Below are 132112 nucleotides of genomic sequence, written 5' to 3'. Positions count from 1 at the left end.
CATGGAAGAATTTCAATGTTCTTTACTCGAATTATTAATAATTATCTTAAATGCTCTGTAATCAGAATAACCTTTTACAGAAATAAAATTAAAATGCAGACTATATCCTTGAAAAACCATCCCCAGAAGAGACACCGGCAAGACTGTATAGTACAGCATTTTTCTCTACTGGGAAAAAAGCTGAAAATACCCTAAGTGCCCATGAATAGAAGAATGATTGAATAAGCTGTGTTACAGTTATCCGAGGGGTTGCTATGCACCTGTTAAGAGTGAAATATATCTATAATTACCAATATAGAAGTCTAAAGACAAAAGTGAATAAAGCAAATTGCAGGAAAATACAGATGGAATGCTGACATTTACAGAAAAAAAATACTATGTAGGTATATATTAAAGAGCTGGAAGAAACAAACCGATCAATTAATTTCTGGTGATGGAGAACTTAATCTACAATGTTTGAAATGTTCGAATTATTTACAGTGAGAATAGCATATTATTTTGTACTTAAAAATCAATAAAAATGAAATAACCGAATGTTAAGATACAAAGGAACATAAAGAAACTCAGGCCCAGAGAAAGAGGACTTGCTCAATTTCACACATCCACAGTGTTGTACAACATCTAGAAAACAGTTGGGTCCAAAAGTTCCATTGATCATCTATCCAGAAAACAAGCCAGACTGCTAAGTTAGAATCCTGGCTGTACCACCTGTGTGACTTTGGGCAGATAGTCTAATTTTCTCAGCCCATTTACTTCTCTGTTAAAATTGGGGTCGTGTCAGCTCAGTGCTTACATTAAAGGGTTGTGGCAAGGAATAAACGAGATAACCCACCAAAGCTCTTAGCAGCATACCTATTATTTATTAAGGCCCCAAGCAGTGTTAGCAATTACCTGCTCATCACTGGGCATTGAAATAAGATAATACCCCACTTTACGAATCCCATAATGTAGTGGGATAAACAGCAACATTAACAGGTAATTAAAGTAACATGAAATTGTAGAGATAAAAGGAAGTCCAGATAAGATAAAATCACTCCAAGAAACCTTACCCTAACCCAGTCCAGGCAGTCACAGTGGAGCGGACCCAGAAGTGTTTTCTATGCCTTTCATAAATGTAGAAGGTGGGTAGTAGGACTTAGACAGTTCTGAAAAATAAGTGACATTGAGACAGGGACCGTGGATGTAGTCAGAGTAGGGTGAGGGCCTCTGGAGGGGGCAGGGCGGGATATTTGCAGTCAGAGTAATATAACTACATGCAAGGAAACCCCCCTGCTAAAACTCTATGTTAAACATTGAGCTCTAGAATCATTCTTCAGTGAAATCAGTTAATGTTCCCCAAAGAAGAGTAGCACATGTTTTATTATGCTAACCATTTATAATCATGTGTAAGGTTCATTTTAGCATACTAAAAGGCCCAGGCCTATGTGCTGTCTTTCCTCCTTCAGATCTGATGAAGTGATTTTGCAAGCTGGGCAACTAATTTAGCAAGTAAGCTCAGGCATAAACAACACAGTAAAAGACAGGAAGGATTCCACCTTAAAGATAAGATTGCATTTTAATACCCAAGAAGTTAAGACGTTAGAAATTCTTCACTTACTCTTTAGCAAACAATGCCTCAGCCCACCTTGGGGGCTGAGCAGGTGGCCTTGTTTCATATGGCCCCAGACCAAGATGCTGGTATCTCAGGGAGAAATCATCAGAGGAAGTTGCTTGTTTTAAGTTAATTCTAAATATTCAGAGACCACTTAAGTCCACACCCCTAAGTTTTTTTCATGTTCTCGAAAAATCCTCAGCTGCCTATAAAACCCCCTAGACAATGCACCACTATGGACTCTCTTGTCCCCTCCTGGTGTGAGCTGGGAGCTCTGTCCTTTCACTGTATCTCTAAATAAAAGCCTGTACCTTGCTCTCCTAACTTGGGTGTTTGTGAAGCTCATTCTTCGGCTTCGTGAACAAGAAACCCGGCATCAACATGATGAAGGATCGGCCTCAAAAGGTATTCCCCATGGTCCAGCAGTAACATGGCCTAAAATGTTATTTTCTATATTTATCTTTTTTAATTTTTGCTTTTAAATTTAAGAAAATGTAAAACACCCATGGAATTATGCTTCCAAGATAGTCAAGTAATATCCTAGACTTCTGCTCCCTCAGATAACAACTGTTAACTCTGGGCAGAATAAAAATCAAATCCCAGCAGACATTGAAGACTGAACCAAAGCAGGCAGTTTAGGAGGGAGCAAACACTTGGAAGGGACCTGCACAAAGGAAGGAACCTGTTTTTATGGCTTATAGACTGAGGATGGGCTACCCTCTGAGGACCCCAGACAGGGAAGCTGAAACTCTGATAGGAAACCCACAGCCTTTCTGTACTGAAGCAGCAGAAAAAGCAGCCTTTCTGTACTGAAGCCACTGAAAAGAGGAGAGAGTCAGAGAAAAGGAGCCTCAGAGTCTGTGTCCAAAATATGCCCAAGTGTCTAGTTGACCACTGAACCACTGTTGTGTGGGGAAAATCCCAAGCAGCCCAATGAGGGCAAAAAGAAGTGAACAGATACCACGCTGCTGCCAAGAAAGTCAAATTCTAAATTAGTTGCGCTAAAACAAAAACGTCAACTCTTTTTGGAGGCACATCACAAAATTCATACTGTGAACAATCTCATTCATAATGTTCAGGATACAATCCAACATTATTTGACATATAAAGAAAAAACCGGAAAAGATTATCCATTTTCAAGAGATAAGACAGTCAGGGGTGAACAACCCTAAAATGTATCAGATGTTGAAATCAGAATGTGAGGACTTCAAAGTGGCTATAACTGTGCCCAGTGAAGTAAAGGAAAATACACTTGAAATTAATGAATAAAAAAGCCAGATAGAAGTACTTTGAACAGAAATACACAGTATCTCCCAGAAAAGGTCACCAACAGGGCTTAAGAGCAGAATAGAAATGACACAGGAAATAGTTAACTTGAAGTAGATCAATTGAACTTATCCAATCAGAACAGAGAATAAAATACTGAAAACAAAAATTAACAGAGACTTGGAGATCTACAGGACAATATAAGAGACCTAACATATATATAATTCAAGTCCTGGAAGGAGAGGTGAGAGAATAAGACAGGGAAAAATATATTTGAAGAAAAAAAAATGGCAGAGATTTTCTCAAATTTGCCAATAAATATAAATGGACAGAATTTGAAACTGCCATTGAATCCCAATTAGAATAAATGTGGCAAAAACATGCCTAGGTTTATCATAGCTTAATTACTGAAGACAATAATAAAGAGCAAATCTTGATAGAAGCTAGAGAATGACATTAAATACAGGGGCTCTTCCTTTACAAAACCACCCCACTTTGTCTTTCTCTTTTTTAAATTATATACTCCTGTCTTTGTGTCTTCTCTGTGTCCCAGACAAGTTGTTCTTCCTGTGCTTGGCATGCAGGGAGCAGGCCGGCATGCAGCCGGGGCAGGAAGGGATGGCTCAGCCCTGGGCTGGCAATGCATTCTTCCCCAGTGGATGAGTTGCCACACCACCCAAGAGGCTCCCCTGCCCCATACCAAGAAAGGAACATGTGTGTATGTGTATGTACAGAAAGCTTGAACCTTTCTCTTTGTTTCCTTGAACCCTGCCTCCTCCCCCTGTTACCGCCATGTCACATTGCTGCCCACCCCCTGGGCTCCTATGGCAGCCCCTTCTCTGTTCCCACTTCCCATTCTCTGCTGAGCAGAAGCAGCAGAACATAGTGAATAAAAACAGGTTCAGGGTCAGACTGCCTGGGTTCAATCCCACCTCCAGTATTTAGGGGTGTGTGACTTCTAGCAAAGTAACTAACTGTGCCCCAGTTTCCTCATTTGTAACATGAGGGTGACAACAGTGTCCACCTCATGGACTGTCATAAGGATTCAATAAATGAGTTACCACAAGCAAAGCATTTAGGACCAGGCCCAGCATGTGGCAAACCTGAGTCACACATTTGGCCCAATCATCATTTGTACTGCACGATTTAGAAGTACACAGACACCGACTGGAGGGCATCATACAGCAATGAACACCATCACCACCACTAGAGCACTGATTGAGTACCTACTGTGTGCCACGCATCCTGCTGGGCATGTGAGATCCAGCATCCTGCAGGGAGGTGGTATCAGCTGACCTTTAAGGATAAGGGCACTGGAACTAGGTAAGTTGGGGGACCCTCTCAGAATCACAGGACATCCAGTCCCCAGACTCTAGCTCTCGTTGACTAGAACCAATGCAGCTGCTGCATTTAAGGAAAAAGCTTATTCAGCACCTTACTGAGGGCCACGGCCTGAGAACAGCCCACTGACTTGTTCTGACAAACTGTTCCAAAACCCTTTTTTTGGGAACATCATAAATAGCTTTTCTTTACCTCAAGGGGTTGGTGCAAGGAAGAGCAAGGAGGTCCGTGCGATGACGCAGGGAAGACAGAAGGAGACATGAAACCTAAGTCAAGAAAGCAAAGCAGGTTTTATTGCCCTTTGTACAGAGTAACAGACCATTACCGCTCCCTGTAACAGACTGACACACAGCCCCTGTAACAGAGTGACGCAGAGCACCCTGTAAAAGAGTGACACACTGCCTGTTGTAACAGAGTAACACACTGCCCCCTGTAACAGAGTGACACACTGTCCCCTGTAACAGAGTGACCACACTGCCCCCTGTAAAAGTGACGCACTGCGCCCTGTAACAGAGTGATGCACTACCCCGAGTAACAGAGTGACACACAGCCCCCTGTAACAGAGTGACACACTGCCCCTGTAACAGAGTGACACACAGCCCCCTGTAACAGACTGACATACTGCGCCCTGTAACAGAGTGACATACTGTGCCCTGTAACAGAGTGACACACTGCCCCCTGTAAGAGTGACACACTGCCCCCTGTAACAGAGTGCCATACTGCTCCTTGTAACAGAGTGGCACACTGCGCCCTGTAACAAAGTGACACACTGGCCCCCATAACAGAGAGACCCACTGCCCCCTGTAACAGAGTGACCACACTGCACCCTGTAAAAGTGACACACTGCACCCTGTAACAGAGTGACATAATGCGCCTTGTAACAGAGTGACGCGCTGCCCCGAATAACTGAGTGACACACTGCACCCTGTAACAGACTGACACATGGCTCCCTGTAACAGAGTGACACACTGTGCCCTGTAACAGAGTGACCACACTGTCCCCTGTAACAGAGTGACACACTGCCCCCTGTAAGAGTGACACACTGCGCCCTGTAACAGTGACACACTGCCCCCTGTAACAGAGTGACCACACTGCCCCCTGTAAGAGCAAAACACTGCCCCCTGTAACAGAGTGACCACACTGCTCCCTGTAAGAGCAAAACACTGCCCCCTGTAACAGAGTGACGTACTGTGCCCTGTGACAGAGTGACATATTGCGCCCTGTAACAGAGTGACACACTGCCCCCTGTAAGAGTGACACACTGTGCCCTGTAAGAGTGACACACTGCACCCTGTTATGGACAGACATACTGCACCCTGTAACAGAGTGACCACACTGCTCCCTGTAACAGCGATGCCAGGGTTCTTGTTTGCGGAGCCGAAGAATGAGCTTCACAAACAGTCAAGGTAGGAGAGGAAGGTACAGGCTTTTATTTAGAGATAAAGTGAAAGGACAGAGCTCCCGGCTCATGCCAGGAGGGAGCAAGAGAGTACGTAGTGGTGCGTTGTCTAGGGGGGTTTACAGGCAGTTGAGGATTTTTTGAGAACATGAAAAAACTTAGGGGTGGGGACTTGTTAAGTGGTCCCTGAATATTAAAAATTAACTTAACTGTAAGGAATTTCCTGCCTTGATTTCTCTCTGGGACACTGGTGCCTTGGTCTGGGAGCATATCAAAAGGCTGCCTGCCCAGCCCCCAAGGTGGGCTGAGGTATTGTCTACTTGCTAAAGAATCTTGCCTCTTGAACTTCCTGTGTGTTAAAATGCAATCTTATCTTTAAGATGGAATTCTTCCTGCCTTTTACCATGCCGTCTACAGCTGGGTCTGCATGCTAAGTTAGTTGCTCAGTTTGCAGAATTACCTCTTCAGATCTGAAGGAGGGAAGACAGCACATAGGCCTAGGCCTTTTAGCATGCTAAAGTGAATCTTACATATGGTTACAAATAATTAGCATAATAAAACATGTGCTACCCTTCTTTATCCGGGGAACATTAACTGATCTCACTGAAGAATGATTCTAGAGCTCAATGTTTAACATAGAGTTTTAGCAGGGGGGGTTTCCTTCCATGTAGTTACATTGCTCTGACTGCAAACATCCCACCCTGCCCCCTCTGGAGGCTCTCACCCTACTCTGACTACATCCATGGTCCCTGTCTCAACAGAGTGACACACTGCGCCCTGTAACACAGTGACACACTGCCCCCTGTAAGAGTGACACACTGCGCCCTGTAACAGAGTGACCACACTGCCCCCTGTAAGAGCAACGCACTGCCCCCTGTAACAGTGTGATGCACTGTGCCCTGTAACAGAGTGACATACTGCCCCCTGTGACAGAGTGACAGAGGGGCTCCCTGAGGTTACTGTGAGGCTCCTTTCATGGGGTTTTTGCCAGGGCAGGGAAGTCCTTGATAGACAGTCTTTGACCTTGGTGACCTGATCTAGTTGGTGAAATGAAGTATGGGCTGTGCTGTGATGTTTTCCTTTATCTGGGGAGTTGTTTTTTTATCTAGGGAGTGTCTGGACTTTCCAAGTCACTCCTGGCCCTTGAAACTTCAGCTAATTACCTAATTAACTCTGTGAGTCTTTTCTGGCTCTCTGGTTCTATGTGGTTAACTCTTTGAGTCCTTTGCTCTCTTTCCACCCTGTTCATGTCTGTCTTTCTGCCTAATAGTTCTGTCAGTATATCAGGCAGTGTCCTAAAAGAACTGACAAGGACTATTCTGACCCATCTCTCTGTGAGAGGATGCAAAGGTTAGGACTGCAAGTTATTCCCCTGAAGGGTTCTACCAGGGACCTAAGCACTAGACCAGTTTGTCTTGTTTTGAGCATTCCAGGCTGTTTTTTTCTGGTCAGGGGTGAGGGGCGAGGGGCTGTGTCTTTTGATGCAGTCAAGAAAGGCTGCAGGGCATCTTCCTGGCCCAGTAGGAGCTGACCTGGCTGACTTGGGCCTCCGTAGCTTGCACAGCTCTCTTGTTTGTGGGACCGTCTTGGAGAACCACAAAATTTTACACCATTTTATCTCACCATTGTGCCTGCTCCACCCCTGCAGTGGGCCAGAGATGGCATCTCCCTCTGATTTTCAAAGTTCTGTTAATGTCATCATTGCCCCACAGCAAAACAAACAGAGATTGCCTTATGCAATCTTATCCCATCAGTCTGTGGCAAGCCAGAGGAGGCGGGGTGGCTGCCCCCCATCCTGGGAGTGGGGAGGGCTAACAATAGAAGATGAATGTGTCTGTCAAGGCCAAATTCTTCCAACTTCACACTTTCCTGGGTTCTAGCCCTAAGCTGTCCACCTGGGCAGCAAATCAGCTATCCAGAAACAGCCAGTCCCACCCTGCAGTCATTCTTAGTGTGTCCTTGATGCTTGGCTAGTTGGGCATGGAGAAGTCTAGCTCAGCAAGGAGCAGGAACTGCCCACCGTGTGACTGCTTTGAGTGCTTGGCTCTTAAGTCTTTCTGAGGGCCCAGTGACCAAGGACACACCATTGCATGGGAACACAGTTCTTTACTTACTTTTTCCAGGGAGCCATAAAGGTACAGCCCCTTGTGGGGTGCCACCCTGTTGGCCTCAGGAAGTGTGAGGCCCAAGGGTGATGAGAGCTGAATGGACTGCAAACTCGTGCCCTGAAGTGGCTTCCCAAGATCCAGCTCATCACAGCCAGGTGGCAGTTAGGAGTGCCTAAGCTTCTGCAAGGCACAGGAGGTCAAGGATGTCCCATCAGCCACCCCTTACCACTCAAGCCAGGTGGCTCAGCTGGACCCTGGGATGGGGGTCGGAGCACATGGAGCTCATTTCCTTCCTCCATGTGTGCTTCTCAGGGCGTGGCTTTCTCCCATCTGGATGATAGAGAGCTCTGCTTTCCATTTGCCCCCCATTGCTGCTGTGTATGAGGAAACCCCCTCCCCTGCACCCAGGTGGCACTCCAGCGTGTTTCCTGGCAGAGCAGCCATGGAACAGGGGGCTCCCCAAGGATCTGTCTGCAGGTGCCTGTCTGCCCTCCATGTCCCGTTCCTGCCCAGCTCTCATGGCTTCCAGACCACAGGTTCAGACTGGCCATAGCAGAGGAAAACTGGATCAAACCTCTGGGTTTAAAATTTAGCACTGACATTAACTTGAAAATAAAGTCAAGTATTCCCCAGAATTTGTCACCACTAACAGGATGCATTTTCTTTTCATTCACCCTGTTTTTGAGTGTCATGGTTAGAGGTAAAGCAGAAAGCTGATTTTGCAGAACCCAAGCCATCCTGCCCCAGGGACTGAGGGGGAACTGATAAGAGAAACAAAAAGCAATTGAATTGGCCCAACAATGTCTGCTTGGATCCTTGCCAGTTGCTACTTTGTGTGTCTGTGCTCATGAACACCACGGCCTCTCCCACCAGTTCCCTGTGAAAGCCCTGGGTGCTGGTGCTTCAGGGACACAGCAGTTCTTTAACCACAAGCCTGCCACTCCCTCACTTGCTGGCAAATCAATGAACTATTCCTTTCCTTTCCTCAAAACCTTGTCATTGTATTTTGTGATTTGACTTTGGTAACAAGGACCAGTCTTCAGTGACAGTAGGAGGGCCAGTGCCTGCACTAGCACTTGGGCCAAACCACCACCAAATCTTTCCGGTGGTCACTCCAAATCCCAACAGGTCTCCCTCCCTGCTGCTCTCCTGCAGCAGCCAGAAGTGTTAGGCAGGAAAATATATATGAGTGGGGTGGAAAGAGAATAAGGCCAGGAAAGACCACTAGAAGGGACTCAAAGAGTTAACCAGTTAAAACTAGAAAGCCAGAAAAGGCTCAGAGTTAATGAGTTAGTCAATGAAAGCTCAGAGGAGCAACTGGACCTAGAGTGTTGAATACTCCCCAGATAAAGAAAAGTATCTCAGCATAGCCTATGTTTTCATTGTATCAATTAGCACCCGCTAAAAGGCCCAACTTATTCAAAAATAATTCTATCTTATGTAAGTGTAGATTAGTGATAGAAAAAAAAAAAAAAAAAGGGCAGTTTCTGTGTGGTAACCTCCAACGAGTTCTACACAAGGGTATAAAGGGCATATAAAAGTGTAGGCAAATTGTCTGTTTGTGTTTATACAGAGGATCAAAGCCTAATTGGGCTACCCCGAAAATGAACTAAGATACGATATGAAAAATAACTTCCAACATCTGCACTCTCTGGAAGACTCATGCCAGAAGATGATCATCAAAAAACCCCAACAAAGATCCACGCACTGCTACAGCTGTAGATGCACTCATCCCACCAGTTCCTGGACTTGCCATGGGAATGAGGAAGGAGATATCTAAGCTGGCCTGTGCATACAGTAAAACAACAAAATTGGACTGGATCTATACTGTTGGAACTCAACCAAGAATTTGGAGAAGTGCAAATTGTAGCGCTCCAAAGTCTTACAACTACAAACTATTTACTGTTAAAAGAACATATGGCATGTGAACAGTCCCCAGGAATGGGTTGTTTTAATTTGTCTGATTTCTCTCAGACTGTTCAAGTTCAGTTGGACAATATCCACCATATCATAGATAAGTTTTCACAAATTCCTAAGGTGCCTAACTGGTTTTCTTGGTTTCACTGCAGATGGCTGGTAATTACAGGTATGCTTTGGTTATGTAACTATACTCCTATTATGTTAATGTGTGTGTGCAATCTAAGTAGTAGCTTAAAACCTATACATGCTGAAGTTACTCTACAAGAAGATATGTCAAAGAAATAATCAATCTTCCCATGTTTTCTTCCGCCTGCTACTTCTATAGCTTTTCTTCTTCCTTCCTAATTACAACCCTTAAATAGAATTCGTGCCTCATATCAAATTTACCGAGTATCATAATTCTTCCAAGTGGTAAAGATACCTCAAGACAAATGCTGGGCATAGAAGCCACAGGGCATAAATATGCAAAGAAGTAAAAAGCTAACTTTTTCAAACAATAAGGCTTCTCTCTCACTTACCAACTTTACATTTCCCTGTATGGCCCCGGAAGATGACTGGTTAGCCAGAGACGGGTAACATTCCTCAAGGGAGGAACAACCTAAGACAGGCACAGTCGCAGGGGGGCCATCAGGTGAGAAATTGGGGATCAACAGAGGTGAGGCTTAGAACCTCACCCCCCCGTTCTGAGAGAAATGTTCTGCATACGTGGATGTTTTATTGCCCTGGTCTAGCTTGGATTAACACATAGTCTACAGGCACACACCTGATCATCTCCATTTGCTCTCTTACAACACTAAACTATGTTTTCTACCTTTATCTTGTATCTACCTACCACTTCAGCATTTTATTAAAAACAATAATAATAAAGAGAGAAATATGGTATCCACATATAAATCAAGTATAAAAATCAAATGAGTATTCATATTTGAACTGACTGTTTAGAGTTCATAATGCATGAGCAAAACCGAAAGTTTCTGTGATGACTGCCCTTGTACTGTTCACTATGTAACTTATTCATTATGTAAGAATTTGTTCTACATGTAAAAACTTGTTTGTTATGCCTCAGAAGATTGGAGACTGACAAAAATTAGGCTTGGGGTGGATTAATGATTGTGCATTGAGCATTGACTCCCCTATACAGAATTTTATTGTCGTTAACAACCATTTGATCAATAAATATGAGAGATGCCCTCACAAAAAAAAAAAAAAAAAAAAAAAAGGACAGACTTCCAATGGTAAAATAAATTAGTAACCGGGATGTAATGTATAGCATAAGGAATATAGTCAAGATATTGTAACAGCCTGGTAGGGTGATAGCTGGAACCTAGAATTATGTATATAAATGTTCTACCACTGTGTTGTACACTTGAAACTCATGTAATGTAATACTGTGTGTCAACTACCCTTCAATAAAAAATAATTATTAAAAAAAAAAATAATTCTATCTTAAAGCTAAGATTGTATTTTAACCAAACAGGCAATAACTCAGCCCACTTTGGAGGCAGGGCAGACAGTCTTGATTGAACTGCTTCCAGAGAAAAACTGCTATCCTGGGAAGGAATCAGAGCTGTAAATTTCTTGTGGTAAGTTAAAAGAAGGAACTTCATGTCTTTTCAAAGATGAACATTCTGAGACCACTTAACAAGTCCACACCCCTAGCCCTTTGTCACATTCCTGAAAATCCTCAACTGCCTATGAAACCCCAGACCCTAAACCCTTAGGGGCGTACCTCTCCCTGAGGTCGCCTGTGCTTTCTAAGTGCATAGCCTTTTTCCAATCTTTCAGCGCCTCTTCTCTGAGGTAGCCCACACTCCCCTTTCTCTGAGTGTGCACCTTTTTGCGTTAAACAAACTTCTCACTGTTCAACTTATAAAATTTTGTCCCTCTGCTTTTCCAGTGGTGTCTTTATTACTTTTCTTTGTCATTCTAATTCTCCAAATTTAAGTTCAAACCTTCACTCCCTCTGACCTATTTCAGATAAGTAAAGCAGGGCTGCTTAGAGCTCAGATCTGGGCTTGCAAATTACTATTGCCTGGGTACCCTGGAGGGAACTGCAGCATACAGTCATGCTCTTTAGCAGCCTGCGTGAAAGTCTCTTTTCTTTGCCTCTAGGAAGTTCACAGAACATAATCTCACTCCATCCAGTGCTCTGTGGCTCCCCATAATCCTGGGGTGGTCAATCGTGCAGATCCAAGCGGACACTGAACACCAGGTGACACTGGCTTAAGAAGTTAGCAGAGGATGTGCCCCGTGCTGAGTAGCAGTTCAATGAACTTCCTTTATCATTCTGATCTGTCATTCTCTGACACTCTCGCTTTAATGAATTCCTTTCTTACCTTGTACTCTGACTTCCCTGCATCTCTGGACTGACTTCCCCCTATCCTCTCCTCAAATGAGGTTGCCTGCACTTTCTCTCTCTTTAAGTGCATAACTTTAAATAAAACTTTTACTCTGCTTCACTACTGTATATCTGCCCTTCAATTTGTTGCAGCGGGGAGAAGAGCCGAGGAAAATATACAAAGGCCCCCTAACAGAGGGACCCTGTAAAATGCATACCAGACCCTACCCTCTGTTCAGAGCCCTGCAGTGTCTGCCTCCTCACTCAGAGTCAAAACAAAGTCCCTTAATCTGAGCACTTTGAGATGGGTGAGGAGACTAGACTACTCAGGTGGACCCACAGTGATCATGAGGGTCCTCCTAACGGGAGGCGGGAGGGTCAGTTAGTGGCAGTGGGGGATGGGGCAACAGAAGAGGTTGTAGTGATGAGAAGACAAGGTCACAAGCCAAGGGATATGCAGGTGGCCACTAGAAACTGACAGGTAATGATGCAGATCCTCCCCTCCCCTGGAGCCTCCACAAGAAGATGGCCTCCTGACACCCCAATGTTAGCCCAGTGGGACCGATTTCAGAGTTCTCACCTGCATAAACATTCTCCAGAGAATAACTTTGCATTCTAAGCCACTACCGTTGTGTTAGTATGTTATACCACCACAGGAAAATCATTCATTCCCCTTCCAGACCAGTCACTGGTTGGGTACTAAGTAGCAGTGAATGGCTACTGGAGGCAGGTCTTAATTCCTTCCTATTTCCCCATCCATTTCTCCCCTGAGCCCAGGTAGCCCAGTGGGTAATACCTGTAGCACCCCAGGACCAAGTCTTTTCAGGACTAAGAATTTTTCCTTGCTCTTATGTGTTCTCATCCAAGGGCCGGCCTCCCACCTTAGACACCCAACCCTGCCTGGAGCCTGGCCACCTGCTGGCAGCCCTTTTCACATCAATAGTTTCCTAGAACTGGCACAACAAACTGCCACAAACCAGGTGGCCTAGAAACAGACTTCAACATGTCTTTTTAGGGAACACAATTCTGCCCACTCTCTGACTCCCAGAAATGCATGTCCTTCTCATATGCAAAGTATATTCATCCCAACATCCCCAAAAGTCTCAGCATCAACTCTAATTACAGAATATCATCTAATATCACCAATTCAAAAAGTCCCAAATCTCATCATCTATATCAGGATGAGTCTCTCTGGATGGTTGCTGTGACCCTTGGCCTCTCTTGGTCTTTAGACACATCACTCCAGTCTCTGCCCTCACCTTCACATGGCATTCTCCCCTCTGTGCATCTGTGTCTTTGTTTTCTTTTAAGGACACTAGTCATTGGATTAGGGCCTACTCTAATCCAGTATAACTCTGAATACATCTACAAAGACCCTATTTCCAAATAAGGTCACATTCATGGGTCTGGGGGTCAGGACTTGTACATATCTTTTGAGGGGATGCAGTTAACAGAAGATGCTGTAAGTAGGCCAGGAAATAGTGACTTTCTGAGTGGCCAGTGAAAGCCAAGCTGTGAAAAGAAGGTGCTTTCTTGTGACTCAAGACTGCTAAAATGCCCTTAAATGAGGTTGCTGTGCTCAGTTTTTCTCTTAGACATGAACAGCCAGTGACTACGTCCCAGACGTGGTCGTCAAGCTGGCCTCCCGGGTTCTTCCCCACTCTGTTATGATTAGTGTTATGAATAAAAATGGAAATGTCCACTAAGTTTAATAAAGTTTAATAAACTTTATTTTATTTTTTTAATAAATAAATTTATTAAATAATAATAAATTTATTAAATAAATAATAAATAAAACTGCTAAGTTTAATAAAGCCTAAATGAAATGAGGGAGGAAGCTGTGGAGGTACGTGGGAGCAGAATGTTCCTGGTGGAGGAATAGCAAGGACAAAGGCCCTCAGGCTGAAGTGGGTTTGGCAAGTTTGAGAAATAACATGGCAAAGAGTAAGCAGGCAGGGCTGCAAGAGTGAACCCAGGAGTGGCTAATAAGACAATCTCAATTTTGCCTCTCAAAGACACCAAACAGATAAATTAGTCCTCCTCCCTTAAAGTATATCTTCCCCACAAATCTTCTTTTTTAGAAGTGGAGTTGAAATTCCACCTCTTCTCAGAAAACATTGAATGTCAAGGAATATGTGTGTGCATTTTCCAGAGAAAGGACTGGCCCTTGATCAGTTCCTGGAAAATAATCTCTGAGCCCTTGTAATACCTACTTGATAAGAGTATCATTATTTACCTGAGACCCTGGTCATGCCTAAGGTGCCTGCTGGCAGCGTGATTTACGGGGAACACCTGTTTTTATTCCCTGGGAGGCCTGGGCCACATTGCTTCAGTTTGACCCCTTGATGTGCTGGAGGCTGGAGAGTGAGAAGTTAAATTAGTAATAAGTATCCTCCAAGCCCATGTGACTGACACCCAGTAAAAGTCCTGGACACAAAGGTGCAATGTGCTCTCCGGCTGACAGTACCTCATGCGTACTGTCCCGTCTTATCATGGGGGGAATTAAGCCATGTCCATATGACTCCACTTGGGGAGGATGCCTCACCCCTGGTTTCCCCTGGATCTGCCCTCTTGTACCTTTTTCCTTTGCTGCTTTTAATGGGATCCCTTCATGGCAACAAGGTGTGACTACAAGAGCTTTTCTGAGTCCTTTGAGTCCTGGTGAATCATTGAACCTGAAAGTGGTCTGGGGTCCCCTGACACCAAGTTGACTTTATCTGTTTTTCCACCACCCAGCTACACTACCAAGGGGTCAAAGACCCAGCAGGAAGGGCCTGACAGGCTCAACATGAGTCGACTGACCTCTTGTGGCCAGGGGAGTGCAGGGCTCCTTGACATGCCTCCCTGGCAAGGCTGCCCTGAGGAGGAAGGAAGATTCCCCAAATTGCTGGTATCAGTAAAAGGGAGGCAGGATGCTGTTCAGGACAAACAGCTGCAGATAGAGTTGCAATATTTCCAGAATCTCTCGCCTGGCCTAAGTGCATGTCCACATCAGTAGGTGTTTCCAAGGGGTGGAGAGAAGTGGTCCATCTCCATACCAATAGGTAACTACAAGGTGGAGCGAGGGTATATCTGGACCAGAGAGGTTGGGTGGGGCCCTTTTTGCAGCTGGGTCACAAGAGACACAGGCGAGCAGAAGTGGATGACTGCTTGTGGGCAATAAATGGGTTTCTTCCACTTTATTTCTCCCTTTGATTTCGGTTTCAAAGATATTTTGCCCCAGGCTGGGAAAATATTCTCCCCCCAGAGTTACACCTGGAAGTAGTCAGCAGGACCTCTGAACCCAAAATCTGTCTTCATGGGTGTGACCCTTGGGCAGGCTGCCCTTAGAGATGGTTGGAGATGCCCAGAACCCCCTGTGGATGGTGGGGAGGCTGCACTGGCTGCAGCGGTGGAGAGTGCATCTTCACTTGGGAGTCCCCTACCTGTGGGGCTCCCAACTGGGGAGCCCACAGTGGGGAAATGGTCTAGGGTAAAGCACCTCCTAGAGGGGTGGGGCCCTCCCCAGAACTGGGGAAGGGTGGAGACACCAGAAACTGTGGAATTAGCCCTCTGTGAGATAGAAGATGCTTAGAGGCCCTGAGTGGCTGTGGAGCAGCTGGGATAGTCGGGTGTCTGTTTCTCGAGATAGTGAAAAGTGTTATCTAAGAGAGAGAAAGAGGGTTATTGAGGAGAGAGAGAGACTTTGGCAGGAAAGAGACACACTTCAGCATTGCTTGGAGGATGCCCTTAAGAAAGAGACACAGTTGTTGAGAAGACAGGTGGTGCTCCTGGAAGGTATGTTAGCAGCAGTGAGGGAGGAGGCAGCCGAGAATCCACAATGCAGGAGGTTGTGGGGGAGGGAAAGGAAAGAGCGGTGCCTTCAGCCCTGGAGATGGTGGAGGAGATGCTGGGAAAGGATGAGGGGCTGGGGCTGAGGGTTGATCTGTTGCAGAGGCCACAGCCCAAGACACCAGCCTCTCCTGCATTAAAGGCCCACCTGGTTGTAATTAAGAAAATAAAAACACAGCAACTATGGGCCCCTCAGAGGGAGGAGCAGCCCCCTCCCCAGGTTGTGGAACACTCCATGCTCCGCCCCTATACCCAGGATTAGCTGATGGACATGAGCATCTGGTATAGGCAGAAGCCATGGGAACCTCTTCCTACATGGCTTTTGCCTCTCTGGGATATGAGGGTGGAAAACAGTTGTTGGGTTCTGAAGTGGGTAGACTGGCTTCCCTGATGACTCACCCTTCCCTCCAGCAGCGGTTGCAAAGCACCCATCACACCTCAGGGAATCAGGTGCTTCTGGATTTGCTGGCAGCAGCCATCAGGGCAGTTTGGCCTAATCAGTGTCTCTCTCTCTCCTCAATAACCCTCTTTCTCTTTCTCCTAGATAACACTTTTCACTATCTCGAGAAACAGACACCCGACAATCCCAGCTGCTCCACGGCCACTCAGGGCCTCTAAGCATCTTCTATCTCACAGAGGGCTAATTCCACAGTTTCTGGTGTCTCCACCCTTCCCCAGTTCTGGGGAGGGCCCCACCCCTCTAGGAGGTGCTTTACCCTAGACCATTTCCCCACTATGGGCTCCCCAGGTTGGGAGCCCCACAGGCTAACCATACTTACCCACTAGCTGGAAAACATATGCAGAGCTCCAGCAGATGTTACAGGAGCTGGGCATGAAAATATTGTCTATAATATGGACCCCCAGGGCCCCGATGAGGAGTTGTTCACTGTAGAAATATGAAACCTGGTGCTGCATACAGCTCCCCCATCTTTCTTTGGGTCCCTAGTGACTACTCTTGACCCCCCACTTAGAGCAACCCATAAGTGAGGCTACTCATATTTTAGCAGATCTGGGGGAGGTTGAAACAATAAGAGCATGGAGGGAAGTATGGGCCACGACTGAAAGAAGAGATGCAAAGGGCCCTGGGAAGGTCTTGAGGACCCAGATGTGGGTTGATTTGATAAAAGCTGAGGCAGTGAAAGAAAAACTTGATGGGCAGCCCAATAGGATCCTGTTAGAACTGTGGCACCAATTAAATCCAGAGCAGCAGGTCCAGCCACTGAGGTCCAGGACATGGAAACTGAGGGCAAAGCCCCATGCCCAGCCTGTGTCCCTGCAAGACTTCCTGGGCGACAGTACTCAGGCTCTGCCGGAGCCCTGAGGATAATGAACGGATGTTACAGTTCAACTGAGGGTCAAGGTCCCCACCTTGGGGGACGTGGTGGGGACCAGAAACCACATGTAGAATTAGCAATTCATTGGTCCCCTGTGAATGTACAACATGTCCTGGCGCTGGTGGACACAGGAGATGAATTTTCTCTGATTCATGGCAACCCTGAGCGTTTTCCTGGGCCCCCTGCTGGGATAGATGGCTATGGGGGGAAGGCAATTAGAGTGAAGAAAGCCCAAATCCCACTGGGGATAGGGCATTTGCCCCCAAAGGAGTATACCGTGTACATTTCTCCCATTCCTGAATATATTTTGGGAGTAGATATCCTGCAGGGCCTGTGGTTACAGACCACTGCAGGTGAGTTCACACTGAGGGTATGTGTGGTAAAGGCAGTTCTGAGGGGACATGCTAAGCACCCACCTGTAGCCCTCCCTGAACCTTGGCAGGTGACAAATGCTAAGCAGAATAAATTGCCTGGAGGGCACAGGGAAAGTGGAGAAACTCTACAGGAGTTGGAGTAGGTTGGCATCATAAAGCCCACTCATAGCCTTTTAATTACCTAGTGTGGCCGTGAAAAAGCCAGATGGCTCCTGGCATATGACTGGGGAATGAATAAAGTCACACCCCCTTTGCATGCTGCTGTCCCCTCTATAGCAGACATTCTGGACACCCTCTGCTATGAACTGGGAACATATCATTATGTAGTAGACCTTGCTAATGATTTCTTCTCTATTGACATAGCACAGGAAAGTCAGGAACAGTTTGCCTTCACATGGGAAGGCCGGCAGTGGGCATTCACTGTCCTTCCACAGGGATATCTCCACAGTCCCACCATTTGTCACAGACTTGTAGCCCAGGACTTGGCCATGTGGAAGAAACCGCAAACAGTGCACCTGTATCACTACATTGATGACATTATGCTCACATCTGATTCTCTTGCAGATTTAGAAGGGGCAGTTCCTAGACCTCTGCAACATCTATAGGAGAAAGGATGGGCTGTGAACAGCACCAAGGTTCAGGGACCTGGTTTGTCTGTAAAGTTCTTGGGGGTCATCTGGTCAGGTAAAACCAAAGTTATCCCAGAAATAGTCATAGACAAGGTCCAGGCTTTCCCCACCCCTACCACAGGGGCAGCATTATAAGAGTTTTTGGGTCTTTTGGGCTACTGGAGAGTGTTTATCCTGCACTTGGCACAAATTCTGAAGCCCTTATACCGGTTGGTATGAAAGGGCATCAGGTGGGACTTGGATGAGACATGTGTCACCTTATGGGATGAGTGTAATGGATTCATCAAGGCCCTGTGAGCTAGATGTTCATGTAACTGAAGATGGTTATGGATGGGGTGTTTGGCAGCAGCTTGAATGGACGCGCCAACCTATTGGATTCTGGTCACAACTCTGGAAAGGAGCAGAGGTCCGGTACACCTTGATGGAGAAGCAACTGGCTGCTGTGTACCATGCCTTGCTGGCCATGGAGTCCATCACCAGAACAGTTCCAACCAAGGTAATAACCACCTATCCCATTGTGGGGTGGGTATGAGACTGGACCCAAAGGCCATGGAGTGGTGTGGCACAGATGCCTACACTGGTCTAATGGGGTGCATATTTACAGCAGCGCAGCACCCTCTCTACTAGCCCCTTAAGTGAAGAACTCCAATGCTTATTGGGGCCAGTGACATATGCTAGTGGAAAGCAGGAGGAATTTACTTCTGAGCCATTAGTAGGTGAGAGTCCTTATCAGGAGGGAAAAGCCCATACATCTGATGACGCTCAGTATATAAACAGCTCCAGTCATGGGCAGCCCCCAAAGTGGAGGGCTGTGGCTTTCCATCCTAAGACTGAGACAATAAGGATGGAGGATGGAGAGGGGAAGAGCAGCCAATGGGCTGAGTTGCGGGCAGTGTGGCTTCTGATCACCCAGGAGCCCTCCCCCATAGCTGTCTGCACTGACAGCTGGGCCGTCTATTGGGGCTTGACCCTGTGGCTGCTGACATGGTATCATGCCAACTGGATGGTTGGTCACCAGCCCCTTTGGGGGCCAGAGTTGTGGCAAGACCTATGGGCCTCTGGTCAGACTGAGGCAGTTACTGTATATCATGTGACTGGCCATTTGCCTTTGGCATCCCCAGGGAGTGATGAAGCAGACTCATTGGCCCAGGTGTGCTGGCTACAAGGAAAGCCTGCCTCTGATGTGGCCCAGTGGTTATGTCTGCGTTTGTTGCACATGGGGCAAAAGACAATGTGGGCTGTAGCCCATAGGTGGGGCTTGCCATTGACCTTTGAAGAAGTCAGCAGAGCCCAGAAGGAATGCCTTGTGTGCTCTGAGAGGGACTTACACCAAGTCCCACTGCAACATGGGACAATAATGAAGGGGCTGATACCCCTTGTCAGGTGGCAGATAGGCTATACTGGGCCTGTGCCTATATAGGAAGGATATCAGTATGCCATGACCTGTGTGGACATGGCTACTGGCCTGTCAGTTGCTTTTCCTGCATGTCGTGCAGATCAGCAAACCACCAAGAGGGGTCTGGAGCATCTCTTTGCAGCCTATGGCCAGCTGCAGGTAATTGAGAGCAATCAAGGCACCCACTTTATTGGACATGTGTTACAAGAATGCATGCAGGAATTAGGAATAAAGCAGAAATTTCATGTAGCATATAACCCTACCAGGGCAGGCATGATAGAGAGGAACAATGGTTTGTTGAAATGCAGCCTGAAGTTGAACACCAATAGTCTACAGGGCTGGTCAGTTTGCTTATGTTCAGTGCTATGGCATTTGAATGAGTAGCCCCGAAAAGGAGCCTTGAGCCCTGTGGATATGCTCACACACATTGCTGCCTCTCCTATACCACCGTATTGCAAATGAAAGAGGAGTTATTGAAGCCAGGATATGGCCAGCAGAGCAACATCCTGCTGCCAGTCCCTACTGCATTAAACCCTGGAGACACAGTTGAGTGGGCATGGCCCTGAACATTTCAACACATGGACCAGCGATGGCTGGCCCTTCTGGCAGCTTGGGGGAAAGACCTGGAAGCTGGCCTTGTTAACAGCAGAGTGACCCTCAAAGATCATGGTAGTGTATCCAAAATATCTGGGAGGTAAGAGCATCTTATGGGGAAGTTTTGTTTTATCTTTATGGCCAGTGCATGTACCTCCCATAACCCTATATATTGACCCATCTGTAACTCCCACAGGGAGAGGGGTGAAAGGCTGGTGCACTAGTCCAGGACAAGATCCCATTCCTGCCACAGTCCTATCCATGTACCAGACCCTTGCATGCATCCTTCCTGATGGACAAGATTTTCCTATGCTGGTGTCATTACAACATGTATCTTACTGCCCGTAAGGTTATTTTCTTCTGCAGTCCCTGTGGGCTCGACCTGCCCCCTAGCTACAGCTGATATGTGATGACTGCTCTGAACTCTCTACCCGTTCAGCTACTGAATGCCTGTGGAATGGGCGAGCTATGAACTAAATCTGCATAGGACCTTGAACTTAGCTGAATTCTCCAGCTTTAGGATTATCATGATTTTATTGCTGTTGTTACTGTATGTTATTAGTCTGGTTACAATGTTCCAGTTTTCTCGCACAGGGGCCATTGTAGAAGATGGGGAGTGAGTAGATTGTGAGACAAGATTTCTGGAGGGGTGGGCTTTGTGTAAAATTGCAATATTTCCAGAATCTCTTGCTTGGTCTTAGTGCATCTCCATATTGGTAGGTGTTTTCAAGGGGTGGAGAGAAGTGGTCTATTTCCATATTAATAAGTAATTACAAGGGGGAACAAGGGCATATCTGGGTGGGGTCAAGAGAGGCACGGGTGAGCAGGAGAGGACGACTGCTAGTTAGCATTAAAAGGTTTTCTCCTACTTCATTTCTCCCCTTGACTGATTTCGGTTTCAAAGGTATTTTGCCCTAGGCTGGGAAAATATTTTTCCCCCAGAATTCAACAGCTCATTTGGCACCAGGTGGGAGAGGGGATCACCTGCTACTAGGCAGAACCTGGAATCCTGAGGAGATGGTTTCCAACAAGGTTTGTGGTGTCCAGGTGTGTGTCCAGCCAGCTGTTTGTATCAGGAAGTCACACCACTAGACGAAGGAGAGTCTTGGCTGCAGGATGGAGACAAAGAATGTCAGAGATTCAGAGAATTTTGTTGTGTTTTGAATTGTGTCCTCCTCCAAAGATATTTTAAAGTCCTAACTCAGTATGTGTGCATGATCTTATTTAGAAGTGTTAGGGGGTGGTTGTTTATTTTCCTCAGTTCTTATCCCCACCTCAACAAAGAACTGAAGAGTAGAGATGCAGTAGTGAAGCAGAGTAAAAGTTTTATTCAAAGTTATGCATTTAATGAGAGAGAAAGTGCAGGCGTCCTCAGAGAGGAGAGGTGCCTTGAAAGGTTGAGAAAAAGTGCAGGTGTTGTAAGAGAGGAGGCACACCCTGAAAGATTAGGGTTCCCCCTTTTAAGGATTTTTCAGGAATGTGACAAAGGGCTGGGGAATGTAGACTTATCAAGTAGTCTCAAGATGTTTATCTTTAGTGAGAGACATTACGTCTCTTCTCTTCTATTATCAGTCCTCCAGGTAATTCTGTAAAATTCTGTAAAACTTAACACAAGAAATTTACTGATCCAGTTCCTCCCCAGTATAACAGCTTCTCTCTCGAACATATCAATTAAGACCACCTGCCCTGACCCCAAGGTGGGCTTAGTTTTTGTCTGTTTCCTAAAGAGTGTGTTAAGAGTCTTATGTCCTAACTTTCTGGGTTTTAAAAAATGCAATCTTAGCTTTAAGATGGAATCTTTCCTGTTTTTACTATGCTGTTTATATCTGGGCTTGTTGGGAGAATTAATCGTGATTCTTGTCTCCTTCCCAGGTTGAAAATTACTTGATTAGCAGCTAGAAGAGGAAAAAACAGCACAAAGGTTAAGTTAAAGAGTAAGCTGGGCCTTTTAGCAGGCTAAAGTAAATCTTAAAATGGCATGATCTAATTGACACAATGAAGACATGGGCTGCACTCAGATACTTTTATTTATCTGGGGATTATTTGGACATTTCAAGTTACTCCTGACCTTTGGAACATCAACTGATTAACTCACTAACTCTGTGAGTCTTTTCTGGCTCTCTAGTTTTATCTGGTTAATTCTTTGAGTTCCTTTTAGTGGGCTTCACTGGCCCTGTTCTCTCTCCACCCGGCTCGTATCTATTCTTCTGTCTAACAGAAGTAGGGGCTTTACAGATGCAATCACCTTATGATGAGGTCACACTGAGTCAAGGTGAGCCCTGACCCTGCTGGCTAGTGCCTTTCTGGGGAATGAGGCATTGGAGACACAGACACATCGGGAAGGGCCCACGTGAACACAGAGGCTGTCATAGTGCAGGTGCAAGCTGAGAGATGCCAAGGGTTGATGACAACCACCAGAAGCTAAAGGATTCTGTCCTAGGGCCTTCAGAGAGCACCCCCACCAACACCTCAGTTCCAGAGTTCTAGCCCCCAAGAGTGGGAGAGAATGCATATCTGTTTTTTCAAGCCACATGGTTTGGGGTAATTTGTTACAGCAGCCCTAGAAAACCAGTACAGATGTTGGTACCTGGAAACAGGTTGCTACTGTAACAGATACCCAAAAATGTGGGAGGGGTCTGGAATTGGGTGATGGGTAGAGGCTAGAAGAATTTTGAGGCACTCAATAGAAAAAGGCTAGATTGCCTTGAAGAGACTGTTGATGTTAAAGGCGATTCTGCTGAGAGCCCCTGAAAGAAGCAAGGAGAGCCATCGAGAAAGTTTCTATTGTCCTAGAGAACCCATATGTCATCGGGAACAGAATATTGGCATGGCAGCCTGGTATACAACTGTTACAGGAACTTCGGGGGACGCTTTAAAGGAAACAATGAAGATGTATAGGACATGGGGAGGAAAGTGGTGCTTGTTATAAGGTGGCAGAAACTTGGCTGAATTGTGTTCTGTTTTCAGGTAGGAAGTAGAAATTGCAAGAGATGAGCTTGGGTATTTAGGTGAGGAGATGTCCAAGCAACGTGTGGAAAGTTGCAGCCTGATTTCTCTCTCCTGCTTATAGAAAAATGCAAGCAGAAAGAGGTAAATTGAGGAATGAATTGTAAAGCAAAAAAGGAACCAGAACCTGAAGATTTTGAATATTTTCAAAAGATGAGATTGTATTCAAAAGATGAGAAAGTGTGCTCTGGCAAGAGTACCAGGCACGTGGTTAGACAAGTCTGTGCTGGAGAGATTAGGTGTGCTGTCTGTGGGCCTGGACAACCATCTCTGCAGAAACACTGCCAGCTGGACTAAAGAAGAGAAAACAGTATGGAGACACAAAAAGACACAGGGGAGAAGGCCGTATAGACATGGACACAGAGACTGGTGTGAAGCATCCACAAGCCAAGGGTTGCTGGCAACAGCCAGGATCCAGGAGAGAAGCACAGAGCTGTTTCTCCCCCAGGACCTCCAGCAGGAGCTGACTGTGTCGGCACCTTAGTTTCAGACTTCTAGTTCCAGAACTGTGAGAGAACAGATTTCTGTTGTTTTAAAACCACCCAGTTGGTGGTGATTTGTTATGGCAGCTGGGGAAACTACTGCACACACTTTTAAAAGTAATTACATAGTACAAACCTTTGGGGAGGCAGGCACCCAGGGAGGTAAAGGTGGAATAATCCCTTGGAAGGCAGTATCATAAAGTTCCAATACATGTACCATTTGATAAAGCAACTGCACTTCACACTTGGTTACGAATTTTTAGAAAGGAGGATGTTCCAGGTCAATTTGTTGCAATGTTGTTTGAAACAATCAGCAGGAGTCTGGATAGATACATTATGGAACATCTTTTCAATGCAATACTTCACAAAAAGAATACACCAGTGTCATTACATTTTATTTCCTCAAAAAGAATAAGAGAGACCTGAGGCAAATATGGTGAAATGTTTTTTGTGGTTTTTTTAGAGTAAAACCACATCATGGGGGTGAAATAGCAAAATACACAATGGGGGGAACCTCCATAGGACAAATTATCCAATTTCTTAAACAAGTAAATTACAAGGAAGGGAAATAACCAGAGGGATGGGACATCTGCAGCTTTACAGAGGTTTAGAGGAGCTCTGCTTCTGCTGTGGCCCAGTCAGCCCCACTGCATTGGACCTGTCCATACACAATGACTAAAGACTCAGGACAAGAGCGAAACCAAACCAAGCCAAAGCAATTACCGTGGGACATCGGAGAACGAGCACCACAGGCAGTGTCTGGAAGGCAGTCGACTCACCCTCTGGAGGGTGAGCAGCAGCCCGTGGGCCACAGGGTGGCTGACACTCCAGTGGTAAATCTGCAGCCATTCTGACCTGAAAACAGGACAGAGTTCAGGCAAACCACAGCTGCTAGAAAGTGAAGGAAGAATTCTGGAACAAAGAGGAGCCAGAGAGAAAGACCCCCCAAATTCTTTGTGTACAGAGTATCTCCCAGTCTCTAGCTTACCCTATACTGCATGTGGACAGGCGGCCTCAAAACAACTCCACAAAGTGTAAAGAACTGAACTGAGATTAGAGCTGCATCCAAAGAGACAGAATCTAAAATCTGGGTCTAACGAAGCAGATATATTGTCCACTAAAGTGAGACAAATTTGTTAAAAACACTCTTCAGAGGATTGTAATAGAGTTAAGAATCTCCACAATATAACACTCACAGTGTCTGTGTTATAGTAAAATATTATTTTTTATCCTTAGACATTAATCTCAAGATGACCCAGATACTGTACAGCAGACAAGAATTTTAAAACAGTTATCATAAGTATGCTCAATGATATAAAACAGAAGTCAGGAAGCTTTTCTGGAAAAGGTCAGATAGCAAATATTTTGGTCTTCGTGGGTCATATCTCAGAATCTTTGCACTGCTGCACTCTGCCGTTGTGCTGTGAAAGCAGTTATAGACGATATGCAGACAAAGGATCTGGCTGTTTTGCACTAAAACTTTGTTTACAAAAACAGCTAAATGAGGCCAGCAGACCGTCATTTGCTGACCCCTGACTAAAAGAAAAATATTGTCAGAATGAATGTAAAGATAGAAAATCTCAGCAGAGAAATAGAAACTATAACAAGAACCAAGAGAAAATTCTACAGTTGGAAAACATGATGCCTAACATAAAAAAATTCACTGGATTGAGCTTAATAACAGAATATAGATGACAGTGAAACAGCAAGTGAACTTGAGGAGAGACCAATAGAAATGATTCAATCTGAAGAATAGGGAAAATAAAAACCAATAGAGCCCCGACTAATGGGACAATATCAAAAAGTCTAACATAAATGCAATTTGAGTCCCAGAAGGACCGGAGACAGAGAGGGAGAGGGACAGAACTGAAGAAGTAATAGCTTAAACTCAATTATAGGAAAACAAATAATCCTAATTTAAAAAATGGGCAGAAAAACTTACCTGGCAGTGGAGAAAGCATGACTACAAATGCGGTTTTCCCAGATCAAGGCTCGTCCATTTCGAGGCCCTGCCGTTCCAACGCATGTGCCGGCAGGGGGCAGCATTCACTCTCTCCTCTGGAAAAAAATAGACAACAGACACCAGACCTCACCAAAGAAGATACACACTGATGACAAACAAGCCACGTAATTCTTGAGTCAAAGAAATTATCACAAGAAAAATCAGAAAATATTTTGAACTAAATGACAAAAAAAGATATCAAAATTTCTGGGCTTACAGCTAAGGCAATGCTTAAGAGAGAAATTTAAAATTTTAAATGCTTATATTAAAAAAGAAGTAATGTCTAAAGTTAATTACCTAATGATCTACCTTAATAAGCCAGAAAACGAAAAACACAGTAAATTCAATGTAAGTAGAAGAAAGGAAATGATAAAATTATGTCCAGAAATCAGTAAAATTAAAAACAATATTTAAAACAGTAAGGCCAAAAAGTGATTCTTGATTTTTTTAAAAGATGAATAAAATTTACATACCTTAGCTAGAGTAATTAAGAAAAAACAGAAATAACACAAGGTAGCGATATAGGAATGAAAGAGGAGCTATTATAACAAAACCTAACAGCATTAAAATAATAAAAGAATACTATAAACAATGTCAGTTTTACAAATTCAATAACATAGAATAAAGGAACATATTCCTTGAAAAATACAACTTACCAAACTGAAACAAGATGACAAAATAGAAAATACAAACAGAATTGTGTCTATCAAAGAAATTGAATCATTTTTTAAAGTCTTTCACAAAAAAATCCTATACTCAGGTATTTTCCACTGGCAAATTCTATCAAATACTTAATGAACAAATATACCAATCTTACATAAATTCTTTCAAAGAACAGAACAGGATGTAACCTTTTCCAAATCATTTTATCATTTAAAGTCACTGGAACTCTAATTCTAAAACTTGAAAAATATATTTAAAAAATTACAGGCAAACAGTCTTCATTTAAATGGATGGAAAAATCTGTAAGAAAATATTAGCCCATTCAATCTAGCTGTAATGAAAAGGATAATACATCATGACTAAGTAGGACTTATTCCAGCAATGCAAAAGGGGTTTAACATTAGAAAAGCAATGCAATTCACATGTTAGCATAATAAAGGACAACTGTAGTTCAGAAAATTCAGGAAAACATTAGAAAAAAAAACCTCGACATTCATAATAAAAATTCTCAGTAAAGTAGGAATAATAAGGAAATTATTCAATCTGATAATGGGCATCTATTTTTAAAAAAACCTATCCTTTATATCATGCTTAATGGTGTCCCATAAGATTGGGAACAGAGTAATACCAAACCTATTCAACATTGTACTGGAGATCCTAGACACTACAATAAGGCAAGGAAAAGAAATAAAAGGCATACAAATCTAAAGAGAAGAATTAAAATTGATTCTTTTCTTGATGATAAGATTGTTTAGATAGAAAATCCTTTAGAATCTACAGCTACTAGAACCTGAAAGTGAATTTAGCAATTTTACAAAATACAAAATGCTATACAAAATTTAGTTGTATTTTGCATATTAAGAGCAAACAATGGGAAATAAAACCTTAAAATAGTGTTTCCCCCACTGTGAAATTATTACTAATAAATTTTCATAAGATATACAAGATTTCTACCCTAAGAACTATAAACATTGCTGAGAGAAACTAGGGAACATTTCAATAAACAGAGAAAAATATCAAACTCATGAACTGGAAGACTCACTATACTGAAGATATCAATTCCTTCCCACATTCGTCTATAGCATGGATTGGCACATTTTTTCTTAAAGGGTTAGATAGTAAATATTTTGGGCTTGTGTACCATACAGTCTCTGCTGCAACTACTTAACTCTATCACTGTAGAGTAAAATCAGCCATAATGAATAAATAAATAAATAAACAGCCAGGGCTGTGTTCCAATAGCACTTTTATATACAAAATAGGTGACTGGCTGCCACAGGCCAGAGTTTGCCAACCCCAAATTTATAAATTGTACACAGTTCAGATCATATTCCTAGCAGGATTTTTGTGGAAATTTTGATTCTAAAGTTTATTTGAAACTTTGAAGAACTGAGAATATCCAAAGCAATCTTGAAAATGAAGAACAAAGACACTTACATTCTGTTACTTTACAATCCACTCTGAAGCCACAGCACTCAAGACAATGTGGTGCTGGCAAGAGGATCCACACACAGTGGGATAGAGTACAGAGCCCAGGAAAATACCCATATTTATGCAGTTAGCAAGCTTTGGAACAGGAACCAAAGCTACCTGATGAAGAAAAGAATACCTTTTCAAAAAAGGGTCTGGAACTGCCAGATGTCCTTATGGAAAAAGTGAACCTCAATTCCCATCATATACCATACAAAATTCAAAATTAGTTCAAGATGTATGGTAGCTATTAACATTAAGAAAGCTAAAGCCATAAAACTTTTAGAGAAAAACAGGTTTTGGGGGGTAGACAAAAGTTTCTTAGGTCACAGAAAATAACAATAAAATAAAAATTGATAAGTGAAACTTTATTAAATAAAAAAAACACTTGTTCATCATCAGTCTCTATGAAGGAAATGAACAAGCAAACTGTACTGGGAGTAAATATTCACAAAATGTGTATGTGAAAAGAGATGGTAGTTAGAATATATTTTTTAAATTCCTGCATTCAATAATGCAAAGACTGAAAACTAAATTTTAAAATAGGCAAAAGATCAGAACAGGTGCTTCACTGAAGGAGATGAATGAATAACCAATAAACACATGAAAAGTACCCAACATTGGACTTAGGGGCATTATAATTAGCACTCACAGTACAGGCAGGTCGTGGGGAAGGCAGGACAGCATGGAGGGGCAGTGGTGACTACAGCACCTCACTCGCTGATGGGCAGTGACTGCAGTGGGGTGGGGGGGACTTGATGTTATAGGTGAGTGTTGAAACCACAATGTTGTTCATGTGAAACCTTCATAAGATTGTATATCAATGATACTTTAATAAAAAATTTTAAAAACCTTTAAATAGCCAGGACTGTCCACCTTAGACAGTCTAAAAAAAAAAAGAAAAATACCCAACATTGTTAGTAATCAGGGATGTTCATTGAAACTATAGTACAAGTCCATCACACACCATTACACATTCATCAGAATGGCTTAAGTTAAAGTGGCTGACAATATTAAATGTGAGGATGTGGAGCTACTGGGCTTCTCATACATTGTTAGTGGGAACTTGAAATGGTATAACCACTTTGGGAAAAGGTCTAGGAATTTCTTGGAAAACTAAACACATACCTGCCCTATGACACAGAGTTCCACTCTTTGATATGTATCAAGAGCAATGAAAATAATTTTCACAAAGAGACTTGCACAGCCACTTTATGCATAGTAGCCCCACATAGCAAACAGCCCTGGAAGTCATCAGGAGGGCAACTAGTTAAACAAACTGTGGTGAAGCCACTCACTGGAACACTACTGGTCAATGACAGGATGAACCACCACCACCCACGACAAAGACGTAGCTCGGAAATATTTTCCTGAGTGAAAGAAGCCTTACACAAAGGAGGTGCAGTACATGGTTCCATTTACGTGAAGTTCTGCAGGAGGCAAAATAAATCTGTGTTGGAAAAAATCAGAACAGCAGATGCCTCTGAGAAGTTGTAGATGGAGAATGAATAGAAAATGACCTGAGGATACTTCCTGGGTTATGGTAGTGTTATTTACTATACATGCATGTTTTTTGTCAAAACACAAAATACTCAACCTAATACTTGGGCATTCATTGCATATAATATTTTCCCATTTTTTTTTATTGCAGTGAAATATATATAACATAAATTTGCCATTTTAAACATTTTTAAGTGTACAATTCAGGTTCATTAATTACCTCCACAATGTTGTGCAGCCACCAGCACTGTCTATACCCAAAACCTTTTCATCCCTCCAAACAGAAACTCTGTCCCCACTAAGCAAGAACTCCCCACTTCCCAACCATCACCTCCTGCCAACCACTAATCTATTTTCTGTCTCTATGAATTTGCCTGTTCTAGATGTCAGGAGCCCAGTTCACAAGGGAGAGAGTTGAGCTGTCAGGTGTTGGAGCAGCCAACTAGGGCAATGAGCCAAAAACGCAAGTTAAGCTTCAAACGCTTACTGCCAGGATAAAGGCAAGAGTCTAAAACCCCAGGCAGCACCAGCCCCCCTTTTCTATTTCCCCCATGCAATGGTGCACCGTGGAGGGTCCAGTGCATCAGCACAGAAGTCAGGGCAGCCCCAACAAAAGGCCCTGGCAGTTTTACGGGCAGAGAATGAGGGGTTGGTGAGGAGGGAGGGCTGGGAGCAGGAAGCCCTGATGCTGAGTCAGCATGGGAGAACACATGGGAGCTTTCCCCTCAGCCTCATGAAGAGGCCTCACAGAGGGAACAGGAGACGACCCCACCCAAGGCCTCAGATAAAGAGACCTAGGAATGGAGGTGCTGGGTGGAAGTGTAAATATGTGAAAAATAAGGTGGGCCCTGGGGCATGGGGTCCTGAGTGCACCTCTCCTGAGAGACTGCAGTGCCCCAGCACTCCCCAGGCCTGTGGCGGGGATGCAGCATTCCCCAGAGCCTCTGCAGGCCCTGTGCTCAGGCCTGAAGAGTCACCCAAAGGGGTTCAGCCAGGAGTGGGACTCTTCACCAGGTGTTTAAAGTAAGTGGAATATTACAATATCTGTCCATTTATGTCTGCCTATTTCACTCAGCATAATATTTTCATAGCTTATCCATGTTGTAGCCTGTGTCAGAATTTGTTGAAGATCAATTGACCACAGATGTGAGTTTGTTTCTGGGATATCTGGGCAATTCCACCGGTCTTTATGTCTATTGATATGCCAATGACATACTATTTGATTATTGTAGCTTTGTAGTAAAATTTGAAATCAAGAAGTGTGAGTCTTCCAACTATGTTCTTTTTCAGGATTTTTTTTTTGGCTATTTGGGGTCCCTTGAGATTCCATGTGAATTTTAGGTTGGGTTTTTCTGTTCCTGCAAGAAATGCTGTTGGGATTTTTTTTGTGTGTGTATCATTAATATACACTTACATGAGCAACACTGTGGTTATTAGACTCTCCCCATTATCAAGTCCCTACCACATAGCCCACAATAGTCACTGTCCCTCAGCATAGTAAGATGCTATAGGATCACTACTTGTCTTCTCTGTGCTATACTGCCTTTCCTGTGCCCCCTCCCATTATGTCTGCTAATCGTAATGCCCCCTTTCTTTTTCCCCGCCCTTATCCCTCCCTTCCCACCCATCCTCCCCAGTCCCTTTCCCTTTGGCAACTGTTAGTCCATTCTTGGGTTCTGTGAGTCCGCTGCTGTTTTGTTCCTTCAGTTTTTGCTTTGTTCTTATGCTCCACAAATGAGTGAAATCATTTGGTACTTGTCTTTCTCCACCTGGCTTATTTCACTGAGCATAATATCCTCTAGCTCCATCCATGTTGTTGCAAATGGTAGGATTTGTTTTCTTCTTGTGGCTGAATAATATTCCATTGTGTATATGTACCACATCTTCTTTATCCATTCATCTACTGATGGACACTTAGGTTGCTTCCATTTCTTGGCTATTGTAAAAAGTTCTGCGATAAACATAGGGGTGCATGTGTCTTTTTGAAACTAGGATCTTCCATTCTTAGGGTAAATTCCTAGGAGTGGAATTCTTGGGTCAAATGGTATTTCTAGTTTGAGTTTTTTGAGGAACCTCTATACTGCTTTACATAGTGGTTGAACTATTTTACATTCCCACCAGCAGTGTAGGAGGGTTCCCCTTTCTCTTCATCTTCACCAGCATTTGTTGTTTTTAGTCTTTTCTTCTTTTTTCTTTGAATATTCTGAATTTTTAAAATTAAGATATCATTGATATACAATTTTATGAAGGTTTCACATGAACAACATTGCAGTTACTACATTCACCCACACTATCAAGTACCCCCAATCCATCCCACTGCAGTCACTGTCCATTAGATAGCAAGATGCTACATAGTCACTACTTGTCTTCTCCGTGCTGTACTGCCTTCCCCGTGACCCCCGTACATTATGTGTGCTAATCACAATACCCCTTAATCCCCTTCTCTCTCCTGCCCCACACACTGTCCCCAACCCCTTCCCTATGGTAACCGCTAGTCCCTTCTGGGAGTCTGGGAGTCTGCTGCTGTTCTCTTCCTTCAGTTTTGCTTTGTAGTTATACTCCACAAATAAGTGAAATCATTTGGTACTTGTCTTTCTCCACCTGGCTTATTTCACTGAGCATAATGTCCTCCAGCTTCATCCATGTTGTTGCAAATCAAAGGATTTGTTTCCTTCTTGTGGCTGAATAATATTCCATTGTGTATATGTACCACATCTTCTTTATCCATTCATCTACTGATGGACACTTAGGTTGCTTCCATTTAATGGCTATTGTAAATAGTGCTGAGATAAACATAGGGGTGCATATGTCTTTTTGAACCTGGGATTTTGTTTTTTGGGGGTAAATTCCTAGGAGTGGAATTCCTGGGTCAAATGGTTATTTCTATTTTTAGTTTTTTGAGGAATTTCCATATTGCTTTCCGCAATGGTTGGACTAATTTACATTCCCACCAACAAGAAAAAGGGTTCTCTTTTCTCCGCATTCTCAACAGCATTTGTTGTTCTTTGTCTTTTGGATGTTGGCCATTCTAACTGGTGTGAGGTGATATCTCATTGTGGTTTTAATTTGCATTTCCCTGATAATTAGCGATGTGGAGCACCTTTTCATGTGCCTGCTGGCCATCTGAATTTCTTCTTTGGAGAAGTGTCTGCTCATATCCTCTGCCCATTTTTTAATTGGATTATTTGCTTTTTGGGTGTTGAGGCATGTGAGTTCTTTATATATTTTGGATGTTAACCCCTTGTCTGATATGTCATTTAAAAATATATTCTCCCATACTGTAGGATGCCTTTTTGTTCTACTGATGGTGTCCTTTGCTGTACAGAAGCTTTTTATCATGATGTAGTCCCATTTGTTAATTTTTGCTTTTGTTTCCTTTGCCTGAGGAGATGCGTTCAGGAAAAAGTTGCTCATGTTTATATTCAAGAGATTTTTGCCTGCGTTTTCTTCTAAGAGTTTTATGGTTTTATGACTTACATTCAGGTCTTTGATCCATTTTGAGTTTACTTTTGTGTATGGGGTTAGACAATGATCCAGTTTCATTCTCTTACATGTAGCTGTCCAGTTTTGCCAACACCAGCTGTTGAAGAGGATGTAATTTCCCCATTGTATGTCCATGGCTCCTTTATCATATATTAATTGACCATATATGCTTGGGTTTACATCTGTGCTCTCTAGTCTGTTCCATTGGTCTATGGGTCTGTTCTTGTGCCAGTACCAAATTGTCTTGATTACTGTGGCTTTGTAGTAGATCTTGAAGTCAGGGTGCTGTTGGGATTTTAATAGAGAGTCCACTGAGTCAGTAGATTGCTTTGGGTAGTGCAGACAGTACTAACAAATTAAGTCTTCCAATACATGAACATGGAATATCTTTCTATTTATTTAGGTCTTTAATTTCTTTCAGCAATGTATTATAGTTTTCAGAAGGTTTTCCTTCTGCCACATATCTATTTGTTTTCCACATATTTTATTTGATTTTTGTTCCTCAATTCTTCCATAACTGCCTTTTTATATTTGGCTGACTTATTATAGTGCATCATTATTATTCTTTCTCTTTTCTTTCATTTTCCGTATATTTTTCAGTTATTTTCTTAGTGGTTGCCTTCTGGATTACAATTAATATCTTAAATTTATAACAACCTAGTTTGAATAAAACCAACTTAGTTTAAGCAGCAGACTCACAGAACCCAAGAGTGGACCAACAGTTACCAAAGGGAAAGGGACTGGGGAGGATGGATGGGAAGAGAGGGATAAGAGGGAAAAAGGGGCATTATGATTAGCACACATAATGTAGTGGGGGGGGACATGGGAAAGGCAATGTATGCAGAGAAGACAGGTAATGATTCTATAGCTCTATCATGTCTTGCGCTGATGGACAGTGACTGTAATGGGGTATGTGGGGGGGGACTTGATATTAGGGGGAGTCTAGTGTCCATAATGTTGTTCAAGTAATTGTACATTAATGATGCCAAAAAAAAGAAAAACCAACTTAGTTTAAATAGTACACACTTTGCTTCCATACTTCTCCATTCCACCCTCTTAATATTGTTATTGCCACAGATTATGTCTTTATACATTGTGTGTCAATTGACATAGGTTTATATTATTGCTTTATGCTTTTGCTTTTAAATCAAAAAAGAGGAGTTACAAACCAAATATACAGTATTACTGTCTTTTATATTTACCTACATGGTTAACTTTACCCATGTTGTCTGTGTGTTCATACAGCTTTGAGTTACTGCCTGTTTACTTTCATTTCAGCCTGAAGAACTCTCTTTACCACTTCCAAGGAGGGCAAGTCTACTAATGACAAAATATTTTAGCTTTTGTTGATCTAGGAATTTTTGAATTTCTGTTTTATTTTTGAAGGATAGTTTTACCAGATATTCAATTCTTTGTTGACATTTTTTTCTTCAGCACTTTGAATATGTTACCCCAGTGCCTTCTGGCCTTCATGGTTTGTGATGAAGAATCAGCTGGTACTATCATGAGTCAGTTCTCTCTTGCTGTTTCAAAGATTCCTTGATTTTGAAAATTTTATTATAATATATCTCAGTGTGGATCTCTTTGGTTATCCTCTTTAGATTCATTATGCTTCTTGGATGTTTAGAGTTATGTGTGTCATCAAATTTGTGGAATTTTTGGCCATTATTCCTTGTAAGTCTTTCATTCCCCCTTCTACCTCTCTTCTCTTTCTGAGGCTTTCCTGATGCATATGTTGGTGCTTTTGCTGGTATCCCATAGGTCCCTCAGGTTCTATCCATTTTCCTCATTCTTTTTTCTTTCTTCCCTTCAGACAGGACAATTTTAATTACCGTATTTTGAAGTTTGCTGATTCTTTCTTTTGATTGCTCACATCTGCCCCTGAGCTCTTCTAGTGAATTTTCACTGCAGTTACTATACTTTTGAACTTCCAAATTTCTATTTAGTTCCTGTTTAGAATTTCTCTTTTTTACATTTTTTCATACATCATTTTCCTGATTTCCTTTAGTCTTTGTCCACCTTTTTCTTTACCTTGCTGAGCATACTAAAGAGAGTTGGCTTAGTGTCTTCAAATAGTAATCCCAATGTCTGTGCTTCCTCAGAGATAATTTCTGTCAAATTCCTTTTTTCCTGTTTCTGTGTATGCTTTGTAACTTTTTCTTTATGATTGGAAATTTGAGTATTATAATATGGTAATCCTGGAATTAGATTATTCCCCTCCTCAGATATTGCTCTCGTTTCTTGTTGATGGCTCCAGTTGTCTGCTTGTAAAGTGATTTTTCCAAAATATTTTTCAGTTTTTGTATTCCTTATTATGTGTGGTCATTGAAGTTTCTGTTCAAATATCATTGTGATCAGCCTGTGACCTGATAGAGATTTTCTTAAATGTCTGGATAAAACAAACAAACAAATAAAATAAAAGTGTGCATGTCCTTTTAAGTCTTCTAGTACATGCTGCCAGGTAAGCCATTGCAGCTGAGGTGCAGCAGCCTCTCCATTCACCAAGTACTCCTCTGGCTGCTGTTATGTCTGGTCACATTCCAGAGTTTTGAAATAGTTGATTCTCATAATTTGTTCCACCTTAATAGTTACTTCTGTGGAGGGACCAAGGTCTGGATCTTCCTATACACCATTTTCTAAGACTTTATTCTGTATGTAAGTTTTATATAAAAGAAAAATGTAAAGAAAAAAATTAGACTTTAATTAATGATATTCATGGTAAAGTATTTATAAGAAAGTATATAATGGCTGAAGTTTACTTTAAATGCATGGAAAATACACTGGCTCAGGGGATGGGTAGAAAGATGGATAAATATGTGATAAAACAAGCGTACCATTTAGGGTTCAGCTAGAGAAACATAACACATGAGAGGTGCACACTCAGAGACCCATCGCAAGGCATTGGCTTACACAGTAGTGGGACTGGCTACGTAAGCCTGAAACCCATGCGACAAACTATCAGGAAGGCAGGCTAGAACTCATGCACTGGGCTAAAGCTTCTCTCAGGGAAGCCTCAGCTCTGATTTTTAAGACCTTTCAATGGATTGGATCAGGCCCATAAAGATTGTTCTTTTATCTAGGTTTAGTCATATCTACAAAATGCCTTCATAGCAACATCTATATTAAAGTTTGATTATCTGGGTATTGAGTCCAAGCCAAATAGACTCATTTAAAAGGCTATCACAAGAGAATATTTTATTTAACTCCTAGTCCTGATTTCTTTAGCTGCTATTGAAACTTTGAACACATTAACTTTTTTCAAGAAAAAGACCTAAGAGTCTACCCCAAACTCTCCAAAATAAACATAACTTGTGCATATGCAAGATATCTCTAGAACACAAGTAACCAACATTTCCTCTTGAAACAGAGCAGGGAAAAATGGGACAGGAGTCATGCTATTGTAAAATCTACTTAGCCTGAGAAAAAGGCCGGCATATTCTTTAACTTAATTTGTATGCTGTTCTTCCTCTTCTTCCAGGCACCTTAGTCAATGAAATAACTTTCTAACTAGGATGAGAGACAGACTTGTGGAGTGTAAATGAACCTATGTGGGTAAAGAATGCTGAGATCTGGATCAACAGTCACCTAAATAACCCTATTCCAAAGACAGAACTTCAGAGGAATTATTAATCACCTGTATACTTCATGTCTTGTGCCAATCCCAACCTATAAAACCCCAAACACTGTATCCTGAAGTGTTCCTGCTCTCTGAGGTTACCCACACTCCTGAGTCAAATAAACTTTCTTTCTGAATAAACCTATTGCACTTCATTTCTGAACTCTTTTTCAAGATAAAGACAAGAACTCATCACCCTCCACCTCTGATGGTAAATGTCTTTGTCACTTTGCTATTTCATGCAGCATTCTAGTCCTAAATGAAATCCTTTTTCTCTTTCTCTGTTTTATTTCAGACCAGTAGGGAAATGGAAGTTCTCAGAACATAATCTCACTCTATCAAGTGCTCCTTGGCTCCCCTAAATTCTGCAGTGGTAGGGCTATAATTTTCTTGTCATGCAGAGCTAGAAGATACTGGACACCAGGTGCCCTGGCTTTAGGAGTTGAGGAGGAATTTACCTAATGCCCAGCAGGAGTTCAATGAGCTTCCCTTTCCTCCCTATGCTCTGCCTTGCTCTCTACTGCCTGCACAGCTGCTGGCATTCACTTCTACTCTTACTTTGATGAATTCCTTTCTTACTGGCGCTTTTTCAACCAGATTGCAAATTCTTTCGCGAACAGAGTCAAGAGCCCTCCACCGTCAGGGTTGAGGTATCCCTAGTGCTCAGCGAGAGACCTCCCCAGGCACAGCTGCCCTGCAACACTACCACACAAGTATAATTAAATACAAACAACTCCACACCATAATATAGGTGCAGCACAGTTCAAGAAAATGTAGGCTTCCCCATAATAACTCCTTCCATGCTTTTTTATTTTGGGCGGGGGAGGTTGAATACCATCAAATACTTTGGAGATATATACTTGTTTCATCACTCTCTCTCTTTTTCTTCGGGTGGTGCCCCTGCTTTGCTGCTGCTCTATCATGTGCTCAAACCATATGCTAAGTGTTGCAGCTGGGGAGGAGTGTTCCAGGCCGATATGCAAAGAAAAGGGAACCTATGATGAAGGGCCTTGAGCACTAATAGCAATCATTTGCCTTCTGTTCTTAGTATTCTAAGCACCTTTTATATGTTAACTTATTTAATCATTTGGCAATCCCTTGAGGTAGGTAATATGATCATTTCTTTTTACAAATGAGGAAAAGTTGTTAAACAATTTCTTTAGACCCACACTGCCAGTAGGAGGCAGAAAGATGACTGAAGCCCAGAAGTCTGGCCCTGCTCCTTCAACCACAATTATTATGTTACTAATCAGAAAAGTTTGCCCTTCAGCCTGAAGATGATAGGGAGTAATTTATTAGAAAATGGAATTTGATTAAAAGTAGAGAATTGCCACTAAAACCTTCTGGCCTGATTTCAGATCCTTTGGGAAATAATGACTCAAGAATTAAGTGTTCAGCCTTTCCTTTTTTTGGATGTGTGATATATAGAGAGTTGTCATATACATATAACAAAGTGCACTAATCCTGAGTGTATATCCTGAAGAATTTTTACCTGTGTATACACCCATATAATTATCCCCAGATCTACATGGCTGTCTTGTGACCTCTTCCCCATCACTATTCCCAGCCCCAGGGAACCACTATTCCAGCCTCGGTCACTTCCATGCCTTACACTTCTTGGGCTTACATAATGTCTGTTAGAGTCACTCATGATATTGCCGGCAGCTGTAGTTAATTCCTTTCTTTTGCTTTGTTAATGATCAATCATTGTCTGTTGATGAATGACCTGGGTTTTGGTAATTATGAATAAAGTGGTGTCTTGCCTGAGGGTTTCAGTCCCAGCAAGTTCACTATGGATTAGGGGAGACGAAGACATGACAATGGAATGTTCTTGGGGTAAAAGGGTTCCTACCCAGCTTTACCCTCAGGGTGGTAGGTCAAGCACTAGAATCATGTCTGCATCCAGCAGTCTGCAGGTCTGTAATCTACCTCCCTCTTTGCCTCCCCCCAGAGAACTGGGTGGAGCTCTTTACACAGTGACTCAGTCAACAGTAGCTCATTGCCTACACGTGTGGAAGCAGTAGCCTAGCAGCAGGCCAGTTACATCATCAAGTAGTTTAAGGTCAGGTGAGGATCCTGGCCTAGGAACTTCCATTTTCCCTACAAGTAGTTATGCACATTCTTGGCAATACACCTAGGAGTGGAATCACTGGGCCCCAGGCTGGGCTACACCTTCATTTATTCAGTTCTGCTGCCTTTTCCATAGGCGAGCCCTGGCCCAGCACCCCAGGAACAAGGACTCCTGCTCTTGGTATTTGGTGCAAGCTGGCCAGGCTGAACATGGGGAGTTCACGTGGCAGCATGCAACCTGGAGGCGCCTGCCCTGGAGGCACAGACCGGTGGTGCTGGCAGTGTGCCCAGAAGTCATCCTGGCCCCACTCAGATGCCTCACTGGCCTCTCCAGTCTGCAAAGGGCACTGGAAATGGGGTCTGTCAGGGGCCATATGACCTGAGGGAAAAGCAGAGCACTTCTGTGCCAATGTTGATGGAGAGAACCCATATTTATTCCATTACAATGACAAAAAAGGATTTTATAAGAAGGAAAGGGCAGGGATTCAGGGATCAGGAATGAATAGGCAGCTTCACAGGACAGGAATGCTAGAAAGAGTCGGCCAATCTCCCCCTACCCTTTTCTCTTTTTGGACTTAACATCTTTTCTCCAAAAGCCCTAAAGACATCCTGATTGGCCAGATGAAGACTACTTGATTGACAGCCCTTCCATTTTCTGGACTGACCCACCGACAGAAGACTGGACTGAGGCACACACGTGAACACCGTCAGGCAAGGAGACCGCCATTCCCGGGGAATGGGGTCCAGGGGAAAACACTACCCAGACCCAAACCATCCGCCCATTTGCCTTCTGCAAGGTGCTTCCTAAAGTTCCCCCCATTCACCACCCTCCCTGCCAAGCAATCTTAGAGTTGGTGCGGCTGCAGAGCTGGCTGGCAGAGGGCACTGCTTCCCATGGCAGGGGCAGGATTTGCATCTCTCCTCTTTCAATTGAAGGTAAAAGGGAGTAACTCATCAGGACAAAATGTAATATGTAATTACCAAACAATTACCAGGAGGATGGTATCTATTTCACACACCTGGAAACCTAGTGAGAGGAAACAAAATCAAAATTTAAATGCATTCCAGACAGCAAGCATTTTCCTATCCCTCATCTAAGGGCCTCGCCACCATCCGTCCACAAGCAATGACACAGTAGTTGACATTTGGACCCCATAGCACTTTACAACCTAGAAAAAACTCTTTAAGTATTATACAGATTCACTTTATAGGTAAGTACTCCATGACTTCAAACATCTGTAGAGAAATTATAAGGGAGATGTTAATACTCATAAACACAAATTAAAATAAGATACTTTAGAGTATCATGTCTTAAACTTTCCTCAATAAAAGGTTATTAATAGGGTGGGGGAAGGATGGTGTCTTGCCAGTGGGTTTCAGCCCTGGGCAAGACTTTTATGGATTCAATGTGACCAAAGAAAATGACAGCAAAATGTTCTTGGGGTTAAAGGGTTATACCCAACTTTATTTCCAGGTGGCAGGTCAGTCACTAAAATCCCATTCACTCAGAGCGAGCTTGCATGCAGCAAGCCAGTCTCTGCCTCTGGGCCCCTCTGTCTGCACAGTTGTCCCGCACAGCCATCCTCCAGGCCTCTCTGTACAGTTATCCCATACAGCCGTCCTCTGGGCCCCTCTGCATAGTCATCCTGCACAGCTGTCCTCTGGGCCTCTGTCCTCAGCACTGCCACCACTCCAGCCTCTGCTCTGTCTCCTGCAGCCATGTCATGCCCAGAGCACTGGGCAGAGCTCTTTTTCAGGAAGAGTCACGAGGTCCACATCATTTAAATCTTTCTCGGGAGTTGTATTAACAATTTTACTCTGGACAAGGTTCCTTTGGCGTTTCATGTTTGTATATGGCGCCCTCTAGTGTCCAGAAGCTCTATTCTGGAGCTGCTCAGCCCCAGAAGCAATGTTGGGGGATGCAGGGAGCGGTATTGGTGCCTGGGGGTACGAAAGAGCTGTTCCCCGCCTCCTGGCTGCTGTGCCCGTCTCCACTGCCTGAGCCAGTGGGCCGGTCACACAGGTATAAGTTTTTGTCCCAGAGCAGCCAGATATGGATCCCTGCTTTCCACAAGCAGCCGGAATCCCAGTCTCCCCAGGAACTCTGCCTGTATTAACTTTCCAACCCAGTAGTCATGCGAGTCTCATGAAAGCACCATGAAGTGTAGGTTTGTGCTCCCAGAGCAGATCTCTGGAGCTAGGTATTCAGCAGTCCCAAGCCTTCCACTCCCTCCCTGCTCCGTTTGTCTTCCTCCCGCTGGTGAGCTGGCGTGGGGGAGGGGCTCAGATCCCACGGAGCCACAGCTCCGGTACATTACCCCGTTTGCTGAGGTCTGCTCTTTTCTCCAGGTGTGTGCAGTCTAATGCCATCCTCTTTCTTGTTGCTCTCTCAGGATTAGTTGTGCCAATTAAATTTTCTAATTGTATCCAGTTTTAGGAGGAAGCCTCTATCTCTCCTCTCACGCCGCCATCTTTCCAGAGCTCTTTTTATAGAGTCAACAGCCATGTATAGCCCACAGGTATTCAGTGAGCTAGTCAACCAGGGCCAGGTGAGAATCCTGGCCACAGGAACTCTCATTTTATCCACAGATGGATAAATAGGTGGAACACAGAGGGTTTTTCGGGCAGTGAAAATACTTTGTATGATAAAATGCTGGATGTATGCCATTATAGTCCCATCCAGACTCATAGGACACCACACCCAGAGTGAACCCAAGGGTAAGTTCACCCTCAGTAAAAACTGCATCATCCTGGTGAGTAATGTTGGTAATGGGGGAGGCTCTGCATGTGCGGGACAGGAGGTGTATGGGAACTTTGTACTTTCCTCTCAATTTTGTTGTAAACCTAAACTGCTCTTTTGGAAAATAGACTTAAAATAGAAAAGATTATTAACACTTAATCTGTGCCAAAAATATTGAGACAGGGGAACATAATTCCTGTCCTCAAGGACCTGCCATTCAGGTAGGGAGAAGATGAAGTGCAGTTTTGATGATTAAGACAAGTGTATGGCTAATTTGTTCCCCAAGGTTCAATGTGAGAGAAGCCATGAGAACATCAAAAGGTTCTGAGAATGGGGACATTGTTTCAATCTGGGAAAGGGGGCAGGACTGGGGAAGGTGTCATGGGGCAGGTGGCACATGGGAAAGCACCATGATGTCATTGTGCCTGACGCCTGTATGGAAAAACACCTAGCACCATGGAAACAAGGCAGATACAGCTCTTGCCCTCACAATTAGAGTATAATGCACAATGGATTGTTTTATTTTCTGAGTTACTTAAATTTTACTCATATGGTTCAAAAACATTAACTTAATCCATCGATAGGGCTCAACAAATAGGAAGTATAATAAGCTGTCCATGGTAGCAGCCCCTCTCCTCCATGTCTCTGTCTGTCCCTGGGTCTGTGTTCCCATCCTTTGGGTCTGCTCTGAGCTTAGCTTCAGGTGCTCCTGTACTTTGATGGGAATGCTGCTCAGCAGATGCTCTCACCTCTGCCTCCTGCGGGAGAGTTTACTTCCCTTCCATGGACTTTGGGTGTGGCTATATATTATTTTGGCTAATGGAAGTTGGGCAGAAGTGAAAATGTGCCATTTCCAAGCTGAGGCTTTCAGTGGTGTGGCGAGTTAGCCCAGAACCCTGGCACTCCTTCTGTCTCCCATGACAAGAGTTTGCCTAAGGGACGTCCACACCTTCAGGTTGGTGTAAGGTTGGAGGTACCGGAAGGAGGAAAGTGAGGACAGTGCAAGTGGAACAAAGACAGCACCGAATAGCTCTGTGCCATATAAGGAAGGAATGGACAGCTCTTCCGAGATTCCAGTCCTGTGACATGCCAACAAACCCCAGATGCAGACCCCCTTCATCCAGAAAGAGGAGACCTCCGGCTGTCCATCACCCGACCCTGAGCCAATAAAAATTCCCCACATACCCCTGGCGTGGCACACTTCCCCCACCCTTTCCTGTGCATATAAAAACTCCCCACCTGTCTGGCTGGGTGCAACTTCTCCGCCTGTGTCTGTGCAGACTGGTGAACCTCGCCCGGGATTGCACTCAAATAAACTGCCTGGCCTTTTGTTGCCTCTCGTTGCCTGCTCATTTCAGTTAGAATTTATCTTACATTTGGTGCCTAAACCCGGGAAAGATCATGAGCACGGGGCCCCAACTGGCCATCGGTGGCCCTGCCCCTCCTTCCCCGACCTGGGACCTCAGCCTGCTCTCCGCTGCGTAGACTATTTTCTGGTGAGACCCTCAGTTTCCCCCGGTCTGTTTCCTTTCCTAGCCTGTTTTCACCAGGTCTGTTCGAAATTGTAGCTATGTCCAGGTTGGAGCATCTGGCCCACCCATGTGGGCATCCAGCCTGCCCCTGGCCCTGCAGTGTGTGGATGTCTCCCCTGACTTGGTACGCTTGGGATGCTGGGAGCTCCTCTCAGTGGGATTAGTTGGGGGGGGTGATGCAGACATGGGGAATCGGCCCTCAAAAGTTCAGACCCCGTTGCAGTGTCTCATTTCTAATTTGGCTACTCTATATTTGTCCTGGGAAGTTCGCAAACGGAAGCTGGTCTTCCTTTGCTCTGAGGCCGGGACTCAGTATCCCTTTGACTACCAATCTTGCTGGCCCACCGAGGGAACTTTCGATTTTGGCCTCCGCACCAACTTGACTAATTATTGCCACCGGAGCGGAGAGTGGGGTGAAATCCCATATGTGCAGGCTTTTCGGACTTTGCGCGCCTGCCCAGATCTGTGTGTTAAGTGTACTTCTTCCCAAGTTTTGTTGGCCCAGGCCTCCATCATGGACTGCTGATCTCTACCCCTCCTATTACTGGGAGGCTTTTCTCTGACAGACTCGGCGGAGGATCTTGGCTACCCCCCTTCCCGCTCCTGCAGGCCCACCATGGGGGCCAGCTCCCTTCCTCAATGTCCATCTTGTTCCCCTTCTCTCTCGGTCTCTCTGCCATCTTGTTCCCCTTCTCTTTCAGTCTCTCTGCCATCTTGTTCCCCTTCTCTTCTGGTCTCTCTGCCATCTTGTTCCTCTTCTCTTCCAGTCGTGCCACCATCTTGCACCACAGGTGCCGACTCCACTTCGGAAAAAAACAGATAAAACTTCCCCATATCCTGGTCCCCAGCCTTCAAGTTCCACATCGATTCCCAGGTTGTATCCCTCACTGCCAGTGTCACCTCCTCTGTCCCCTCCTACAAACCTGCCACCATCCTACTTGCTGCAGCTAGTGCCCAAATGGTCTAGTCCTCCTATAACCCACTCTAAGTCACAGCAGTCTCAAGCTCATGTGATGGCTCCTCTGAGGGAGGTGGCGGGGGCTGAAGGGGTGGTGCAGGTTCATGTTCCCTTTTTCCTGGCAGACTTGTCCCAAGTGGAACAGTGATTGGGGTCCTTTTCCTCCAACCCTGTAATGTTCACTAAGCAGTTTAAATATCTCACTCGAGTTTACAAGCTCACCTGGCATGATGTACATGTAATCTTCCAATCCACTCTAACCCCGGAGGAATCTGACCGTGTCACAGCGGTGACACAGCACTGTGCCAATGAGGACCACACCACAGATGAACAGGAACCTATGGGCAGAGAGGCTGTTCCTCTACAGGAATCCCTGTGAGATTATAATTCTCCCGAGGGTGAGGCGTGCCGGGATCGCATGGTTCACTACTTGTTGGCGGGTATGAACTCAACCGCCCAAAAGGCCATCAATTATGATAAGCTTAGAGAAATTACCCAGAGGCCTGATGAAAACCCCTCAGAATTCCTCAAGCACCTAAAGGAAACCCTAGGGGCTTTTACTAAGATTGACCCGGCCTCAGCATTGGGTTGCTCTCTCCTGGCCATGCATGTTATAACTCAGTCGGCTCCCAACATCGGGTGCAAGCTTAAAAGGCTGAGGATGGTCCCCAGACCCCTCTAGGAGACCTGGTAGATATGGCATTTAAGGTTTTTCATGCCTGAGAAGACAAGAGCGAGAGGAGGTGAGCTGCCTGAATGGTGGAACAGACTTGCGCCATAACAGCTGCTCTGCGACTGGTTTGGGGGGATCGTCAGGGTGTCCCTGAAGATCAACTCGAGCCTCCAGGCCCTTGCTTTTGGTGTGGTGAAGAAGGGCACTGGGCTCGGAAGTGCCCCAACCAACCATGCAGACCAACCAGACTGTGCCCCAGTTGCGGTAAGTGAGGTCATTGGAAAGTGGACTGTCCATTAGGGGGTGGTCCTCCTCTGGTGGAAGAGCCCCATGGGGGGCGGATGCCCTCGAAGGACTACCCTTCAGACCTGCTGAGAATCCTCAAAGATTGAAGACCCCTGGACTCGGACACCCTGGTCACCTTCGCTGAGCTCAGGGCCAAGCTGTAGGTAGCGGGTAAGCCCATCTCCTTCTTGGTGGACATGGGGGCTACCTACTCTGTTTTCCCCTCCTTTAAAGGGCTTTTATACCCTGCCAGAGTCTCTGTAGTTGGGGTCATGAGAACCCTCTCCAGGCCTTTAGAGATGGGCCCAGTGGCCTGCACCTTCCAAGGCATCCCATTTACCCATTCCTTTCTGGTCATGCCTTCCTGTCCTACCCCTCTATTAGGACAGGATCTGCTGTATAAGTTAAGAGCCTCTATTTCTCTCCCACCTTTTGAACACTTCCAGGACACCAGAAGTTCCCTCATTGCTTTGGTCAGTGTAGAGGGGTTGGATGATGGGGATCTGAGTCTCCCAACTCCCTGGACTGCTGTCAATCCAGTCGTGTGGGACATCTCCACCCCTGTAGTGGCAACCCACCACACCCCAGTTTTAATACGCCTTAAAGACCCATCCCACTTCCCTTCTCAGCCTCAATTTCCTATTTCGCAGGTTCACTGAAGGAGACTGCAGCCTATTGTTAATTGTCTGCTCTCGCAGGGGCTTTTAGTACTCACTAAGTCTCCATGCAATACTCCCATCTTGCTTGTAAAGAAGCCCTCTGGAGCATATTGCCTCGTTCAAGACCTCCGAATAATTAACGAGGCTGTTATTCCCTTACACCCAGTGGTGCTTAACCCATATACTCTTCTGTCTCAAGTCCCTTCTGGTACCTCTCATTTTACTGTACTAGACCTTAAAGATGCCTTTTTCACTATACCTCTCCACTTAGATTTGAAGCTGCTATTTGCCTTCACATGGGAAGACCCTGACACCTGTCGGTCTAGACAATTAACCTGGACAGTTCTACCTCAAGGTTTTAGAGATAGCCCCCATTGTTTTGGACAGGCCCTGGTGGAGGACCTCTCGTGACCCTCAACAGGCGAGAGTACTCTCCTCCAATATGTGGATGATCTTTTACTGTGCAGCCCCTCGAAGGAGACCTCGGTTCTAGACATCACAATCCTTCCTAATTTCCTGGCAGACATGGGATACAGGGTATCCCCTGCCAAAGCACAGCTGCCTCTACCTCAGGTTACATACCTCGGGCTAACTCTAACTCCCACCACTAGAGCCCTAACAGCGGACTGAGTGGCTGCAATTAAGGCTCTCTTGCCACCTACTTCAGGAGCCGAGATACTATCCTTTCTAGGATTGGTAGGGTTTTTCAGACACTGGGTGCCTAACTTTGCCCTCCTGGCTAGACTGCTTTATGCAGCTGCCACAGAGACTCCTACTGGGCCGCTAACTTCACCCACCGAAGTAGCTTCTGCTTTCAATCAGTTGCAGGATGACTTGCTCTCATCTCCCCCCCCATTGATGCTCCCCGACTTAACTAAGCCCTTTACCCTATATACAGCGGAGAGGGCAGGGCTGGCCACTGGAGTGCTAGTACAGCCAGTGGGGCCAGGGTGCCGTCCCATTGCTTTTCTCTCCAAACAGTTGGATACCACCGCCAGGGGGTGGCAGCCTTGCCTCCCAGCCCTGGCAGTTGCAGGAAGTCTGGCCCAAGAAGCCCTGAAATTAACTCTCCAACAGCCCATTACTGTGTATTCCCCACACTGGTTACAAGATCTTTTGACTCATAAATCCCTGGCCTCCTTGAGTCCTTCAAGGGTACAGGAATTCCACCTTCTGTTTATTGAACATTCACAGGTAACCCTACAAGCCTCTCCACCCCTTAACCTAGTCTCCTTGCTTCCCGTCAGTGATCAGGTGGATCAGCCCACTCATTCCTTTGTAGAGATTGTAGAGGCTCTTAGAAAACCTAGAGAGGGCCTACAAGATGTGCCCCTCAAGGCCCTGACTTGACTTTTTCGTGGAGGAAAGCTCAGTGAAAGAGAGTGATGGGGTGTGTAGGGCGGCCTATGCAGTAGTGACTCTGTCACAGGTGATAGAAGCAAACCTACTCCCATCTGGGATCACCTCCCAGAGAGCTGAATTAGTGGCTCTTACCTGGGCATTACAGCTGGCAGCCAGGAAGTGGGCCACAATTTATACTGACTCTAAATATGCCTTCTTAGTTACACACACTCATGCTGCGATTTGGAAGGAAAGGGGCTTCCTTACCACTAAGGGAACCCCGGTCATCAATGGCAGGGCTATCAGCCGCCTGCCACAGGCCCTACAGGACCCCAAGGAGGTGACCATCATGCATTGTAAGGGACATCAGACTGGAAACGATCCAGTAACCAGGGGTAATGCGTTGGCAGATGCCATGGCCCAACAGTTAATATCCGGGTCTAGCCAACCTGCTGTGCTGTCTCTTTCCCCCTCTCTATTGCCCCAATACCCCGATGATGAATGACGACTGCTTCTACATCAAGGGGGGACGTTAGGAGATCAGGGATGGATATACCTTGGGGGATGAATTGCCCTCCCCAGAGCCCAAGGCAGAGATATCATATCCAAAATTCATCAGTTTCTACACATTGGGCTGGAAGCCATGCACCGGTTTCTCTCCCCCATATTTGCTCCTTATGGTCTCCGCAAGGCAATAGATCAGGTGCACCAGACCTGCACTACTTGTCATTGCATCTCATCTCAAGGTGCTCTGAAGACCCGGATGGCCCTCCACCAGATGAGGGGAGTGATCCCCGGACAGGACTGGCAGGTCAATTTCACCCATATGCCTAGGCATAAAAAGCTCTGGTATTTACTAGTTCTGGTTGACACCTTTTCAGGGTGGATTGAGGCCTTCCCCACCTACCGAGAGACTGATCAGTGGTGGTGCAGGTGCTAGTGGAACACATCATTCCTTGTTTCTGGCTCCCAACTTCACTCCAATCCGATAATGGACCTGCCTTCATCTCCCAGGTCACTCAGCTAACAGCCGAGGCTCTCAATATCACCTGGAACCTGCAGATACCCTATCACTCCCAATTGTCGGGTTCCTTCAACAGCGCATAGCAGAAATATCACACATAAAGGTCAATCAACTGTTGCTGCACAAGTACTTGCCCCTCCCGACTGAGCCTCCTCCGGCTGTCAACCAGCCTTAAAACCCCCCACGAAGCCCCTTGTCAGGTGGAAGTAGCCAGATCGAGTTGTCGCCCATTATGACCAAAAGGCTGGAATGTAAGGCTGGAGGTACCAGAGGGAGGAAAGCAAGGACAGTGCAAGCAGAACAAAGACAGCACCGAATAGCTCTGTGCCATATAAGGAAGGAACAGACAGCTCTTCCTGGATTCCAGTCCCGTGATGTGCCAACTAACTCCGGATGCAGACCCCCTCCATCTGGAAGGAGGAGACCTCTGGCTGTCCATCACCTGACCCTCAGCCAATAAAAATTCCCCACATACCCCTGGTGCGGCCCACTTTCCCCTCCCTTCCCTGTGCTTATAAGAACTCCCTGCCTATCTGGCTGGGCACAACTTCTCTGGCCTGTGTCTGTGCAGACTGGTGAACCTCGCCTGGGATTGCACTCAAATAAACTGCCTGGCCTTTTGTTGCCTCTCGTCGCCTGCTCATTTCTGTTAGAATTTATCTTACAGCTGGAACCAGAATAAAAGACATATGGGTGCACTGAGTCTGACTGGTAGCCTCAAGCAGCCTGACCACAAATCCACAAGCAAGAAAATACCGTTGTAAACCACATAGGTTGGGGGTGGGGGTGGGTGGTGTATCTGTTGGGCAATATTCCTGCAGCAAATCTGGTCTTATTTTGCTTCTTTTTACTTTGTATGTAAGTCGCCAAGATATACAGTGACTTCCCATACCGGCACATGGGTTTTCTTGAGTTTCATGATATTCTGGTGCTCCAGTGTATTTAGGCCAAACTTCCATTAATGGATGCTTGGGATAGTCCAGTCTTTCCCTATTACAAAGTGCATTGAACAGGCTTATACATACGCCATTTTGTAATCATGGAATTTCTGGGATAGAAGGAATATGAAATTTGAAATGCTGAACGAAATTGATCAACTGCTCTGCTTAAAACTTGTACCAAGAACAATGACATTGATCATCAAATTAAACCTGGATGAGATTAAGAGGACACTTTAGTTTAAGTATCAGATGTGTTCCTGTTCTCATCTTCCTTCTCTGTGGGTCCCTTTCTACATCTGCTCTTCCTCTTTCTGTTTCGTAAGTTCATCAAGGATCTGCCCTTGACCTTGTTTCAGTCAGAATAGGCTAGATTATGCTGTGTAAAAAGTGATGCCCGAATCTCAATATCTTACAACAAAAGTTTGCTTCTTGGTCATGTACATGTTCATTGTGTGTCAGCCACAGTCTTGCCCCTCACTTCCTTCATTCCAGGACCAGATTGTTGGAAAAGCTATTATTTAGGACATGCTGATCTTAAGGCAGAAAGAAAGAGATATGGTAAACTGCACACTGATTCCTACAGTTTCTGCTCAGAAGTGATGACACATGTCACTTCTGCCCATATTTTATTGGTCATGCAAATCTTATGGCTGCTCCTGGGTCCTACAGACTGCAGATTTGGGCACCACATCTGAGTGAGCAGTAATTCAGTCTGCCACAGCTCTATTTTCTTCTTATCCCACAGTGTAGACCAAGGGCTCACACCCTCTCCCTAGGGTGAATCCTGAACCACGGTCTCTGCTCGGTCTCCAGGCCTGACAAACTCACAAACCCAGTGCCTGCTGGATGCTGTACTGGGCTCCCTTACTAAACTCAACACATCTAGACCTGGGCTTATCTCATTCCCCTACAAACCCATTTCTTCTGTGATACCTACATCACCCTCCATCCTACCCATGTCATATTAGCCTCCCCTTCCTTGCAGTCCATTACCAAATCACTGAGTCTACGCCTACCATGTCTCTCAATTCCAGCCTCTGTTCTCCATTGCTGCCCTCATAACCCTAATTTTGGAATTCATTCCCTTTATTTATCCCAAACCACTCAGCACATAGTCAGTATGCAAGAAATAGTTATTAAATGAATGAATGAATTCCCCATAATTCCATGTATTTTCTCTGAACTTGCAGTGAGTTGAGTGCTGAGGTCACACCTTTGAACTGTATCATTCTTGCTTTCTAAGTGGGCTGTCTGCCTCTGCTGTCAACCTCTTCTGTCCATCTTTCAGAGAGCAACTGTGTGATTTGAAGAGCAGGTCAGTTTTCTGCTAGAAATTCAATCATACCTCCCCACAGTCAACTGAATAGAGTCCAATCTGACCCAATCTGCTTTCCAAATTCTCTTCCTCCCCAGCAGCCAAATCAAGCAACTACTCATTCTCTCTGTGTTCTGTCCTTCTGTGCCCTTGCTAATGTCACTCTGGGTGAAATGGACATGTCCAAATTCTCCCATCCTTCAAAGTCCCACACAAATGTCTGCTCTTCCATAAAGCTTTCCTGGATGCCCATCCTTATTCCAAGTCCTCCTCAGTTTCCACAGCCCTGCCACCCAGACTCCTCTACACTGCCTGCCATTCTCTCCTGCTGCAGTTAAGTGTCCCTGTCCTCTCTCTGGCAGACCATGAGTTTCCTGTGAGCTGAGCCTGTTTGCCCGTGTGCTCCCACAGCACCCTGCACATACTGCGTACTCCATAAGCATTTGCTGAATGAATACAAGGGAAATAGTAAGCAATAAAATGAGCCCCCACCTGCTCCTCCACCCTCCCCAAGACACCTCAGTCCAGAAGAATGCCCTGTCAGTACTCTCCTGGGCACTTACAACACGGGGTCCAGGCTGACGTCCTGGACTCCACACCACTGAACATGCAGGCTCTTATGGTCTTATTGTTTGATTTTCCACACCCTCCTGGGTAGGCAGTGGTGGATGCCCTCACTTCCCATCACATCTGATGGTTTAAGTTAACAGAAATGTCGGGGACCCCGTTGCACCATGGCTGATAGGGTTGTATATAGGTGTAGAGGTACAGAAAAATTTTTATAGATCTTTTAAACAGAGTGTTTGAGAATCATACATGTTTTTTCAAAAACTCAAAATACCTTCTGGACAGCTGAAAGTCTCTAAGTTGTTCTGTGGCAGATGCGGCAGCTTTTGAGTCTGACAATTCATTTCCTTCTTGGGAGAAACCTTGAGATCAAAGCTTGCTTGTTCCAGAGGTGGAATGTCCCTGCCTCAGGGATGTGACCACCTCCAGAAGCCAAACATACTCAGAAACTGACCGCTTTTTTGGATAAATCTGGCCTGTTTTTGGGGGTAGAGAAGCACTGAACGAAGCCGCTGTCTCTTCCTTCAGCCTCCCTTCGAAGTCCCATTACCAGTGAAGGGGAAAGAGAATTGCTGTATGAAGCTGCTTTTTTAAGGGAAGAGAAAGAATGGAGGAAGCATACTCAGGTGAGCCATAATTATTGGTACAAAACTCTAAAAACAGGTGCTTAAAGTGTAGGGTAGTTGGCAAGAAGGGAAGAAAGGGACAGACGCGGCGAGTCGCCGCCCTGGGGAATACGCATCCCACGCCGGGCAACCGGAGGAAACCAGCAGGAAGCGCTGCTGGGAAGGCTTCCGGGAGCCGCCCCCGCGCGGGCGCCCCCTGCTGGGCTTGTTTGGAACCTGCCCCTCCGCCCTCCCCAAACCAGCTGGGAACCCGCTGTGGGGGCGCGGCTTTGGCCAGGCTTGCTGTTAAAGGCAGCTGGTTAGCCTTCTGACTACAACCTCGAGCGGGACCCTGATGGGGGAGAGTAAAGGCCCCTCCGTGTACTGCCTACATCCCGGTCTCAGCCCCACCACTGGGGCCGACTCCAGTAGATTTTCCCATGAATTCTGGAGCTCTCTTGTAAGTATCACAAATACATCCCATTACATTTGCGTGTTAAAAATCATTAATTTGTTAGAAATACAATTTGACCTAGTAATTACACTCCTAGGAATTTACCTGAAGAAAACAAGATCCCCGATTCAAAAAGACATATGCTTCAAAAATTCATATGGAAACACCAAAGACCCCGAGTAGCCAAAGCAATCCTGAGAAAAAAGAATAAAGTGGGGGGGGATCTCACTCCCCAACTTCAAGCTCTACTACAAAGCCATAGTAATCAAGACAATTTGGTACTGGAACAAGAACAGAGCCACAGACCAGTGGAACAGATTAGAGACTCCAGACATTAACCCAAACATATATGGTCAATTAATATTCGATAAAGGAGCCATGGACATACAATGGGGAAATGACAGTCTCTTCAACAGATGGTGCTGGCAAAACTGGACAGCTACATGTAAGAGAATGAAACTGGATCACTGTCTAACCCCATACACAAAAGTAAATTCAAAATGGATCAAAGACCTGAATGTAAGTCATGAAACCATAAAACTCTTAGGAAAAAACACAGGCAAAAATCTCTTGGACATAAACATTAGCGACTTCTTCATGAACATATCTCCCTGGGCAAGGAAAACAAAAGCAAAAATGAACAAGTGGGACTATATCAAGCTGAAAAGCTTCTGTACAGCAAAGGACACCATCAAAAGAACAAAAAGGTACCCTACAGTATGGGAGACTATATTTGTAAATGACAGATCCAATAAAGGCTTGACATCCAAAATATATAAAGAGCTCACACACCTCAACAAACAAAAAGCAAATAATCCAATTAAAAAATGGGCAGAGTTGCTGAACAGTCAGTTCTCCAAAGAAGAAATTCAGATGGCCAACAGACACATGCAAAGATGCTCCACATCGCTTGTCATCAGAGAAATGCAAATCAAAACCACAATGAGATATCACCTCACACCAGTAAGGATGGCTACCATCCAAAAGACAAACAACAACAAATGTTGGTGAGGTTGTGGAGAAAGGGGAACCCTCTTACACTGCTGGTGGGAATGTAAATTAGTTCAACCATTGTGGAAAGCAGTATGGAGGTTCCTCAAAATGCTCAAAATAGATTTGCCATTTGACCCAGGAATTCCACTCCTAGGAATTTACCCTAAGAGTGCAGCACTCCAGTTTGAAAAAGACAGATGCACCCCTATGTTTATCACAGCACTATTTACAATAGCCAAGAAATGGAAGCAGCCTAAGTGTCCATCAGTAGATGAATGGATAAAGAAGATGTGGTACATATACACAATGGAATATTATTCATCCATAAGAAGAAAACAAATCCTACCATTTGCAACAACATGGATGGAGCTAGAGGGTATTATGCTCACTGAAATAAACCAGGTGGAGAAAGAGTACCAAATGATTTCCCTCATTTTTGGAGTGTAACAACGAAGCAAAACTGAAGGAACAAAACAGCACAGACTCATAGACCAAGAAGGGACTAGCAGTTACCAAAAGGAAGGAGTAGGGGAGGGAGGGTGGGGACAGAGGGATAAGGGGATTAAGGGGCATTATGATTAGCACACATAATAGAGGGGCGTCACCGGGAAGGCAGTGTAGCACAGAGAAGACAAGTAGTGACTCTATAGCATCTACTACGCTGATGGACAGTGACTGCAATAGAGTTGGGGGGACTTGATAATATGGGTGAATGTTGAAACCACAATGTTGTTCATGTGAAACCTTCATAAGATTGTATAAACTATCAACAATACTTTAATAAAAAATTATCAAAAAAATAATTGATTTTCTAAATGGAAACTTTTAAAGTATTCTTTAAAAAGCTTTAAAAAATATTTAAAAATACATAAGTATTCTAGTCCCATTTTTTAAATTCCATTTGTTAAATACATCAGGAGGTTCAGGAAGTGTATAGGAGGTTTTTTATTTCATTTGTTAAATATATCAGGAGGTTCTGGGATTGCGTATAGAAGAGAAAAGCAAATAAGAGCATCTCTCAGAAAGCCGGGATTAACATATAGCAACCATGAATTCGACATGTTCTGATTCAAGCAGAACCTGAACAGTTCCCAGTAAATATAAAATGAAATTGGGATCATAGGAGGCTTCCTACACTTTTTGTACCTATCTAGAGCACAGGGTGTATGTGTGTGTTGGGGGGGTGCCTTTGTGTCCACCAGACTCCAAATCGGAGAACTTCCTCCCTGGACTAGAGGCAGAGCAACACATCCTGCTGATGGCTGTGCTTTCACTGGAAAAGCTGGGTGGTGCATCTGTTTCCCTGGGTGCGTTCTGGAGCTAGACTTCCCAGGGTCAAATCACAGTGTCTGAGGACTAATTTTTTTCCATCTGACATCAGCTCATTATCTGACACACATCTGTCTCCAACAGGAGATGTTCAGTGGAAATAACAGAGAGCAGAAAGGTCATTTTTCAGGTTAATGTGCTTTCACTGTGACTCATCTAGAGTGTCCCATAGAACTTTCTGAGATGGTAGAGATGGTGGAAGTGTTATATGAGCACTTGAAATGTGGCTGGTGTGACTGAGGAACTGAATTTTTTATTTATTTTAATAATTTGCACTTTAATAGCCACATGTGGCTAGTGGCCATGGCGTTGGACAGCATAGTTCTAGCTCCAGTTGTCACCAGCTTTCTGTGAAAAATCAATTATATGAAAATGTTCATTCTGACACTCAACTTTTATGGCCATTCCTCTTGAATATTATATCTGGTTAAGGATTTGAAGAAATATAGTGTAGATGTTATTTGTTAGAATAGGCAGCAGGAGCTTCCAGGGCATTTTTACTTTAAAATTTCATAAATCCATCATATATATATATATATATATGGGAGAAATATAGGCTTTCTTATTTCCGAGGGCCACAATTTCAATGCTGCTGCCATAGAAATTTCTAAGCAGACACCAGTACTTGCTTTTCTCTTAAATTTCAGGGAGTAGCAATAAAATCACCCATCCTGCCGGGAAGCTGAACATCTCCCAGGAACCACAAAAAACAGAACATGCCTCTGCTTCCTCTATGGGCTTTTTAGCCTCATGCTGGAAGTGCTCAAAAGACTGCATCACTCTTCTTCCGTTGTACTTCCCCTTTGTTCTTCTGACCGCTTAGTGTCCTACGCATGACATTCATGTTCACCCATATGTCTTGGAGAGGGAAAGGTAATATGACATGTGCAAATACAAGCCCTGCAGACTACAGATTCAGTTCCAAGTGCTTTGGGAAGGTGGTAGTCCCCCTGCAGCTCAGTGGGTGAAGGAAGTGTGGAGGGAGCCTTTGTATCATCCCCAGTCTCCAAACAGCATCATACAGAACACGCATCAGAAGGAAACAGATTTTATTAAAAGATCCATGAGGTGGGAGTGGGGGGTCATGTTAGAGTTCCTGTCACTAATAGAACAGTTCTCCTTAGAGCTACACCTACACTGAAACCTCTGTAGTTACCACTGAAGGATTTTTTTCTTTTTCTGCACTCATTGGAGGAAAATATGATTATGATTATGTATCCTCGTATTCTCTCAGCATCAATTCCTCCATTGACAGCAATAAAAACAATGGTGCAAAAAAAATAGTGCAAATGGAGCACTAACTCATGTGGCACTTTACAAGTGTTACCGTCTTTGGTCTCACACTTGATTATCTTCATTTTAAGTAAGGTTTGGAGGTGTTAAGAAATGCAACGTCTGTCCTATGGGCCTTAAAATATTTTTAGCTTTATTTTGAATGAATTATAGATCCACAGGACATTAAAAAGGTGGTGTAGAGCAGTGCAGAGCATGAAAATAGTATAATATCAAAACCAAGAATCTGACAGTGCATGTCTGTTTGTGTGTTGTGTGTACAGTTCCATGTCACGTATAGATTTGTGTAACTGCCAATGCAATCAAGATAAAGAACAATCAACAATACAGATTCTACCACCACAAAGATCTCCTTTCTACTACCCCTGTGTTGTCACAATCACTATCCTGCCCCCTGATTCTTAACCCCTGGCAACCACTAATCTGTTGATTTCAAGCATGTAATACAAGTGGAATCATAAGTATGTGACCTTTTGAGATCAGTTTTTTTCACTCAGTCTAATGCTGCTGAGATTCATTCAAATTATTAATAGTGCATGTATTAATAGTTCATTCCTTTTCCTTGCTGAGTAGTATTCCATGATATGGATGTACCACCATTTGTTTAACCATGAGGGACATTTTGGTTGGTTCCAGTTTTTATCTTTTACAAATAAAGCTTCTGTGAATAACTATGTTCAGGTTTTGGTCTGTTCATAAGTTTCCATTTCTTTGGGATAAATGCAATTTCTAAGTTGTATGTTTAAAGCTTTGCTTTGTTTTCTTTTTTAGAAATTGTCAGACTGTTTTCTAGAGTGGCTGTACCATTTTACATTTCCACCAGCAATGTACGAGAACACTCTAATTTCTTCCATTCCAATATGTAAGCCCTTTATTTTCTTGCCTTGACTTATTGCAGTAGCTAGAACTTCTAGTACTGTACTGAACAGCTTTAGTGAAAGTGAACATCCTTGCCTTGCCCAGTAGAGGGAGAGCTTTCAGTCTCTCACCACTATGTGTCAGGATGCCTGTGGGTGTTTTTCAGATGCTGTCTGTCAGGTTGTGAAGAAGCTTCCCTTTTACCCCTAGTTCTTTGAGTGTTTTTGATCATGAATGGGTGTTTGATTTTGTCACAGTCTTTTCCTGCACCAATTGATGATCATGTGTTGTTTTATTCATTAGCTTTAGATTCTTAATATCATAGATTACATTGATTGATTTTTAAATATTGAACCAGCTTTGCATCTCTGAGATAAATTTCACTTGGTCATGGTATATAATTTTCTTTATATTTTGCTGACTTCTAATTGTTAACATTTTGCTAAGAATTTTTGCCTCTGTATTTATGAGGGATGCTTGTCTGTAGGTTTCCTTGTTTCTTTCTTTCCTTAAAAAAATTTTTTTTTGGTCTTTGATTTAGTTATCAGTAATACTGACAAACTTCATGGAATAAGTTAGGAAGTATTCTCTATTTTCTGGAAGAGATTTGTAGAGTTGATATTACTTCTTTAAATGTTCAGTATAACTCTCCAGATTAACTCTTGGGGCCTGGATATTTACTTTTTGAGAGGCTTTTAAATGTTTCTCTAATAGTTAAAAGGCTATTCAACCTCTGTATTTCATATTGGGTGAGTTGTAGTAGTATGTACTTTTTGAGGAATTGGTCCATTTCATCTAAGTTCTCAAATTAATGTGTATAAGTTGTTTTAGTACTCTTTTGGTATTTTTCTGACGTCTGTGGGTCTGTAATAATACCCCCTGTTTCATTACTGACAGTAGTTTGTGTCTTTGCTCTTTTTTCTTCATCAGTCTTGCTAGAAGTTTATCAATTTTATTTATGTTTTAAAAGGACCAGCTTTTTGTTTCATTCATTTTCTCCTGATTTTGTTTTGCATTTCATTGATTTCTGCTGTCTTTATTACTTCCTTCCTTCTGCTTGCCATGGGTTTTAGGTTGTTTGGTATGAAACTATTCTCTTTTCTTTTTATTTAAATTAAGGTATCATTGATCTTATGAAGGTCCCACATGAACAACATTGTGGTTTCAATATTTACCCATATTATCAATTCTCCCTTTCCCATTGCAGTCACTGTCCATCAGTCTAGTAAGATGCCATGGAGTCATTACTTGTCTTCTTCATGCTATACTGCCTTCCCCATGACCTACCTATATTTCACTTATTTATATTTCACTTATTTCACTGAGCATAATACCCTCTAGCTCTGTCCATGTTGTTGCAAATGGTAGAATTTGTTTTCTTCTTATGGCTGAATAATATTCCATTGGGTATATGTACCACTTCTTCTTTATCCATTCATCGACTGATGGACACTTAGGTTACTTCTGTATATCTTGGCTATTGTAAATAGTGCTGCGGTAAACATAGGGGTGCATGTGTCTTTTCAAATCAGGGATCTTGGTTTTTTTTAGTAAATTCCTAGGAGTGGAATTCCTGGGTCAAATGGTATTTCTATTTTTACTTTTTTGAGGAACCTCCATATTGCTTTCCACAATGGTTGAACTAATTTGCATTCCTACCAATAGTGTAGGAGGGTTCAGCTTTCTCCACATCCTTGCCAGCATTTGTTGTTCCTTGTCTTTTGGATGCTGGCCACCCTAACTGGTGTGAGGTGATAGCTCATTGTGGTTTTAATTTGAATTTCCCTGATGATTAGCAATGTGGAGTATCTTTTCATGTGCCTGTTGGCCATCTGAATTTCTTCTTTGGACAAGTGTCTGTTCAGACCTTCTGCCCATTTTTTGATCAGGTTGTTTTTTTGGGTGATGAGGCATATGAGATCTTTGTATATTTTGGATGTTTACCCCTTGTCAGATATGTAATTTATGAATACACTCTTCCATACTGTAGGATGCCTTTTTGTTCTCTGATGGTGTCCTTTGCTGTCCAGAAGCTTTTTAGTTTGATGTAGTCCCACTTGTTCTTTTTTTATTTTGTTTCCCTTGCCTGAGGAGATGTATTCAAGAAAAAGTTGCTCATGTTTATATTCAAGAGATTTTTGCCTTGTTGTCTTCAATGAGTTTTATGGTTTCATGACTTACATTCAGGCCTTTGATCCATTTATATTTTCACTTTCATTCATTCAATGTATTTTTTAACATTTTCCCTGGGACTACACTTTGGACCCATGTATTATTTAAAGGTATGTTGTTTACCTTCCAAGTTTTAAAGAATTTTCCTCCGATCATTCTCTTATTGATATCTAGTTTGATTCCAGTCATTGGTACACACTGTATATAATTCCAATTCTTGTAATTTGTTGAGGTTAGTTTTTTTTGTCGAAGTATCATTGATATACAATCTTTTTTTTATTAAGGTATTACTAATATACACTCTTATAAGTGTTTCACATGAAAAACAATATGGTTAATATATTTACCCATATTATCAAGTCCTCACCCATACCCCATTGCAGTCACTGTCCATCAGTGTAGTAAAATGCCACAGATTCACTGTTCGCCTTCTGTTTTCCCCATGACCCCTCCACACCATGTGTACTATATACAATTGTATATTGGTTTCAAGTATACAACACAGTGGTTCAACAGTTACACATATTATTAAATCCTTACCTCCACTAGTGCAGTTACTATCTGTCAACATAGGAAGAAGCTACAGAATCATTGACTATGTTCTCCATGCTATACTACCATTCCCATGACCAACTTATATTATGATTGAGAATTTTTGTGCTCCTTTATCCCACTCAACCTCCCAGATGCTCACCCCAACCCCTCCTCCAGGGTAACCACCAGTCATTTCTGTGTCTGTGAATCTACCACTGTTTTGTTCATTTTGTTTTGCTTTGTTTTATATTCCACATACAAGCAAAATTATATGGTATTTATCTTTCCCTGCCTAACTTCACATAGCTTAATACCCTCTGGATCCATCCATGTTGTTGCAAATGGCAGGATTTCTCGTTATGGCTGAATAATATTCCACTGTGTATATATGTAACTTAGCTATTATAAATAATGCAGTGATAAACAGAGGTTCATATGTCTTTTTGAATCACGGATTTTGTTTTCCTTGGGTAAATTCCTAGAAGTGGAATTAATATGTCAAACGGTATTTCTCTTTTTAGTTTTTTGAGGAACCTCCATACTGCTTTTCACAGTGGCGGCACCAATTTACATTCCCACCAACAGTGTAGGGGGATTCCCAGGTTAGGTTTTTATGGCCCAGGATATGGTCTATTCTGGTATATGTTCTGTGGGTACTAAAGAAGAATGTGTTTTCTTTTGTTTTGGGGGGATGATCTACAAATGTTGATTAGATCCTTTTTGTTGATGGAATTGTTGAGCCTTTTCGTATTGGTACTGATTTTTTTATTGTTCTGTCAAATATTGAGAGAGGAGTGTTGAAGTCCTCCTGTAACTGTGGATTTGTCTGTTTCTCCTTTCAGTTCTCAGATTTTGCTTTGCTTATTTTGCACCTCTGTTGTTTGGTGCAATCAGATTTAGGACTATGACTTCTTGGAGGTTGACTCTTTTGATATTATGTAATGTACCTCTCTGTCCCTAATAATTTTCTTTGCTCTGAAGTCTATTTTATCTGATATTAATAAAGCCGCTCCTGCTTTCCTTTGATTAATGTTTGCATGGTTTCGTTTTTCATCCTTGTACCTTCAACCTACCTGCACAAGTGAGTTTCTTGTAGATAACATAGAGGTGGCTTATGTTATTTTTATCCATTCTGTCAATCTCTTGAAGTTTTCTATTTAGACCTCTTTCATTCAATGTAATTATTAATATGGCAAGGTTTAAGTCTATCATTTTATTTTTTGATTTCTGGGTTTTTTTTGCATCTTATTCCTGTCTTACTTCTTTTTTCACCATTTTAGGAATTCTGTTTTGATTTATCTATGACATTTTTGAGTATATCTCTCTGAATAGCTTTTTTGGTGGTTGCTGTAAGGATTTCATTATATTTATAGAACTTGTCTCAGTTTACTGGTGTCTACATTTTATACCTCAGTTTGAGTCAGGTGTAGAAAGCTCACTTCCCTTTATATCTCTTTATCCTTTGTCATTTATAATTGCTTTAAATATTTCCTCTATATCCATTAAGAACCATGTTACAAATTTTTCTTCAACAATTCAACATAATTTTGAAAATTTAAGGAAAGAAAAAATCTATTTTTTTACTCATATTTTTACTATTATGTGTTCTTTCTATATCTTAGAATCTCATGTTCTAAGAGCCCATCTTTTATCATTGTTTGTTCAGAGTACTTCTCTTAGCCATTTTTGTAGAGTGGGCCACAAGTTTTCTTAGTTTTCTTCATGTGAGAATGTCTGTTTCCCTTTCATTCCCGAAGAATATTTTTGTTGATGTAGAATTCTGGGCTGACAGTTCTTTAAGCACTTGAGACATGTCACATCACTTTCTTCTGGTCTTTGGGTTTCCAATGGGAAATCTGTCATTAGAACAGTTTTTCTCCCATAAGTAATGCATAGTTTCTCTCTGGATGCTTCCAAGACTTTTAATTTGTCTTTAGGTTTTCATCAGTTTGACTGATGTGTCTTGGCATGGATTTCTTTGGGTTTACCTGTTTGGGGTTTACTCAGCTTCTTGAATCTGTAGGATTATGCCTATTGTCAAATTTGGGGAATTTTTCAGCCACTATTTCTTTCAACATTTTTCAATCCCCCATTCTTTTTCCTCTCCTCTTGGTACTCCAAAACACAAATGTAGGTCTTTTGTTATAGTCCCATATGTCCCTGAGGGCCTGCTCATTTTATTCAATCTCTTTCATCTCTGTTGTTGAAATTGCATAATTTATATTGTTTAATCCTCAAGTTCACTGAGTCTCCTCTGTCCTCTTCATTCTGCTGATGAGCCATCTATTAAGGTTTTCTTTTTCTTAATTTTGGTTACTATATTTTTTAACTCTAGAATTTCCATTTGGTTCTTCCTTGTCTTTCAATCTCTTTGCTGAGACTTTCTATTTTTTCATGTGTTTCAAACATGTTCGTAATTTCTTATTGGAGCACTTTTATGATGGCTGCTTTAAAATCCTTGTCAGTTAATTCTAGTATCTGTGTAATCCCCATGTTGGCATTTATTGATTGTGTTTTCTCATTCAAGCTTAGCTCTTTATTTTTGTTGCTGTGATAAGTGTTTTTTTTATGAAAACCTAGATTTTGGAGTATCATAACATTCTGGATCTGATTTAAATCATGGATTTGGTTAGGCTTTCTCTCACACTGTTTTGGCAGGGGAATGGAGATTCTTCTTTATTATTGTCAGGTGTGGGTGGAAATCCAGATTTTTCCACTTGGCCTTAATTGTCACTTGGAGGGATTCCTTATTACTCCTGGGTGCAAGTGGGGGGTTCACACTCCCCAGTAGGCCTCCACTGATGGCACCCTGGCTGGGAGGGGGTGGAGTGCCTATTTAATACTTCCTCTGTGGTTTCTGTTGACATGTGCGGTGGGAGGTGGCCTTGTGGCCACTGAGCAGTGGTGAAGGTCCTGACTCCCCACTTAGTCCCCTCTGACACCACCCTGGAGAGGAGGGGGAGGAGTGCCTCTGTACCTCCACGTGGGAGTGGATGTCCACGTTCCCCACATGGTTTCCGCTGACCCCTCCTTAGTGCCCAATGGGCATGAAAGCCCCAGCTCTCCACTTGGCCTCCTCTGACACCGTATCAGCAGAGGGAATAGTGGGTGGTGGCACTGCTTTACAGCTTACCTTGGAAGGAGATCTAAGCCTTCTACGCAGCCTTTGCTGGCAGGGGTAGGTGTGGAGTTTTTGTTTTGTTTTGCCGTGGTTTTGGTTGGTGTAGTCATTATTGTCTAAGTTTCTGTCTTCCAAAGCTTCCCTTTTCATTGTCCTCTGTTTGGAGAGAGCAGGCTTTTTTCTGTGGGCTTTGTTTATACCTGTTGATATTTCCAGGTTGCCTACTCCTCCAGGTAATGAAGCAAAAAGGAAACCCAGGGAACTCACCTCTGTATTGTTCCTTGGGTCCTTAAGTCCCTAGTCAGTCTGCCTTTTCTCCACATTTCAGTCTGTATATGCTTGTTTTACATTTATTGTCCAGAAGGTTTGGTTGAACCTAGCAAGAAGCCTACAGAAACCCAAAGAAATCCCTCCCAGCCAGGGTGCTATCAGTGGAGGCCTACTGGGGAGTGTGAATCCCCTACTTGCACCCAGGAGTAATAAGGAATCCCTTCAAGTGACAATGAAGGCCAAGTGGAAAAATCTGGATTTCCACCCACACCTAACAATAATTAAGAAGAATTTCTTATTCCTATTTCCTTCCATTTTCCTGGAAATGGAAGTCCCCCATGCCATTTTTATTGAAGGCCATGGTACTGTACTAACTAATCAGTGGGGTCTATTTGTATAATATCCTGGTTGGGAAATTAGAGTTCTTACACTGGCATTTGATAGAAGATCCAACTCAAACTGGCTATAAAATAATTGGAATTTATTGTCCTGCTTCCGGAATGACTCTAAGCAAGACTGAAGTGTGGGTTGGCTAACAGGATGGCTGGTAGCCCTGGAAAATTAACTCTAGGAAACTGACTCAGTCTTGCAGTGAGCACTCAGGATCACACTGGATTTGTTACTGGTATATTCACACTTTGTGAACTGGCAAGCTAGAGTCCAGTTTCCAGAACAGTGGAGAAGGGCCAGGAGGGGAAACAAACTTCTGAGAAAATGCCAAAGGAAAACATATGGAACATATTTGAAAAGGTAGCTAATATTTAGCTCAAAATAACTTTTTCCCTATGTTTCTAGGTTTTGTGCATACTGGTGGGGATTTCCATGGTATATTAATTGAATAAAGTGAATAAAAGCAATGTACAGAGCAGTGTTACAGTATGTTGTTTGAATAACAAGGGATGGTGGGGAGAATGCTGAATGTATATATAATTGCTTGATTATGCTTAAGATAACTCTGGAAAGACACATAGCTAACAGCATTGTTACCCAGTGGGAGAGAAATGAGTGCCTGGAGAACAGATTTTTTCAACTTACACATTTTTGCCATCTCTGAATTTGAACTATGAGAATTCCAAGTTTCTCTCACAACATCCTTTCCACACTTCCTCCTCTACCACTTCAGGTCTTCTTTAAAAATTCATTGCAAGAATTGCTTACATATTCTGAATAAAAGTCATTTTGAGATATATGTATTCCAAATATGTTTTCTGCTCTAGTGCTTGCCTTTTACACCATTGTGTCTTTCTATGTCTTAAATGAATAACACCTGATTTATCAGCCTTTCTCTTTAGTGTTGGAATTTTCTGTGTCTTGGTAAGAAGTATTTTCCTATCCAGTATGTTAGGGGGGAAGTTGTTTATTTTTCTAGGCTCTTGTCCCTGATACAACAAAGAATTGAAAGGCAGAGACACAGTAGGTAAGCAGAGTAAAAGTTTTATTTAAAGTTACTCACGTAGAGAGAAAGTGTGGGAGGAGGCCTGAAAGGTTGAAAAGTTTTATTTAAAGTTATTGGGAGAAATTTGGTTAGGAGACACAGGGAAGTCAGAGTACAAGGTTAGGAAGTAATTCATTTAAGAGAGAGTGTCAGGGAATGACAGAACAAAGTGAAAAAGGAAGTTCATTGAACTGCTGCTCAGCATGGGGCATATCCCCTGCTAACTCCTTAAGCCATGTCACCTGGTATCCAGTGTCTGCTTGGATCCGCATGGCATGGCAACTGAGTCCCTACCACCCCAGAGTGAGATTATGTTCTGCAAACCTCCTAGAGACAGAAAAAGGAGACTTTCAGGCAGGTTACTAAAGAGCATGACCATAAACTGCAGTTCCTTCCTTGGCTTAGAATGAAATAGCAAAGTAACAAAGACACTTACCACTGGAAAAGTTTAGAGACAAAACATTCTAAGTTGAGCAGTGAGAAGTTTATTTAAGGCAAAAAGGTGCACATTCGGAGAAAGGGGAGTGTGGGCAACTTCAGAGAAGAGGTATGCTACAAGGTTGGGGGTTCCCACTTTTAGGGATTTTTCAGGAATGTGATAAAGCACTAGGGGGTGTAGACTTGTCAAGTGGTCTCAAGGTGTTTATTTATCTTTGGTGAGAGAAATTACCTCTCTTCTCTTCTATTATTCTGTTCTCCAGGTAATTCTGCAAGATTAATACAATAAATTTACTGATCTGGTTCCTCTCCAGAATAGCAGCTTCCCTCTGGGAACATATCAATCAAGACTGCCTGCCTTGCCCCCAAGGTGGGTTGAGTTATTGTCTGTTTGCTGAAGAATATGTTAAGAATCTTACTTCTTAACTTCCTGGGTTTTAAAATGCAATCATAGCTCTAAGATGGAATCTTTCCTGTATTTACTATGTTGTTTATATCTGGACTTATTTGCTAAATTAATCATTATGCTTGTCTCCTGTCCAGGTTGCAAATTACTTGATTAGCAGCTGGAGGAGGAAAAAAACAGCATATAGGTTAAGTTAAAGAATAAGCTAGGCCTTTTAGCAGGCTAAAGTAAATCTTACAATGGCATGATCTAATTGACACATGAAGACATGGGCTGTGCTTGGATACTTTTATCTGGGGAATATTTGGACATTTCATGTTACTTCTGGCCTTTGGAGTTTCATCTGATTAACTCATTAACTCTGTCTTTCCTGGCTCTGCGGTTTTAACCGGTTAACTCTTTGAGTCCCTTTTAGTGGGCTTTACTGGCCTTATTCTCTCTCTACCCCACTCATATCTATTCTTCTGCCTAACAAATTGTCACGGTATCCTGCCGTTATTTTCTAGAGTTGTACCTTTCACATTAGGTTTACAATCCATCTTGAATTGAATTTTTGTTATGTACTAGAGAACAAGGTTTATTATGCCCCATAGACACTGAATTGATCTAGCACTATTTACTGAAAATAACTTTCCTATTATAGTAGCTCCTTCGTGGAAAAAAATGTGACTACATACTTCTGGGTCTGTTTCTGGTCTCACTCTTCTTTCCTACTGATTTTTAAATCTCTGCCAACATAACAATTTTAAAATTATAACTCTTCATAAGTCTTGATCACTGTAGCATATATCCCCTGACTTCACTCTTTCCGTCTCCCCAGCTCCGCCACCCAGAGTGCACGGAACCCAAACTACGACCTTCCGAATTTCCCGCGGGAGGATGGAGGGAGGCGCTTGCGAAAGAAGACGCCACTCAGACCTCTAGGCCTTGGCCATCCTACTTTCTCCCGGAGGGATGGACATCCGGCACGCATGCGCAGCCTAAAGGCTGAGGTTGACAGAACCGCACGGGCTGCGTTAGCGGAGTACGTCACTTCCGAGGCGGGAGAAAGAAGCTGATTGGCCATGGTCGCCGCGGCAACCAGGTAGGGCCGGGGAAGAAGGAGCTCAGTGGCGGGGGGCGTAGGTCCCTCCCAGGGTGGGGTCACGCGAGCGTGTCCCGCATCCGGTGCCTTCTCCGCCGGGGTGAGGGGAGCGGACCCGGTGTGGGGGCCAAGCGGAGGCCGCGGCCCCCAGCTCTGAAGGAGGACGGCTCGGGCACCTAAACTGGAGGCCCGGTTCTGGCGTTTTGTCATTGGGCAGCCCGCGCCTCCGCCGAGGTCTGAGTCTCGGTTTGCGCGGCTGACAATGGGCTTAGCGAGTCGGCCGGCCCGCCCACCCCTCGCAGAGGGCGGCGTGAGTGCTGTCGTCTGGGGCCTGGTCACCTCCCGCTGTGCGCCACGCGCAGGGGCCCCGCCGCGTGGGCGGGTGGCGTGACCGCGGCTCAGGCACAGGAGACGGTGGTTCCTTAGCCTGTTAGAGGGGTAGGATGACTAGCAGGGCAGAGTCCGTTTCTCAGAAGGCGGGGGAATACTGATTGGGGGGCATCCCCGGGAGTGGCTGCCGTAGATAACTGATCCTCCCGGCCTCGCGCTGTCGCTCGAACTGGGGGTGCGACTGTGGGCCTTAAACTCTTAGCGCCTGCGTCCTCAGCTGTAACTTTGGGAGTAATAGGCCCACGCAAGAGGTTGTTGTGTTGCATAAATGACATGGCGCGTGGGAGGTACTCAACAAATGGTACCTTTTCAGTTCCTTTTGGTATTTGAGAGTTGAAAAGTTACTTTTGAAGTAACTTCTGGTCTTCATAAACTTACATGTTTAGTCAGCATAATACTTGATCCTCTTAATGGAATTGCCAGGAAGAGCTTTTGGCCTCTTGCAGTGTGTATGGGGGAAAACAAAGAGGAAGTAATTTTTTAGAAAAGTGGCAGGTGAAAAAAAGATTCAGAGAGAGAATTAGCAAAAATAATACAATTTTTCAGAAGGATAGGGAGGGGAGCCAACTTTTTCAAGCACCCACCAGAATGGCTGCTGTAGCTGTCTCTCTCCCCACCCCCACCACGAGAGTACAGTGAGTGTATCACTGTGTTTTCAGCCACTGAGATTGCCCACAGCGAATAAGTAGGGGAGGCAGGCTTTTAGAACTAGACCTCTGCTACTCATTCTAGTACAAGGGTTGCCTTTGAAGAGGTCCTTGTTTAGAAGTTGTATTTAAAAAGTAATATGGAGCCTTGCCATGCTTACCAACATATAGAGGTCCCCCAACTTTTTTCTAAGATGATGGTTTTATTTCTCCTGTGGTTTATGATGGGAGGGAATGGAGATGGGAGGAAGGGGTAGGCCTTCATGACTTGGCCTTGGCCAGGGGTGACCAGTAAGGCTGAGGACCTTGCTGGGATTCCCTGGGATGGCATTCTGCAGTCCCCAAAAGCAACGTGGTGAGGCTTCCAGATTGACAGTTACTGAAGTTTATGTGGTTTGACAGGGCTTACTTTGAAGGAACGTATTTTTAAAAAGGATATATGTAAATTGTATTTTGCAGAATTAGTCTTTTTTAGAAAACAGGACCACCTAATTTGTTGAATTATTTTCCTGCATGACATTTGAAGCTTCTTTGGGATCATATGTTTTATTCCAGTACATTTGCTAATGGGCTCGGTGGTAGTTTCTTTTATTGTAGAAAACATAGATCTGGACAAAAATTACACTACTGGGAAGAATCTTTGTTGTAATTTTTTTCTGGGTTGTAGGTTGATTAGGGATCTGGTAGAAACACTAAAACATCAATTACCATGTGAAAATATAAGGTATATACTGTTGTGTTTAGCTAAGAGGGAAGTACTATTTTAGTTCCATTTTTACAGATTTTGAGACTTGGGGAAATTAAATGATGTGTCCAAAGTTGGAAAATCTAAGAGTGGAGAAAAACAAGTAAAGGGGGGTGTATTGGGTAATGTAGAATGCACCAGAAAGGGGGTTCAGGGTGACCCTGGGATGCTGGAGAACACTAGAGTGAGGGACATTTTCTCATTAAGGTGTGGAATTTCCTACTGGGAGGCAAGGGAAGTTGTGGGCTTAAAGGCAAAAGCCTGTTTTATCTGCCTGTCCTAGGCCAAGGTCAGCACAGCTGGACTGAGTCCTCTTTTGAAGCCCAGGTTTTGAATCCTGCTGCCCTGATGTAATGGATTTCTGATGTGCTTTGCTGTGAAAGAACCTAAGACTACACAAGAGTCAGTGTCATGCAAGCCATGTAAATGCTTTATCACGTCACATCTAAAAAGATTTCTTGGTTTTATAAATGAATCTGTCTTGCCAATGGGTTTCAGCCCCGGGCAAGTTCCCTCTATGGATTCAATGTGACCAAAGAAATGACAGGAGAATGTTCTTGGGGTGAAAGCATTATACCCAACTTTATTTCCACGGTGGCAGATCAATCACTAAAATCCCATCCACTCAGAGCGAGTCTGCATGCAGCAAGCCAGTCTCTGCCTCTGGGCCCCTCTGTCTGCACAGCCGTCCTCTGGGCCTCTGTGCTTGGTGCTGCCACCACTCCAGCCTCTGCTCTGCTCTCCTGCAGCCTTGCAGCCCTGCCACCATGTTGCCCAGAGCACTGGGCAGAGCTCTTTTATATAGAGTTAATAGCAATGTATTACCCACATGTGTAGTGAGCTAGCCAACCAGGGCCAGGTGAGAATCCTGGCCCCAGGAACTTTAGTTTTATCCACAATCTCTTTCAGGGCTTTTATAGCTAACATATTCCATAGTATACTTACAATATTTGTTTTATTCAGATTGCTACTATCTGTTTGCATAAATACAGCTATGTTTGTGCCCTAGTCAAGAACATGATAATGTGCCTTCTGTACCATACACCCTCCTCCTTTTTCTCCATTCTTTAAGAATAATAATAGTTAATATTAATTGAGGGCTAGTTATGTGCGAGGCACTGTGCTAAGCATTATATGGAATTATTCAATTCTTAAAATAACCCTGTAAAGTAGGAACAATTATTATCATTTTTAGAGGGAAAAGTGGGCTCAGAGATGATAAGAAATTTATTCAGAGGCACAGAACTAGTCAGGGCAAAGCTAATTTCATGTCACTCCCAAGGCTAGTGCTTATTGATGTGTGCCATTCATTCCTTCATTTAACACATACTATTGAACACCTACTCTGTACCAGCAATGTGCTAGGTGTCAGGAATACACTTATGGCCAAAATAGACACAGACCCTGTTTTCAAATTGCTTCTAAGTATAGCAAGGGAGATAGACAGAAAGTAGAGTATTACAGACTAATTATTAATTATGGTTGTGGTACATGCCTGTTTTGTTCCTTCAGTTTTTGCTTTGTTCTTATGCTCCACAGATGAGTGAAATCATTTGGTACTTGTCTTTCTCTGCCTGGTTTATTTCACTGAGCATAATACCCTTTAGCTCCATCCATGTTCTTGCAAATGGTAGGATTTGTTTTCTTCTTATGACTGAATAATACTCCATTGTGTATATGTACCACCTCTTCTTTATCCATTCATCTACTGATGGACATTTAGGTTGCTTCCATTTCTTGGCTATTGTAAATAATGCTGCAATAAACATAGAGATGCATATGTCTTTTTGAATCTGGGCTGCTGCATTCTTAGGGTAAATTCCTAGGGGTGGAATTCCTGGGTCAAATGGTATTTCTATTTTTAGATTTTTGAGGAACCTCCATACTGCTTTCCACAATGGTTGAACTATTTTACATTCCCACCAGCAGTGTAGGAGGGTTCCCCTTTCTCTGCATCCTCACCAGCATTTGTTCCTACTCTTTCTGTGTTGGCCATCCTAAATGGTATGAGGTGATATCTCATTGTGGTTCTAATTTGCGTTTCCCTGGTGATTAGCGATGTGGAGCATCTTTTCATGTGCCTGTTGGCCATCTGAATTTCTTCTTTGGAGAAGTGTCTGTTCATATCCTCCGCCCATTTTTTAATCGGGTTATTTGCTTTTTGGGTGTTGAGGCATGTGAGTTCTTTATATATTTTGGATGTTAACCCCTTGTCTGATATGTCATTTACAAATATATTCTCCCATACTGTAGGATGCCTTTTTGTTCTGCTGATGGTGTCCTTTGCTGTACAGAAGCTTTTTAGTATGATGTAGTCTGATTTGTTCATTTTTGCTTTTGTTTCCCTTGCTTGAGGAGATGTGTTCAGGAAAAAGTTGCACATGTTTATGTCCAAGAGATTTTTGCTTATGTTTTCTTCTAAGTGTTTTATGGTTTCACGACTTACATTCAGGTCTTTGATCTATTTTGAGTTTACTTTTGTGTATGAGGTTAGACAGTAATCCAGTTTCATTCTCTTGCATGTAGCTGTCCAGTTTTGCCAACACCAGCTGTTGAAGAGGCTGTCATTTGCCCATTGTATATCCATGGCTCCTTTATCGTATATTAATTAACCATATATGCTGGGGTTAATATCTCAGCTTTCTAGTCTGTTTCATTGGTTTATGGGTCTGTTCTTGTACCAATACCAAATTGTCTTGATTACTGTGGCTTTGTAGTAGATTTTGAAGTCAGGGAGCGTAATCCTCCTGGCTTTATTCTTCCTTCTCAGGATTGCTTTGGCTATTTGGGGTCTTTTATGGTTCCATATGAATTTTAGAACGATTTTCTCTAGTTCATTGAAGAATGCTGTTAGTGTTTTGATAGGGATTGCATTGAATCTGTAGATTGCTTTAGGCAGGATGGCCATTTTGACAATATTATTTCTTCCTATCCATGGGCATGGGCTGTGTTTCCATTTATTGGTATATTCTTTAATTTCTCTCATGAGTGTTAAAGGATTACTTTTTAATTTATTTTTTAACATATCTCCTATTCTTCTTGATGCACTTAAGAGTTAAGAGTGTGGACATTGGAATCTGAAAACCTAGTTAAAATATCTACTCTGTCCACCTGTAGATGGAAATGACCCTAAGGCTAAATAGCTTTCACCAGTGAAAATAAACCCACAGTAAAGGTAGCAGACAAACTAATTACCAAGTAAGTAGACAATTAAAACAAAATAAAAGAAGCAAAATCAACTATACACAAAATCAGTCAAGGGATACACAAAAAGTGCAGATTGTGACATCTAGTGTAAAAAAATGAGGAAGAAAAAGAAGGAAAAAGGTACCTTTATATTGTGTTTGAAATACAATAATAAGCAATTTAAGATAGACTATTATATAGTAAGGAGGCTATCCTTGCACCTTTGGTAATCACAAAACTAAAGCCTACAATAAATACCCATGCACATGAAAATAAACTGAAAAGAAAAGAAATCCAATAACAACACTAAATAAAACCATTGATAATAATGAGTATAAGAAAGGAAGAAAGGAACAGAGAGAAGCTATAGGAAACAGCCAGAAAACAATAAAATGGCAGTAAGTACATACCTATCAGTAATCACTTTAATGTAAATGGACTGAATGCACCAATCAAGAGTCATAGAGTGGCAGAATGGATAAAAAAACAAGACCCATCTATATGCTGTTTGCAAGACTCAGATGCCAAAACATACACAGACTAAAGATAAAGGGATGGAAAAAGATACTCCATGCAAATAATAGGGGGGAAAATGCAGGGAGAGCAGTACTTATATCAGACAAATAGATTTCAAAACAGAAAGTAAACAGAGACAAAGAAGGACATTACATAATGATAAAGGGATCAGTCCAACAAAAGGATATAACCATTATAAATACCTATGCACCCCATATAGGAGCATATAAATATGTAAAGCAAATAATAACAGAATTAAAGGGGAAAATAGACCACAACGCATTCTTTTAAGGAGACCTTAACACACCACACATACCAATAGGTCAACCAGACAGAAAGTAAGGAGACAGAGGCACCAAACAATACATTAGAACAGATGGACCTAAGAGATATCTACACAACATTCCACCCAAAAGCAGCAGAATACATATTCTCAAGTATACATGGAATGTTTTCCAGAATAAATTACATACTAGGCCACAAAAAGAGCCTCAGTAAATTTTAAAAGAGTGAAATTCTATCAAGCAGCTTCTCAGACCACAAAGGTATGAAACTAGAAATAAATTACACAAAGAAAACAAGCATACAAACATATGGAGGCTAAACAACATGCTTCTAAATAATCAGTGGATCAATGACCAAATAAAAACAGAGATCAAGCAATACATGGAGACAAATGAAAACAACTCAACAACCCAAAACCTCTGTGATGCAGTGAAGGCAGTTCTAAGAGGGAAGTACACAGAAAACAGGCTTCCCTCGAGAAACAAGAACAATCCCAAATGAACAGACTAAACTCACAATTAATGAAACTAGAACAAGAACAAATGATGCCTAAAGTCAGTAGAAGGAGGGACATAATAAAGATGAGAGTAGAAATAAATAAAAACCAAGAAGAATAAAACAATAGAAAGAACCAAGGAAACCAGGAGCTGGTTCCTTGAGAAAATAAATGAAATAGATAAACCCCTAACCAGACTTATCAAGAAAAAAAGAGAGTGTACACACAGAATCAGAAATGAAAAAGGAATGATTACAATGGACACCAAAGAAATAGAAAGAATTACCAGAGAATACTATGAAAAATTATATGCCAATATAGCAGACAACCTAGAAAAAATGGACAACTTTCTAGAAAAATACAACCTTTCAAGACTGACCCAGGAAGAAACAGAAAATCTGAACAGGCCAATTACCAGCAATGAAATTGAACTGGTAATCAAAACACTACCTGAGAAACTGAACCCCTGGTCCAGATGGCTTCATGGGTGACTTTTATCAAACACTTAAAGAAGAGCAAATACCCATACTTCTTAAAGTATCCCAAAAGTAGAAGAGGAGGGAATACTTCCAAACTCATTCTATGAGGCCAGCATCACTCTAATACAAAACCAGACAAAGCACCACAAAAAGAAAAAAATAAACCAATATCCCTGATGAACATAGAGGCAAAAATCCTCAACAAAATATTAGCAAACCAAATTAAAAAATACATCAAAAAGATCACTCATCATGACCAAGAGTGATTCCAGGGTTGCAAGGATGGTACAATATTGGCAAATCAATCAATATCATCCACCACATCAACAAAAAGAAGGACAAAAACCACATGATCATCTCCATAGATGCTGAAAAAGCATTTGAGAAAATTCAACATCCATTCATGATAAAAACTCTCAACAAAATGGGTATAGAGGGCAAGTACCTCACCATAATAAAGGGGATATATGACAAACCCACAGCCAACATCGCACTTAAGAGCGAGAAGCTGAAAGCATTTCCTTTAAGACCCGGAAAAAGACAAGGATGCTCACTCTCCCCGCTTTTGTTCAACAGAGTTCTGGAGGTCCTAGCCACGGCAATCAAACAACACCAAGAAATAAAAGGCATCCAGATTTGTAAGGAAGAAGTTAAACTGTCACTGTTTGCAGATGACATGATATTGTACATAAGACAAAAACTCTAAAGAATCCACTGCAAAAACTACTAGAACTAATAACTGAATTCAGCAAAGTTGTCAGGTACAAAATCAATACGCAGAAATCTGTTGCATTCCTATATACCAATGATAAACTAACAATTCCATTAACAATTGCATCAAAAAGAATAAAATAATTAGCAATGAATTAACCAAGGATGTGAAAGACATACACCCTGAAAACAAGACATTCATGAGAGAAATTAAAGAAGATACCAATCAATGGAAACACATCCTGTGCTCATGGATAGGAAGAATTAATATTGTCAAAATGGCCATCCTGCCTAAAGCAATCTACAGATTCAATGCAATCCCTATCAAAATACCAACAGCATTCTTCAATGAACTAGAGAAAATCATTCTAAAATTCATATGGAACCATAAAAGACCCCAAATAGCCAAAGCAATCCTGAGAAGGAAGAATAAAGCGGGGGGGGATTATGCTCCCCAACTTCAAGCTCTACTACAAAGCCACAGTAATCAAGACAATTTGGTACTAGCACAAGAATAGACCCACAGACCAGTGGAACACAATAGAAAGTCCAGATACTAACCCCAGCATATATGTCAATTAATATACGATAAAGGAACCGTAGACATACAGTGGGGAAAAGACAGCCTCTTCAACAGCTAGTGTTGGCAAAACTGGACAGCTATATGCAAGAGAATGAAACTGGATTATTGTCTAACCCCATACACGAAAGTAAACTCAAAATGCATCAGAGACCTGAGTTTAAGTCATGAAACCATAAAGCACTTAGAAAAAAACATAGGCAAAAATCTCTTGGACATAAACATGAGCAACTTCTTCATGAACGTATCTCCCCAGGCAAGGGAAACGAGCAAAAATGAACAAATGGGATTACATCACACTAAAAAGTTTCTGTACAGCAAAGGACACCATCAGCAGAATAAAAAGGAATTTTACAGTATGGGAGGATATATTTGTAAATGACATATCAGACAAGGGGGTAACATCCAAAATATATAAAGGTCACACAAAATATATAAAGCTCACGCCTCAACACCCAAAAAGCAAATAACCCAATTAAAAAATGAGCAGAGGATATGAGCAGACACTTCTTCAAAGAAGAAATTCAGATGGCCAACAGGCACATGGAAAGGTGCTCCACATCGCTAAGTATCAGGGAAATGCAAATTAAAACCACAATGAGATATCACCTCACACCAGTTAGGATGGCCAACATCAATAAGACTAGGAGCAACAAATGCTGGTGAGGATGTGGAGAAAGGGGAACCCTTCTACACTGTGGTTGGAATGTAAACTAGTTCAACCACTGTGGTAAGCAATATGGAGGTTCCTCAAAAAGCTAAAAATAGAAATACCATTTGACCTGGGATTTCCACTCCTAGGAATTTACCCAAAGAAAACAGCTTCTCAGATTCAAAAAGACATATGCACCCCTATGTTTATCTCAGCACTAGTTATAATAGCCAAGATATGGAAACAGCCTAAGTGTCCATCAGCAGATGAATGGATAAAGAAGATGTGGTATATATACACAGTGGCATGCTATTCAGCCATAAGAAACAAATCCTACCATTTGCAACAACATGGATGGAGCTAGAGGGTATTGTGCTCAGTGAAATAAGTCAGGCGGACAAAGAGAAATACCAAATGATTTCCCTCATCTGTGGAGTATGACAACAAAACAAAACGGAAGGAACAAAATAGCAGCAGACTCAGAGACTCCAAGAAGAGACTAGTGGTTACCAAAGTGGAGGGGTGAGGGGGTGTGAGGGGAGATGGGTTGGGAGGGAAGGAGAAGGGGATTGTGGGGTATCATCATTAGTGCTCATGTTGTTTGTGGGGTCACGGGGAAGACAGTGTAGCACAGAGAAGACAAGTTGTGACTCTGTGGCATCTTACTACCCTAATGGACAGTGACTGCAATGGGGTAAAGTGGTGGATTTGATAACAAGGGTGAATGTAGTAACCATATTGTTTGTTTTGTGAAACCTTCATAAGAGTGTATATCAGTGATACCGTAATAAAAACAAAAAGCCATGCCAGCAGCTTTATTGGTAAGGGTAGTGATCTTAATGGCAAATGCGTGGGGAAGGCCAGCAGGTTTGCTAGTCTCAGGTTGTGGCCCTAATTGGAGAAGCATTGGATCTGTAGATTAGTAGAAATTTGACAAATCCTGTAAGGTGGGACAGCCATAGACAAGCTTGATAAATTCCCACACATGTCTGGATGACTGTGTGTACATACAGAGGGATATGAGAGGGCCTGATAGAAAGTAAAAGCTGAGGGAGACTTGAAAATTGACTGAACTTTAAATGTGCTTCCCTTACAACACACAGAGCCATCTGACAAGGGTGGAAGCTCTACTTATTTGAGGGGTTTAGGCATAAACTGTGACATATAATTGGTTGATCACTGAGTTGTTTAGATACAGCATTTACCCCAGTAAGTATCAAAGCATAAAAATAAAAATAAGAAAAAAGAACTGAGCAGAGGCATTTGTGGCCACATACTGTGGATGAGACTAAATCCATAGGTTTAGTACATGTAAGTTATTGAACAAATTAAAAAACCCAGCAACTGTACCAATCTCTAGAGGGAAAAATCATAGTCTGGAGTTGCTACAGTGTTACATGCCAAATGGCAAATTTTCAACAAAAATAATTACAAGGCATGAAGAAACAGGAAAGTGTGACTCACCCAGTGGAAAAAGAGCAGTCAGTAGAAGCTGTCTCTGAGTTCGCCAAGGTGTTGGACTTAGCAGACAAAGACTTCAAAACAGCTCTTATAAATATGTTCAAAGAACTAAAGGAAACCACATTTGGAGAATTAAAGGAAGATATGATGACACTGTCTCTACAAATAGATAAAGACACCTCAATAAATAGAGCATCTAGAAGAGAACCAAGTAGAAACTCTGGAGTTGGAAAGTACAGTAACTGAAATTAAAAATTCTTTAGAGAGACTCAACAGTGGATTTGAGATGGCAGAGGGATCAGTAAACTTGAAAAAGATCAATAGAAATGATCCAATCTGAAAAACAGAGATCAAAAGTTGAAGATAACAGTGCCTCAGAAATCTGTGGGAGAAGTACACCAATATTGAGCATCCCAGAAAAAGGGGAGATTATGAAGCAAAAAAAAAAATACTTGAATAATGTCCCCAAATTTCCAAATTTGATGAAAAATATTTCATTAGTTTCTTATTGCTGTTGCAGTAAGTTACCACAAATGCAATAGTTAAAAAGCCCACAAAGTTATTATCTTACAGTTCTGGAAGTCAGAATTCCTAAAATTAAGGTGTCAGCAGGGCTAAATTCTTTTGGAGGTGCTAGAGGAGAATTGGCTTATTTCCCTTTTCCAACTTCTACAGGTTAGCAGCATTAATTGGCTCAGGGTCCCTTCCTTAAATTACTTCAGCCTTTATTCCTGTTATCAGATCCACTCGGATTCAACCCCCCCTCTCCCTCTTATGAAGACTCTTGGGATTATATTGAGCCTACCCAGATAATGCAAGATAATCTCCCCATCTCAAGATCCTTAATTTAATCACACCTGCAAAGTTTCTTTTATCATATAAATAAGGTAACAGACTCATAGGTTCCAGGAATTAGGATGTAGACATATTTAGGAGATATTCAGGATACCCAAAATATTAATATACATATCCAAGAAACTCAAAGAATTCCAAATAGGATAAACACAAAGATTTATACCGAGATACATCATAGTAAAACTGTTGAAAGCCAAGCATAAAACTTAAAAGCAATAAGGGAAAAATTACTCACTGCATACTGGGAATGATCAGCGGCTAACTTCTCATCATAATGAATGGTGTCAGGAGCTCTTGTTTCCTATTCAGTATGTAAGGAACTTAGAAGTCATCCATCCTAACAAGTAAAAAGCTGAACAAACTGGAAAAAATCAACCAGCTCTTTTTAGATCCATCAGAGTTGTAACTTCAGAGGGCAAACTGCTACCGCCAAAGTTATCGATGCAGGGAATCACAACTTAACTGGAGCAGAATCCATGGGAATCAGTTCTGGGTTAGGAATTTCTGAATTGTAATTGACAAATTGCTGGAGGCCCAGTGTGGATAAGTCTGAGAGTTAAAAACTCTGGAGGGGCACGTCAGAAAGGGACACTGCACTTTTGTGAGTTTTACCTCCAGGAGCTCTCCAACCCCTTATGTTAAGTAGTGGAGAAAAATTTCCTTGTACTTCTAGCATTGGGAGCAGGAAAATAATCATTTTGAAGTATGTCAGCGCATTTTGTTCTTAAAACGGCCTACCCTTAGGATAAACTATTTTACCAGAGCCTAACCTACCTAGAGAAAAGAAAATACTCAGCTCCAGCTCCCTCTAGCCATCCTTTCCCATCTAAGGAGGTGGGGGAAACTGAGTAGCACTGGCAAAGTACAGGGGCAGAGGCTCATCAAATGACTAAGATCTAATTACAGAACTATGGAATACTTTCCTGCCCTTACATTACTTCTAAATACTTATTAATTGCAGTTTTTTAAACCAATACATAATATCTACTTTTCAATAACGGCATACTGAAAAGCAAAAAATACAGTTTGAAGAGACCAAACAGGCATTAGAACCAGTCAGTTGTGGCAGGAAAGTTGTAATTATCAGACCAGAAATTAAAAAATACTATGTTTAATATGTAAAGGACTTTAATGGAAAAATGAGGCAACCTACAAAGACAGATGGGTAATGTAAGTGGAAAGATGGAAAATCTAGGAAAGAATAAAAATGAAATCCTAAAGAAATGCTTTTTAAGAGAAAAGAAGAATTCCTTTGATGCACTGAGTAGAATGGACATAGCTGAAGAACAAATCTCTGAGCTTGAGTATATGATTAATAGATACTTGCAAAACTGAAAAGCAAAAGACAAAACAGTGTCAAAGAACTGTGGAACAGCTACAAAAGATGTAACATTGGAATAATAGGAATACCAGAAGAAAAAGAATTTAAAAAAGGAAGCAATATTTGGAACAATAATGATTGAGAATGTTCCCAGAGTAATCTGAGACACCAAACCATAGATCCAGGAAGCTCAGAGAAGTGGTGTAGTATTATTTGAAAGACGGCTTGGATTAGTTGTAAATGTATAGTGCATCCTCTAGGGCAACCACTAAAAGTAAAAAGAAAGTATAATTGATGTGCTTAGAAAGGAGAGAAAGTGGAATCAGATAAATGCTCAATTAAAACTAAAAAAGGTAGAAAAAGTGTGGAAGATAAAAAAAGGAACAAAGAATGAGGACAATAAACAGAAAGCAGTAACAAATATGGTACATATTAATCCAGCTACATCAACAACCACTTTAATTGTCAATGGTCTAAAACCACCAAAGAAAAAAGTTGTCAGAGTGGATCTAAAAAACAAGATCCTAACAATAAGTTGTCTACAAGAAACCCACTTTAAATATAAAGACACATATAGATTAAAAGTAAAGGGATGGAGAAAGATATACTAACATTAATCAAAAGAATTCAGAAGTAGTTATGCTAATTTCAGACAGACTTCAGAGTAAGGGAAGTGATCATGAATATGAGATTACATAATGGTAAAGGGGTCAATAGGCCCAAAAGATACACCTTTGTGTATGCACCTAATAATGTGTCAAGGTACGTGAAGCAAACACTGATTAAACTACAAAGAGAAATAGATGAATCCACGATTATAATTGGAGACTTATTCACCTCTGTCAGAAATGGGCAGATACAGCAGGGAGAAAATCAGTAAGGACATATTTGAGCCCCGAAAGTACTGTCAATCAATGGAATGTAGTTGGCATCTATAGACTACTTCATACAAGAACAGCAGATTACATATTCTCAAGCTCATGGAACATTCACCAAATTAGACATTCTGAGCTATAAAACACACCTTGACAAATTAAAAAATATTTTTATGAAGTTATTATTGATATACACTCTTATGAAGGTTTCACATGAAAAACAATGTAGTTACTGTATTTACCCAATTCAAGCCTCTACCCATATCCCAAAGCAGTCACTGTCCATCAGTGTAGTAAGATGCCACAGATCTACTATGTGCCTTCTCTGTGCTACACTGTTCTTCCCATGATCCCCCACACCATGTGTACTAAACATAATACCCCTCAATCCCCTTCTCCCTCCCTCCCCACCCACCCTCCCCTTTGGTAACCACTAGTTCTTTCCTGGAGTCTCTGAGTCTGCTGCTATTTTGTTCCTTCAGTTTTGCTTCATTGTGATACTCCGCAAATGAGGGAAATCATTTGGCACTTGTCTTTCTCTGCCTGGCTTATTTCACTGAGCATAATGTCCTCCACCTCCATCCATGTTGTTGCAAATAGTAGGATTTCTTTCTTTCTTATGGCTGAATAGTATTCCATTGTGTATATGTACCACATCTTCTTTATCCATTCATCCACTGATGGAAACTTAGGTTGCATCCACATCTTGGCTGTTGTAAAAAGTGCTGCAGTAAACATAGGGGTCCATATGTCTTTTTGAATTTGAGAAGTTGTATTCTTTGGGTAAATTCCAAGGAGTGGGATTCCCGGGTCAAATGGTATTGCTATTTTTAGTTCTTTGGAAACCGCCACATTGCTTTCCACAATCGTTGAACTAGCTTACATTCCCAGCAGCAGTGTAGGACGGTTCCCCTTTCTCCGCATCCGCTCCAGAATTTGTTGTTCATCTTTTCGATGCTGGCCATCCTAACTGGTGTGAGGTGATATCTCATTGTGGTTTTAATTTGCATTTCCCTGATGATTAGTGATGTGGAGTATCTTTTCATGTGTCTGTTGGCCATTTGAATTTCTTCTTTGGAGAACTGTCTCTTCATATCCTATGCCCATTCATTAATTGGGTTATTTGCTTTTTGGGTGTTGAGGCTTGTAAGTTCATTATATATTTTGGATTTTAACCCCTTGTCGGATATGTCATTTACAAATATATTCTCCAATACTGTAGGATGCCTTTTTGTTCTGTTGATGGTGTCCTTTGCCATACAGGAACTTTTTAGTTTGATGTAGTCCCATGAGTTCATTTTTGCTTTGTTTCCCTTGCCTGAGGAGATGCGTTCAGGAAGAAGTTGCTCATGTTTATATTCAGGAGATTTTTGCCTATGTTGTCTTCTAAGAGTTTTATGGTTTCATGTCTTACATTCAGGTCTTTGATCCACTTCAAGTTTACTTTTTGTGTGTGGGGTTAGACAATAATCCAGTTTCATTCTCTTGCATATAGCTGTCCAGTTTTGCCAACACCAGCTGGCAATCTCAGGATTGCTTTGGCTATTTGGGGTCTTTTATGGTTCCATATGAATTTTAGAATGATTTTCTCTAATTCGTTGAAGAATGCTGTTGGTATTTTGATAGGGATTGCATTGAATCTGTAGATTGCTTTAGGCAGAATGGCCATTTTGACAATATTAATTCTTCCTATCCACGAGCATGGGATGTATTTCCATTGATTGGTATCTTCTTTAATTTCTCTCATGAGTGTCTTGTAGTTTTCAGAGTATAGGTATTTCACTTCCTTGGTTAGGTTTATTCCTAGGTATTTTATTCATTTTGATGCAACTGTGAATGGAATTGTTTTCCTGATTTCTGTCTCTGATAGTTCATTGTTAGTGTATAGGAATGTCACAGATTTCTGTATATTAATTTTGTATCCTGCAACTTTGCTGAATTCAGATATTAGATCTAGTAGTTTTGGAGTGGATTCTTTAGGGTTTTTTATGTACAATATCATGTCATCTGCAAAAAGTGACAGTTTAACTTCTTCCTTACCAATCTGGATGACCTTTTTTTCTTTGTGTTGTCTGATTGCCATGGCTAGGACCTCCAGTACTATGTTGAATAGAAGTGGGGAGAGTGGGCATCTCTGTCTTGTTCCTGATCTTAAAGGAAAAGCTTTCAGCTTCTCACTGTTAAGTGTAATGTTGGCTGTGGGTTTGTCATATATGGCCTTTATTATATTGAGGTACTTGCCCTCTATACCCATTTTGTTGAGAGTTTTTATCATGAATGGATGTTGAATTTTCTCAGATGCTTTTTCAGCATCTATGGACATGATCATGTGATTTTTGTCCTTCTTTTTGTTGATGTGGTGGATGATGTTGATGGAGCTTCGAATGCTGTACCATCCTTGCATCCCAGGAATAAATCCTACTTGATCATAATGGATGATTTTTTAAATGTATTTTTGAATTCAGTTTGCTAATATTTTGTTGAGTATTTTTGCATCTATGTTCATCAGGGATATTGGTCTGTAATTTTCTTTTTTTGTGGTGTCGTTGCCTGGTTTTAGTATTAGAGTGATTCTGGCCTCATAGAATGAGTTTGAAAGTATTCCCTCTTTTTCTACTCTTTGGAAAACGTTAAGAAGAATGGGTATTAGGTCTTCACTAAATGTTTGATAAAATTCAGCAGTGAAACCATCTGGTACAGGTGTTTTTTTCTTAGGTAGTTTTTTATTACCAGTTCAGTTTCATTGCTGGTAATTGTTGTGTTCAGATTTTCTTTTTCTTTCTGAGTCAGCCTTGTAAGGTTGTATTTTTCTAGAAAGTTGTCCATTTTTTCTAGGTTATCCAGTTTGTTAGCATATAATTTTTCATAGTATTCTCTAATAAATCTTTGTATTTCTGTGGTTTCCATAGTGATTTTTCCTTTCTCATTTCTGATTCTGTTTATGTGAGTAGACTCTCTTTTTTTCTTAATAAGTCTGGTTAGAGGTTTTCTATTTTGTTCATTTTCTCGAAGAACCAGCTCTTGCTTTCATTGATTCTTCCTATTGTTTTATTCTTCTTGATTTTGTTTATTTCTGCTCCTATCTTTATTATGTCCCTCCTTCTACTGACTTTGGGCCTCCTTTGTTCTTCTTTTTCTAGTTTCATTAATTGTGAGTTTAGACTGTTCATATAAGATTGTTCTTCTTTCCTGAGGTAGGCCTGTATTGCAATATACTTTCCTTTTAACACAGCCTTTGCTGTGTCCCACAGATTTTGCTGTGTTGAATTATTGTTGTCCTTTGTCTCCATATATTGCTTGATCTCTGTTTTTATTTGGTCCTTGATCCATTGGTTATTTAGGCGCGTGTTGTGAAGCCTCCATGTGTTTGTGGGATTTTTCATTTTCTTTGTGTAATTAATTTCCAGTTTCATACCTTTGTGGTCCGAGAAACTGGTTGGTACAATTTCAATCTTTTTGAATTTACTGAGGCTCTTTTTGTGGCCTAATAATATGATCTGTTCTTGAAAATGTTCTATGTGCACTTGAGAAGAATGTGTATTCTGCTGTGTTTGGGTGTAGAGTTCTGTAGATGTCTGTTAGGTCTATCTGTTCTAATGTGTTGTTCAGTGCCTCTGTTTCCTTACTTATTTTCTGTCTGGTTGATCTGTCCTTCAGAGTTAGTGGAGTGTTGAAGTCTCCTAGAATGAATGCATTGCATTCTATTTCCCCTTGTAATTCTGTTAGTATTTGTTTCACATATGTAGGTGATCCTGTGTTGGGTGCATAGATATTTATAACGGTTATATCTTCTTCTTGGATTGACCCTTTTATCATTATGTAATGTCCATTGTCTCTTGTGACTTTCTTTGTTTTGAAGTCTATTTTGTCTGATACAAACAAGTACTGCAACTCCTGCTTTTTTCTCCCTATTAGTTGCACGAAATGTCTTTTTCCATCCCTTCACTTTCAGTCTGTGTATGTCCTTGGGTTTGAAGTGAGTCTCTTGTAGGCAGCATATAGTTGGGTCTTGCTTTTTTATCCATTCAGTGACTCTATGTCTTTTGATAGGTGCATTCAGTCCATTTACATTTAGGGTGATTATCGATAGGTATGTACTTATTGCCATTGCAGGCTTTAGATTCGTGGTTACCAAAGGTTCAAGGTTAACTTCCTTACTATCTAAGAGTCTAACTTAACTCACTTAATATGCTATTACAAACACAATCTAAAGGTTCTTTTTTTTTCTCCTCTTTTTTCTTCCTCCTCCATTCTTTATATATTAGGTATCATATTCTATACTCTTTGTCTGTCCCCTGATTAACTTTGGGAATAGTTAATTTAATTTTGCCTTTGCTTAGTAATTAGCTGTTCTACTTTCTTTACTGTGTTTTATTACCTCTGGTGACAGCTATTTAACCTTAGAACCACTTCCATCAATAGCAGTCCCTCCAAAATACACTGGAGAGATGGTTTCTGGGAGGTGAATTCTCTCAGTTTTGCTTATCTGGAAATTGTTTAATCCCTCCTTCAAATTTGAATGATAATCTTGCCAGATAAAGTAATCTTGATTCCAGGCCCTTCTGCTTCATTGCTTTAAATATATCATGCCACTGCCTTCTGGCCTGTAAGGTTTCTGCTGAGAAGTCTGATGTTAGCCTGATGGGCTTTCCTTTGTATGGGATCTTATTTCTGCCTCTGGCTGCTTTTAATAGCCTGTCCTTATCCTTGATCTTTCCCATTTTAATTACTTTATGTCTTGGTGTTGTCTTCCTTGGGTCCATTGTGTTGGGAGATCTGTGCATCTCCATGGCCTGAGAGACTATCTCCTTCCCCATGTTGGGGAAGTTTTCAGCAATTACCTCCTCAAAGACACTTTCTATTCCGTTTTCTCTCTTCTTTTTCTGGTACCCCTTTAATGCGAATATTGTTCCAGTTGGATTGGTCACACAGTTCTCTCAATATTCTTCCATTCTTAGAGATCCTTTTTTCTCTCTGTGCCTCAGCTTCTTTGTATTCCTCTTCTCTAGTTTCTATTTCATTTATCGCCCCCTCACCATATCTAATCTGCTTTTTATACCCTCCATTGTGCTCTTCAACGATTGGATCTCTGACTGGAATTCATTCCTGAGTTCTTGAATATCTTTGTGTACCTCCATGATCATGTTAATGATTTTTATTTTGAACTCCCTTTCAAGAAGATTCATGAGGTCTGTGTCATTTAAATCTTTCTCAGTAGTTGTATTAATAATTTTACTTTGAACCATGTTCCTTTAGCATTTCATATTTGTATATGGCGCCCTCTAGTGCCCAGAAGCTCTACTCTCTGGAGCTCCTCAGCCCCTGAAGCAATGTTGGGGGCTGCAGGGGAGTGGTGCTTATGCCTGAGAGGAGGAAAGAGCTGTTTCTTGCATCCCAGCTGCTATTATGCCTGTCTCCACTGCCTGAACCAGTGGACCGAGCACACAGGTACATGCCTCTATGCCTTGCGTTTGTAGTTTCCATAGACAGATCTTCCCTCTGGCTGGCCTAAGGCCAGGGTAGGATTTGCCGGTTTGCGAGCCAGGTGGGGCTGGCAGGGAGAAAGGCGCAGTAAGCTGCATATCACAGAGGGGGTCCTTGGAGCTGTGTAACCAGCCAGGGAGTTGGAGTGCCTGAAGATCATGAAAGCTTCCAACCTGCACCTGGACAATTTTGTCTTCCTGTCCTTTCTCCTGAGCAGTAAGCTCTGTGCAATCCTTGCCCCTTTAGCAGTCCTCTTGCTGTTAGTAAGTCTCTCAGATTGCCCGCCTTTCTTTTGTCCCAGAGCAGCTGGATATGGGTCCCTGCTTTCCACAAGTGGCTGGAATCTCAGTCTCTCCAAGAATTCTGCCTGTCTTAGCTTTCCAACCCCCTAATCACGAGAGTACCATGCAAGCACCATGAAATGTAGGTTTGTGCTTCTAGAGCAGCTCATTGGAGTTAAGTATTCAGCAGTCCCAAGCCTTCCACTCCTTCCCCGCTCCGTTTCTCTTCCTCCTGCCAGTGAGCTGGGGTGGGGGAGGGACCCGGGTCCTGCGGAGCCACAGCTTTGGTACGTTACCCTGTTCCGTGAGGTCTGCTCTTTTCTCCAGGTGTATGCAGTCTGGGGCAGTCCTCTTTCCTGTTGCCCTTTCAAGATTAGTTGTATTAATTATATTTTTGTATTATATGCGGTTTTAGGAGGAAGCCTCTGTCTCACCTCTCATGCCGCCATCTGTAATCCCTCTCCACACCTTAACAAACTTAAAAGAATAGAAATCATACAATGTTTATTCTAAGACCTCAGTAGAATTAAATAACAGTGAAAAATCAATAACAAAGATAGCTGGAAAATCCCCAAATATTTGGAGATTAAACAACATGCTTCTAAATAACACGTGGATCAAAGAAGAAACCTCAAGAGAAATGTAAGAATATTTTGAACTAAATGTAAATGAAAATAAACATCAAAGTGTGTGGGATGTAGTGAAAGCAGGGCTTAGAAGGAAATTTATAGCATTGAATGCAAATATTAAGAAAGAGCAAAGAACTAGAATCAATAATTTAAGCTTTTACTTTAGGCAACTAGAAAAAGAAAGCAAATCCAAAATAAGCAGAAGAAAAATAAAAATCAGTGTAGAAACCAATGAAATTGAAAATAAACCAATAAACAAAATCAACAAAACAAAGAGCTGGCTCTTTGAAGAAATCAGTAAGATTTACAAGCCTTTAGCCAGACCATGAAAAAAAACCCCACGAATTTCTAATATTAGAAACATTACTGTCTAACATCAGGAGACATTACTACAGATCCTATGCACAAGGAAAGGATAATAAAATAATATTAAGAATGGTTCTAGGCCCACAAATTTGATAACCTTGATGAAACAGACCAATTCCTTGAAAGATATGACCTGCCAAAACCCACACAAGAAGAAATAGACTATCTTAATAGGCCTATATCTATGAAATAAATGATATTAATGTTCTAAAACAGAAAGCATGAGGCCAAGATGAGTTCACTGGTGAATTCCATTAAACATTTAAGGAAGAAATTATACCAGTTCTCTACAATCTCTTCTAGAAGATAAAAGCAGAGGGGATAGTTCATAAATCACTCTGTGAGGCCAATATTCTTTTGGTACCAAAACCAGGCAATGATATAAGAAAACTATATCTCTCATGAACTATACATGCAAAAATTCTCAACAAAATATTAGCAAATGGAATCAATGTATAAAAGGAATTATACACCATGACCAAGTGGGGTTTATCCTGGCATGCAAGGTTGGTTGAAATTCAAAAATCAATATAATCCATCGCATTAGTAGGCTAAAGAAGAAAAACCACATGATCATATCAAAGGATGCAGAAAAGGCATCTGACAAAACCCAAAACCCATTTATGATAAAAACTTGCAGCAAACTAGGAATGTGAGGGTACTTCATCAACCTGATAAAGTACATCTACAAGAAAACCTACAGCTAACAGCCTGCATAATGATGAGAAACTCAAAGCTTTCCTGCTGTGATCAGGAACAATGCAATGATGTTCTCTCTCACCACTGCTTTTCAACATAGTATTGGAAGTTATAACTAATGCAGCAAGGAAAAGGAAATAAAAGATGTACTGTTTTGGGAAGGAAGAAATAAAAGTGTCTTTGTTCACAGATAACATTATTGTGTATGTAGAAAACCCAAAAGAATCAGCAAAAAAACCATCCTGGAATTAACAAAGGATTATAGCAAGGTTGTAGGTACTAAGTTAATATACAAAATTCAATCACTCTCCAAATAAATGGAATTTGAAATGAAAATCAATATTATTTACATTAGTATCTCCCCCCAAATGAAGTACTTAAGTACAAATCTTACAAAATATATACAAGAAAAAGTATAAAACTCTGATAAATGAAATACAAAGAACTAAATAATTGGAGAGACATTCCATGTTTATGGATAGACCAACTCAATATTGTCAAGATGTCAGTTTTTCCCAACTTGATTCATAAACATAATCACAATAAAAATCCCACTAAGTTATTTTGTGGATATTGACAAACTGTGGATATTGATTCTAACGTTTATGTGGAGAGGCAAAAAAAACCAGAATAGCCAACTCATTATTGAAGAAGAACAAAGTTGGAAGATGACACTACCTGACTTCAAGACATACTATGAGGCTACAGGAATCAAGACAGTATGGCATTGATGAAAGGACAAGCAGATTAATGGAACAGAATACAGAACCCAGAAATAACCCATATAAGTATAGTCAGCTGATCATTGACAAAGGAACAAAAGCAATACAATGGAGCAGAGATAGTCTTTTTAACAAATGGTGTTGGAATAACTGCACATCCACATGAAAAAAAAAAGAACCTAGACACAGACCATACACACATCACAAAAATTAAATCAAACTGGATTACAGCCATAAATGTAAAACACAAACCTGTAACAATTTAGAAGATAACATAGGAGAAAACCTAGATGGCTTTGGGTCTGGTTATGTCTTTTGAAACAGAACACCAAAGACACAGTCCATGAAAGAAATAATTGAGAACCTGGACCTCATAAAAATTAAAAACTTCTGCTCTGCAGAAAACAGAAAATGTGTTAAGAAAATGAGAAGTCACAGACTGGGAGAAAATATTTACAAAAGACAGATCTGATCAAGGACTGTTATCCAAAATATACAAAGAACTTTTAAAATTCAATAATAAGAGTATGAACAAATTAATTAAAATATGGGCAAAAGACCTGAACAGATACCTCAGCAAGAAGATAGACAGATGACAAACAGCATGTGACAAGATGTTTAACATCACAGGTCACTAGAGAATTGCACATGAAAACATTGAGATTACAATGCACACCCATTAGAATGGCCAACATCTAAAACACTGACACCAGCAAATGCTCTTGAGGTTGTGAAGCAACAGGAACTCTCATTCATTGCAGGTAGGAATGCAAAATGTTACAGCTACTTGGAAGATAGCTTGGCAGTTTCTTAAGAAATAAAACATTCTTACCATATGATCCAGCAGTTGCACTCCTTGATATTTACCTAAATAAAATGAAAACTTAGGTCCATACAAAAACCTGCATATGGATGTTCTTGGCAACTTCATTCATAATTGCCACAACCTGGGAGCAACCAGTATGCCTCTCAGTAGGTGAATGGATAAATGAACTGTGGCACATCCAGTTTATATACGTTTTCTATGGTGCAAAAGAACGTTATTCAATGCTAAAAGGATAGTGAGCTATCAAGTCGTGAAGACACATGGAGGAACCTTAAAATGCATATTACTAAGTGAAAGAAGCCACTATGAAAGGTTACATATTGTGTGATTCCAACAATATGATATTCTGAAAAAGGCAAAACTATGGAGACAGTGGAAAGATCAATGGTTGCCAGGAGTTAGTGGGGAGGAAGGGATGAATAGGCAGAGCACAGGTGATATTTAGGGCAGTGAAACTATTCTATAGAATACTACAATGGAAGACACATGTCATCATACATTTTCCAAAATCTATAGAATATACACCAATGGTGAACTGTAATAAGCTGTGGACTTTGGGTGATAGTGATGTGTCAGTGTAGGTTCATGCATTGTACCAACGTGATGGGGGTTGTTGATAATAGGGGAGGTTCATGCATATGTGAGGATAAGGGGTAATTGGGAGGATAGCAGTGAGGAACAAAGATAACCCTACTGCACCATCAAGCCAGTATATGAGGGGTGTGGAGGAGAAAACACCAACCACTTCAGAGTTCTGCAGAGGAATCTGTGTCCCCAGGAGGAGTCAGACATTGCTGGAGCAGGAAGGGGAAGGGGCCATTTGGAGGAGAGGCTGCAAGTGCAGGGGATTTTGATGGTGGCAGACCAAGAAAATCACAAGGTTTCAGAATATGGGGAGGGGTGGGAGATGGGGTTAGAAAAGGGAGTGCATAGAATGGTTTGGGGTTTGAGAGCCTGTGGATATCTCAGAGGACCTGGACTTCCTGTGGTGACTGATGTAAACAAGGATAAAGGGCATGTGAGATTGGGCCCAATGGTTTCCAGGAAGATGGGGGTGGTGAGGTTGGGTGGGGGTGGAGGTAGGAGCTTCTACTGGATTCCTGTTGACAGAGGCTGGAAGGGAGGCAGTAACCCCCGACCCTGTGGGTGGAGGTTGGCAGATAGCCTTGTCACCCCCAGGATGGCATATTTCTCTTGGTAGACAACTGTAGAAGTCTTCAGAGGCTTCAAAGTTTAGTGCCCATTAAAATCATCAGAGAAGGGTATTAAGAGTCCATATTCATAGGTTTCACCTACTCCGGTATTACTGATTTCAAAGATCTGCACTGAGTGGAGCCCTGGATCTTCATTTTAACAGGTGCTTCTAATGCAGGTAGTGATTATGTAATCACTCACAGTAAAAGTGAGTAATGTAGCCGTGAGCCAGCTCATTTGTAAAATACATCTAGGAAGACCTGGAAAAGTGTAGTGACGCACTCTGTAGTCACGTGATCTCAGGTCCATGAAGGGTCCAGATCAGGACCCACGGACCACGCTGCCCCCATGTTGATGCCCCTATAACTTGACATTGGTCAGTATGTTCTTGGTGTTTTAGTTGGTGTTATTTATTAGCTAACGTTATTTTACGAGGTTGACCAGTGTAGCTACTTACTCACTTCTTCAAACTCACTTTAGCAAAGTTGAGCAAAAAGGAGAAATTATAGAAATACTCAAGGATATATATAAAAGTAGAATAGAATAGTACAGTGAGCCCCCATATACCCATTACCCAACTTCAGCAACCAGCAGCATTTTGCCATATTAGAAGGAAGGAAACTTAAATCTTTCATTTCCTGGTTCATAAATTTGATTTTAAAATTTGTTTGCTTTCACCTCATTCTGTGACTAAACTTATTAATGCTTATATGGCCAGAAAGAAAAGTTTTTTGTTATTTAACAAAATATTGACTTTCTTAGTTTAAATGCAGTTTGAAAAGGTAGCCCTTATGCTGTTAGACTCTGATAATAAATATGTATAAAAGGTATATAAACTATGTTTTCAATTTAAAATAGGCTCTAGAATTTGCCAAATAATTTTTTTTAAGCCTGAAAAGGCTCAGAGAGAGAAATAAGGAGAAAAATTATATATGGGGAAAGTGGGAAATCTGCCAACACTGGGTGAAATAAATGGTTTGGTTGGCTGTTTACTGTGGGCCTGTTCTGAAGAGACAGCAATGTTTCAGGGAGGCATTTGCTAGGATACCCAGAAAATAAAGTGCTAGGGCATTTGGTAGGCTATTTTTAAATGAAAGCTTAGAAGTTGGCTATGGAAAAACCCTCTCAGGTTATGATATCCTTCTCCTTTAGTTCTTACAGTGTGTGAAATTCTTTCCTGTATGTTTTCTGGAATCAAAGTCAGTGCACTACAAGATTTAAGTAGAAGCATTACAAAACCTGAGTAAAGAACATTTTCTAATTAAGTTTCACAATATTGTTTTTCAGTTCTAAAAATAACTTGGAATTCAGGGCAAACCATCACCCTAAATAAATTACAGTAAAGCAGATTGTCTAAGAGACAGACAGTGGACATAGGCATGTGATTTACCCAAAACCATGAGGAAACTAAGAGTAATTTGTTGGAATTTAAAATAATCAGATTTCGATGATGAACCTGCTTGAAATTAGCCAGCATTTAGTGTTTAATCTTTTGTGAATAACACAGTTAAATTTAAAAAATATATTGTAAAAAATATACAAAATATGAAATTTATCACCTCAACCTTTTTTTTATAGTTCTGCCAAATCTATTTCTCCTTTCCCTATTTTAGAGTATGATTGTTCCCCTACCATTGGCATTTTATTTTTTTTACCTTTTAAAACAATTTTTAAAATTAAGGTATTATTGGTATACACAATTACAAAGGTTTCACATGAAAAATAATGTAGTTACTACATTCACCGGTATTATGGTGACCCTCCCATACCCCATTGCAGTCACTGTCCATCTTTCATTTCCTGGTTCATAAACTTTATTTTAAAATGTGTTTGCTTTCACCTCATTCTGTGACTAAACTTATTAATGCTTGTATGGCCAGAAAGAAAAGTGTAATAAGATGCCACAGTCACTGCTTGTCTTGTAGTCACAGAGTCTTCTATGTGCTACACTGTCTTCCCCGTGAACCTCCCCACACCATATGAACTAGCCATAATACCCCTCAATCCCCTTCTCACTCCCTCCCCACCTGCCATCCCCCACTCCTCCCCTTTGGTAACCGCCAGTCCCTTCCTGGAGTCTGTGAGTCTGCTGCTGTTTTGTTCCTTCAGTTTTGCTTCATTGTTATACTTCACAAATGAGAGAAATCATTTGGTACTTATATTTCTCTGCCTGGCTTATTTCACTGGGCATAATACCCTCTAGCTCCATCTATGTTGTTGCAAATGGTAGGATTTGTTTCCTCCTTATGGCTGAATAGTATACCATCGTGTATAATACAACATCTTCTTTATCCATTCATCTACTGATGGACATTTAGGTTGTTTCCATATCTTGGCTATTGTAAATAGTGCTGTGATAAACATGGGGGTGCATATGTCTTTTTTTTATTAAGGTATTATTGATATACACTCTTATGAAGGTTTCACATGAAAAAACAATGTGGTTACTACATTTACCCATATTATCAAGTCCCCACCCACACCCCAATGCAGTCAGTGTCCCTCAGTGTAGTAAGATGCCACAGATCCACTATGTCCCTTTTCTGTGCTACACTGTCTTCCCCATGATCCCCCACACCATGTGTACTAAACATAATACCCCTCAATCCCCTTCTCCCTCTCTCCCCACCCGCCCTTCCCTTTGGTAACCACTAGTTCATTCTTGGAGTCTCTGAGTCTGCTGCCATTTTGTCCTTCAGTTTTGCTTCGTTGTTATACTCCACAAATGAGGGAAATCATTTGGCATTTGTCTTTCTCTGCCTGGCTTATTTCACTGAGCATAATGTCCTCCACCTCCATCCATGTTGTTGCAAATGGTAGGATTTGTTTCTTTCTTATGGCTGAATAGGATTCCATTGTGTATATATACCACCTCTTCTTTATCCATTCATCTACTGATGGACACTTAGGTTGCTTCCATTTCTTGGCTATTGTAAAAAGTGCTGCAGTAAACATAGGGGTGCATACATGTTTTTGAATCTGAGAACTTATATTCTTTGGGTAAATTCCTAGGAGTGGAATTCCTCGGTCAAATGGCATTTCTATTTTTAGTTTTTTGAGGAACCTCCATATTGCTTTCCACAGTGGTTGAACTAGCTTATATTCCCACCAGCAGTGTAGGAGGGTTCCCCTTTCTCTTCCTCGCCAGCATTTGTTGTTCTTCGTCTTTTCGATGCTGGCCATCTTTACTGGTATGAGGTGATATCTCACTGTGGTTTTAATTTGAATTTCCCTGATGATTAGCAATGTGGAGCATCTTTTCATGTGCCTGTTGGCCATCTGAATTTCTTCTTTGGAGAATTGTCTGTTCATATCCTCCATCCATTTTTTAATTGGGTTATTTGCTTTTTGGGTGTTGAGGCGTGTGAGTTCTTTATATATTTTGGATGTTAACCCCTTTTTGGATATGTTGTTTACAAATATATTCTGCCATACTATAGGATGTCTTTTTGTTCTGATGGTGTTGTTTGCTGTACAGAAGCTTTTTAGCTTATTGTAGTCCCATTTGTTAATTTTTGCTTTTGTTTCCCTTGCCCGAGGAGATGCATTCAGGAAAAAGTTGCTCATGTTTATATTCAGGAGATTTTTGCCTATGTTGTCTTCTAAGAGTTTTATGGTTTCATGACTTACATTCAGGTCTTTGATCCATTTTGAGTTTACTTTTGTGTATGGAGTTAGAAAATAATCCAGTTTCATTCTCTTGCATATAGCTGTCCAGTTTTGCAAACCCCAGCTGTTGAAGAGGCTGTCATTTCCCCATTGTATGTTCATGGCTCCTTTATCATATATTAATTGACATTATATGCTTGTGTTTATATCAGCGCTCTCTAGTCTGTTTCATTGGTCTATGGGTCTGTTCTTGTGCCAGTACCAAATTGTTTTGATTACTGTGGCTTTGTAATAGAGCTTGAAGTCAGGGAGCATAATCCCCCCCCCCCCCCCGCTTTATTCTTCCTTCTCAGGATTGCTTTGCCTATTCAGGGTCTTTCATGGTTCCATATGAATTTTAGAACTATTTGCTCTTGTTTGTTGAATAAAGCTATTGGTATTTTGATTGGGATTGCATTGAATCTGTAGATTGCGTTAGGCAGGATGGCCATTTTTACAATATTAATTCTTCCTATCCATGAGCACAGGATGTATTTCCATTTATTGGTATCTTATTTAATTTCTCTCATGAGTGTCTTGTAGTTTTCAGGATATAGGTCTTTCACTTCCTTCCTTAGGTTTATTCCTAGGTATTTTTTTTAACCATTTTAATTATTTTTAATTGTATAATTCAGTGGCCTTAAGTACATCAAAATGTTACACAACCATCCCTGCAATCAAATTTAGGACATTTTTGTCACTCTCCTGAAAGAAACACTCTACTGTAAGCCTGTCTTCTTCTCTAAATAAACAGAATAAAACATTAGGATAAAACCCTTGAATTTAGTTGTTTACCACCTGCCTTGTAACCAAGTGAGTACAGAGCCCCCTAGAAATCACTTCCAGGTCAAATCGGCTCCTTGCCACCCTGACCCACTAGATGGCAGTGTGGGAGCTCCAGTTAGGAGAGTGGCTGGAGGGACCCCCTCTGCAGTCGCAGCCCCTTGTGCAGGGACATCCTTTTGTAGCAGTGGGTGTAGTTGTTACCCAGGCAGCCTCAGAGGACTGAAAGTCCCCTACCTGAAGATTTTGCTAATGCAGAATGTCATCCTGACCAGTTGACTGGGGCCCCAGTCATCTAAACCTACTTAACATTCCTGTCTGGTTTCTGCCTCTCACTTCGTGGTGACCCCTCATCATTTTCATTACTCTCACTATATCAGGGAATCCTTTTCAGTCTTCAAGCCTCTTCAGTTTTATGCCCCAGTAGTGGGTCTCTTTCCCCCAGTTCTGTTGCTTTCCCTTTTTCCTCCCAGCTGTGAGCCAGGGGCATTCTCTGAGATACTGATTCTCCTCTTGGGCTGCACCTTGGAATCACCTGGGGAATTTTTAAAAACCCCGATGCCCACGCTACACTCAAGATCTATTAAACCAGGATCTCTGGAGATGGGACCCAGGCATCATTACTTTTTTTTATTTTGTTATCACTAATCCACAATTACATGAAGAACATCATGCCCACTAGGCTCTCCCCTACCCCAAGTCACCCGCACAAACCCCACTACAGTCACTGTCCATCAGCATAGCAAGATGTTGTAGAATCACTACTTGTCTTCTCTGTGTTGCACAGCCCTCCCCCATCCCCCACCCCCCACACTATACATGCTAATCATAGTAACCCCCTTCTTCTTCCCCACCCTTGTCCCTCCCTACCCTCCCATTCTCCCCAGTCTCTTTCCCTTTGGTAACTGTTAGTCCATTCTTGGGTTCTGTGATTCTGCCGCTGGTTTGTTCCTTCAGTTTTTCCTTTGTTCTTATACTCCACAGATGAGTGAAATCATCTGGTATTTGTTTTTCTCCGCCTGGCTTATTTCACTGAGCATAATACCCTCTAGCTCCGTCCATGTTGTTGCAAATGGTAGGATTAGTTTTCTTCTTATGGATGAATAATATTCCATTGTGTATATGTACCACATCTTCTTTATCCATTCATCTACTGATGGACACTTAGGCTGCTTCCATTTCTTGGCTATTGTAAATAGTGCTGTGATAAACATAGGGGTGCATCTGTCTTTTTCAAACTGGAGTGCTGCACTCTTAGGGTAAATTCCTAGAAGTGGAATTCCTGGGTCAAATGGCAAATCTATTTTGAGCATTTTGAGGAACCTCCATACTGCTTTCCACAATGGTTGAACTAATTTACATTCCCACCAGCAGTGTAAGAGGGTTCCCCTTTCTCCACAACCTCACCAACATTTGTTGTTGTTTGTCTTTTGGATGGTAGCCATCCTTACTGGTGTGAGGTGATATCTCATTGTGGTTTTGATTTGCATTTCTCTGATGACAAGCGATGTGGAGCATCTTTGCATGTGTCTGTTGGCCATCTGAATTTCTTCTTTGGAGAACTGACTGTTCAGCAACTCTGCCCATTTTTTAATTGGATTATTTGCTTTTTGTTTGTTGAGGTGTGTGAGCTCTTTATATATTTTGGATGTCAAGCCTTTATTGGATCTGTCATTTACGAATATAGTCTCCCATACTGTAGGGTACCTTTTTGTTCTTTTGATGGTGTCCTTTGCTGTACAGAAGGTTTTCAGCTTGATAAAGTCCCACTTGTTCATTTTTGCTTTCGTTTTCCTTGCCCAGGGAGATATGTTCATGAAGAAGTCGCTAATGTTTATGTCCAAGAGATTTTTGCCTGTGTTTTTTCCTAAGAGTTTTATGGTTTCATGACTTACATTCAGGTCTTTGATCCATTTTGAATTTACTTTTGTGTATGGGGTTAGACAGTGATCCAGTTTCATTCTCTTACATGTAGCTGTCCAGTTTTGCCAGCACCATCTGTTGAAGAGACTGTCATTTCCCCATTGTATGTCCATGGCTCCTTTATCGAATATTAATTGACCATATATGTTTGGGTTAATGTCTGGAGTCTCTAATCTGTTCCACTGGTCTGTGGCTCTGCTCTTGTGCCAATACGAAATTGTCTTGATTACTATGTCTTTGTAGTAGAGCTTGAAGTTGGGGAGTGAGATCCCCCCCCCCACTTTATTCTTCTTTCTCAGGATTGCTTTGGCTATTCAGGGTCTTTGGTGTTTCCATATGAATTTTTGAACTATTTGTTCCAGTTCATTGAAGAATGTTGTTGGTAATTTGATAGGGATTGTATCAAATCTGTATATTGCTTTGGGCAGGATGGCCATTTTGACTATATTAATTCTTCCTGGCCAAGAGCATGGGATGAGTTTCCATTTGTTAGTGTCCTCTTTAATTTCTCTTAAGAGTGTCTTGTAGTTTTCAGGGTATAGGTCCTTCACTTCTTAGTTTAGGTTTATTCCTAGGTATTTTATTCTTTTCGATGCAATTGTGAATGGAATTATTTTCCTGATTTCTCTTTCTATTGGTTCATTGTTAGTGTCTAGGAAAGCCACAGATTTCTGTGTGTTAATTTTGTATCCTGCAACTTTGCTGTATTCCGATATCAGTTCTAGTAGTTTTGGAGTGGAGTCTTTAGGGTTTTTTATGTACAATATCATGTCATCTGCAAATAGTAACAGTTTAACTTCTTCTTTACCAATCTGGATTCCTTGTATTTCTTTGTTTTGTCTAATTGCTGTGGCTAGGACCTCCACTACTATGATAAATAACAGTGGGGAGAGTGGGCATCCCTCTCTTATTCCCGATCTCAGAGGAAAAGCTTTCAGCTTCTCGCTGTTCAGTATGATGTTGGCTGTGGGTTTATAATATATGGCCATTATTATGTTGAGGTACTTGCCCTCTATTCCCATTTTGCTGAGAGTTTTTATCATGAATGGATGTTGAACTTTGTCAAATGCTTTTTCAGCATCTATGGAGATGATCATGTGGTTTTTGTCTTTCTTTTTGTTGATGTGGTGGATGATGTTGATGGATTTTTGAATGTTGTACCATCCTTGCATCCCTGGGATGAATCCCACTTGGTCGTGGTGTGTGATCCTTTTGATATATTTTTGAATTCGGTTTGCTAATATTTTATTGAGTATTTTTGCATCTACATTCATCAGGGATATTGGTCTGTAATTTTCTTTTTTGATGGGGTCTTTGGCTGGTTTTGGAATTAGGGTGATGTTGGCTTCATAGAATGAGTTTGGGAGTATTCCCTCCTCTTCTATTTTTTGGAAAACTTTAATGAGAATGGGTATTATGTCTTCTCTGTATGTCTGATAAAATTCCGAGGTAAGTTCATCTGGCCTGGGGTTTTTTTTCTTGGGTAGTTTTTTGATTACCGCTTCAATTTCTTTGCTGGTAATTGGTTTGTTTAGATTTTGTATTTCTTTCTTGGTCAGTCTTGGAAGGTTGTATTTTTCTAGGAAGTTGTCCATTTCTTCAAGCTTTTCCAGCTTCTTAGCATATAGGTTTCCATAGTAGTCTCTAATAATTCTTTGTATATCTGTTGGGTCTGTCATGATGTTTCCTTTCTTGTTTCTGATTCTGTTGATGTGTGTTGATTCTCTTTTTCTCTTAATAAGTCTGGCTAGAGGCTTATCTATTTTGTTTATTTTCTCAAAGAACCAGCTCTTGGTTTCATTGATTTTTTTCTATTGTTTTATTATTCTCAATTTTGTTTATTTCTTCTCTGATCTTTATTATGTCCCTCCTTCTGCTGACTTTAGGCCTCATTTGTTCTTCTTTTTCCAATTTTGATTGTTGTGACATTAGACTATTCATTTGGGTTTGTTCTTCCTTGTTTTAATATGCCTGGATTGCTATATACTTTCCTCTTAAGACTGCTTTTGCTGCGTCCCACAGAAGTTGGGGCTTTGCGTTCTTGTTGTCATTTATTTCCATACATTGCTGGATCTCCATTTTAATTTGGTCGTTGATCCATTTTAATTTGGTCGTTGATCCATTGACCATTTAGAAACACATCCATGTGTTTGTGAGCCTTTTTGCTTTCTTTGTACAATTTATTTATAGTTTTATACCTTTGTGGTCTGAAAAGTTGGTTGGTAGAATTTCAATCTTTTTGAATTTACTGAGGCTCTTTTTGTGGCCTTGTATGTGGTCTATTCTGGAGAATGTTCCATGTGCACTTGAGAAGAATGTGTATCCTGTTTCTTTTGGGTGTAGAGTTCTATAGATGTCTATTAGGTCCATCTGTTCTAGTGTGTTGTTCAGTGCCTCTGTGTCCTTACTTATTTTCTGTCTGGTGGATCTATCGTTTGGAGTGAATGATGTGTCGAAGTCTCCTAAAATGAATGCATTGCATTCTATTTCCTCCTTTAGTTCTGTTCGTATTTGTTTCACATATGCTGGTGCTCCTGTGTTGGGTGCATATATATTTATAATGGTTATGTCCTCTTGTTGGACTGAGCCCTTTATCATTATGTAATGTCCTTCTTCATCTCTTGTTACTTTCTTTGTTTTGAAGTCTATTTTGTCTGATACTAGTACTGCAACACCTGCTTTTTTCTCCCTATTGTTTGCATGAAATATCTGTTTCCATCCCTTGACTTTTAGTCTGTACATTTCTTTGGGTTTGTGGTGAGTCTCTTGTAAGCAGCATATAGATGGGTCTTGTTTTTTTATCCATTCAGTGACTCTACATCTTTTGATAGGTGCATTCAGTCCATCTACATTTAGGGTGATTATCAAAAGGTATGTACTTGTTGCCATTTCAGGCTTTAGATTCCTGGTTACCAAAGGTTACAGATTACTTTCCTTACTATCTAAGAGTCTAACTTAACTCACTTAGTATGCTGTTACAAACACAGTCTAAAGGTTCTTTTCTATTTCTCCTCCTTTTTCTTCCTCCTTCATTCTTTATATATTAGGTATCAAATTCTGTACTTTTTGTCTATCCCTTGATTGACATTGGGGATAGTCAATTTAATTTTGCATTTGCCTCGCAATAAGCTCCTCACCCTCCCTACCATGGTTTTATTACCTCTGGTGACAGCTATCCAACCCTAGGAACACTTCCATTTATAGCAGTCCCTCCAAAATAGACTGCAGAGATGGTTTGTGGGAGGTAAACTCTCTCAGCTTTTGCTTATCTGGAAATTGTTTAATCCCTCCTTCAAATTTAAATGATAATCTTGCCGGATAAAGTAATCTTGGTTCCAGGGACTTCTGCTTCATGGCATTAAATACATCATGCCACTCCCTTCTGGCCTGTAAGGTTTCTGCTGAGAAATCTGATGTTAGCCTGATGGGCTTTCCTTTGTATGTGATCTTATTTCTGCCTCTGGCTGCTTTTAACAGTCTGTCCTTATCCTTGATCTTTCCCATTTTAATTACTATGTGTCTTGGTGTTGTCTTCCTTGGGTCCCTTGTGTTGGGAGATCTGTGGATCTCCATGGCCTGAGAGACTATGTCCTTCCCCATATTGGGGAAGTTTTCAGCAACTACCTCCTCTAAGACACTTTCTATCCCTTTTTTCTCTCTCTTCTTCTTCTGGTACCCCTATAATGTGGATATTGTTCTGTTTGGATTGGTCACACAGTTCTCTTAATATTCCTTTATTCTTAGAGATCCTTTTTTCTCTCTGTGCCTCAGCTTCTTTGCATTCCTCTTCTCTAATTTGTATTCCATTTACTGTCTCTTCTACTACATCTAATCTGCTTTTAAATCCTTTCATTGTATGTTTCATTTCAGATATGGAATTTCTTAATGATTGAATCTCTGACTTAAATTCATTCCTTAGTTCTTGGATATTTTTCTGTACCTCCATAAACATGTTTAAGATTTTTATTTTGAACTCTTTCAGGAAGATTGGTGAATTCAGTTTCATTTGGCCCTTTTTCTTGGGTTTGTGATATTTTGGTCTGAACCACGTTCTTTTGATATTTAATATTTCTGTGTGGTGCTCACTATTGCATAGAAGGTCCAGTCTCTGGAGCTGCTCAGCCCCTACAGTGAGGTTCTGAGTCATAGAAGAGCAGAGCTGGTGCCTGGGGAGAGGAAATTTCTGTTTCCTGATTCCCATCTGCAGTTCCTGACTCCAGTGTCAGAGCCAGTGGGCTGAGCACACAGGTGTAAGCCTCTGTGCTCCGCGTCTCCAGCTGTTGCAGTTGGGGCTTCCCTCTCACTTGCCTGACACCAGCACAGTGACTGCCGGTTTGCTAACCAGTGCCGGTAGGCTATGAGGGAGGCTCAGCAGGCTGCATGTCACAGTGGGGTCCTCAGAGCTGAGCAGCCAGCTATGGGGATGGAGCACCTGAAGCTCCTCAAAGTTCCCAACCAGCTGGGCAGCGTGTGCTCAGACAACCTTGTCCAGCTCTCGCTTCCCCCGTGCAGCAGGCTCTGTGCAAACCCCGCCCGGTCAGCAGCCCTTTCACTGCTAGGAAGCCTCTCAGACCACCTGCCTTTCCTCTGACACAGAGCTGCCGGGTGTGGATCCCCTCCTCCACAAACAGACAAATGGCCAGAATGTCAGTCTCTCAAGCACTCTGTCCGAGCTCCCCATCCTCCAGAGCACCACACAATGTAGGTTTCTGCTCGTAAAGCAGATCTCCAGGGCTGGGTGTTCAGCAGTCCCAGGCTTCCACCCCCTCCCTGCTCCATTTCTCTTCCTCCTGCCGGTGAGCTGGGGTGGGGGCTTGCGTCCCACCAGATTAAGGCCTTCTTCCGTTACCCTGTTTGGTGAGGTCTGCTCTGTTCTTGAGGTCTGCACGCAGTCTGGTACAGCCTTCTTTCCTGTTTCTGCTCTGGAGTTAGTTGTATCAACTACATTTTCATACTGTGTGTGGTTTTGGGAGGAGTTCTCCATCTCACCTCTCTTGCCATCATCTTGAATCTCTAAATAGTGAAATGTTGTTATACCCTTTTCATTTCCTTTTGTGTATATTTTGTGTATACTTCAAAGGTATTTTCTTTGTGGTTACCACTGGGGTTATGTTTAACATCCTAAAGTTACAACACTCTAATTTGAATTTATATCAACTTAACTTCAGTAACAGACAAAAATCACTCCTTCACAGCTCTTCCCTCACTCCTTTTGGTTGTTGATGTCACAAAATTGTATCTTTATATATTGTGTGTCCCAAAGCCTAAATTCATAATTATTTTAAATGCATTAGTCTACGAAATTTTGTTGAAAATAAGATTTGCAGTTATAAACCAAAGTTACAAGAATACTAGCTTTTAGAGTATAAGTTTAAGAATATATATTAGTCTCTTAAATCATGTAGGAAACAGAAAGTGGAGTTACAAACCATTGTTATAATAATTATAGTTTTTATACTTGTGCACGTATTTACCTTTATTGAGATATCTATTTCTCTACATGACTTTGAGATACTGTATAGTGTCCTTTCATTTCACGCTGCAGAATTCCTGTGAGCATTTCTTTCAGGGAAGGTCTAGTGATAACAAACTGTCAGCTTTTGCTTATCTTGGAATGTCTTAATTGCTCCCTTGCTTTTAAAGGACTGTTTTGCCAGATATAGAATTCTTGATGGTTTTTTCTTTCAGCGCATTGAATATATTGGCCCACTGCTTTCTATCCTCATAGTTTGTGATGACAAATCTGTTGATAATCTTAATGAGAATGTGTTTTTAATCTTATTGTATGTGATGTGTTACTTCTCCTTTGAAGCTAAAAAAGATTCTCTGACTTTGCCTTTAGAGAGTTTGATTATAATAATGTATGGGTCTGTTAGGTTTCATGTTCCCTGGAGTTCATTGAATTTTTTCCGTGTTTATATTCATGTCTCTCATCAGCTTTGGGGAGTTTTAAGCCACTATTTCTTCAAATATTCTCATTCCCTTTCTTGCTCTTCTCATTTTGAGGCTTCTGCAATGTGTATGCTGGTCTGCTTGATGTATTGCACAAGTCCCTTTATACTCTGTTCATTTTTTTCTCATCTTTTTTCCCCCTTAGATTCAATACTTCCCATTGTTGTATGTTTAAGTTCACTGATTGTTTCTTCTTCCTGTTCAAATTTGCCTTTGAATCACTGAGTTTTTCATTTCAGCTACTGTTCCTTTCGGCTCCAGTATTTCCTTTTGGTTTCTCTTTAGGCTTTCTGTCTCATTTTTTATATTTCTGGGTGTTTTTTTTTGGCATTCACTTTTTTTTGTTGTTTCTTTTTGTTTATAATATTCAACTTTATTTAAAAAAATTTTTTTACTTTAATTTTTCTTTTTTCAATTTTTTTACTAAGGTATCATTGATGTACACTCTTATGAAGGTTTCACAAGACAAACAATGTAGTTACTACATTCACCCTTATTATCAAGTCCACCACCCTACCCCATTGCAGTCACTGTCCATTAGTGTAGTAAGATGCCACAGAGTCACAACTTGTCTTCTCTGTGCTACACTGTGTTCCCCATGACCCCACAGACAACATGAGCACTAATGATGATACCACACAATCCCTTTCTCCTTCCCTCCCAACCCATCTCCCCTCACACCCCCTCACCCCTCCGCTTTGGTAACCACTAGTCCCTTCTTGGAGTCTCTGAGTCTGCTGCTATTTTGTTCCTTCCATTTTGTTTCATTGTTATACTCCACAAATGAGGGAAATCATTTGGTATTTGTCTTTCTCTGCCTGACTTATTTCACTGAGCATAATACCCTCTAGCTCCATCCATGTTGTTGCAAATGGTAGGATTTGTTCTTTCTTATGGCTGAATAGCATTCCACTGTGTATATGCACCACATCTTCTTTATCCATTCATCTGCTGATGGACACTTAGGTTGTTTCCATATTTAGGCTATTGTAAAAAGTGCTGCAATAAACAGGGGTTCATATGTCTTTTGAATCTGAGAAGTTGTATTCTTTGGGTAAATTCCAAGGAGTGGGATTCCCAGGTCAAATGGTATTTCTATTTTTAGGTTTTTGAGGAGCCTCCAGTGGTTGAACGAGTTTACATTCCAACCACAGTGTAGAAGGGTTCCCCTTTCTCCACATCCTCGCCAGCATTTGTTGTTCCTAGTCTTTTCTATGTTTGCCCACCCTCATTTTTGCAAGTTGCTTCAGGATCTGGTGCACAGCTGCCTGTCCTGTGTAGCTCCTATTGTGCTTAGAGCTGAAATTAATTGAGATTAGACACAGTATAACATCCATGCCTTCTCCTGGAATTTGCAGGCCTTCAATAGACTCCAGAGGTCCAAAATAGTTGTAGCAGACAGATTCTGCCAGTGCAATTACTACATAAGTGGGGAGACAGGTACTTGGTGCTTCTTAATTTACCTTCTTCCTAGAATCCTTCTAATATATATTTTATTTGCTAATCTTTTTTATTGTTTGTCTCTCCCATTGATGTCATCTCTATGAGGATAGTGATTTATTTCCTGTTTTGTTCTGTACCACAGAGCCTGGAAAATTTGACAGTATTTGTCTATACAGTAGCAGATATAGTGGGTAATTGTATTCAGTGTTGAATATCAGTGAGTTACTGTGTTTTATTCTTAAGTTTCTGAAGCTGATGCCTGTGTGCAGTTCCTGTTAGATACTCTGGCTTGGGCTCTAGTAGCTCTTCTGACACACACTAGACTCCTGACTTCATATTTACATTGGCACCTTGTTGTCTTACTGATGTTGTTGCATGTAATTTTTAAAGATAATCTAAAATTCAGGAGTTTCAAACTAGCAGCTGCCCTGGGCCAGATTGTGTGTTAAGTGGCCAACACAGTGGTTTGAATTGTTTTGACTTTGAATTAAAGCTTCAGGTGAGGCTTGTCTTTCAGAACAGGCCACTACTCTGTGGTTTTATAGTGATTGTTTCTGTCATGATCACAATTCTGATCATTTAATTTTTGTGTTTCTTTGTTTATTGTCAGTCTCCCTGGCTAGACTGTATGCTCCATGAGGTCAGAAGCCATGTCTGCTTTGTTCAGTGCCTTACAACCCAGACTTGCCCAGTGCCTGGAACCAGATGGCACTCCATACAGAGTAGCTGCATGGACGAGTGAGTGGCATCCAGGACCTGCAATGATCCACAGGATAGGAGAGGTGGACATAAAGTAATACAGTTGGTTTTTTTACCAAGCATATTTAAACATGAATAGCCCTTAAAGCTGCCTGCTGGGCTGCCATTGCTCAGTCCCCTGACACCCTCTGAAAACCGTCAGTTTACAAGTCAACAGCACACTTGGGCAGGATGTTAGCATGTACAAAATGCTTCCATGCGTTTCTTCATTGGAACCATCAGCCTCATTTTGAAATTAGGACACTTAGCTGCGGGTAGAGTGTAAATTTGCTCATGTCACACAGCAAGTACACAGCAAAGTGGACTGGAACTTAATTCCCTAGTGCCAGCTTGGTGCTTTTTTCTGCCTCACACCCTACTGAGTACTTTGCCTGGTTTCTGCTGGGGGGCCTGGGCCTCTTGCATGTTTTCTAGGAAAGAGGGTGAGATCACAGCAGCATCTTCTGTACTAAATTCATTTTATAAAACATTAGAAACTCAAATTGCTTTTTGTGTCAAGGCATATAGGTAGACATCATAAGTGCTGTTTTAGAACTGCACTAATTGGCCCATAATAAATGGCTCACCTCCGGCACCCTTTTCTGGTGTTGACAGCCTGAACTGCAGGTCGAGAGTTGTGCTCAGCACCACTCTTCGGCCACCTCCCACACCCCCTCCGCCGGCTGGGCTGCTGTGCAGTGTGTGCTTAGCGTCTAGCTGGAGAGCGACGCTCCCTTCAGCAGAGCTGGGCACTCAGGAGCCCCGCCTGAAATGTCTTCAGGGCCTCCTTTTGGTTTCATCTTTACTAATGCCAGTGTGCCTTCCTTTAAGCTGGGGGCTCTAAGACTGGCATCTCAAAATACACCCCACAGGCTGTTCGTCTGGCTTGTTCCAGCATTCCAGGGAGGGCCTGCTGACCTGAAGGGATCCTCTGGCCTCTGTCTAAGTCACTCTGTCCCAGGTCAAAAGACCAGAGAAGACACTGGCACTGGGACCCACTGCTGGCAAATAGCCGCCCTCTAAGGTAGGATGTTTTCCCTTCTTTCAGTTGAAAGACAGCCTCAGCTGCTGCTTCTCATGTGGTCGAGACCGAAAAGAGCAGCTTTACTCTGCTTTTACTTTCTGAAATTAATTATATGTTTTCAGATATATTTTCAGATTTAGGTCATAAGCATGACCCATAGTTTGTCTCTTTAATAGACCAGCTGTTTAGAGCTGGTCATCAATTGTGAAATGTAAGAGTGGGAGTAGGTTTGTAGGGACGGGATCCTAATTGCTTTTGGTGACACCGGGTCTCTCCTTGCCACATGATTTCAGTGTCCTACCTTCCAGTTGGAACCCCTCTCTGCCCTTTAGCCTGATTTTCTTGTGCATAACATGGCAAATTACTTCATGACTAATCTGCCTTACAGACTGAAATCATTATTATTTTTTAACTTTGGAGGGTTTTCAGATCCTCTCCTTTGATTTTCAGATGTGGTGTTAATGGTTTAATTTCTATGCATGATTTCTGAGGAGATTCCAACCACCTGTTTTTATTGAACGTTCAGTTTATTTTATTTTTTATAATTGCTTGAGAGAAGAAAGGAATTGTAGGAACAGATTCCATCTGTGAAATTCAATGTAGAGTTTTGGCTAAAGGATGAGGAATGGAATAGATGACATAAAAAGTGACACTCCTGCTCAGAGTTGACTTCTTGATGATAGACTTGTTTCTAGTTTGAGGTTTCAAAAGCCCTTTTATTAAAGAAACTCTCAGTGGGAAATAAAGGAGCAGATGAATTCCAAATTCTCACTGTGAGAACCTGTGGACTTTCTGGCTCCCAGGCCTGAGTGACACTCACCCATGAAGGGACTTTTCTTGCTTTACCCTCTCTGAACTTAGGTCTAGAGCTTCATAGTCTGTGATACATCGAAGTACAAGCAGGTGGGCTGTGTGTGAACACCTGAACTCTTTAGCTTCCTCATACCTGTGACGTGGCTCCTTAGTGTGAGATCATGCTTCACGTCACTTCCTGTCAGTTAAGAGAGGGTATGACTGTGAGTGCACATGTTTCCATCAGGTGGTGCACACTGTATGTGCAGACCATGTGTGGTCTGTGGTTTCTACCGAGTGGGGCCTATCTCACCTTCCAACTTTTCTGACCCCACTCTCTCTCTCTGCTACTTGCCACTCTGGCTCACAGTGGTGCTGAGCCAACTCTCTCCCATCTTTCTACAAGTTGATCTCTAAATATTGGTAATCATGAGAAAGATTTTTTTTCCCCACTCCTTTTTTTTATACCATCAGTCTTGCTTTCCTGGTTATATCTGAAGCTAGCAGTGGAGAAGTATTTTGGTATAAAATGCAAAATCCATAAATATATAAAAGTCTACATGCCATTTTTCAAAGACAATAGCCTCCTTTTGACCTTGTTTTACATAGGCAATTTGTTTCCTAATCTGGAAATGTGCCAGCCAGAACATAATTCCTTCCTTCCACTTTGGAGCTGTCCCTTTAGAGTGGAGAAGGCCCCCAGACACCACAGCAAGGCGGTGGGACTGAGTTATCTCTGTGCCCAGCTTTCTTGGCTGTCATGACTGCCAAGGGTGAGACAGGAAGGAATTGTTCCAGCTGCCATGGGTGGGCCCAGGGGCCTATCGGTGTGGCCATGTGTACTGCAGGGTGGAATAAAAGTTGGGAGGTCTTTTAAAATTTGATAAAGAAGTCAGGATTGCCAATATGACCAGTCTTACGTGGTCAGGAAAGTTACTCTGAAATTGGACCTGATTCTCTCAATAAATGACTTGCTCTGGAGTGTCCTCTCCCACCATCATCATCCTGAGTTAGCCGGGCAAAGCTGGCCTGATTCATAATTTACTTTGCATTCTGACTTGGTAACAACTCGCCAGACTGAATGTAGATGTGCGCTCTCCCCACAGAAAGCCGGCTGGTGGGCTGAGGATGGATCCCATTAACCTGGTGCCACATTTGCTTCAGGCAAAGCTGTCCCCGGGGCCTGGAGACCAAGGTTGGCATGTGGTGTTGTGTCAGGTGCTCCAGGAGTCCCAGAAGTATACAAGATGGTGTGTGGTTTCCTGGTTTTGTCATGTCTTAGACTGCTGGCTTGGTTTTCAAATAGGTGCATGACAATGTTGGGAGCTGTGCTTGACTTCCAGTGGGGAGCCTGCTGGGTGGGCTCATTTTCATCCTGCTCCTCCCAGGTGTGAGAAAAGCATAGGCATTTCAGCTCTTGTCTGCTCTTCCCTTGCTGGGTGGCCTCAGGGACTGTATGGTCACCACATTTTGGGATCCTGATATGGGATATGGGATATGGGATATGGGATCCTGACTTCTTCTGAAAAAGTTGGGGCTTCTTTTTTCCTGTTTGTTAATTAAACCAAAGGGCTTATGAAGGTAAAACAACTAAACTACAGTTAATGTTTATGTTAACATGTGAACTATATGTTTAATGAATTTCCTTTGCTTGGGAGATAGTGGTTTTCATAAACCAGGGACTCTGAGAAATCCTTAGAGATCTGATTGCTATGAAACTAATTCCTGGGGCAGGAGCTTTTAGTTAGTCATGGCTCATGATGGTGCCGATGGCAGCTACGTTTACTGAGCACTTACCTGATCCAGTGCATGCATTTCCATGTGTTAATTCATCTGACCTCATCACCAGCCTGTAGGTGGGCACTCACACACATGGAGATATGGAGGCCCACAACAGCAAGTCTCCTTCCCCAGGCCAGTAGGTAAGTGGCCAAGCCAGGACGTGACCTCAGCCAGGCCACCATTGCCTTGCTGCAGTTAATGTTTTCTGGATGGTCTTTGAAATCTCTGAATTTCAGGAAGCAGAAGGCTCCGTATTGGAACATAACCCCCACATAGCCTTCAGTGGAGGTCTGCTCAGCCTCAGGTTGGAGGTCTGAAACAGGCAGATTCCCTGAGACTCTGCTCTCCAGGGGCCTGTGAGGAGTGTGCGGAGCTGTTTCTACCCAACTGCCCTGATGGAGCTCTGGGCTCTAGCCCAGAGGGCTGAGACCCACTGTCCTTTCATGATCACCGTCCTCACTGTCCTGGTCACCCTGGACAGTAGTAGCTGGGCCTCAGGTGATTCTGGGCCAAGAAGGGTGGTCCACCTTGGGACCTACTTGGTGTAAGGATCTGGGACTGCAGTAGGAATAAAGTTCTTCCCAAGCTATCACCCTGCTGGGTTGAAACTACCTCCCCACCTATATATTATATGAATGTTCTGAGCTGGAGTGGGGTGGGGTGGGGCTACCTGTTTTCTGGCAAAGCTGCACTGTCACTCTCCTGTCTCTCTGAAGTCACCCCTCCTGTCCCTGGGAAGTACTCCCATACGCTGCTGTCTTCAGAGGTTGGGCCCCATAAAGGCCCCCAGGTAGCACCCGCAGGCCCACAGAATGTCCGCTCTAAACTTTTTTTTGAGTACTTCTAGCTGCCAAAGAATCCTTGGGTCCTAGCATCTCTCCTGGGACTCAGCCTGGCCTGGAAGCCAGAACACCTGGCCTCAGCTTCCAGTTGGGGGCTAGGGATGGGGGCAGTAGTACCTAGGGAAAGAGTTTGGTGCTTTGGAAACCACTTTAATTGCTGGTTCATTCAAGTGTAGGCTTGGCACAGTGCAGAGTGAGAGGGAAATGTAACCACTTAGCAGTCAGTAGCCAGGGACTTTTTATAAGTAGATTAAATAGAGGTTGGTGAGAAATAGTCATTTTTACAGATGTTTGTCCAAGAATATTAATTTTTTATGGTGTTCAAAATTTAGGTGTATTTGGAAAGGCAAGTGAAAAATTAAACTGAATACTAAACTACTTGAGTTGACAGTTCAAATCAGAGCAGAACTCTTTTGTAGTTAAACAGTTTAGCTTAGATCAGACAGCCCACCCTGAGCCTAAACTTCAGGGTCAGAGCAACTCAGTATGTAGTGAATCTGTGTTAGGATTCAGTGGGTTCCTGGCTTCAGGGCATCCATAGAATTGATGTTGTCTTGGGAAAGGAAGCAGAAATATTTTTTTAGTATGTGAACTGGGGACATAGGGCATTTAGTAGGTGGGTGAGGGTTTTACATAGTTACTCCCAATCTGAGGAGTAATCGAGGGTTTCAGCTTAGTTTACAGGAACTCTGCACTCAGTCTTTTCCTTCCTGAGGAGGATTACCATGCTCGTAATATCAGAGTCCTGGAGGTGGCCTGTGGGTGGACCTTTTGTGTAAAAGACTCCGGCCTACTTATCAAGTGGCCTCATAGGGTAATTTCTTACAGAGTGACAGACATAGTGTTCTCACTAGGTTACCCTTGGCTGTCCTTTAACCCTAAGCTCTCCCCCCTGGACTTTGTTGCCTTGGGCATAGGGACGTGAGTGTAACTGGGAATGGGGGAGGGCTGGAGGAATAAGGAGATCAGGAGCAGTTGTGGAAGAAACAGATGTGTTTGCTAAGAAGGACTGCACTCTGTTGCACAAACGTGTGTGTGACCACCTGGTTTTGTCTGGCTGAGCAGCGGTAGATCACTAAGCAAGGCCATGCCACGGTACATGGCCGGGTGCCAGCCTCACAGCCCAAGTTTGTGAGAATGCTCGGCAAAGGACAGCCCCTTTCGGTACTGAATTCCCCTGTGTGTCTGCGAGCTGGGGGCCAGAAGTATGTTTGTGGGCCATCTCCAAGACCATCCTGGGGACGCCCCACCTAGCACATTCCATTTGCTCAGGGAGCATAAGGATTGTATGGTTTTCTTTTTCCTTTGTAAGACATTTTTTCTATAGTTTCACTAATGCTCAGGGATTGAAAATGATAATGGGTGTGATTTAAGTTCTCAAAACAGGTCTCTGAAGAGAATCAGGTGGGTACCGAGATGCTAGTGCCTCCTTGATGCTGAGCTGAAGGACTCTCTCAGTTGGCTCTGGGGTCGTTGTGCACCCGTGAGAGTCATTATGAGGTCCGGGACTTGCAGCTGCATGTGTCAGCACAGTGTGAGGAAACAAGTTCCACAGTGCTGAGCAGTGAGCATAGTGCAGGGCCTGAAAAGATATTTGCTGGATTCTGGGCTGAAGTCCACACAAGCGAGATCTGGGGTCTGTATCACACTAGGGCAGAATGGCCGCAAGTCCCTTGAGGTCTCCCATTTCGTCACTAGTTTATTTGGTGTGGGTTCTTCCAGGAGGAGTCTGCTGACGGCGAGGGCCATGGACTTCATCACCTCTGTGGCCATCCTGCCCCTGCTCTTTGGTTGCCTGGGGGTCTTCAGCCTCGTCCAGCTGCTGCAGCGCATGTGCATGAAGGCCTACCTCCGGGACGCCGTCGTGGTGGTCACAGGCTCTACCTCCGGGCTGGGGCGAGGTGGGTCACATGGGCAGCCGGCCGCCCGGGAGCAGCCCTGCTGCACAGCGACAGGGCCGCTGCGTGAGGCAGGCCGGATGGCTCAGGAATGGGAGAGCATCACTGCTCTTGGCCCATGGGAGGACGCGGGCTCCCAAGTGCATCAGTTTCCGCATCGGTGCTGGGAGGCGAAAGCCACTGAGGGCGACAGCAGTAGACGCGCCTCACGCCATCTGAGGCGCCTCACTCAGCACCAACGGCTGGTTGCAGTAGGGGTTTTACATGAGGGCTCTCAATTTTCAAACACGGGCAACTAATTTGACCAGTGTTAAGCCTCTTTTCCCTGGATTCAGCCAGCATCCCTGGCTTATGGCTGTGGACCTTCTCCACGCCTTCCCCCTGGGGCTGTGCCTCCAGCTGTGCCCTGGGTGTGGCCTTGGCAGGGTTGTAAACGGAGTAAGTGATGCCTCAGATGGACCAGGTTCACTAGTTCACTCCCACTGTCATTTGGTGAACACAGTGAACTTCTCAGCCCCAGAAATTGTGTGCTGGACACAGGCCTAGAGTCACTCAGCAGCCCCTGCACCATGAAATGAGCCTGTAGCAGCCATCACCTACTGCACACAGGTATAGTGAAGGGCACGTGCAGGCGTGTCACCTGGAACCTCCCGCCCACTTTCCCAGCATGGGCACACGTGGCGCCCCACAGCAGTGCATTCTCTGCACTCAAGCTCAGTGCCATGCAGGACTTGCACAAGAACTTCTAATCAGCGCAAAGCCAAGATGCAAACCCACATCTCTTTGAGTCCAGAAGTCACAGTGTTGTCTCACCTGAGGGGAAGGTGGCCAGGGAAAAAGAGGGCGTGGGTCAGCAGGGAGGGCACTGAGCCCCAGTGCTGAGAGAAGTGTGGTTGTGCAGGGGCTGGTAAGCACTTGGGGGAACACAAAGGAACAGATAGGGCCTTGTGTGCAGGGTAAGGTGCTTGCAGTTGGCGGGGGAGCCTGGGAAGGCTTTAGGTAGATGACTTCATTTGTATGTCACTGTGATGTTTAGGTGAGGTCCCCAGGGTGAACCCTGGGTCTGTCATTAGATACCCAGACCTGCTGGGGACAGCTGCCTTCAGGTCCTTTGCCACAGTCAGTCCTCCAGCCTTACTCAGCCACTATATATAGGGTAGTCAGCAGCCACCTCTCTGGACTGCAGAGAGCAGCATTTTTTCTAGAAGTCCTTGAAGAATGTTTGAGAACTGACTGAGATGGAAAGGTGAGCTATGGGTGCTTTGATGTGTGGGTGTTTGAGAAGGACACTGGCCTCTTAATCTTTTTACATTATTTCCACTTCCTGACACCAAGACTGTAAAGGGAATAGGAAATAGAAAAGGAAAACAAAACCTGTACAACACACACACACACACACACACACACACACACACACACACACACACACAGAGTCTATTAGTCGTTCACTGAATTCCAAATCACTGCTTATATAAAAAAATAGGAACAGATTCTTTCCCAGCCACCTCAGTCTCCAGTACAGGCACCCTGCTGGTGATAGCACAAGGTGCTGCTCCTTAACCTCTTTAAGAAGGAAGACCTGCCCGCTATTAGCCACACTAAAGGTTTGTGTTCTTGGTGAGGCTTCAGGCAGGCAGCTTTCTGTATTTCTCTAGTTTTGTTTCCTATTTTGTATATTTAAGCTACATGACCTTGTCCTTGTAAAACAGTAGGAACACTGACTAAAGGAACAGAATGTTCTGGATGCTCACCTCGCCAGCCTAAGCCCTGAGGTTGTGAACAGCTATCTTGATTTACAAGCCTGGAGTGCCAGCAGCACTGGAAAATTGTCTGGCAGCCCTCGACAAACAGTACCTTGGAACTGTTTTCCTTTTTCCCTTGACCCTCCACCTCCCTGTATCAGCTTTTTTAAGAAATGAAAATGGAATACTTTCAGTCTGTTTTCATTTCTGTTATTCCCTATATCAACTTTTAATTTCTTCTATTTCGGCTTTCGTAGGAAGCAGAGCTTAAGCAGAATGTAGGTAACTAGTTCCCAGAAACTGTTCGGATGGCAGTACGCCTCTCCCCACCTTTGGCTCTGTGTGCCTGTGCCCTTTGGCGGCACCTTCAAGATGTTCACTGCCTCAGTCAGGTCAGGATGAAATGATGTGAGGAAGCCCGCAGGCCGGCAGAGTCCTGATCACTGGGAGGGATTTAGTAAACCTGTCGAGCAGTTCCAACCTCAGGAATGCTGGTGTCTGGCTTCAGGTGCAGCCCGCACCCTGCTAGGCCTTTGCTGCTCTGCTGAGGAGGTGCCGGAGGGTAGCCACCCTGGAATAGGCAGGGCAGGAGCTGCAGCGTGGTTGGGATGAGCCAGTGAACAGACCAACCACATCTTCAAAGCAGCCGATACCACACACCTGAAAATTGATTTAGTCTATTTAGCACCTCCTTTCAGAAAACCCCATCTGGGAAATGTAGGGAAGTGCCAGCCTGGAGATGGCAAGTGAAGGCTGTAAGAGTAGCTAAAAGAGATGCTGTAGAGTGAAAACGGGGCTTTGCAACATGAGACATTGAGACATCAGAGGAGTCCCTCTCTCCTTTCCTGTGGGATGATGGAATTTCTTCACTCCTCCTGTTTTGCACCATTTTAACTTTTGACACTTTGTCAGGGAAAGACTGTCTGACCAGTACAGCCTGCCTGAACCTTCCTCCTCCCCTCCCAGCAAGGAGGTAACAGCCTTGATCCCTTGACTATCACTGAAGCACCAGGGCAGGCCTACCCCTCTGTGGGCCAGGGGCTACAAAGATACCACTTGACGGCCTGGGCCTTTTAGATTCTGTCTGGGACCCAGTGAGGGGCTCACTGGCTCCATGGCCAGCAAGGGGCTGCAGGGGCTGCATAGACCCACTTGTTGGCATTTGAGGGAGACTCAACCCTGAGCAAGGACAAACAGTGCCTCTTTATACTCTCCAACTGCCATTTCCACTAACAGTCAGTTTTTCGAACATTTAAAAAGGCAGCTTGGAAATACTAGAACAATTAGCAATTCTGTAATGCTTGTTTTCAACTTTTAATTTGTTGCACTGTAGCTACTGTAAGTCATTCAATCCCAGTGCTGTTTTTATCTGAATTTTACAGAAGAGGAAAGTGGAAGCAAAGAGGTTTAACTAACCCAAGATCACAGAACCAGTAAGTGTTGGAAGTTGGAGTTGAACACAGGAAGTTAGCTTGAGTCCATTCTCTTGAACACTGGGCTGTACTGCTTTACATAGCTGTACATTTTCTGGACACTGAACATTTAGTTAGGTCATGTTTGGGGGCAAGGCAAGCAAGACGCAAGAGGCCCCCACCTTCTGCCTCCTCCCCTTCCCTCGCAGCTTACCCTGTGTTCTGGTGGTTCCCCTCTTCAGGCTCCCTGTGTGGCCTCAGGAGAGTTCCTGTGACCATCCTGGGCTCGTCCTAGTGGTGCTGCCCCATCGCAGCTGATCACAGTCCCTCCCTGGAGTTCTTGATGCCAGAGCTTGTCTAAGTCAAAGGCCCCTCTCCTGTCTGGCAGGGAATTGCGTGGATGTGAGAACAAGCTTCCTGTAGCCCCATTCCCATCTGTGGAAAAGCCAGGCTGGGGGAATTAAGTAGAGAAAAGGACCTGCCAGCACTGAGAGAGCCCTGGGCAGCCCCAACTCCTGTCCACCCACATCTTGGCCACTCGGTTCTTCCTCTTAGCCTTGGAGCTATCCCACAGTCCTCCAGATGAAGCCTCATTTTGCCTTGCCCAGGGTGAGTTGGGACTCTTTTCTTGCCACCAAAAGAATATTGACTAATAGAGGGGCCCAAACAGTTGGGCCCTCTCTCCCACGATGGTCTTAGTTGATGACCTCATTAATGTCACCAGGAATGTTGTAGTGGGCTCAGTGGAACCTGTTCTCCTCCAGTCCCCTTCTCCAGTAGGAGGAGGAAGTCTTTTAAAATAAAGCCACTCTTAATGATACTTTGCTGTTGTAGGCACTCAGCATGCTTCAACTCTTTAAAGCCCAGTTTGTCGTTTCTCATCCTAGCAAGGCTGTTAGACTCTCTTTCTGTCCCAGCTGCATCTGGCCCCTCAGATGCTGTGCAAATTGCTCCTTCTTCCTAGAGCACTTTCTGGAGAAACAGCCCCTTGGGCTTCAGGACTGGGGCAGGGCCTCCCCACCCCTTCTCAACAGAGCCCTGCACCCCCTGTGCTTCCATAGAACAGTGTAAGTATCGTGTAGATATGCACTTATTGCATTGAATGATTAGGGAAACAGCCTGGGTCATGCCAGAACGCAGGCCTCAGCAGACCAGGCCTCATAATAGCTGGCACTACCTAATCATTGGGCAGGTCACCTGACCTCTCTGAGCTTCCTCAGCTGTGATCATGGGGATAATGCTCACATGCTTAAAGATGACTGTGGAAAATTCTGAGCATAGTACTTAACAAATCTGTCCACTGGTTCCTGCCTTTTGCCTTGTGGATGTCATGCCACTGAATGTGAGCTCTCTAAGGGTGACTACAGAACTCTTTGTCACTGGGGCCCTAAGCCCTAGTTCTGTGCCTGGTCCACAGCAGGGGGCTAATACATATATGCCAAGTGCATGAAGAAACAGCTACATATTCTGAAATGTTGAGTAAGTTTGGATGGAACTGCATCAAGGAAGAAAAGCATTGTATTTCCTCAGCTGTCAGGATTCTTTCTTCTTCCCTTAGAATGTGCCAAAGTCTTCTATGCAGCTGGTGCTAAGCTGGTGCTCTGTGGCCGGAACAGAGAAGCCCTAGAAGAGCTCTCTAAAGAACTTGCTGCTTCTCAGGCCACCAAGGTGAGACCAGGGTTGTGCTGTCCATGGGAGAGGTGCAGTCTTCTGCAGGCATCTGAGGGCATAGCAGATCCTGGGCTCCTGGGTATGTGGGACATCTGCATGGTTGCACTGTGCCAGGGAAGCCATAATGTCTTCAGGTTCACCCATTTTGTAGCATGTATTAATTTTCATTCTTGTTTATGGTGTAGTAATAGTCCATTGTACAAATATACCACATTTTGTTAATCCATTCACTAGGGTTGTTTCTACCTTTTTGGATATTGTCAATAATCCTAGGAGTGGAGTAGCTGGGTCATGGTAGTTTTATTTAACTCTTTGAGGAACTGCAAACTGTTTTCCACAGCAGCTATACCATTTTACATTCCCAACAGCAGTGTTACAAGGGCTGCAATTTCTCCACATCCTTACCAACACTTGTTATGTTCTTTTGCTTTTTTTAAAATTATATCCATCCTAGGAGGTGTGAGGATTTGATTTACATTTCCCTAATTGCAAATGATGTTGAGTATCTTTTCATGTGATTATTGACCATTTGTATATCTTATTTGGAGAAATGTATATTTAAATCTTTTTCCCATTTTTAATCAGGTTATTTTTTGGTGGTTGTTTAGAAGTTCTCTTTATAGTCTGGATAATAACTCCCATACATATAATTTGCAAATATTTTCTCCCATTCACTAGATTGGCTTTTCATTTTATTGATAATATCCTTTGATTCACAAACACTTTTAATTTTTATGAAGCCAACTTCATCTATTTTTTCTTCTGTTGCCTATACTTCAGATGTCATATCCATGAGGTTGTTGCCAAATCCAGTCTTATTAAGATTTTTACTCAGTGTTTTATTCTAAGAATTTTACAGTTTTAACTCTTTTATGTCTTTGATCCACTTTAGTTAATTTTTATATATAATGTTAGGTAAGGTTCCAACTCAATTTCTTTTGCACAGGGATATCTAGTTTCCCAGCACCAGTTGTAGAAAAAAATTGTCCTTTCCCCCTTGAATGGGCTTGGCACCTTGGTCAAAAATCAACTGATCATATACTTGAGGACTTATTTCTGTGCTTTCTGTTCTAGTCCATTGGTATAGATGTCTGTCCTGTCAGCACCTGCTGTTATAAATAATGTAGCTTTGTAATAAGTTTCAAAGTCAGGAAGTGTGAATCCTCCAGCTTTGTTTTTAGTTTTCCGTATTGTTTTGGCTATTCCTGAATAGCCAGTGCAATTCCATATGAATTTTAGGACTTTTTTTTTTCTATCTTTGCCAAAAATGCCATTGGGATTTTGATAGGGGTCGCATTAAACCTGTTGATTGCTTTGGGTAGTATTGACATCTTAGCAATGTTACATCTTCCAGTCCATGAACATGGGATGTCTTTCTATGTATTTAGGTTTTCTTTAATTTCTGCAGCAGTGTTTTGCAGTCCTCAGTGTACAAATCTTTCACCTCTTTAGATAGATTTATTCCTATTTAATTTTTCTGGTTGCTCTTATAAGTGAATTTGCTTTTCTAATTTCTTTTTCAGATTATTCATTGCTGGTATATAGAAACAGAGATGATTTTTGTGTGTTGATCTTGTACTCTGCAACTATGCTGAATTTATTAGTTCTAATAGTTTATTGTGGGTTTCTTGGAGTTTTCTATATATGGGATCATGTCATCTATGAATAAGAGATAGTTTCACTTCTTCCTTTCCAAATTGGGTACCTTTTATTTCTTTTTCTTGTCTAATTGCTCTGATTAGGATTTCTAGTACTATGTTGAACAGCTGCTGTGAAAGCAGGCATCCTTCTCTTGTTCTTGATCACAAGGGGAACACATTCAGCACAAACACCCTTTACTATGTTGAGGAATTTCCTCTCCATCTCTAGATTTTCTGAGAGCTTTTATCATGAAAGGGTGTTTGGATTTTGTCAGATCTCTTTGCTCCATCAATTGAGATGATTAATCATGTGTTTTTTCCCCTCTGTTCTATTAATATGATGTATTACATTGATTTGTTTTCTTATGTTGAACCACTCTTGTATTCCTAGGATAAGCCCCACTCATTCATGGTGAATAATCCTTTTAATATCCTGTTGAATTTGATTTGCTAGTATTTTGTGGAGGACTGTAGCATCTAAATTCATATATGATATTGGCCTGTTTAATTTTCTTGTGAAGATTTTATCTGGATTTGATATTGGAGAAATGCTGGCCTCTCAGAATGAATTGGAAGTGTTCTGTCTGCTTCCTTTTTTTTTGAAAATTAATGAGTGTTAATCCTTTTAAGTTTGGTAAAGTTCCAGTGAAGCCAACTCTTCCAGGATATTTCTTTGTCAGGAGATTTTTGACTACAGATTTAATCTCTTTACCTATTATATGCCTGCTGAGATGTTTCTATTTCTTCTTGAGTCAGTTTAGGTAATTTATGTATTTCAAAGAATTTGTCCATTTCTTCAAGGTTTTCTAATTTATTGGCACACAGTTGTTCATAGCATTCTCTTATAATCTTTTTTTTAAATCTATGTTTAAGGTCCCACTTTGATTTTTAACTTTAGTTATTCTTTCTCTCTTTTTTGGTCTATCAAATGGGTTCTCAAGTTTGTCAATCTTTTTAAAGTTAACCAACTTTTGGATTCCTTGATTTTCCTTATTTTCTATTCTCTGTTTTGTTTATCTTCTTTCTTATCTTTATTATTTCCTTCTGCTAGTTTTGGATTTAGTTTGCTCTTGTTCTAGTTCCCTAAGGTATAAAATTATGTTACTGATTTGAGATCTTTCTTCTTTTTTAATATAGGGGTTTACATCTATAAAGGTTCTTCTTAGTACTGCTTTCGCTTCATCATATAAGTTTTGGTATGTTGTTTTTTCAATTTGATTTGTGTCTAAATATTTTCTGATTTATCTTGTGACTTCTGTTTTGAGTTAGTGGCTGTTTAAGAGTGTATTGGTAAATTTCCATTTATTTTTCGGTTTGCCTTCTGTTACTGGTTTCCAGCTTCATTACACTGTTGTTAAGATAATTTACTGTATATGATATGTATCTTTTAAAATCTATTGAGACTTATTTTGTGGCCCAACACATGGTCTGGAGAATGTTCATGTGTGCTTGAGAGGAAGCAGCATCAGACTTTGTTGCCTGGCACGCAGAGGGAGACTCTCCCAGCTTTCTTGGCTCTGTTTCAGCCCAACCAGGGATGTGCCTGCAGGAGCCAGCCACAAGAGCTCCTTTCTCCCTGTGGGTGTCCAAGCCCATTGCTGTGTGTCTGGCCTAGGCAGAGCCACACATCAGTCTGCCCAGCCCATTAACCCTGCAGCCCCACCACTGCTGCAGGGCAAGCAGAGGGTGGCCCTGCCCACAGTGCTTCCAGCAGACTTCTGTGCTGACCACAAAGATAATGGCTGAAGCAAACTGCCAGCACAGATTACAGACAGAAAGGTGGCCCCACCCACTGCACACCAACAGCTGGGGGTCCTGCAAAGTAGACCTAGGCGCTGGAGAGTAAAGAATCTTGAGCTTCTGGACCCCTTACAATGCCTCCTTCATAAAGATACTACTCTATAGTCCAGAAAGCATAGCAGAGCCATCTAATACAAACGAAGAAACACAGAAACCTTGACAAAATGAGCCAGAGGAATATGTTCCAAACAAAACTACAGGACAGGGCACCAGCAAGAGGGTTAAATGAAAAGAGATAACCAATATTCTTGATAAATATTTCAAAATAAAAGTCATAAACATGCTCACTGATTTACAAAAAAGTATTCAAGATCTCAGGGAGAACTTCAACAAAGAGATAGAAGACCTGAAAGCCACTTAGAACTGAAAAATACAGTATCTGAAATGAAACATACAATGCAGGGATTTAAGAATAGATTACTGCAGGTAGAGGAGACAGTGAATGAAATGGAAATTAGAGAACAGAAACAACAAAGCTGAGGCACAGAGATAAAAAAGGATCTCTAGGAATAAAATAATGATAAGAGAGCTATATGACCAATTCAAATGAAACTATTTGCATAATAGGGGTACCAGAAGGAGAAAGAGAGAGAGACAAAGGAATAGAAAGTCTCTTTGAGGAAATAATTGTTGAAAACTTCCCCAGGCTGGGGAAGGAAATAGATGCTCAGGTCATGGAAATGCACAGAGCCCCTAACAAAAGGAACCCCAGGAAGACAACACCAAGACACATAATAATTAAAATGGCAGAGATCAAGGATAAGGAGAGAGTATTGAAAGCAGCCAGAGAGAGAAAAAAGATTACTTATAAAGGAACCCCCATCATGCTATCAGCAGACTTCTCAGCAGAAACTCTACAGGCCAGAAGGGAGTGGCATGATATATTTAATGTACCGAAACAGAAAGACATCCAACCAAGAATCCTCTACCCAGCAAGATTGTCATTTAAATTTGAAGCAGCTAGATAAAGAAAATTTGAAAGAATTCATCATCACTAAGCCGGCCTTACAGGATATGTTAAAGGGACTGCTATAGATGGAAATGTAACTAAGGCTAAATAGCTTTCACCCATGAAAATAAATCCACAGTAAAGGTAGTAGACCAATTAATTACAAAGAAAATATGAAATTAAAACAAAAGAAGCAAAATCAACTATACACAAAATCAGTCAGGGGATACACAAAAAGTGCAGATTATGACATCTAATACAAAAAATGTGGAGGAGGAAGAAAAAGTACCATTAGATTGTGTTTCAAATAGAGTAATCAGCAATTTAAGGTAGACTGTGATATACTAAGGAAGCTATCCTTGAACCTTTGGTAACCACAAAACTAAAGCCTGCAATAGATAAACAGAAAAAAATTAAGAAAAAGAGAAATCTAATCCAATCACAACACTAAACCATCAAATAACAAGGGAAGATTATAAGAGAGGAAGAAAGGAACAGAGAGGAGCTATAAAAATAGCCAGAAAACAATTAATAAAATGGCAATATGTACATATCTATCAATAATCACCATAAATGTAAATGGACTGAATGCACCAATCAAAAGACATAGAGTGGCAGAATGGATAAACAAGACCCATATATATGCTGCCCACAAGAGACTCACTTCAGACCTAAAGACATACACAGACTAAAAGTGAAGGGATGGAAAAAGATAATTCATGTGAATATGTATTGTGCTGTTGTTGGGTGCAGTGTACTATATATATTTATTAGGTCTGATCAGTTTATGCTGTTGTTCTGGTCATCTATTTGCTGGATCTTTGGTTGGTCTATCCATTATTGAAAGTAGAGTATTGAAATGTCAAAATATTATTGTAGAACTGTATATTTCTCCCTTCAGCTCTGTTGCTTTTCGTTTCATGTATTTTGAGGATCTGTCATTAGCACGTTATGTGCTATTAAAATTGTTATGCCTTCTTGCTGTAATGAGTGCCTTATATTATTATATATGTCCTTTGTCTCTTGTAACCTTTTTGAATTTAAAGCCTATTTTTGTCTGATACTAGTATAGCCACCCTAGCTCTCCTTTGGCTATTGTCCCCCTTTTCCTGCATTACTGATTTCTTTTGTATTTAGCTGATTTTTTTTTGTAATGAAATGCTTTGATTCTCTTCTCATTTCCTTTTGTGTATATTATATAGCTATTTTCTTTGTGGTCACGATGGGGATTATATTGAATATCCTAAAGCTATAACAATATAATATGAATTTATACAGACTTAACTTTAATAGCATACAAAAACTCTACTCCTGTCCTCTCCGATTTCTGCTGTTCATTTCATAGATCACATCTTTATACATTGCTTGTCCAATAACATAGATTATAATATATAACACAGTTATAACTATATAACATAAAAACTATATAACATAGTTTTTAAATGCATTTGTCTTTTAAATTATGTAGAAAATAAAAAGTGTAGTTACAAACCAAAATTACAATACTACTAGCTTTTATAGTTGCTCATGTATTTACTTTACTGGAGATCTTTATTCATATCGCTTTGAGTTATACTGTCTAGTTTCCTTTCATGTTAAACCTTTACCATTTCTCGCTGGATTGGTCTAGTGGTAACACATTCTCAGCTTTTTATCTGGGAATCTTAGTTTCTCCCTCATTTGTGAAGGATAGTTTTGCCAGATATAGAATTTTTGGCTGACAGTTTTTTCCTTTTAGCACTTTGAATATATCTGCCCACTGTCTTCTGGCCTCTGTTTCTGATAAGAAATCAGCTGATAATCTTTTTGAAGATCCCTGCTATGTGAGTGATTTCTTGCTGTTGTCAGGATTCCCTCTTTGCCTTTTCACAGTTTGATTATAATGTATCTCAGTGTGGGTCTCTTAGAATGTGTCACACTTGGTGTTGAGCTTCTTGGATGTGCACATTTATGTCTCTCACTAAATTCGGGAAGTTTCCTGTAGTCACTTTTCCCGATATTATTTTACCCCTTTCTCTCTTCCCCTCAGATCCCCATATGCATGCTGGTCTGCTTGATGGCCCCACAGATCCCTTAGGCTCTGTTTACTCTTCTTTATTCTTTTTTTGTTCTCAGACTCATTAATTTCAGTTGTCTTCTCCTCAGGTTCACTGAGTCTGTCTTCTACTTGCTCAAATCTGTTTTTGAGCCTTTCTAGTGTATTTTTCATTTCTGTTATTAGACTTTTGAACTCCATAATTTAAAATTTTTATTGATATTTTCATTTTTAAAATACAACAATTTCCTGCCTTTATCCCTGTTTTCCTTTAGCACTTTGAGCATCTTTAAGACAGTTGTTTTAAAGTCCTTTTCTAGTAAGCCCATTGTCTGGGCTTCCTCAGATACATTTTCTGGAGATCTGTTTGTATTTTTGAACACCAAAAAAGAAACAGGTGCAACTCCTTTAAGTCTCCTGGAAGGCATTTTAGCCATCAGTCATTAAAACTGCAGCCTGCCTTGGGCCACATCTCAGAGATCTGAGCAGCAATCTGCTATCAGGCCACAACCCTGATATTTGGAAGACAGGGGCCTTCTTACTCACCTTGGCTCCCTCAAGCTGCACCAGAGACATGGATTGTCTTGCTTGCAGCTGCCTGCACAGGGGTTGGGGGCTGGGGAATGGATTGCCACCAGCAAGCTGATGGCTGAAATTGACCAAAATTATCTGTAACTTGCCAGCTGAGCATTCCCTGGAAGCTGCAAGCATTCAAATAGGCCTGAGTTCCAACGTAGTCACTTCAGAGGGTTTCTGCCACTACAGTTGTCCAGGTGGAGAGAGATTTATGTCACCTCTTACTCTGCCATCTTCTCTTATTTTGCATCTCTCCCACCCCCATCTTTTTTATCGCTTCTTAAACTCACTTCTGCTGGGAAACCCTCTAAGTTACATTGCTCAGCCATTTATTTCTCTAGCATCTTACACTTCTTTATAGCATTCTTTACAGTTGGACAGTCTGTTTGCCCCACTAGACCATGTGCTTCAGGATGACAGGAACCCTGTCTGTCTGCTTTCTGCTATGTCCCCAGTCTGCTACTTATACACATAAATGGTGTATAAGAAATGTTTCATGAAGAAATGAGTGAAGTGACTTAACCTGAGAAGGATGGTACTTCTTAATGGGAACTATTTGTTGTAATGACAACTCCAGCACCCAGCACGAGGCAGTAGGAGGCAGTGTAGTTGACAGCGCCTGTGGTTATCTGCTACAGTGATCTACATTGTATGTGGCCCCTGCCTGTGGGATTCACAGTCTTGCTTTAACAGGCATTTCCATTCAGGAGAAAACTTGCCCAGGTCAGGTGTGAGCACTGTGGGCAGGATCCCCCAGGCCACATTTCTTCAGAAGAGAGTTGCTGCAGCCCATGCCCTTGTTTGCCCAGTGGGCCGCTCCCAGGACTCTGATAAGCATGGACATGTGGTTCACATGCCTGTCACTCTGAAGGTGCCTTTGGTTTCTGTTGTATCTGACCAGGTGCAGACACACAAGCCTTACATGGTGACCTTCGACCTCACAGACTCTGGGTCCATAGTTGCAGCAACAGCCGAGATCCTGCAGTGCTTTGGCTGCGTGGATGTGCTCATCAACAATGCTGGGGTCAGCTACCGGGGTGCCATTGTGGACACCACCACGGAGGTGGACAAGAGAGTCATGGAGACAAACTACTTTGGCCCAGTTGCTCTCACGAAAGGTAACAGTCTTGGATTAAAAGAAAGCTGGTATGTTGGCATTCTTGGTCCCTTTTTAGCTAGATGTTGCCTGTACCCGTAGTCTACTTTATTTTGTGGTAGGTGTTGTCATCACAGTTTGTTCTTTCAAGGCTTCATTACATTTTATCTGCTTTACAATCTTAAATCAGGATGTCCTCAGCTTGTTTGTATGGCATTGCGCCCATTTCCTGTTTGTGGTGGGAATATTTTTATGTTTGAGGGAGAGGCTGTCTAGGACAGGGAACTAAGCTGACAATTTGCAGTGTTCAGGCTTCTGCCTGCCTCCTGCCTGCCTCTCCTTGCCTCCCTCCTGCCTGCAGTCTGCCAGGCACGAAGGCCCTAGAGTTCCTCTCCATGAGGCACTTTCCCTGTTCACCTCTCTTGCCCCAAATGAACATAGTAGGCGAGTTCTCCTCTTTCACTGTTCAGGGCAGTGACTAGAAGAAAAGCCCTTCTCAAGCCTTTGCTTCTTTCCTTAGCTCTCCTGCCCTCCATGATCAAAAGGCGGCAAGGCCACATTGTGGCCATCAGCAGCATCCAGGGCAAGATCAGCATTCCTTTCCGGTCAGCGTGTGAGTACTTCCCTCTCCCTCCCCCAAAGGTAGTTCTTCATTGATTTGTCCGGATTATAAAAACAACACATTTATTATCCAGAATTCACACATTCGAGAAATCCTCAACATAGAATGTGAAGGAGCTTCATCAGAGTATGAGCTAGAATGCCTGGTTTCAAATCCCAGCTCTGCTTCTGTTCCCAAATGTGACCTGTGCAAGTGTCGCCAGTGCTCTGTACCCCATCCTTATCTGCAAAGTGGAGATGGGGCAGTCCCAGCCTGGGAGCCGCTGAGGAGACTGAATTAATCTGCATGCTGTGAGTGAAGAACCTGGAGCAGCACCTGGCAGAAGTGCATGTCAGCCACTGTTAGATTATTACCAGTTCTTTTTTCATCCCTCAGGCGCCACCACCTCTTCACTTTGCAGCATATGTTTCAAACTTTTTTCCACACGCAGGCAAACATGCATAAATGGGGTCACCTTTTATGTACTGTTTTGTGGCTCGCTTATCCCACTTGTAGTACCTCCCTACATCAGCATATGTGGACTCACCTAGCCCTTCTAAGTGGGTGTACAGTAATTCAGTGAGTGGGTAGGACCCAATTTTGTTTAGCCATTTTACAGGACATATGAAGATTTTTGCCCTTTCTGACTATTAGCAATGATGGCTACATAGACCATCCTTAAGTACCTATCTGGGCACTCATGGGAAGGTTTCAGTAAGATAAATGCCAACAGGTGGAAATACTAGGTGGGACCAAAAAAAGTTAAAACTGCTAAATTGGCTTCCAAGTCACATTCTTACCTCTCTGTATGAGAGTGGCTATGCCAGGATTTTGATATTTCATTTCATTCATCTGTCTATCATCATGTTGCACCAGCAAACAGGATCTAGTTTTGTTTTGTTAAAAGATTTTGGAAGTGATTTCATAAACTGCCCTGGTAACTCCTTTCTTTGTTCCACCCTCCAAAAGGATATACTGACCTTCAGAGCCTCAGCTGTCCTCACCACCTCCTGGTGCTGGGGGCTTGTCAGTGAGGGAAGGGAAGCAGAGCTGTTCTGGTGCTTTGAAATGACAGTAGCAGATGTCCCATTGGATGATACAGTGTAGCAACTGTGTGAACTGGAAATGTAAGAAAAATGTTCTCTCTCAAGATAGAGCCTCTCCTCTGCCATCTGGTTCCAGTGGTCTGTTCTTGGGCAGGCCTTTACAATCGTTCATGCTGCAGAAAGCTGTTTAAAGGTGAAACGAGACACTGGAGATGAAAAGTAGATTGTGAAGGGCTGTATCCATGTTTCTAGGGTGTTTTCTCTGTTTGCCAGCATTTGGTTCCAACCCCAGTAGCACAGGATGCGATTGAAGGCTGCTCAAATAGTTCAGGGATAAATACGTGTGTGATCACAAATAAAGCAAGTGAGGTGAAATGGTGATAGTAGATAAAATCAGGGTAAAGGGTATACAGTGTTCTTTGTACTAATTATTTCCAAACTTTGCTTTGATTTAATCTCACTGAATTTGTTCTCCACTTGGCTTGTGACTGCAGTAAGTCACACATGATTGGTCTGGGCGCTTTGTAACAACCAGCCTGATGTGCTGAGCCTCCTTGGGCATGTGGGTTAACCTGCAAGCGGGGGCCTCCTCACCTGTACCTGGTGAGGTTAGATACAACAGAAACGAAAGGCACCTTCAGAGTGACAGATGTTGCCTGTACCCATAGTCTACTTTATTTTGTGGTAGGTGTTGTCATCACAGTTTGCTCTTTCAAGGCTTCATTACGTTTTATCTGCTTTACAATCTTAAATCAGGATGTCCTCATTTAAACTATCTCCCTCACACTGCTGTCCAGAGAACCAAGTGGGAGTGTTCAGGAGGCCTGATTGGCATGTGCCTAACAGGCTGAGTACTTCTGACAACTGTGGTGATGATATAGGTCAGCACAGCATGGCTGAAGCCCTACAGCCTGGGAGTGCTGGGACACTAGTGGTCAGAGTGCAGCCTTCTGTTCTGGGGACCTCCAGAATGACTCCCCTTCTCAGTCCTTGGGCCCCTGCACCCCTGGAATCATGGCTGACAGGAGCAGTTTTCTCCGCCTAGCCTACCCACAAACTACTCGTCCAGCCCCAAACCAAATGCACAGGCCCCAGAAAGGCCTGCAGGAAGTGCAGGCACTGCTGGCTGTCTTGTGTGACTTGCTGCTATACCTTCTTGATCTTCCTTCTTGTTTTTGTGGTTGATGGATGCCCCTAACTAAGGCTAAATGTTTAGAACTTTGAATGGGAGGAAACCGATTTTCAGTGGAGATGCCATGTCATTGTAGGGTCACCGTGCCCCTGTTCAGACCACCTTCCACTGTGGGGTGGGGCCATTGCTGAAGAACAGAGGTGGCTCTGTTTCTTGCAGGGGAAGCAACTCAATAGCTATTCCAGATGAAATCCACTTCATGGAAGTTTGTCCAACAAAATACACAAGAAGGCCAGGCATGGGTTTTAAACATACATACTTCCATGCATGCAAGGATGCTTGCATAGTGTCAGGAACGAAATCTGGAAGCAACCTGTGATGGTCCATTGACGGGGCCAGTTCTGTGGGCTGTGACCCATAAGGAGCAAGGCGGGTCTGCATGGTGAGAAAAGCTACTAAAATACAACTTAGTGTAAAACCACATGTACACACATAGGCTATATAAGAAAGGAATCCTGAGAAACCATTAGCACCAGTTACCTTTGGAGGGTGGAACTTTTAGGCAGAAGGAGGGCTCTCACTTTTTTACTTTATGTACTATTTGAATTTTTTATCCATTAGGCATTAAGCTGTTTATTTTTTTTAACTTTTAATGTGGAATAATTTTGGACTTAAAGACAAGCTGCAGGAACAGTACAAGGAACCTCGCACCCTTCATGTAGATTTTCCAGTTAGCATTTTACTGCGTTTGCTTTTATCTTATTCTGTGTGTGCACATACACATGTACATAAAATTTATGATTTTTTTCTCCTGAACCATTTGAAAGGAAGTTGGAGCTATGATGCTCCTTTATTCCCACATACTTCAGGGTGTTTCCTAAGAACAAGAATACAACACACCAAATCAGAAATGAACATTGCTATAATACTGTATTTTAAATTACAAAAATCAGTTTCTTAAAAGACAATGGTGGGAATGACTTCTCCCTGGTCAAGTCTCACACCAGCTCACCCGCCTGCCTCTCTGGCCACCAACCTTTGCAGATGCAGCCTCCAAGCATGCTACCCAAGCGTTCTTTGACTGCCTGCGTGCCGAGATGGAACAGTACGAGATCAAGGTGACTGTCATCAGCCCCAGCTACATTCAGACAAGCCTCTCTCTAAATGCCATCACTGCTGACGGGTCCAAATATGGAGGTAAGGCCCTGGATTCTCTTTTTTTCTGTGGAAAGCTATGGTTTGGCCAGTGAGATGCTGCTCTTCCACGAGGATTCTTTGGTTATTTTCATTTAGAATATGATTTTTATAACTAAAAGGCTTAATGTTTGGGTGTTGATTACATATGCTGTTGAATAACCTTCATTTACTATGAACCAGTCTTAGCCCGAGCATCACCATCTCACAGCTGTCAGAACAGGGCCCCTGCAGGCCAGGACCATGAGGGTTAGAAAGGAAGTCCCTAAGCTGGGATGCCACCAGACTTCCAACTAACCTGTTCTCAGTGAATTAAAGTGAACTCACCTCATGGAAAGTATGGGTTGCTAAAATGAAGAGGCTCCCCACCCACTGGGCTTGGAAAGGACTGATTTCTGGGTACTCTAAGAGACCGGTCATCCATAGTGAGGCTGGGCGTGCCAGTCTCAGATCTCCAGCCACTACTGATGAGCTGACCGGCCTGGCCCTAGTGTGTGGGCTCAGGCCAAGCACATGCCAACTGGCTTTTGCCTGAGTCAGCTGACCCACTTGTGACGTTGCCGGGAGCAAACTCTGCTTTCCTGTCTACAGTGGGGCCTGTCCATCCCTTTAACACTGTCCTGCCCTGTCCTGCCTCCTCTGATGGAATCTCTTGGACTTGTGCTATGATGTTTAGCAGGGGTCTTCTGGTCCTACACCCCAATCCAGCCAGACCTGAACCAAGACTGCCCATGCCCTGGGTGGCAGCTGCTTTCTACTCAGCAGGTCAACAGAGGCCATACAGAAGCACAGAAAGAATCAGGAGGCTCATACCTATTTATACCTAAAAGTCTTTTTTAAAAATTCCCTCTGTGGGACTTAAAACTAAGCAGTAATCAGAAACCTCTTGTTCTGTGTTAACAAAAACCCAGTGAGAACAGACACTGGTGAGGAAGCTTAGGCAGTGTGGACAACTTACAAGTGGTCTCAGATGGCCTTGCTAGTGGCCCCTCCTCTGTGCCAGGACCCTGCTTCTTTGGCAAGACCATCACTCTTCTAGGGAAGGCATGCCAGTCATTGTTAACCCAACACCTCCCAAGCCCTCCACAGCTGTCTCTACCACCTCTAGCAAACCAAGGATTTCTTCCTGAACCACTTCACTTTTGCTGCATTGAGCTCATAGTGCATATGGGGGACTAGTTTCTTCCTATCCCCTGTCTGGCAGACCTCAAGCCAAGTGACCCAAGACAAAATCAGTGCTACAGCATTCCTCAGTTGTTTGCTGTCCCAATAGGCAAAAATTCCCTGGTCCAGGAAGCTCCTCCTCAACTGTGGTGTGAAGTGCTCACTCAGGCCCCATTCAGGCCAGCCCAGGCCTTTGCCGGCCACCAGCTCTCTGCACCGCCCAGGCCAGATCCGCCTGTGCCCTCGCCCCGCTCACACCTCCATTTCCTCCTGCACACACTCAGCAGCACGGTGTGTCCTCAGTCCCTTGGAGCACAGAATGGTTGGGGCGGTGGTGCCTCCTGACAGACAGTGGGAAGAGCTTTATGGTGAGAAATCCAGCAAGCCAGCCACCAGCGGCCCACTCAGCTCAAGTCCACAAGGACTTCTGCACGTTCATGTGTTTCTGTTCTGTTTTAGTTATGGACAAGACCACAGCCCAGGGCCGAAGCCCTGTGGAAGTGGCCCAAGATGTCCTGGCTGCTGTGGGGAGGAAGAAGAAAGACGTGATCCTGGCTGACCTGGCACCTTCCTTGGCCGTCTATCTGCGGACACTGGCTCCTGGGCTCTTCTTCAGCCTCATGGCCTCCCGGGCCAGGAAGGAGCGGAGACCTAAGAACTCCTAGTGCTTTGTTGAGCCCGGGTGGGAAAGCAGTGCCTGCCTGGGTGTGGCTGCTCTATAGGGGATGGTTGCCTTTGTGGGAGCTTTATAGTTATTTGCTGCATGGGTGGGAAGGATGGAAGACAGTCTTGCAGATCCCTGGCTAGGCCCCTGCTGGCAGAGAACAGGAACCACAAAAGGCAGCAACTTCCCAGGGGTGTGGGGTAACCCTTAAGGAGTTGATGTGGAACTGGGTTTACACTCTAAGGATATGAAATAAATGAATGAATGGTGAAAGCTGTAGTCTTCGGGGACTAGAAGAACCATGCCTCCTTTGGATTCCAGCCTCTGCCAGCTCCTAGAAAGTATGTCCATCTTGAAATCAGAAGACTCCTGACATCACCTGACCGTTTTCACATTTGACTTATCTAAGACCACCTACCTAGTTGTTTTGTCAGAGTCCACCTCCAGTACTCAAGGGAGAGGCTGCAGTTTAAGAAGTCATTATTCATATTCATTTCCAAGGTCCTATAGTATTTCATCCAACATAACAATTGGGCTGATATGTGGTCGGCCTTTTGATATGTCCCAAGTGATGCCTCAGTACCTAAAAGGAACTCCCCAGTGTCCCTGTTGACTCACCCACAGCCATGTAGGACCAAGCACCACTCCAAGCAGATGAACTTACTAAGAAGAAAGCAGCCACAATGGAGAGGAAAGTCCTGCACGACCCCACATACCCTCTAGGAAATATGACCCAGAAACCTGGTCAGGCAGGGAGGGGTCTAAAGCAGTATCTGGTCCCCTGGTGGAAGCAGCCCATTCGTCAGCATAGCCAGAAATGCCTGCCTCCACCTTCCTGATTTACTAAAAATACATGGCTGAGGTTCACTGAGTAAATCAGCTGCATATCTGAAGTTCAGGATGAAACTTTTCCTGTTACTGAAGCTGAGAGTAGAAATTGTGGGTACATTATATAGGCTTCCCCAGATTGGAATAAAAATCTGGCATATCAGACTAACTCTGGCTTTCTGTAGCTTGTATTTTAACAGCTGTGTCTGAAATAAAAATGGCCAAAGCCAGCCTGTAATTAGGGTGTCTGAGGCCCTCAAGTGTCCTGGGAGCAGTAGGAGATGAGGATGGATGGATAGACCTGGGGACCCTCCCCTGCTCCCAGCAAGGCCTGAGGCGCCAGGAGCCTACGGTGGAAATGTGCACGCAGACATGGGGGCGGCTCTTCCTTTCCCACACAAGCCATCCCCTTCCCTCCTGACACAGAAGAGATGTCTGTAGCGCTCACTCAGAATTTGGAGTCACGGAAGAGGAGGATCTCTGACAGCAGCGGCAGCCGCTCTAAAGCTGAGGCCAAGGTCGAATAAAATTTCCAAGCGCATGGCAGGCCTTGGAAAAGACAGTGGGAAAGGAAGCTGTCTCTCTTAATTGTTGGCTGGCACAAGAGGTGCTGCCCTTTCCTGTCCTAAATAATGGCCAGCAGCTGGAGACCGCTACGCACACCACCCTTAGAGCATGAGTCCAGTGGTCATGAAGCCCGGCCCGGAGGGCATCGACCATAGTGCCCAGTGCTGGGCTTTGGAGCCGCTGTGACGGTGGCCAGGAGCCCACCAGGCCCTGGCCCATAGGTGAGGGTTGGTGTGGGGCTGAGCAGACATGAAGGGTCTCAACCTAGATATGGCACCAGAGCCAAATCCAAATACCACTGGAGGGATTTCCCTCACATTCTGAGAAACTCAGCATGCTTTCTAAAACTTACCTTTGAAGCTTTATATTCTACCACATAAATAAAATAATATAACACTAATAGAACCATTGATGTCTGCCTAGATGCGGCTGCCTGCCAAAGGCTGGCTGGGGCCGGCTGCTGCGGAGACAGACAGAGTCAGAGGCAGGCGCGGCCTCTCCAGCTAGGAAGAGGGCTGTGGGGCCAGGCAGTGCTGTAACACCCAGGTGCACCTGAAGCCCCTGGGATGCCTCTGGTGTTCACGCCCCTCTTTGGAGAGGCAGTTGGGGTGAGGGTGGGGCTTGCAGAGCCTGCTGGGTGCCGACGCGGCAGGCAGTGCAGCTGTTCCTGAAGGCGAGCATCCTGGGGAGGGGCCGGGCCTGGACCAGCTGGGTGCGTCCTGTCCCAGGGCCAGCGCCTGAACATGAACCTCGCCACCGCTGCTGTCGCTGCTCCTCTTCCCTGCCCATCAAGGTTTATTTTTCTGTCTCTCTCAATTCTGAGTAAGTGTGACAGCATAATTCTGAATTGGTTCTGCTTTCAAATAAAGTTCAAAGGCAGCTTTCAGTTTGCTCTTCAGGCCTCCTGAAGGTGTTTCGCTGGTCCAAGGGCAGAAAGGAGGCTCCCTTGTGCTTCATGTCGAAGTCTAAAAAATTAAATGCAATGAGCTTTCCCAGACAGCGACACTGTGCATCTGGGCGCTGCTGAGTGGCCACAGCTCCCGGGGGGTTAAGATGCAGTAGTGAAACCGCCTGGGCACACTGCCTGGCTCCTGATAGGCAGCAGGGAGCATCCCTTCCCTTACCAGAGGTGAACGTTTACAGCTGATCCACTGTAACAAGGAGACACATGCAGGTTCACCAGTCTGTTCAAGACTTGGCCTTTATAAAGGCTCTCTGCTCTTCTCTGCAGGGGGTGGGACAGGCAGTGCGAATGGGACTGTGAACTAGGCTCACTGCACCATCATGCACTCGGTGGCACAGACTCGTGTATGTGGATGCTGTGGAGGGCCCAGCTCACCTGACTTTTGCTTTCTCAGTTAGCAGTGACTTCATGCTGTTTCTTCAAGAGCACCTGGCATGTCACAGATGAGCACAACCTACTTGTCAGCACAGTCTAAGTGGGAAGGTGGCAGAAGGTAAGCCAGTGCCCACAGAGGGGAGGCCATCCAGACACAGAAAGTGAGGCCCTGCCGCTCTCCTTCCCAGTGAGCAGAGAAGCCTGGAAGACAAAACCCTGCCCTGCGGTCCACGCTCCACGTCTTCACCTCCTCCACATGGAACACATAGTTGGCACTTCAGAACCTGGGCTGGTCCACCCAGCAAGGATCTCTCTGTTCAGCGCAGCACAGCCAGCCCGTTTGCAGTGGGCTTCTGCTGCTGGTGAGAGCTTCCGCCGGGCTGACCCTGGGGCCACTGCTTGTCTGCTTTCCACCTCCCCCTGAACTCTAGCTGTGGGCAGTGTGGGGCTCCCTTTCCAAAGCTGGGCTGTTTACTTCAAAAACACCCACCATTCCTACCCAGCAGGCTCAGAAGCCAGCAAATTCCTGAGGGGTCATGCGCACTGCACTGCATTCAAGATGACTTCTTGGTCCTTCAGAATTAGTCTCAAACTCTTTGCTCTGGGTCTCCAGAAAAAATGGCTCAGGGACCCCCTTGACTGACGCCTTGCCTTCCCATGCACCCCATCATTCCTCTGACGTCAGATCTGATGGATCCTTTAAAACTAGGTGAAAAACCAGTCAGTTGCCTTTTAAAGGTGGGCCCTTCAGAGGGAAGAGCCTGGGAGCTCTTCAGGGAGGATGGAGGGCAGGTTGTGGAAGTTTGCAGTCAAGGCAGGGGCCTGACCTCTGTGGAGGGGTAATTTTCTGTTTCTTGAAAGCCTCAGAGGGAACGTAAAGATGATGCAGGGTATGCCCTCTCGTGTGAGGGAGGAGCATGGCACTTGGCTTCTGCGGGCTGGGGCGATGGGGGTGGGGTGGGGCTTGGGGGAGCTGCAGAAGCTGCTGAGA

General features: G+C 42.7%; 1 protein-coding gene across 3 annotated transcripts; it reads left to right on the top strand.

The window, feature by feature from the left end:
• Nucleotides 1-65348: 65348 nt before the first annotated feature.
• Nucleotides 65349-128660, top strand: DHRS7B (dehydrogenase/reductase 7B). 3 transcript variants are annotated; one of them, XM_036888160.2, is made up of 7 exons: nt 65349-65440; nt 109490-109668; nt 114378-114487; nt 122392-122608; nt 123107-123199; nt 126410-126562; nt 128183-128660. In XM_036888160.2, the coding sequence occupies exons 1-7, from the start codon at nt 65421-65423 to the stop codon at nt 128386-128388; spliced, it is 978 nt and encodes a 325-aa protein (XP_036744055.2). In that variant the 5' UTR covers nt 65349-65420; the 3' UTR covers nt 128389-128660. The 3 variants fall into 3 exon arrangements, with proteins under 3 accessions (XP_036744055.2, XP_036744056.2, XP_036744057.2); XM_036888161.2 differs by lacking the exon at nt 65349-65440 and adding an exon at nt 104220-104351; XM_036888162.2 differs by lacking the exons at nt 65349-65440; nt 109490-109668 and adding an exon at nt 114277-114298.
• The last annotated feature ends 3452 nt before the right edge of the window (nt 128661-132112 follow it).

This window comes from Manis pentadactyla, chromosome 4 (assembly GCF_030020395.1).
Source record: "Manis pentadactyla isolate mManPen7 chromosome 4, mManPen7.hap1, whole genome shotgun sequence".
Taxonomy (NCBI): domain Eukaryota; kingdom Metazoa; phylum Chordata; class Mammalia; order Pholidota; family Manidae; genus Manis; species Manis pentadactyla.
The sequence above is the reverse complement of the archived record's forward strand: the minus strand, read 5'-3'. Positions and strand labels throughout refer to the sequence as shown.

Bases quoted from the DNA above. Each gene is read 5' to 3' on its own strand.
- DHRS7B (XM_036888160.2), top strand. From the start codon at position 65,421: ATGGTCGCCGCGGCAACCAG. The intron at 123,200-126,409 runs GTGAGTACTTCC...CAACCTTTGCAG, and splicing joins CATTCCTTTCCGGTCAGCGT to ATGCAGCCTCCAAGCATGCT. The intron at 126,563-128,182 runs GTAAGGCCCTGG...GTTCTGTTTTAG, and splicing joins TGACGGGTCCAAATATGGAG to TTATGGACAAGACCACAGCC.